The sequence below is a fragment of the Myotis daubentonii genome, chromosome 5 (assembly GCF_963259705.1).
Source record: "Myotis daubentonii chromosome 5, mMyoDau2.1, whole genome shotgun sequence".
Classification (NCBI taxonomy): Eukaryota; Metazoa; Chordata; class Mammalia; order Chiroptera; family Vespertilionidae; genus Myotis; species Myotis daubentonii.
In genome coordinates, this window is record NC_081844.1 from 19,407,150 (window position 1) to 19,523,385 (window position 116,236).

General features: G+C 56.4%; 7 protein-coding genes across 35 annotated transcripts in view; 3 read left to right on the forward strand and 4 right to left on the reverse strand.

Annotated features, from left to right (window-relative positions):
• The window catches only part of IQCN (IQ motif containing N), a 9,705-nt gene extending 3,624 nt beyond the window's left edge, over positions 1-6,081 (forward strand). Inside the window, exons 1-2 of the mRNA XM_059696203.1 lie at positions 1-1,559; positions 5,073-6,081. The exon at positions 1-1,559 is cut by the window's left edge and continues 3,624 nt beyond it. Of these exons, the coding sequence (XP_059552186.1) occupies positions 1-1,559; positions 5,073-6,005 (2,492 nt within the window). The 3' untranslated portion in view covers positions 6,006-6,081. The remainder of the gene's footprint in view (positions 1,560-5,072) is intronic.
• A 7,398-nt stretch (positions 6,082-13,479) lies between these two features.
• On the forward strand, positions 13,480-41,711 carry PDE4C (phosphodiesterase 4C). Of its 7 annotated transcripts, none has more exons than XM_059696207.1 (16): positions 13,480-13,627; positions 22,436-22,641; positions 33,617-33,796; positions 34,310-34,346; positions 34,437-34,510; positions 34,650-34,702; positions 35,057-35,169; positions 35,249-35,342; positions 35,813-35,976; positions 36,169-36,267; positions 36,677-36,841; positions 36,925-37,024; positions 37,689-37,843; positions 39,380-39,502; positions 39,824-39,937; positions 40,459-41,711. In XM_059696207.1, exons 1-16 carry the CDS (start codon positions 13,586-13,588, stop codon positions 40,813-40,815), a joined length of 2,076 nt encoding a protein of 691 aa, XP_059552190.1. In that variant the 5' UTR covers positions 13,480-13,585; the 3' UTR covers positions 40,816-41,711. The 7 variants fall into 7 exon arrangements, with proteins under 7 accessions (XP_059552190.1, XP_059552188.1, XP_059552189.1 ...); XM_059696205.1 differs by having other exon boundaries at positions 13,547-13,627; positions 39,755-39,937; XM_059696206.1 differs by having other exon boundaries at positions 13,548-13,627; positions 22,439-22,641; positions 39,755-39,937.
• Positions 41,712-45,873: 4,162 nt separating this feature from the next.
• Positions 45,874-51,034, forward strand: RAB3A (RAB3A, member RAS oncogene family). Its single transcript, XM_059696212.1, has 5 exons — positions 45,874-46,031; positions 47,091-47,318; positions 48,312-48,430; positions 49,099-49,223; positions 50,230-51,034. Exons 2-5 carry the CDS (start codon positions 47,091-47,093, stop codon positions 50,418-50,420), a joined length of 663 nt encoding a protein of 220 aa, XP_059552195.1. The 5' UTR covers positions 45,874-46,031; the 3' UTR covers positions 50,421-51,034.
• Positions 51,035-51,082: 48 nt separating this feature from the next.
• MPV17L2 (MPV17 mitochondrial inner membrane protein like 2) lies at positions 51,083-53,918 on the reverse strand. The gene is made up of 4 exons (XM_059696213.1): positions 53,622-53,918; positions 52,868-53,038; positions 52,141-52,217; positions 51,083-52,044 (listed from the first exon to the last, which is right to left on the reverse strand). Exons 1-4 carry the CDS (start codon positions 53,806-53,808, stop codon positions 51,859-51,861), a joined length of 621 nt encoding a protein of 206 aa, XP_059552196.1. The 5' UTR covers positions 53,809-53,918; the 3' UTR covers positions 51,083-51,858.
• Positions 53,919-58,168: 4,250 nt separating this feature from the next.
• Positions 58,169-61,501, reverse strand: IFI30 (IFI30 lysosomal thiol reductase). 2 transcript variants are annotated; one of them, XM_059696216.1, is made up of 7 exons: positions 61,333-61,501; positions 60,259-60,441; positions 60,090-60,164; positions 59,781-59,873; positions 58,891-59,015; positions 58,628-58,681; positions 58,169-58,555 (listed from the first exon to the last, which is right to left on the reverse strand). In XM_059696216.1, the coding sequence occupies exons 1-6, from the start codon at positions 61,441-61,443 to the stop codon at positions 58,651-58,653; spliced, it is 618 nt and encodes a 205-aa protein (XP_059552199.1). In that variant the 5' UTR covers positions 61,444-61,501; the 3' UTR covers positions 58,169-58,555; positions 58,628-58,650. The 2 variants fall into 2 exon arrangements, with proteins under 2 accessions (XP_059552199.1, XP_059552198.1); XM_059696215.1 differs by having other exon boundaries at positions 58,863-59,015; positions 61,333-61,499.
• Positions 61,502-63,820: 2,319 nt separating this feature from the next.
• Positions 63,821-76,190, reverse strand: PIK3R2 (phosphoinositide-3-kinase regulatory subunit 2). Of its 3 annotated transcripts, XM_059696239.1 has the most exons (17): positions 76,053-76,190; positions 74,947-74,980; positions 73,692-74,458; positions 70,696-70,788; positions 70,377-70,427; positions 70,165-70,296; positions 69,865-70,078; positions 69,335-69,420; positions 69,079-69,187; positions 68,888-68,986; positions 68,571-68,751; positions 68,359-68,484; positions 66,532-66,674; positions 66,122-66,298; positions 65,535-65,606; positions 65,193-65,363; positions 63,821-64,922 (listed from the first exon to the last, which is right to left on the reverse strand). In XM_059696239.1, exons 3-17 carry the CDS (start codon positions 74,011-74,013, stop codon positions 64,715-64,717), a joined length of 2,184 nt encoding a protein of 727 aa, XP_059552222.1. In that variant the 5' UTR covers positions 74,014-74,458; positions 74,947-74,980; positions 76,053-76,190; the 3' UTR covers positions 63,821-64,714. The 3 variants fall into 3 exon arrangements, with proteins under 3 accessions (XP_059552222.1, XP_059552223.1, XP_059552224.1); XM_059696240.1 differs by lacking the exon at positions 74,947-74,980 and having other exon boundaries at positions 76,053-76,183; XM_059696241.1 differs by lacking the exons at positions 74,947-74,980; positions 76,053-76,190 and adding an exon at positions 74,569-74,892.
• Positions 76,191-77,453: 1,263 nt separating this feature from the next.
• On the reverse strand, positions 77,454-115,298 carry MAST3 (microtubule associated serine/threonine kinase 3). Of its 20 annotated transcripts, none has more exons than XM_059696219.1 (30): positions 110,419-110,511; positions 110,128-110,199; positions 110,002-110,033; positions 107,592-107,681; positions 100,277-100,365; positions 100,124-100,193; positions 99,937-99,957; positions 99,155-99,233; positions 98,632-98,792; positions 98,386-98,461; positions 97,914-98,123; positions 97,730-97,831; positions 97,376-97,508; positions 95,236-95,297; positions 94,778-94,863; positions 93,782-93,990; positions 92,943-93,081; positions 88,337-88,469; positions 87,957-88,122; positions 87,368-87,469; positions 86,609-86,731; positions 85,787-85,896; positions 84,562-84,695; positions 83,829-84,073; positions 83,228-83,434; positions 82,680-82,906; positions 82,170-82,292; positions 81,489-81,625; positions 81,178-81,359; positions 77,454-79,694 (listed from the first exon to the last, which is right to left on the reverse strand). In XM_059696219.1, exons 2-30 carry the CDS (start codon positions 110,164-110,166, stop codon positions 79,177-79,179), a joined length of 4,005 nt encoding a protein of 1,334 aa, XP_059552202.1. In that variant the 5' UTR covers positions 110,167-110,199; positions 110,419-110,511; the 3' UTR covers positions 77,454-79,176. The 20 variants fall into 20 exon arrangements, with proteins under 20 accessions (XP_059552202.1, XP_059552200.1, XP_059552201.1 ...); XM_059696217.1 differs by having other exon boundaries at positions 100,124-100,196; XM_059696218.1 differs by lacking the exons at positions 110,128-110,199; positions 110,419-110,511 and adding an exon at positions 115,234-115,287 and having other exon boundaries at positions 100,124-100,196.
• Positions 115,299-116,236: the final 938 nt, after the last annotated feature.

Genomic DNA, 116,236 nt, shown 5'->3' on the forward strand with positions numbered 1-116,236 from the left:
TGAGCGGGAGCCAGGTGGCAGGCACGGTCAACGTCTCGTCCCATTCACACTTGACGGAGGGAAAGGTGAAATGCTGGCCCCCAGCGCATCTGGGGGCTGGGGCTCCCAAGGCTCCAGCGAGGCCTTTTTCAGAAGCCGAGAAAATCAGGGCCTTCTCCCAGAAACAGGTGAGAATAGCAGCCATGTCTAACACCAGCGTGGCCGAAGACAGGAGCACGGTCTGGTCGAAGGCCCGCCTGAAAACAGATGTCATGAAGGTTCAGTCCCACGTGGGTGTGCCTGTAGAAATGGCTGTGGTTCTGCCCCAAGCACACCTGGGCACATGCCCAGCCAAGCCCCTGCCCCGAGCACAGAAGGCCACCTGTTCAACCACAGCCTCGCCCCAGAGACATATGCTTGCAAAGCCGACGAGAGCCCCGCCCCAGGCAAATATCGTCCGGTGTCTGTCCAAGCCCCCATCCCAGGCACACCCACCTGCCAAGCTAACTATGGCCCCGTCCCTGGCCCATCCGGGCACGTGTCCGACCAAGACGCAGTCCCAGGCACATCTGACCACAGAAGTGATAAAGGTCCAGTCTCAAGCACATCTGCCTGCGAGGCTGACCAAGGCCCAGTCCCAAGCCCAGCTGGTCAGAGAAACAGCCAAGTGCCTCTACGCTGCCCACCAGGCCGCTGAGCTCAGTAGCAAGACTCGGTCCCAGCCACTCCTGGCTGGGTTCAAGGCCTCCACCCAGCCCATTCAACACGCCGGCTGTCTTGGCACTTTGTCCCGAGCAAAGCCAGAGGACAGACTAACCCAACTCCCAGCCCATAGCTGTGCCCAGAGCAAAGCTACCAAGGGCCCATGCCAGGGGACCTCCAAGGCCCCGAGCATGCTGGTGCCTCTGCTGGCGTCCACTGGACCTTCCACATGCGACGTCGAATCCTGGGGTGACAGCCGGGCCACCCTGGCCCCGCCACCGGCCACAAGCCCAGCCGCGCCCTGCCAGGAGGAGCTGGGGGCCGCCCAGCTGGCCTCGCTGTGTGCTGAGTTGGCCACTGTGCTGGGCTCCCAGGAGGACATCCGTGCTCTGCTGGAGAAAGCTCTCCCCCAGGGGGAAGTGAGGGCGGCACTGAACCAGGCCCTGTCCAAAGAGATCCTAGGCACCACGATGGCCAAGGCCCTGCCCCAGGGCATGCTGGGCACAGCTCTGGGGAAGGCTCTGTCCTGGGGCGAGCTGGGCACTGCACTGTCCTGTGCCCTTTCCCGGGGTGAGCTGCAGGCAGAACTCACGAAGGCCATACAGGGCAGACTGGTGGATGTGCTCTGCAAGGTCCTGACAGGGGAAGACCGGGCTGCCCTGAGCCAGGCCGTGTGTCAGGGTGAGCTGGGCACCGTCCTGAGCCAGTCCTTGTCTCAGGCGGCCCTCCTGACTGGACTCGTCCTCCCTAAGGCCACCTCGAAAACATTGGGAAGTGGGATGATGGTGACGCCGGTCCCAGTGGAGGTGGACTCCAGGGAGAGCCGGTCAACTGCACGGGGGCCCACCATGGGCTGTGTGAGACCACAGCTCAGCAAGGTCAGGGTTCCCCAGGGTGAGGCCTGGGAGGGCATTGTCACAGGCGGGCCAGCCGGACTGTTGGAGGAGATGGGGGATGGGCCCGTGGTCAGGAGGTCACCCTGTTTGTCCAGGGTCTATGTGGGTGCCTCCTTGGTCACTAGGTTGATCACCACCGTTCTCCATTTTCCCCTGATCACTGTTTTGGACCCCACTCTGTCGTGGGATAAGGGTGACTCCTCCGTACACCCAGGGGTGGGCGAATCGGCATCAGATCTCCGCTCAGGGTGAGTGACGCAGGCCCCACTTTGCCTGAGCCGCTCCCCTGCAGCCACCCCGCCATCTGTGACAGCTGCTCATTGCCAATGGCGTGGCCCCAAGCTCCCACAAACCACATGTGGCCAGCAGGATGGCCCCATATCTGTCAGCATCACTGGGGGAGGACAGGGTGGCCCCAGGCAAGCTTGCCAGCACTGTGGTGGTGAGAAAACCATCCACTCCCACCAGTTTGTCACCACCTATGGGGGAGGGGGTCTGCTTATTGGTGTCAGCCCTCCGGGGTCACCTGGGGGGACCCCTGAGGTGTATCAGCCATCAGCGGCCAAAAGTCTGCAACAACCATTCATGGTCCCTGTGGAGACCATGCAGAGGACTCAGTCCCCAAGTCATACACAGGTCTCTGTGGGCCCGAGTGAGATGACCAACAAGATGGCCTCAGGTCTCCTGAGGGCCACCACAGTGAGTTCCCCAAATCAACCACAGACCCCCAAGGCACCCAAACACAACAGTGCATTCTGCTGCCTGGATCCATGGCTCCTGGTCGTCTCTGGGCATTCAAAAGTCAGGAGACTCTAGTCTGTTGGAAGCCTCCCCAGAAAGCCAGTTAATGCCCACCCTTCCCCACACATCCATTCGAGAAGAATTGAACACGGGTATCATTTCTGGCACGTGCTGCCTCAAGGGTGGGGCCTGGCTACTCTCAGGCTTTAGTGCCCAACAGACTGGGTCTGAATCCATCCAAATTTTCCCTGGCCAATGTGGGCTCCAGCATATCTCAGGTCAAGGTCGATCAATGGAGACCACCAGTGTCTTATGTCCACGGTCACCACATCCAGTTACCAACAATCAAATGCTTTCAGCCAGGAGCCTGTAATGGGCATGGCCAGTCTTCTGGGGCCAGGTTCTGTAGCCAATAAGATGACCACAGCTGGGGCCCCAGGTACTGTGGTTCGTGGCAAGGCCTCCAGCTTTCCCACAGGGTCTGAGATCAATTGTGTGGCCCCCAGCCTTCCACGAGGTTATACGGTCAATTGTGTGGCCCAGACCCTTCACCCATGATCTGTGATCAGTGGCCTGGGCCAGGGCCTTCCTCCAGACCCCATGGCCAGGGCTGTGGTCCACAGCCTTCCTCCAGGTTCTGTCATCAGTGGTGTGGCCCACAGCTTTCCTCCAGTGTTCGTGGCCAGGACCCTAGCTCCAGGTTCTGTGGTGAGTGGGGTGCCCCCCAGACTGATTACAGCACCTGGTGCAGGTGGGAAAAGGCAAAGTCTCTTTGTAAAACCCTGTACTGGTAACCTCTCCAAGACTGCCCCGGGTTCAGGGGTGAGTGGGGTGGGCCTAAGTGTCTCTCTTGGTTTTGTGGCCTCTAGGGTGGTCGCAGAACTTATGACTGGGGGACTGAGTCTGAGCCGGTCTAAGATCCATGGCTAGTGTGGCTAGTCCACCCTCCACAGTCAGAAGCATGACTCACAGCCTTCCCCAGGGGTCCAGACTCATTGGCCTCACCTCCCATCCTTACCATGCAGGGCTCCGGGGACGGGTCTGCTTCCCCCTTCCAGGCATCCCATGCCGCTGCCCTGGCTCAAGCTCCTCCCCAGGCCTTAGAATCTAATGGCAGAGCCAGAGGAGGGCACCGAGTGCCCACGGTAGCGAAGAGCCTCACTGTTGAGCCACGTTCATGGGACAATAGCCTTTGAGAACAGAGATGGCCGGGCCATGATGAAGCCAGAGACCTGGACGAGGCTCTCTCCCAGGAGCCCTGTTCCAGTAGAGCAGCGATGGCGAACCTTTTGAGCTCAGCGTGTCAGCATTTTGGAAAACCCTAACTTAACTCTGGTGCCGTGTCACATATAGAAATGTTTTGATCTTTGCAACCATGGTAAAACAAAGACTTATAGTTTTGATATTTATTTTATATATTTAAATGCCATTTAACAAAGAAAAATCAACCAAAAAAATGAGTTCGCGTGTCACCTCTGACACGCGTGTCAGAGGTTCGCCATCACTGCAGTAGGGAGTCCATGGTCCTTGAGGCAACCCCATGGATGTCTGAGGGTCCCCTGTCACCTGATGTCGACTACGACCATGACTTCCTGGCAGAGGACAAGACTCCAAAGGCCAAAGGCCGTCGGAGGAGGAGGCAGCTCCCGGCTGAGCCAAGTCTATGAGTGGCATCGCCCCCGTCCTTCCCAGCCTCCAGGTTTTGCACACCAGGGCCAGCAGTGTCACCCGAACGCGGCAGCAGAGGACAGACACCAGTTGGAGGGCCCCTAGTTCCCACTTTGTGAATCCTCATGGGGTCCCCAGTGTGCAAATGAACACAGGACCCCTGAGCTCATAGGCGTCAGTGGCTCACGTTGTCCCCCAGAGCCTCTTGGCTGCTCACATGCCCGGGAGTCATTCCCATGGGATGGTGGCTTCTACAATAATATCAGGGTCGCCCGAGCTGGCCCATGACAGGACTGTGCCATCTAGTTTGCTCCTGAGGTCTGCGTCTGGGATGGGGGGATCCCAAACACTTCCCAGAGGTCAGAGGCCACCCGTGTGGCCTCACATGTGCTGCCGTATAGTGTAAGGCCAGCGGGGCGGCATCCAGTGGGTTCCAGGGCATTTTGGAAGCCAGTGTCGGGGAACCTGGCTCAGAGCAGCCACCATGACCTTCTTGGCCCTAGAGCAGCGGTTCTCAACCTGTGGGTCTCGACCCCCTTGGCGGTCAAACGACCCTTTCACAGGGTCGTTTGCCTAAGACCATCCTGCATATCAGTTATTTACATTACGATTCATAACAGTAGCAACATTACAGTTATGAAGTAGCAACGAAAATAATTCTATGGTTGGGTCACCACATGAGGAACTGTAATTAAAGGGCCAGAAGGTTGGGAACCACTGCCCTAGAGAACCCTATACATCCTTGCATAGTAGCTCTGCCTCCGGAAGTCTAGATGGTTCCGTGGCCAAGACTGAGCCCTCCCGGTAGGTGGCGGAGCACGCCTCCAGGTCCCTGAGGAAGGCCCCAAAGGCTCCATGGGTGCGCTGCCGCAACGCCAACGATCCGACAGCCATCTGGTGCACGACATGGCCATCCCTAGGTTGCACGACGAGGTTCAGAGGAGGTTTCTGGGTTATGAATCTTCACCAAGTGGTTCCTGGCAGCCCCCTTTTAACCGGGAGTCACTACGGGGACCTCGGGATCTGCATAGCACCATGGCTCCTGTGGACACTCACAGGGCACCACTGACTTCTGCTTTTCTCCAGGGCCCCGTGGACGCTGGCGTGGCTGGTGGCCAAACGTGGAATTCCGCCATCCCCGGTGCTGCCATTGGGCCCATGGAGGGGGCCAAGACCCCCTGTGGTGCATGGAAACCAGCCAGGTGCGATGTGCCGTGGGCTACCACGGGCAGGGAGGTGCTGGTGGATCCCAGACAATGTGGGGAGCTGGTGACGTCAGTTCAGACTGTGGAGAAGATAATAGTGCAAGCCGTGGTCGTCATACAGGCGTGTGCGCGTGGCTACCTGGTGCGCCGGACCATCAAGGTGTGGCACCGGTGGGCTGTCGTCATCCAGGCTGCCTGGCGTGGCTACTGCGTGCGGCGGAACCTGGCCCAGCTCCTCAAAGCTGCCACGGTCATCCAGGCCACATGGCGAGGCTACAGCATCCGCCGGAACCGGAACCGAGCCCAGCAGGTGCTGCTCCCCCGCACGTGGGCTGAGATGAGTGGCAGGACCACGTCCACCTCCGACCACCGCTGCTTCCAGGCCTGCCAGCCGGGCGACTGCACCCTCTGCCAGTCGCTGAGGCCCCGGCTGGGGACCCCACCCAGCGCCGTGATGCTCATGGGTTCCAGCCCCCGCACGTGCCACATGTGCGGCCACACCCAGCCCACGAGGGTGGTGCAGGGCACGGGCCGGGGCACCACGGGCCAGGCGGGCAGGCTGTGGGACCAGGACACCCAGCTGAGCCCCCAGGGGCCCCAGCAGCCCCGTGGCCAGAATAAGGCGGCCACGGTCATCCAGTCCATGTGGAGGGGCGTCCAGGCACGCCGCCGGCTGATGGAGAAGCAGGCAGCGGCCAAGAGGCTGCAATCCAACTGGCGTGGCCACTACACCCGGTCCTCCCTCACCACGGATGCGCTTTTGAGGCCGGCGGCGTGGGACAACCCACAGAACACGCAGTGGCCAGGCGTCTAGGACCTGGACCGCCCAACGGGGGACCTCAGGGCGGTGCCATGTGGCTCTCTCGGTCTAATGAGTAAAGTTCTCCACAGCCGGGTCTTGGTCTCTCTGTGCTCATAGCGGGTCTCTTGGGCCTGGGCATGGGGGCGTGAGGGGAATCTGGAACACTCTGGACTGGGGGGACCCTAAAACTTTCAGCCGCTTAGCTGGCACCCAGGGTCTGTGTCTGGGGAGGGACCCACGCCCTTCTCGGAGGTCAGGGGCCTCCCTGTGGCCGTAGGACCTGTCCATGACCAGTGGGGCGGTGTCCGTCGGTTCCCCTGGAAGGCGTCCCTGACACTCCAGGAGCCAATGCCTGGCCCTAGAGAGCCCCACGGTGGATGCTGGGGCCTAATTCAGGAAACGCGAGGGCTTTCCGGCCAGGTACTCAGTGGGTGGGATGCTGGGCGCACCCGCAAGGGGCTCCAGTCTGGGTGAGAGAGGGCTGAACACAGATGTTCCTAGCCTGTGGGTGTCAGGGACAGGGCAGGGAGCGGGGAGGGGCTGCAAGCACCCAGAGGGGGCAGCCTGCTTGGCAGAGTGGCAAAGGGGAAGGTAGCATGGGTTCAGGCAGCTATGGAAGGGGCCACAGAGTGGGTGGGGGCTGCTGCGGGGAGGGGGCTGAAAGCAGCAAGAGGTTCCTGAAGGGATGGGCAGAATTTGAGGGCTTCTCGGTCATGGTTCAGGTGGGACTTTTAGGCGAGGTGGGCGTCCAGGTGGAGAGGGGGGCAGGTATGGCAACCCTGGGAAACGGTAGCACCCATTGGCCCTGTGTCCTGTGGCCCCACCTCCACCTCTCCCCTGGGCAGGTGTAAACGCCCCTGGCCCCACATCACACCTGTGCAGAGCCCGTCCGGCACCCTCCCCACGCAGGAATGGCAGGCTCCCAGCTGCTGCTGCCCTTCTGCTGCCGGCTCAGTGCTGCTGCCACAAACTGATGTGAATTTCTCTGCTTCTGCGGACACCCCTACAGGTGAGAGCAGGGCAGGGAGAAGGTGGGCCTCTCCAGAGCTGGAGGGGGCCGTCCTGCCCAGCCAGACTCCTGGTGTCTGGGCCCTTTCCTCAGGCCAGGCTGGTCTGCCGGCCCCCGCCCCCAGAAGAGCTGCTCCCCCCAGAAGCAAGGTGGGGGGTCATGAGAACAGCTGCACCTCACCCCTCCACCGCCCCCACTCCAGCCCTGAGAATGCCACTTCTGCAGCCCCAGCCTGACCTGAGCCAGTGAGAAGCTGTGGCTGCCTCATACCCAGTTTGAGGTTCCATGCTCAACCTGTTCCCATCAGCCGGCCCGCAAGGGAAGGGGGGCCCAGGGCCATGGGAAGGGGGACACGGGCTCATTTCCTGGTCCCTAAGCCCCTGTGGCTCCCAGAAGCTCCTGGTGCCTGGTTGCCTTCTGCTGCCCTGCAGGACTGTTCCCAGGGTAAAGAACTGAACTTTTTGGTAAGATTTATTTTACAGTTGACATACAGTATTATATTACTTTCAGGCGTGCAGCAGTGATTCAATAAGGGCTGAACTCTTGCACTGCCTCCCCTCCCACAAAACCCTCACTCTCTCTGACCCGTGTACCTGCCCCAAACCTGTAATCTCAGAGTGGAGGCCGCCACACGTATGACGCGTTCTGCAGGCAAGGGCTTCCCTCGGAAAACACCATATTTATCCCCATTTTATAGCTCAGGGAATCGGGGCTTATGCTAGCCTCCCAGCCTGTGCCAGAGCTGGATTAGAACCGGCTGACTTGGCCCCGGCCAGCCTCCTGGCCTAGGGGTTTCTGGGCAAAGCAGACTCATGGCACAGTCCATAGAAATAGCTCCAAGCCCTGGCTGGTAGCTCAGTTGGTTAGAGTGTAGTCCCCATATGCCAAGGTTGTGTGTTCGATCCCCGGTCAGGGCACATACAAGAAGCAACCAGTGAATGTATAAATGAGTTGAACAACAAATTCTCTCTCTCTCTCTCTCTCTCTCTCTCTCTCTCTCTCTCTCTCTCTCTCTCTCTCCCTGCCTCCCTCATCAATAAAAAACAAACAAACAAACTTCATAAAAATAGAAATAAAAACAAACCCACGTTACCTCTGACCAGCTCTCCAGTAGCTCATGAGCTCCTGCCTGCTCTGTGCCAGGCACAGCAGAGCTTGTGTCCTCACTACCTCCTCTTTCAAGAATCACTAGTTTTCCTCAGTTCACTTAAAAAAAATTTTTTTAAAATATGTTTTTCTTGATTTCAGAGAGGAAGGAAGAGGGAGAGAGAGATAGAAACATCCACGATGAGAGAGAATCATCAATCGGCTGCCTCCTGCCTGCCCCCTACCGGGGACTGAGCCGGCAACCCCAGGCATGTGCCCTGACCAGGAATGGAACTGTGACCTCCTGGTTCATGGGTCAACACTCAACCACTGAGCCACACTGGCTGGGCTTCCTCAGTTCACTTTAAAAGTTCAGCTCCCCAGAGTCCTGGCTTGGCTTCAAGTCCACGCTGGCCCCTGAGTCACGCTCATTTCAGCAAAACTTCTCTTCATCTGGATTCTTCCTCAAATGAGGTGAGAGGCAGTGTGGGAAGGCTGGCCTTTTAGTCCTTGACTCCTTGGAGGTCCTTGAGGGGCCCCCTTCCCACCTTCCTAGTTCCCTTAGGCCTCAGTTTCCCATCTGTGAAATGGGGATAAAGTCAGGCCCGGGCACAATGCCTCCCCTAGGCTCAGCTGTCACCCCACAGGGCCTGGGAGACGGGACACAGCAAAGTGGGTCTGGTGTGGACCCAGACCCCCTTGAGCCTAGTGCTGGAGGTTATTTCCACATTTCTGCCGTCTGGGAGGTAAGAGAGGAAGCACGAAGATCCACTCAGGGCCGCGTGGACAGGGTCGATGAATGAACTTGCAAGCAGCTAAGGTGCCCAGCAGCCTGGAACTGGGAAGGAAGTAACTGTAGGAGGTGGCCCATGAAATATTTACCCACCCTCAGCCTGGCCCCAGGGCTCCGTGCTGGGAGGGCCAGGAGCCAGGGAGCAGCTGGAACAAGGTTGGGGGCGGAGTTTTTCAGAGCTTTGATCCCCTGACTACTCCCTGCGCCCAGGCCTCTACCCCCTCCCCATTAGAACTCTGAGTTTGTCCTGACCAGAGTGGAGCACTGACCTATAAACCAGGGATCAGGGTTCAATTCCCGGTCAGGGCACATGCCCAGGTTGTGAGCTCGATCCCCAGTGTGGGGCGTGCAGGAGGGAGCCGCTCAATGATTCTCTCTCGTCGTTATTCTCTCTCTCTCTCTCTCTCTCTAATCAATAAAAATATATTTAAATCAAACAACAAAAAGCTCTGAGTTTGGCCATGAGGACCTTCCAGGTACCTGCAGAAGATGAGGGCTGATCCTCTCTGGGGAGCTCCGAGGGGGCCTGTGCACCCACATGTGCAGGCCTGTGTAGCTCTCAGAGCTGCTGGCTGCCAGAGATGGGTTCAGACAGAGCTCCGTAAGGCACCGCCTTTCCCACCGACACTCAGGTGGTGAGCGAACTCCCCCAGGCCCCCTGGCGCAGGCTTACTCTCTGAGGGAAGAGGGAAGAGGCATCCAGAGAGGGCGGGCCCGGGTCCCCCACCCTTGCCCCTCATTGTCCTCTCCCTGTGCCCTCTGGTGTTTGCTTTCCGATGTTGGGAGGGAGCTGAGACCTCAACTTCCAAACCCTGCTCCCCTTTTCTCTCCAGCTGCAGCTCTCCTAGTTCAGTGGAACCCGCCACCACTCACTCCAGCCCCCCGCCCCACCCCACCCCTAGTTCAGGGGCAGACTCCCTGACCCACCCCCCAGCCCCTAAAATTCAGAGGTAACCCCCACCATCCAGTCCAGCTCCAGCTCCACAAATTTAGGGTGGGTGCCCACCGCCCCACAACCAGAGACAATCCCCCACCCCGATTCTGGCTCTCCAGCTCAGAGCTCACCCCCACCTCCCACTCCTGCCACCCGAGTTCCACCTCCTTGACCCTGCACTCGAGCCCCACTTCCGGTGCCCTTGGCCTCAGCTGACTGTACCCCTGTGGCTCTGTGCTTCTGGGCAGTTGCAGGACGGGAACGGGGGTGGGGTGGGGGTGTGTGTAGAATGGCTGAGGTTACCAGGCTGCAGTTCTGGGATCAGCCTCCAGGGAGAGACACAGACCTGAGAATGTGCTGGAAAGGGCCGCACCCCCCCTCCACTCCCCGTATCCCTGAAAGCTCTGAGGCCTTCATTTCAGCGCATTTATTAAGTGCCTAGTGTATGTCACAAACACTAGGGGACACAGCTGTGTTGGAAGACGGGTTATAAGTAAATTCCATATTTGTTTATCAAATAACAAAATAGAACAGAATAAAGGGTTGGAATATGAGTACAAATGGTTTAAATTTTTTAAAAAGTGGCCAGTAAAGGTCTCGATTTGAAAAGTTGAGGGAGGAGCCACAAAGTTATCTAGGAGGAGAGCAGCCTAGGTAGCAGGCACAGTCCGTGCAAAGGTCCTGAGGTAGGACTGTGCCTGGTGCATTTGAGGAAGAGTGAGGTGGCCGGAACTGGGAGTAGGGTACGAGTGGGGAGGCCGTGAGGGTGGGAATATTGTACAGTGTGACCATCCAGGACCCCAAGGGTTCAACAGAGGACAAGAATTTGTAGAGGCATCCAGAAAAATTTGTCACTCAAACTGCCATGTTGTCTCCGGAATGTTCAGAGAAGAGTGCAAGCACAAAGTGTGAGGAGCTTTGGCTTAAAGTCACAGGATAGAAGCCACCTTCTCAGAGTGTCCCATTTCATAGGATCACCGGAAGGCCACCGCGTTTGTAAACCGAGTTCTAGATTGTTCTCACTTTGTAAGAACTCCTGAGTGGCCAATGAGAGCAGTGGAAACTGCTGAGCTGAGGCAGCAAACGGAATGAATTCCTCATAGGCAGGTATGTTCACAAGCAAAAGGATAAGAAGGCACTTTAACAAGTTAGAGCAGCGACCAGAGAGGGAAGTGAGCGCGCTTCTGGGAAGGGGTTTAAAAGGTTCTGGGCCCCTGAGGGTATCGCAGCCTGGGGAGGGTGGGGTCCAGGGCTGACTCAGGGCTCCTCCCCTCAGCTCCAGGTGACACTGGGGCCTGAGTTGCACAGGAATCCAGGGGGGGGTTGTTCAGTGGGTCTGTGGTAATGGCCGTGAGGTGCTGCCACCAGGGTGAGCCTGAGTCCCAGAAGCCAGATGAGATGTCCATGGTGAGATGGGGGCTGGGCTGGGGGGCCGCCATCCCAGGCAGAGCAAGTCCCTGGTGCCTGAACACTCCCTTGTGTGTGTTATTTTTCCAGGGAGCCATGGGCCAACGGTCATCCTTGCCCATTGCCCACCAGAGCGATCCCTGTAGGGTGGGGACTCAGATGGGCCCGGGCACCTGGGGAGGGGCAAGGTTGGAATAAAGCCCCTACTATTCCTCTGAGGTGTCCTGAATGATGGATTCCTGTCCTACTACACTCTAGGGTCACAGTTCGGACCGTTTTCCACCCTCATGGGGCCCACAGCCTTGAGGGACGGAGACGACAGTCAGGGGGTCAAATAACATTTCAGATGGTTCCGAGGGCGACGGAATCACATGTTGGGCCTGTGGCCAGATTCCAGTGGCCTGTGTGTCCAGGTTTGCTGACCGGGCAAGGAGGCTTCTCCGGGGAGGCAATGGTTGAGCTGAGGCCTCAAAGGTGGGAAGGAGCACCCTGGGGAAGGCCGGGCGGGTGACAGAAAGCAGGCACAGCCAGGAAAAAGGCCCTGGGGTAGGAGGGACTTGGGGTGTTTGGGAAACAGCAAAGAGGTGTGTGGTCCCTGGGAAGGAGGGTGGGTTTAACCTGAGCACCTGGTGGAGTTTTCAGCCAGTCAGTGGTGGGTCTGGTTGGTCTTCCTTCGGGTGTTTATGGGGCAGATAAGCAGAGGGAGAAGGCGTTCCAGGAGGCAGGGCTAACCCTATGCAAAGGCTTGGAGGCAGGAAAGCCCAGACCCGTGCGGAGAGCAGGGAGTCAAAGTGCCCCTCCCCCCATGCCCAGTCCTGCTTTTCAGGCCTGAGCTGGACCCCCACTCTCTCCCCTCCCATTGGGCAGGAGGGAAAACTGAGTGTCCAGGCCTGGGGCTGGGGACCCTCGGCAGGTCTATGGACTCCTCCTGCCGCCCACTCCTGTCCCCACCAGGCCCTCAAGGCTTCTCTCGCTGGGACACAGAAGCTTCGAGCCCCCTGGCCAAGACTGGGGCCTGGAGCTGCCCCCTCTGGGCTGGGTTTATCCTGCTGTAAAATGAGTGGTCAGAGAGCCTGGAGTCAAGGTCACCCCACACATGGGGGGAAAGGCCTGGAGGGACAGTCATGCTCTAGTGATTCCTGGGGGCAGCAGGCAGCAGTTCTGGTGAAACATTAACTTGTGGCGGCTCAGGAGGCAGCAGCACCAGAGGAACTCCTGTCCCCGCCGCAGGCCCCCATGCACTTTCCTGGGGCCGGGTTTCAGCTGCAGCTCCAGCCCCTGCTGTTTGCGGAGGGTTGTTGACCGGAGAGGCAGCACAGCGCGGTGAGCAACTTCCCCGGAGCCTCCAGGGACCCCTGAGGGCCACCCCCAAACCCTAGAGGGCTCTGCGGTGAAGCAGTGTCCCAGACCTCAAGCTGGTAAAATCTTCCCGTCTTACCGCACCTCTCTCCGTGTCCTCCTCTGTCTCTTTGTCTCTCTTCTCTATCTACATCTCTCTGTCTCTCTGTTCCTCTCTCTGTGTCTCTCTATCTCTCTCTCTCTGTCAATGTCTGTCTCTTTCCTCTTCCTCCCCGCCTCTTTCCATCTCTCTGTCTCTCTCCATTTCTCTCTCTGACTCTCTGTGTCTCCATCTCTCTCCCTCTCTCATAAGCAAACACAGGAACAATTGAACTTAACACCCACCTGCCCTGCTCTCCCACACATAGGTCAGCCTCCTGGCCACTCCCTCTCTCTTCTACCCGCCTTGGTGATATCTCCCGGTCACTCTGCCCGCAGCCTCCTGGCTGGGTCTTCAGGGCGGTATGCGGGTGTGTCCAGTCTGGGCCTGGTGCTCAGATAGTTAAAGTCCTCTGCTGAGGGAAGCCTGAACCGCCCTCTTGGGCAGGTCCCGTCCTCCCCTACCCAGCTCCATGGCAGGTCACAGGACTCCTCAGTGCCAGGCCTGCCTGGGCCTCACAGAGCCGGTGTGAGTCTGGGGTGCTCTCAGGTGGTAGGCTGGGGTCTCCAAACCCTCCAGAGCTGGTCTGGGAACTGAATGGCTCCCCCAAGGGACCTGGAGCCAGGGGACTTCTTCCCGAGGGACCTGATGATCCCAAGCTGCTGACCACAGCAGGGAGCAGGGAGGGGGCTTGAGGAGTGTATGTGGGCACCCAGCCCCTGTCCCTGGATGGAGGCCCCTGCAGAGGTCCAGGTGGTGTCCACACTGGTGCCTGTGCTGCAGCCTAGCTACCTCAGTTGAGCATCTGTGGGTTCCAGGAGAGGGTGCAGGGTGTGGGAGTGAACTCCCCATCTAGGGGGCATGGCTGGGCTACTGGGGCCTGGGGTTTCACATCCATCTCCCCAGGTTCAGAGACGCCTGCAGCATGAGGCGCAGCGGAACAGCACTTTCCTTCCTGCTAAGTGAGGTGAGTGGTAGGAGATGGCCTTATAAAGGCCATGGGGGAGGGGTGTCCCAGCAACCCCCTACTCAGACACCCAGAGCTGCCTGGAGACCCACTTACAAGTGGGGAAACCAAGGCCCAGAGAGGCCACTCAAAGTCTGAGACTCAATCCAGGTGTCTAGTCCAGGGTTGCATCCACTATCTTTGGGTGCAAGGGACCAATGGGGAAGGGGAGGCAGAGACTCTTGGGTCTGGAACCAAGGTTTTTTATTGCCCGAGGAAAGGAGGCCACACTTTTGGGTCAGAGCCAACGGCTCCATTCATAGAGACTGGAGCAGGCTTAAAGGTGACAGTGAGCAGGATTTAGGTAGTGAGTTCATTCAGCAGGAGCTGGGTTTGAATCCCAGGCTGGTCACTGACACCTGAGTGGCTGATAACCTCTCCAGGACTATTTCCTTATGTAAAAAAAAAAAGGGGGGGGGGCTAAAACCTTGAGAGAGGTCAGGATGAGCCAGCAGGCAAGTACCCACATATAAGTTTTCTCTCTTTACCGCAACTAGCACAGCTAGAGAGTGGATGAGTTCCTGAGTAGGGGCAGCTGGGGATTGAGAAAAAGAAAGAAACAGACACAGAGACAATAGGGGAAGCTGGGACCGGGTGGGACAGCTGTCCTTGGATAGAGAGACAATGACCCAGAGCCAGTGCAGTACATTTATTTTATGCAGTATGATTCCAGGGAAGTTTTACTAGAGTTTAAGACAAAGGAAATGATGTGAAATCATGGTTAAAGATCAAGCTGTAATTCTTCATTCTTGTGACTTCTTTGTAATTGTCACTCCTGGCTGAGCCCGGATAATTGTGTCTGTTCCTTGCACCTGGCTGAACTTAAATAATGAAAGCCACCCCCTGGCACCTGAGCTAAAGGTTAGGCTGACAACATACCTGCATCTGGCACAGTATGTTTCCAGGACGTGGCTCTGCTGAAGTCACTGGACTCAGCCGACAATCAGCTCAGGTGCCTTCCCCGGTGCTCTCTACATATCCCCCTTTTTTATTTTTAAATGCAGCTTATGGACATGTAATTGGAACCTTCAGACTTGAGATCACAGGAGCTTGCTGCTGACTGAAAGAAAGCAGGATAAAATTAATAGTACACAAAGGAATCCTATTAGGTACCAAGTGGTGTGTTTTAACATATTCCATGGATTAAATCCTTTTAAATCATCCAGCAATTCTTTTGCCAGTTTTGCAGGAGATATAATTTCATCATGACTATCCTGAATGGCTTGCACATGTTTGTGTAGCCACACTAGGTCTATACTGATATTATTATGATGCTGTATTCCCTGTAAGTGCATCTTAATTTTACTCCAATTCCATAGAGAACTGTTATAGCGGGCTGAAGTCACACAAATACCCGTAAAAGCATCATGGTATTACAGCTGCTGTCTAGTCTTGACACTTTCTAATTGATTACCTAGTCCTATTACTACAGTTTCCAAAGCATTTAGCTTTGTTTCTAGCTTTTTGTTTATATCTTCTTGATCATAAAATACAGTCAAGGTGTTCTGAGCCAATTCATTGACAAACTCTGCATTCTGGATGCTTTGGGTCAATGCAAGAGAAGCAGTCACAGCAGATGCAATAACAGTAACTAGGATAACAATACCAAAAATAATAAGGCCCAAAGCACGCTTTTCCCGGGATAGCTGATTGTGTAATTCCTGCAATGCCTAGAGGCCTGCATCATGATACCATTTTCCTGTTATATTGGTAGGAAGCATAATAGAAGAAGGCTACTTTAAAATTAATATATCTTCATTCCGATTATGCTGGAAACACAGCTGGTAAGGTTACAGTGATGGTGTTGGATAGCTACTGGGTGTCTAATCTGGTGATGTTTGTATTTCCAGTCACCAGTACATATGGGGGCTGGGCACAGGCTTGTAAGCCATAGCAAGGGCTTGATGAACACGCTCCTTTAATATCAGCTAAGAAAGAGCCAGTAAAATTAAGAAAGTCAAGGGCAGCGGCTAAACGCCAAAGATCTTTCTGTAAATTTCCTGTTTTCGTGGTCGGGGCCTTACCCACAAACCCTCCTGGTGACATAGGCTGGTGATGGGAACATTTAGCATCAAGTCTGTGAGACCAACCCAATACATACAAGTCAGAGCCAGAAATATTATGTCTCACTGGTACAGGGTTGGCACAATCTTGCCATTGAGGAAATGCTCCCAGCTCAATAGTGGTGCTATTAGGACAGTAGGGAAGTGGGGGATGCTTATCAGACAGCCATTGGGTGGTCTTTTTTTTAAAATATATTTTTATTGATTTTTTACAGAGAGGAAGGGAGAGAGATAGAGAGTTAGAAACACCGATGAGCTGAAACCGGTTTGGCTCAGTGGATAGAGCGTCGGCCCGCGGACTGAAAGGTCCCAGGTTCGATTCCGGTCAGGGGCATGTACCCGCGTTCCTGGCACATCCCCAGTGGGAGATGTGCAGGAGGCAGCTGATCAATGTTTCTCTCTCATCGGTGTTTCTAACTCTCTATCTCTCTCCCTTCCTCTCTGTAAAAAATCAATAAAAAATATATTTAAAAAAAAAAAAAAAAGAAAGAAACATCGATGAGAGAGAAACATCGATCAGCTGCCTCCTGCACACCTCCTACTGGGGATGTGCCCGCAACCCAGGTACATGCCCCCGACCGGAATTGAACCTGGGACCCTTCAGTCCGCAGGCCGACGCTCTATCCACTGAGCCAAACCGGTTTTGGCAACCATTGGGTGGTCTTAGGAAACCCTAGTTTAGTAACTGTCTGAATATATTTTCCCACATCCCAGGGGCCCGAGACGTTAGCAACGTCTGTACCTCCCTCCATAGGACATCTTATTTTCTTGGCCAAGCTGCAAACATTCTGAAGTCCCCTTTTTTGGTAAACAAATAGGGAGCTCCCCACTAAAGCCATTATACGTATAATCACCTTGGGAAGAAGGAGTTATGTGCTTGTCGGAGTACCCCCGACCATATTGGTGTTGTTAGTAGACACTGGGACTGATTCCCCGGTCCAGGTGGCTGGATTGACCACAGCGGGGTCTGGAACACATGTCCAGTAAGTTTCTGCTGCAGCCATACTTACCTGGCAGCTGACAAGCGCCATGATAGCAACAAAGAGGGTGGAGGGGGTTACCTGAACCCCCTGTTCTTTCACCACCGGCCGAGCATCGATGGTCAGCTTCTTCAGTTGACCCCATGTGGGGACACTAGCTTCTCGGGTGGCCTTGGTCACCTGCCTTCTGCGTTTCTCCTTCTTCGGGGTCGGTGACTGAGCTGGCATCATCACGGGAGGTGTGACCTTCAGCTTCTTGAATGGTGGGATGAGCTGTCCTCCCAGGTCCATGGTCATGACGCACCACTTGCTCTGGCACCCAGATGGGGTTAGAAGCACCTTCTGGGAAGATACAGACGGGGCCTCTTCCCCACATCATTACGGATCTGGCCCTCCCCACTGCCCTGTTCGTAAATCCTTCCATCGTGCCAGACCGGCAGACGCCATGGCACCAGGAGCTGGACGCCTCTCGGCTGCTGTGCGACCCTCATCGTCACAATTTAAAATTTTAAAGTATAAAGAGCATGATTTGCCGAAACCGGTTTGGCTCAGTGGATAAAGCGTCGGCCTGCGGACTGGGGGGTCCCGGGATGATGTAAAGTCAATTCTAGATCAAGAGAAAGTTTCTTAAAATTCTAATCCTTGAAGGATTGTCAAACTTGATTTTACCAAAAGATTATATATTCAAGTGTATTAGACAGGAACATAGGCTAGTAAACTCCAGTTCCTATGATTAAAAGATGTTTTTTTAAATACCTGATTAATATAACATAATTATTTTACTAGAAAAGAACTAACCAAAATAAGGCTTATTTTTGAAACTTTATTTGTCCTTGGATGTGGACAGCAAATGACACTAATTGGATTTCTGCTATCAATCTTCCGAAATATTTTGACATAAGTTATTTACTTTTTGTTTAGGGAGGCAAAATGGAAAAAAAAACTTAATTTTTCAATGATGACCAAAAAAATAAATAGCCAATATTTTTTTAGGTTGACATTTATGAACACACTTTAAATGTACTCTTACTTTTAAGAAAATATACCTTTAACAAAGTACAAGAGACCTTCTGTAATAAAACCTAAGAGCAGGTGAATTAAAACTTGTCTAGCAATTAATGCTTCAGTATTTTATGCTATTTAAAAATATTTAGATGTTTATTATTTAACCTAGCAATGCTCCGGAGTCAGTCCTGGCTGGGCGGCTGCGAGCAAAACCTTTCTTATCATCTGAGTCACTCCCATCACGGTGACGCTGCCTCACACTCTAGCTCCCGCTCATAATTAGGAGGTAAATCTTTATCTGGCGGGCTTTTGACTGCGGTGGCAGGAGTGGCGGGCGGAGGAGGAGGTGGCGCAGAGGGGGGAAGTGGAGTTTTTGAGATTCGCACCCCTCCACTGTAGGCTGTAAAGCCATGGCCACACCCTACGTAGACATTCTTAAACTCTCCTGCTCTGGATCAAGGCAATTACGAATTAAAGGCCATAGTGTGACTGTAGGAATAGGAGTCTTCCCTGGACCGTCTGCTGTGTATCAGTCATGCAACTGCTTTCCAACCTTTTCCCAGGTGTAAAAGTTGACAGTTCCCTCTTCAGGAAACCAAGGGCACGTTTCATTAACAAAACCTAAGAAATCAAGAATTTGACTGTGCTTACAGAGCGTCCTCTAGCTTTGAGCATAGTTTTAAGCATTTGAGAGTAGAGATCTCTTTCCTGAGACCCTGAATTTCCCACGTTTACACCCAGCTATTTCAATCCGCTCCTTACCTGACTTCTTGAATTCCTTGTGTGGTGCACTCCTGGAGCGTCCCCTCGCCGGACTTTTGAGAGTTCCCCTGTACTCAGGTCCCTGATTCCGGGCTCCAGACACAAGTTTTTCTCTCTTTACCGTGACCAGCACAGCTAGAGAGCGAACGAGTTCCTGAGTAGGGGCAGCTGGGAATTGAGAAAAAGAAAGAGACAGACACAGAGACAGTAGGGAAAGCTGGGATCAGGTGGGACAGCTGTCCTTGGATAGAGAGAAAATGACCCAGAGCCAGTGCGGCGTGTTTATTTTATACAGTATGATTCCAGGAAGTGTCACTAGAGTTTAAAACAAAGGAAATGATGTGAAATCATGGTTCAGGATCAAGCTGTAATTCTTCATTCTTGTGACTTCTTTGTAATTGTCACTCCTGGCTGAGCCCGGATAATCGCGTCCATTCCTTGCACCTGGCTGAACTTAAATCATGGAACCCACCCCCTGGCGCCTGAGCTAAGGGTTAGGCTGACAACATACCTGCATCTGGCACAGTATGTTTCCAGGCCGTGGCTCGGCCGACATCACTGGACTCAGCCGACAATCAGCTCGGGTGCCTTCACAGGTGCTCTTTACACCCACACACATTAGTACATTTATCCACCCCCATCTCTGAGCCACATCTTCCTCCTCTGTAAAGTGGGGACCTCTTGGCACTCCCCCAAACATTCAGTTTACAGCATCAGTCATTCCCTTTGCACATGGAGCACCTAGTGCCTGCCTAGCGCTATGCATGGGGGCACAGAGACTCACAGACTGGGGAGACAGATGTTAAGCTAAGACCAAAAATAAAGTAGGCGAGTATGAGCGAGGCTGCCCAGGCTGGGCTGGAAGGGCTTCTCCGAGGAGGTGACAACTGAGCTGAAGAATGGTTGAAAATAAGCAGCCAGGCCCAGCTGGCATGGCTCAGTGGTTGAGCATTGGCCTATGAACTTGGAGGTCACGGTTTGATTCCCAGTCAGGCACATGCCTGGGTTTCAGGCTCTATCCCCAGTGTGGGGCATGGAGGAGGCAGCTGATCAATGATTCTCATCATTGATGTTTCTGCCTCTCTCTCCCTCTCCCTTCCTCTTTGAAATATATATATATATATATATATATATATATATATATATATATATATATATATATATATATATATATATATATATATATTTCAAGTCACATCCCTTGAAAGCTCTCAATCCACTCTCAGAATTAATTCCCAATTCCTCACCCCACCCCTGAGGCCATGCCTCAACTCTTCACTCCACGCCCACCTTCTGCTGTTCCTCTAACCCACCAGCTTATTCCCACCTCAGGGCCTTTGCACCTGCTGTTCCTTCTGTCTGGTGTGCTATCTCCCAAGCTCTCTCCAGGTCAGCTCCTTCTCCTCTTTTCAAGTCTCAGATGAAAACTACCTCCTCAGAAAGGCCCCCTAACTATGTCTGAGTGACATTTGTCCCCCCATCACTCTCCAGGTCCTTACGTGGTTTCATTTTCCTTCTAGCACCATGGGAACTACCTTATTTATCTGTCGAATAAATAAATGAATATGAATGTGGGCAGTGGTTTGCCATCTGAGCTCAGTGTCCCCAAGCGGAAAATGGGCAGCTGAGCTTCATCAGTGGGCGTCCTGTCCTGGGAGGGGCCTGCTTTCCACACACCCTCTGCTTTCCCCGAACACCATCCCAGCTGCTGGGAACCCTCCCTCCTGCGGGAGGCCAAGCGTCAACTACTTAGATTTCTGCATCAGAATTCAGGTGCCTGTGGGAGAGGGTGGGGATGGTCAGTTATGCTCAAATGGGGACGGGTGGGGGCGGGGGGTGGGGAGGCGGTCAGGAATCCTGGGTCCTAGAAGGATCAAGTCTGTGCAAAGAGCTGGGGGAGAGGGTAGCTAAGCAGCCCCCCGCTGTGTAACCCGCAGCAGGTCATTTCTCTCTGAACATTAACGCCCTCCTCTGTGGCATGGAAATAAGAGAAGAAAAGGAGCTATGCAGTTTCCCCGCACCTAGTAGAGGCTCTGAGTGTGAACGGGTGTGCACTCCCTTCAGCGTCTCCCCTGCTCCCCTTGCCCTGGCTCTGGCCCTGAACAGCCTTGCGGTCTTGGACCTCACTTTCTAAATCTGAATGTTTGGTCTGATGGTGGACACAGACGCAATGGTGAGGCTCAGGGGCAGAGCAGAACACGGCTGGGCCGCCCCTTTGAGCTCCACTTCTCCGGCGCCCCCATTTACTTCTTTGACCCCCATGGGGCACACACCCTCCGCTGTGGCTTCCAGTTTGGGTGCCACTCCCTGGGGTCAGCACCGCGGACAGCTCCCAGCCTGTGGCTGGCACGGGGAGACCCCTCTTCTTTCTTTGTTTTTTTTTTAAGCAAAGGTGGGAATGTATTAAAGAACAAGCACAGACTCCCACGTGGGAGGGGAAATAGTCCCCTGTTCCTTTTTATTTTATTTTTTTTAAATATATTTCATTGATTTTTTACAGAGAGGAAGGGAGAGAGATAGAGTTAGAAACATCGATGAGAGAGAAACATCGATCAGCTGCCTCCCGCACACCCCCTACTGGGGATGTGCCCGCAACCAAGGTACATGCCCCTGACCGGAATGGAACCCGGTCCGCAGGCCGACGCTCTATCCACTGAGCCAAACCGGTTATGGCCTTTTTAAAAAAAAAGACCAAAAGAACAGCGATGCAGAGGGCATGGGCACAATCCGGATGGACGGCGGCCCTTGGCAGCAGCCGCAGCAGGAGCTGGGCCAGGAGGCCGGCGGGGTGGGGGCAGGATGCTGGCTGGGAGCTGAAGGGGGCCTGGGTGTGGCGCCGCCCGTGGGGTTATGGCACGTGTGGGAGTGTTTACGGTGAGCCGGCCACAGCCGGGAGGGACCGAGGCGGGGCAGGGTGAGTGGGAGGCAGGCACACGGGCATTGGGGGGGTGGGGGGGGGGGCGCCGGCCCGGCCACCTAGATCAGCAACCTCTCTGAGTCCGGGACGAAGGCAGGGGCCTCTGTGGGAAGCTCCTCGGGGTCAGGGCCCCTATTCTTTTATCACCTACGACCCAGAGGAATTGGTACTGTTTCCACACCACCACCCCTCCCCCATGGGGAAACTGAGGCATGCTTGCCCTAGGCCCGGCAGCACGAATTGAACCAACCCCAGATCTGTTGGGCTGGAGAACTTACATTCCCAACTCATTAGCTGAACCTGATTCAGTTTGGTGTTTAAATGCCTCTAGTGTTTACTCAGAGCATGCTTGCAAACAACGTTTTATTTAATTTCTCCTATCCAGTCCTTCCTTAAGAAATGAACTGAGGTTCAGAATCCAGAATCCCATCTCCACCATTTATTTACCAACCGCAACCTCGGGCAAGTTACTAAAGCTCTGAGACTCGGTTTTCTTTATTGTAATATGAAGATAATGGTATAAAATGGCCTCACCGTGCCTCATGAGCTGACCCACAAGGGTGTCTTAGAACAGCACCTATGTGGAATGAGTGTGCAAGAAAGGTTGTCTATTGGTACTGCCATTATTATTCACTTGTTTATTTACTGCATGTTTTATTTTTATATTTTAATAAATAATATAACTTATGAAATGCCATTAAAGTGCCTATTATTATAAATAACAACAGTATATATTACATAATGTTATAAATAATGAATATACTATGTATTAATTGATTAATAAATAAATATTGCTGTAATACCTACTATAGGCCAGGCACTATTCACATCCGGCAAGGTTGAGGTCCATCTCCCCATTTCATAGATGAGGGAACTGAGGTTCAGAGAAGTAAATTCACCAAGGGGGGGGGAGTAAAACTGAGGTACAGCTCTCTGGCCAGTCCAGGTGTCTGGGTGAAGGAATCTCAGAGCATCATGGTCCCAGGGAGCCAGGAAGGTCCATGCCTGGGAACTCACTCATGTCTTGTTACTGTCTCCCTAGCAGGTCCGAGAGTCTGTGGATTCTAGCTCAGCCCCTGTGAGTCCCCGTGGCAGTGGTGTCATCTGGAGACGCTTCTCAGGGACCCCATTGCTGCCACCGCTGTCGAGCCGCCTCCGGCCCCCTGGAGAAACTGAGCCCAGCTCCTCTGTGGTGTTCACCATCGGGGCTCGAGGGACAGAGCAAAGCCATGGTCCAGCTTCAAGCAGGTGAGGAGGCAGATGGGGATCGAGGGGGTCAATCCCAGGAGAGGAAAATGCCTCGTCTAGATGGACCTTTCTTTGACTTATTCATAAAGCACTTATTAAGCACCTATTGTGTGCCAGGCCCTGTACTAGGGGCACAGCCATGGGCAAGTAGGTGCTCATGGGCTGGCGGTGGAGACAGAGTCATGCCAGCTGGAGAGATGAAGGTGCCATGGAGCCCAGGGGGCTTCTGACCCAGCACTGGGGAGTAGAAGGTGAGAAAGGACTTCTTGGAAAAAGTGGCATCTAAGGATGCAGAGGTGGCTTAAAGGATGAAGAGAATCAGCAAGGAGGAGCACAAGGGAGGAACGGATTGTGTAAAGCCTCAAACTCAAGAGGATCAGGTGTATGAGGAGTTGAAGACAGATCAACATGGCTGGAGGGTGGGAGGAGAGCCTGGGGAGGTGGGAAGGGGCTGGACCACACAACAACTCAGGGTGTAATGGGAGCCATGGGTGTGTTTTCAAGAGAGTGAATTGATACGATTGGCATTGGAATTAAAAAAAAAAATTCCTTCTGGCTCCTGGGGGTGAGGGTGGGGGGTGGGATCGTCAGGGGCAGGGTGGAAGCAGCAGGAGCCCAGTGAGAAGGCAGTTCTGGGCAGGAGACGGTAGTGTCTAAACCAGGGTGGGAGCCATGGGCTGGAGAGAAGTAGGCAGATTCGGAAGAGAGTTATGAAGTAGACACACCGGGCACTGGTGGACGCCCGCAGAGGGTAAGTGCGAGCAGGGATTGGTATGGACAGCTCCTGGTCTTTGACCCTTCACATGTGACATTCGTTTACACCCTTGCAATGATGCCAAGAGGTGGGGACACCATCATTACCCCCACTTTCCAGAAGAGAAAACAAGCTTGGGGAGGGGAAGTGCTAACTGACCAGCAGGAGAACACATGTCCCCCACCGGTGGGTCAAGTTGTCCCTCACTGTCCGTTTTGGAGGACAGGGGACTGAAAGGAAGGCCAAGAACTGAGCCCTTAAAGTAAAGGACAGGCCTAGCCAGCGTGGCTCAGTGGCTCAGTGTCGACCCATGAACCATCAATCAGGTTCAATTCCCAGTCAGAACACATGCCCGGGTTGTGGGCTTGATCCCTAGTAGGGGCCATGCAAGAGGCAGCCAATCAATGATTCTCTTTCATCAGTGATGTTTTTATGTTTCTCTCTTTCTCCCTCCTCTCTCTCTGAAATCAATAAAAACATATTTAAAAATTTTTTAAAGTAAAGGACAGAGAGGGGTCACTTGTTTTTAAAAATATATATATTTTATTGATTTTTTTACAGAGAGGAAGGGAGAGGGATAGAGAGCCAGAAACATCGATGAGAGAGAAACATCGATCAGCTGCCTCCTGCACACCCCCTACTGGGTATGTGCCCGCAACCAAGGTACATGCCCTTGACCGGAATCGAACCCGGGACCCTTCAGTCCGAAGGCCGACGCTCCATCCACTGAGCCAAACCGGTCAGGGCTGGGGCCACTTGTTTTTCATCACCCAGCAAGACATGGCGGTACTGAGGCTTGAGCCCAGTCTGACTGGCTCCATGACCCAGATAGTTTCCATTTCTCCAACCTAGTGGTACAAGAGTGAGGGTAGAGGGTAGAGTCTCCATGGGAAATATCCACAAAATATCCTCTATGCCCTCTGAAAAAATCTTCCTGTTCACAGATTTTCTGCACCAAGTGGCTTCAAAGGCCTTCCTACCACAGCCTAGTGCCTGCACTTCTCAGCCCTACTCTTGTCCACATGCAGTTTTTTTCAAAAATTGTATTTATTGATGAGAGAGAGAGAGAGATTTGTTGTTCCACTTATTTATGCATTCATTGGTTGATTCCTGCATGTGCTCTTAACAAGAACCCCCAAACGTTGGTGTACTGGGACAATGCTCTAACCAACTGAGCTACTCGGCCGGGGTGTCCACATCTACTTCTCTCAGTCATGATAGAAAATGTTCTCACCCTTCCTTTTCCACTTCCCAGGAAATTTCTCCTGAGATTCAAATGCCTGGCGGGAAGGGCCTTGAGTTTCTAGAACTGGGGAAGGGAGAGGCGTGCCTGTGAGGTGGGGCCCATGGTGTGTCACAGAACAAATGAGATTCTGCCATTTCCACTGGGCATTGGTGTGGCGATGAAAGGGTGCCCTTCTTTGCCCACTCCCACTGTTGGCGGCCCTGACCAGAGGCAGCTTGTGTGCCCACCCCAGACATGCAAGCTTTTCTGTTCTCCCCAGATCCCTACCCTGTGTGAGTGAGGAGTTTTCGGACTCCCCAGGGACCCCATGTGGGTCTGAATGGCTACGCTTACCTTCCTGAGCTTGGTGGATAGATGGCCATTTGTTACTACCTCTGAGGACCAGAGCCTTTGACTCTGCACCCAGACTCCTTTGCTACCGTCACTGGGGAGGGTTGAGGACCCGCCGCTGTTCAGCCTTCAGCACCTCCTGGGCGGACGGCGCCCTAGTCTGGAGGTGTTCAGGAACCGGTCTCCGTGGTGACTTCAGCACCAACAGGTCGAGGACAGCAACTCACTGTCTCGCCCACCCTCAATCCACTACTACCTTCTTCCCTTTCAAATCCTAAAGAAGGGACAGTGCCTTCACGCTGGGGGTCTCCCAAGGTCCCGTCTCTCTGCTCTCCATTCGGCAGCAACCGGGAGGACCATTTCTGTCTTCTCCGCTCCAAGTCCGTGTCTTAGAGGAAAAAGACAGACCATTCTCGGCGCTGGGGGGTCTCCCCAGCGCCTGTCTCCAACCCCCACGCCCGTTCCGCCCCCCCCCCGACGCCCCGCCCCGCCATCCTTCAGCACCACCGGACACGGACAGCTCCTTGGTGTCCGCCCCGCCTTGAACCCCTGTTTACCACCGCTGCTGGCGCCGACAGCTCCTCGCCTCCACCCTCGCCCGGGCAGACCAGGGCGCAGACTCTTGACAGTCCTCATTCCGGGACGGCTCCCTCCCCTCCTCTCCCTGCTCCGCTCCTCTGGCGCATGGAGACCCCGGGGGTACCAGAAGGGGCGCGGGCACCCAGCGAGCTGAACCGCGCTCTCGGCGGCCAAGGCTTAGCCAGATCCCCGAAGCACCTGTGGCGACAGCCACGGCGTCCCATCCGTATTCAGCAGCGATTCCACTCGGACCCGGACAAGTCCGTGGGCCGCAGCCAGCAGAACCGGGGTCCGCGGCTGGGGCTCCAGAAGTCAAGGTGCTCCTGGCCCACTTCCTTCCATAGGTGGTAGGTGGGCGGGGGCAGGGCCCTCCCGAGGCGTGGGGGAGGGGAGCACGGGCCTGTGGGAGTTGGGAAGGGTCCTTGCTTGTCCAGGGGGCGGGGGTCTCTACTGTTTGTCTGAGGTCGGTCCTTTCGAGGAAAAAACTGTTCTTACATGGGGTGACGCTGGGGCATCATGATTGTTTATGGGGGGGGGGTGCCTGGGTGTGCCAGGTGTGGTTGCATCTCAGTGTGTGTGTGAATCTGAGGAATTGTGACCCTGTGTGTGCTCCGAGCTGCTGCGTGAGTGTGCACAGCCAGCTGCCTCTCTGTGGGTGACCAGGGGTGCTCGGTTGTATGCACACCAGTTGTGTATCTGCCTCTGTGTCTTGCCCTTGTGGTCCTTGTGGGTATGTGGACCAGCGTGGCTGTCCTCGCTCTCACACAACTGAGGTCCTTTAGACCCTGGCGTGTCCTCGGATGTTTGTGGGGTGTAGCCACCTGGAGCATCTGAGAGGCCCAGGTTGGGCTGTCCTCAGCCCCGGGGGAGGAGCTTGCTCTGGGGCCTGCCTTGCCACCATCCCTCTCCCCTGTCGCTGGCCCCTGTCGCCAGAAGCAGTGGAAGCCTCTTGGGAGCCTGAGCACAGGATGTTTCTTCCCTGAAGAAAGGAGGGGGTGGAGAAGGGGGTGTTGAAGTGGGAAGGGCTGCTCCTCCTGTTTCCTATTAAAGGTGAGTGGGACGATGAGAGAGAGATGGAGAGAAACAGCAGGTGAAACAGGGGCTCGAGGGAGCCAGAGGTGGGAGTCTCAGCGGCTGGGCCAGGGCTGGAGGGCCCAGGAGCAAGGCCCAGGAGTCCCAGACCCTTTTTGAGTGGGAGGGGGAGATAGAGCAGGCCAGATCCAGAGTCCTGGGCTTGGTCAGGCTGGTCACCTTGGGGGAGTCATTTTCCTCTCTAGGTCGTCATTCTCCCACCATGGTCCATGGCCTCCTAGGGTTACTGGCTGCTTGATCGACAAGCCTGGCCTCACTCCCCATCCCCAAGGCGTCTGGAGCAGCTGGGATTGGAGCACTTGCCAGGTGACCCAGCAGGTCCACTGCCCCCTTTTCCACTTCCCAGCCCTCAGCTCCTCCTGCCTCCCCCCTCCCAGTGACTCATAATTTTCCATCTTCAAGAAAGAACAAACAGAGACTGGATTTGGGCCGTCTAGGGGGAGAGCCCACGTGGCTCCAAAAGGTTCTGGAATGGGTGTGTCCCTGTGAACGTGCACTTACGAATCCTGTCCATGCATGTATGTGCTGACGTGGGGGAGGGGCTCAGCCCTTAGGTTCCAGGCCAGTCTGCTAGGTGCTCCCCAGAGAGCAGAGAATACTAATGAAAGGCAAACACACAGCTGTACTTCCTGTATTTGGTTGAGAACTCTCTGTGTGGGAGCTCTTCTCCCCACTGTCCCGGGTGGGTCACTTGGTTCTGGGAGGGTCCTGGCATCTTGTTCAGCAAACATTTATTAGCTACCTACTGTGTGCCAGGGCCTGTCCTGGGGACACAGCCACGGGCAAGCAGGTGCTCACAGGCTGATGGTGGAGACAGACTCGTACCAGCTGGAGAGAGAAGGCCTCTGACCCAGCTTTGGGGGGTAGGGTGTGAAGAGGGCCTGCTGGGAAGAGGTGGCATCTAAGCTTAACCTGAAGGTTGAAGAAAAATCAGCCAGAGGGCAGGGAAGGGTATACCAATTAGACGGAACAAATTGTGAAAAGCCTCAGACTCAGAAGGATCAGGTATATGAGGAACTGAATATAAATCAACTAAAGGCCGGGTGCACGAATTCGTGCACGGTTGGGGTCCAGCCAGCTCACCCTGATCAGGGCCAATTGGGCCAGGCTGGCCAGAGGGAGGGACTGTGGGTGGTTGGTGGGCCGGCCCCGCCCCCTGGTCGAACTGCAGTTTGAACTCCCGGTGGGAGGGACAAATTGCATATTACCGTTTTATTATATGGGATGTGGTTGGAGAGTGGGAGGGGAGACTCCCTATTCATCTCCCAAGCATTAATTGAGAACCTACAGAGTGTTGGGCCCTGAGGGCATAGCTGGTAGCAAGACAGACCTGGTCCTACCCTTGAGGGGCTGGTGGGCAAAGCAGAAACAAATCAAATAATCATGACAATAAGTGTGAAATTGTTCTTGTGAGAGAAGGTGCTCCGAGAACATTTACCCAGCTGGTCAGGGAGGGCTTCCTGGAGGAGTGATCTGAAAGATGAAGAGCCAGCAGGGGAAAGTGTTGGGGCAAAGGCATGTGTGAGAATGAGCCTGGCTGAGTCAAGGAACAGCAAGGAGCGGGAGGAAGCCGCCACAGAGTGAACCAAGAGGAAGAGGGCGGGAGGCCAGCAGGGGTCAGGCATCACAGGGCCTCCAGGGAGGTGTGGATTCAGAGGAGAGGGCAATGAGGAGCCAGAGGAGGGTCTGGAGCAGAGGAGGGTGAGATCAAACTCATGGGAGCATCTATACACGTGACACCGCCCCTACTCTCTTCTCTCTGTCTAGACTCCATGGAGACTTGGGAAAGTCATGTCTCCTCTCCTGTTTGTCCTTAAATGGGTACAACAGCACCCACATCCTGTCTCCCTGGGGCCGCCTGGTGGCAGAAGAGAAAAGTGCCTGCCCTCTGCAGGAATGCTCAAATGGGGGGGGGAGTGATGTGCTTAGGGCACCAGTGACTGCTGGGCACCTCCTCAGGTCATGCAGCACCCAGGGACAAAGTCAGGATGGGGGTCCCCGGGTCCATCCATCCTTCAGCCTCTGCCCTTTACCCGGCAGGGATTGGGGCCACCCAGGGTCAGGCAGGCCAGATTCCAATGCTGAGTTTCAGCGATGAGTCTCAGTTTCTCCATCCAAAAAGCTATTAATAACACATTATTGTTAAAACTGTTAATGAAATATTTAAGGTTGAATCTATTAATGAACATTAATATTAAACTATTGATAAAACATTAATGAAGGCTGGGACTTCAGAGGGGATGGAGCCAGTTAAACATTGAGTGGGAGAGAGCACCGGCTGGGTAGTCTATGTGGCAACTGAACACGCCGCTCTGTGCCTCAGTTTCCCCATCCCCCAAATGAGCATAATAGTCCTCATTTTCAAGAATTGCTCCGGAAAGCAAGTGATTTTTCGGTGCACAGCCCTTGGCTCAGAGCCAGGCAAGTAGGAAGTGCTATTTGTATTGATGTGTTTAGTCTTAACCTGCCATTTCAGGTCTGTGACTTTAGGGGAGGGACTGAATTCCTCTGTGCCTCAGTTTCTCCTTGGGGACACAAGACTATTGCAAGCCCCTCCCATGGAGCTGGGATGGTGTCAAGGCTCCTGGGAGGGATCCCGGCCCCAGAGTCTCCACCAGGCCGATCCTGGCAGCCTCTATCCCCCGGGGATCGGCTATAATTAGGTGCAGCCGCAGCAGCTACAGAGGGTATTTTTGTCTTGGGGACAGCAAGTCTGGTTCCCACCAGGTGTCTGCTTGTAGGGCCACAGATGGCAGGAGGGGGTTCCCGGACAGACCCTTCAGACTCCTTGTCCTCCTGGGCCCCAGCATGACCCCTCTCTGAACCTCCATTTTTCTCATCTGTACAATGAGGCCAATAGTGTGTTAGGAGGTCAGGAGAGGGTCAGGATCTCCTCCCTGTGGTGCCTCAGGCTCCCTCCATTGAAGCCCTGATCACCCCAAGCTGTATCTCATATTTCCCTAGGTGTGCCAGAAATGTGGGTGCCCCACAACTACTGGTATAGTCCTCCCAGAGGCAAGGCCTAGACCAGGGGTCCTCAAACTATGGCTCGCGGGCCACATGCAAATACAAATATTGTATTTGTTCCCATTTTGTTTTTTTACTTCAAATTAAGATATGTGCAGTGTGCATAGGAATTTGTTCATAGTTTTTTTTTAAACTATAGTCCGGCCCTCCAACGGTCTGAGGGACCGTGAACTGGCCCCGTTTAAAAAGTTTGAGGGCCCCTGGCCTAGATAGTGCGGGGGGGGGGGGGGAGGTCCAGCCTCCCTGACCTCAGTGGCTTCTGCCTGTGATGTGGCATTTGGGGTCCTGCCTCCAAGTGTGACATGCTCTGGGATGTGGTTTCCTTTCCTGCAGTTCAGGGCAGGGCAGCCAACCCCAGCACCTGGTATAGGCCCCTGAACTCTCCCAGACACCAGCGGTGAGGGCTCCCTTTCTCACTTCCCCCCAAGTCCTTCCTGGTGGGGGTGGGGGCGGGTAGCTGATGCTTCACAGAACAGGAGATCTGGCTGGAATGGAGAGCGGATGTTTGTCCAATGGAGACAGCAAGCGAGGGAAAAGGATCCAGAGACAGGGCCTGGGGTATGTCAGAGCAGGTGGGGGTCACGAGGGGACTTGTGGAGGGGAACTGGAGGAGGGGGAGCCTTTCCCAGCCCTGTGCCCTGCCATGAGGTTTTGTGTCTGTTTCCACCTTGTTGGATTCCTCAGTTTCCTCACCTGGCAAAGGAGTAAGGCTTTGTTGCTGCTGGGCAGGCCCTTTGTGGCTCCAGGCCTCAGTTTCTCCATCCGGAAAACGGGCAGAGTGGGACTGGAGTTTGTTGCTTCTGGGCAGCCCCTCAGCCAACTCCTGCCTCGATGCTCGGCTCATTATGGGCGGTGCTTCCCTTTCTGGCTTCTCCATGTCACTCTTTCAGCCAAGTTATCCCAGACAGCTGCACTATTGCGAGACAGGTTGGCTGATGAAAGTAGAATAATATCCGGGTTCTAGGCCACAGAGGGTCGCCCCCAAGGGGGGGGGTGGAGCAGAGAGTGGCACCCAGCTCCGTGCCTCAGTGTCCCCATTTGCCCGGTGGGAGCTGCCCAGAACGGACCCGGGGCGGGGCGGGGCGGGGCGCGCGCTGTCCCCTCTCCGCGGCCCCGCCCCCGCGGCTGTCCTGAAAAGGTTCCCCGGCCCGCGCTCCGTCCTGCCTCCACGCCGCCGCGGCGATGCAGGGTCCCCCCGCGCCCGCCCCGGCCCCGGGGCCTGGCTCGCCCCGGGACCCCGCGCGCAGCTCCCCCGGGCTCTTCAGGAAGCTCCTGGTGAACCAGAGCATCCGCCTGCAGCGGCGCTTCACCGTGGCGCATCCTCTGTGGTGAGGGGACAGGAGAGCTGGAGGGTCCGCGGGAGCGCCAGGTGGAGGTGGGAGGACGCCGTCGGGGCGCGCTGGGGCCGAGGCCGGATCCCGGGCCGGGGCGTGGGCGCTCTGCCCCTCCTCGGTCTGTCTTCCCTGTCCTGTCTCGGTCTCCCTCCACGCGGTCTGCACAAGCCGGGTCCCCGCGGCTGTCCCTTCCCAGCTGGGTGGCCCAGAGCAGGACGAGCTGACGCTCACGTCTCCTCCTGACCCTCCCGCCTGGGCAGGCGGCCTGAGCGCCCCGGAGTGAAGGGAAGGGCGAGGGCCACCCGCTCCCCTTGGTCTGCGCTCCTCCCTCCGTCCCGGTGCCGGCCAAGAGGTGGCCTGGGGGCTTCCCAGGAAACTCTCCGTGTCCCCGAGGAAGACCCGGTTTTATGAGGCGCCCACAGCCTAAGAGAGGCATTTCGCGTCCCAGACTGAGAGCGGATCCCCCAGCGCCACTCGGCCGTGTCCTCCGAGGACGTCGCCTCTCTGGGTTCGAATCCCGCCCCTTCAGGAAGCGACTGTGCGGGTGCGGGCGAGGCTGGAGGCGGATGGGGCTTGTGGGCGCCGACCGCGTCTGGGCACCTGGCGGCTCAGGGGCTGGAGGTCCCGGTGACAGCTGGCGGGGGCGGGGCGGTCGCGGCCGTGGTCTCGGATGGCGCCACTGCAGCCCGGGAGGGGGGGTCCCAGGTCCGGGAAAGCGCCCCCAGAGCACCGACCCGACGCCTGCTGAGGGTGGTGCTGCCTAGGGATCCGGAGAGAGCGCAGGGGCGTCGGGGGAGCGCCCTCGGGAGCCAGAAGGCGAGGCTAGGGGATGGCGGGTCCCTCCGAGGCCCTCGTGCCTCCGTTTACCTGTCTAACCCATGGACAGACATGCGGCTTCCACTGTCGGGGCGACCTCGCCCCGCGCCGCCGCGTCATGGAACCACAGCCTGACCCCGCCACTCCCAGCTAAGATTAGAGCAGGAAAAAACAAAACAAAAACTTCCCCGGCTGTGACCAGCCTTCCACCCCGAGCGCCGGCTCATTGGATTGCAGCCCCGCACCCTGTTGGCCGCCCCCCGCTACAGCCGCCCTAGCTATCCAGGGGTGCGCATCCCCAGGCCCCTGGGAGAGGCGAGGACGGAGGGGGTGGCCACTCCCAGGCCTCCCCTCGGAGCGCGGGTCCGTGTCTGCCGCCGGCAGCCCCCCCGCCCCCCCAGCCAGGCGGGTTAGTGTTTGGAAGCCCGGCCCTCCACGTGACGTCACGAGGCGGGAGCCCGGACGCACGCGCGGTAGCGGCTTCTCGTCTCCGCTGAAGCCGAACTGGCGGAGAGCAGCCGGACAAAGCCAAGCGCGCCCGAATCCTCCGAGTGTGGCCGAACAGAGCCGAATGTTCCCGAACGCATCCGAACCTGCCCGAGCGCGGTCGGACGCAGCCAAGTCAGAATGAACTCGCCCGACCGAACTCAGTTGGACCACGCCCAATAGAACTTACTCAAACCCGACCCCGCTGGACCGAATCCAGCCGAACCGGACAGAATCCTGCCGAATCCCGGACGGGTGACCTGGCGGGGGACCAGGTGGACACGGACCCTTGGCCAGAAGCCCCAAGTTGTGGGCGGCCCCCGGTGTCTACCTGTCTCCCGCCTGCGCTCTCAAAGCCCGTGACCTGCGGCAGCCCTTCTCCATTGCTAACTCCCCATTCAGAACCTCTGTTCTTGCTCACGTCCCCGCCCACTCTTTCTCTGACCTCTGACCCCAAGGAGAATGAGCATAGATTCTCCATTAACCAGTCAGGGTGTGGCGGGAGGGAGGGACCGGGCTGAAAGAGCGAGGCGGGAGGAACTGAAGATTGCTGGGAGCAAGGGGTGCTGTGGGGAGGATGGTGCTCCGGGAAGCGGGCATGGCCCCCAGCGGAAGCCTGGAGGTGGAAGCGTACAGGCAGAGCATTCGCGTGGAAATGAAGCAGAAGTAATAGATCTGGAGGGTAAAGGATGTGGGGGCGTGGTCGACTAGATTGGAGCGGGGCCAAGTGGGCTGAGGGTGTGGGCTGGGGGAGGGGACAGGTGACCCAAACTGGCTGGGGCGGGGCCTCTCCCGCTGTGGGGACCCTTGGAACTGGCCTGATTTGGGCAAGATCTAGACCCCTCCAGAGAGGAGAGCCCGGATAGTCAGTTTCCAGTCTCTGTGACCTTACCACGCGACCTGGACCTCAGTTTCCTTCTTAGTAATATGGAAGCCCAGTTGTCATTCTCTGGTGCTCAGCTGTAACGACCTAAAAGCGCCCTCGGAGAAGACTCTACCCATGCCTATATTACAGACAGGATAGTTGATGTCCAGAAAAAGGCTGAGACCTACCCATGGGCACACAGACATTTGGGGACAGATCTGTAGCTCACGTTCTGGAGTCTAGACTGGTCCCAGTGGGAAGGCTGGTGCCAGGTCCCTGGGGGGTGGGGGTGGGGGGTGACTGTGAGGCAGGTGGACGAACTGTATGCTACTCCTTCATGGCCCATCTTTTGGCTCCCGGGAGGATGTGAAAGGACAGGTTGGAGCGACCAAAGGCCATCCGCTTGCCAGGCCCTTCGGCTCTGACCATGCCTCATCTGTTTCCAGCTTTGACCTGGAAAATGCACTCTCACGCGGGAGAAGCGCCCAGGACCCTCAGGTCGGGCCTGGCCCTGGCCAGGTCACCCAACACAGCCAGCGGCGTGAGTCGTTCCTGTACCGCTCCGAGAGCGACTACGAACTCTTGCCTAAGACCATGTCCCGGAACTCTTCTGTGGCCAGTGACCTGTGAGTCTGGGACTGGTGGGATGACACCTACTCGTCTCTTCCTCCTTTTATTATTCCATTTAGCACACCTCCTTCAAGTGGCTTTGTGTGCTGGGTTTTGAAGTTTAAGTAGGAGTTTGTCAAGCAGCCACTTACTCAGTTGAACTTGCCTAGAATGATATCTGGTGATCTGTGCTTGACTTTAGGCTTGGGTTGGGTGGCAATCCAGAAACATTAAGGACAATTAGTAGCAACTGAACAAACACCTTAATTAGACCTTCCTGGTAGCCATAATAAAAGGGGAAATAAAATAATATCCCTGCTTCACCCGGGACTCAGTTTCCTCATGTGTGAGGTTGGAGGGGCTTCCAGAGAAGAGCCAGGTAAGGGGAGCCCAGGGATTAATAGGGCACCAGAAGGAGTTGTGAGGGAAGGATGAGCTCAGCGGAGGGCATAGTGTGGGCAAACGCTGTGAGATGGGACCGCGCTGGACAGCTCCCTGGCCACCCTTTCTAATGTCCTCTCTCCCCACAGACATGGAGAAGACATGATTGTGACGCCCTTTGCCCAGGTGGGTGCCCACTCCTCCCCCTTCCTGCGTGAGGCAAGCAGGCGAAATCGACCCCCCCTTTTCCAATGCTGATCATCCCCCTCCCAACAGGTCCTGGCCAGTCTGCGGACTGTTCGGAGCAATGTTGCTGCGCTAGCCCACCTGCAAGGCCAAAGAGCAGCCAAGTACATAGGGGTTGGGCGGGGGTGGGGCCTGGCAGGGAGAAGGGCAGGGCCGGGAGGAGGGGCGGTGGCCCACAGGTGGGCTGGATGGGGTGGGACCATTTGGGTGAGGTAGGCCACCCCAGAGCGGACTGTACTGCAGGAAGACATCCATCGGGAACCCTCCATCTGGCTGTCAGCCCCCTCCTCCTCCAGGTAATTCTCCTGCTCCTACCCCTCCCTCACGCTATGGGACCGCTGCCAATTTCTTCTCCGTGGTGACCGCCCCAGCCCGTGGACCCTTAGGCTGTGCTCATTGTAACCCTCCAAAACACCCTCAGGGCCGGAGTCTGCCAGGCCCAAATGGCAGATGGGGAGGCTGAGGTCCAGAGAGGGGCGGAGACCTGCCCAAGGTCACACAGCCACTGGGGACAGACCTGGAACTCAAATCCTGGGGTCTGGAGTGGCCCCACTGGGAAGGGCTGTAGGTTCTAGATGTAGACATGGAGTCACGAAGGGGCGGGGTCACCGAGTGGGGGTGGGGCAGGATCCTGATGGCTCAGCCCCCAGAGGACACTGGGCAGAAGCTGGCCTTGGAGACACTGGATGAGCTGGACTGGTGTCTGGATCAGCTGGAGACACTGCAGACCCGGCACTCGGTGGGGGAGATGGCCTCCAACAAGGTGAGGAGGGCCAGCGAGCGGAGATCATTGGCCGCCGCCCGCAGTGCCCCCTCATCACTGTCCTCACCTCCCCCGGCAGTTCAAGCGGATGCTGACCCGGGAGCTGACTCACTTGTCTGAAACCAGCCGCTCGGGGAACCAGGTGTCAGAGTACATTTCCCAGACCTTCCTGGGTGAGCTGTGGTGGGCCACTGCCTGGGCACCATATGGAGGTAGGAGGAAAGGAGAAAAGACCTCCGTCAGGGGAAGGCAGAGCAGCCACCTGGGTGAAGGACGGCCGGGCCGGCGGGAGGAGCAGAAGATCCAGGAGGGGGGGCCATTAAAGCCAGGGTTGTGAAGCATGAGTAAAAGTTTTCCTAGAAGGAGATGGAGGAAACCAGATAGCTGGGTCTCCAGCTTGGGAGAGAGAAAGGACACTGAGCTGTTTGGGGGGAAAACACTGAGCCTCAGGCTCTCAGAAGAGGTTACTGAGATCAGCCACGAAAAGAGGGTAGATAGGGACTTTGCTCTGAGCTGACTGGGATTCAGGTAAAAAGGAAATAGGTTGATCCTGACACTTAGCAAAGTCTGGGACCTGAGACGAGGCAGGACAACCCTAGCAGGTGAATCGGCTTCTCTGAGTCCCACCCTGCCCTCCTTCCAGACCAACAGACCGAGGTGGAGTTACCCAAGGGAACCCCCAAGGAACCCTCGAGGCCCATGTCCCAGATCAGCGGCCTGCAGGGGCTCCCCCACAGTGCCAGCCTCTCCACAGCCACCATCCCATGCTTTGGCGTCCAGACTGACCAGGAGGGGCAACTGGCCAAGGTGGGTTCCCAGCTAGAACGCTGAGACCTGGGTTAGGGTTCTGGCTCTACCTGGATGCCCTATTGTGAGCCTCAGTTTGCCCACCTGTATACTGGGCAAGTGGGGCTAAATGTAAGCTCTGGGGGAGCGGCTCACAGGTTCAGAGTCTGGGGAAGTTGGGCCTGGGTCAAGCTCCAGTTCTTCACATTTTAGGAACTGGAAGACACCAACAAGTGGGGGCTTGATGTGTTCAAGGTGGCAGAGCTAAGTGGGAACCGGCCCCTCACAGCCATCATATTCAGCATCTTTCAGGTACCTCCCATGACCTTGCCCACCAATACCCCTAGATTTCTTTCAGCCCTTCCGACCTCAAGACCTTAGGGGACACATATCCTTCAACTCCTTAACACCCCTGAGTGAAATCATTTGAGCAGGGCATTGAAGGATGAATAGGAGTTCACTAGGCTGAACAGGTCATTGCTGATAGTCAACAAGCCTCGGCCATGGACCCAGGCCTGAAGAGACCTGGTCTGGGGGGACTGTGTGGGGGTCAGAGATAGACCAGAGGGGAAGGTCAAGGACCAAGTGATTTCAGAATTGAGGGCATCCTGGAAGATGGGGCATGTGAGAGGTGGATAGAAGTTCAGAAGGAGAGAAGGTGTAGGAACAGTGTGTGCTGCCGCCTGGAGGAAGTCCTCACTGGGGGCCTGTGCTGAACCAGAAACGGGACCTGCTCAAGACGTTCCAGATCCCAGTGGACACACTTGCCACCTACCTGCTGACGCTGGAGGGTCACTACCACGCCGACGTGGCCTACCACAACAGCCTGCACGCCGCTGATGTGGCCCAGTCCACGCATGTGCTGCTGGCCATGCCCGCCCTGGAGGTATGGTCCTATAGACTGGCGGGGCAGGTGCAGGGCGCAGTGCAGAGAGCCGCCGCTCAGCGCTGATGCCCATGCCCGCTCAGGCTGTGTTCACAGACTTGGAAGTCCTGGCTGCCATCTTTGCAAGCGCCATCCATGATGTGGACCATCCTGGGGTCTCCAACCAGTTTCTCATTAACACCAGTGAGTTAGGGGCCCTGGTGACAGGCCTCCACCTGTCCATCATGTGATCCCCAGGGGCCCCAGCCCTGCTCTGAGCCGAGTCGGCCTGTTCACAAAATGGCTGTGCGATCTTCTCCTCCTGGGGTATTCAGGGCGGGTCCGGGTGCATAGTAGACACTCAACAAATGAGAGAATAACAAATGCGGCAGAGCTCATCGGAGCCCACCGAGATTTTGAAGGTTAGGGACCTTTGAGGTACCTGGAACACTCCGTCAATAAGCAATTATTGGGCACCTCTTGTATACACCCCAGGAGAGCCCTCTCACTCGAGGGTCCCAGAGTCTCATTGGATAAAGATTCAGTTGTTCATTCAGTCAGCACTTAGTACACACTCTTTCCTGCCATGCCAAGTCCCCAAGGAGTCCCCAGTCTCGAGGAGGCAGAGCAGAACACAGATGCCCCCAGCCCTGTGGAGTCAGGGCCTGGCCCGAGAGAGAGAGAGAGAGAGAGAGAGAGAGAGAGAGAGAGAGAGACACGGGGTCATAGAAGGCTTCCTGAGGAGGGGGCTTTAGGGTTGGGGCTTCAATGCCCGAGTAGGAGTTTGCCAAGAGTTCACCGAACCTGCCTTTGGGTGAGGCGGGTTGGTCGGGCGGACGGCGAGGCTCTCCACCTTCCTCCCCCACAGACTCGGAGCTGGCGCTGATGTACAATGACGCCTCCGTGCTGGAGAACCACCACCTGGCTGTGGGCTTCAAGCTGCTGCAGGCAGAGAACTGCAACGTCTTCCGGAACCTCAGCACCAAGGAGTGGCTGAGTCTGCGCCGGATGGTCATTGACATAGTGAGGCCCCAGCGATGGGTGGGCGGGGCGGCCCCACCGTGGGGTCTGGGCGTGCCTCCACTCTGAGCCTGAGCTTCCTGGGCTATAAATGGGGCAATGACCCTAAGCCCTGGGTGGGGTGACCAGGCCCTTGGTCCTGGCTGCGGTTTACGCATACGCGATAGGGAAACTGAGCCTCTGGGGTTTCAGGTGCAACTGTTTTGAGCCTTTAGTCGTCCGTCTGGTGTTTTTCTGGTTGGAAGACACCAGTAAGTGTTGGAGTCTCGTGCCTCATTCAATCACTTTATAAGCATTTGTTGAACACCTGTTGTGATGGCCGAGACAGTTCTGGCCTTTCTGAGATTACAGTTTATGAGGGAGACGGACACGTGGGTGGGAGCGATGATGGGGACCCCGAAGCAGAGCTGTGATGGATGACTTGTAGGCAGAGCTGTGATGGGGCCATGCTCAAGGTCAGGTGGGGCTCCCCCAAGAGGAAACCCTGAGATTGGGGTCTGCAGGGTGGGGAGGGGAGGGGCTGGTGAGGAGTGTTGTCAGCAAAGAGAACAGCATGTGGGGAGGGCTCAGAGGAAACGCAGGCTCCCAGGGAAGAGAAACTAAACATTTGCTGAGACAGAGTTGGGGCCTTGGGTGGAAGGCACCATTTGGGGGCCACCTGGAGGTTTGGGAAGAAGATTTGAGACTTTTGTCTGATTCTCAGAGAAGCCCATGGGCTGCGTATTGGTTATTCCTGGGCTGGGTTCATATGGATCCAGCAAAGTTTTTTTTTTAAAAAATATATTTTTATTGATTTCCGAGAGGAAGGGAGAGGGATAGAGAGATAGAAACATCAATGATGAGAGAGAGTCATTGATTGGCTGCCTCCTGCACGCCCCCTCCTGGGGACCGAGCCTGCAACCCGGGCATGTGCCCTTGACCGGAATCGAACCCAGGACCCTTCAGTCTGCAGGCCGAGGCTCTATCCACTGAGCCAAACCAGCCAGAGCCAGTGACGTTGATTTTTAAACAATTATGTTTGGGGCCAAACTTCCCTCCAAATTGCTAAAACAGCCCTCCCAGGCACACATGGTCATAGGGAGATTTGGGGAGCACCAAGTCAGGTTCCTCCCAGCTTCAAGACCACCTATGGCTCCCATGGCCCTCTGGGTAAGTCCCCCACTCCTCCCGAGGCCCTCTCCGTTCCAGTCAACCTCACTTGCTCCAGCCATAAGTGTTTCCTCTATGTTCCCCAGCTCGTCCAACCCCAGGGCCTTTGCACAGGCCATGTCCTGGGCCGAGCCTCTCTGCTGCCCTCAGCCCCCACATTTAATCTTTAACGTGTGGAATGCATCCCATGAGCCTAAAGACCTAGAGGTGGAGCCCTTGACTCAGCTCCTCTTGTGAGCTGGGTTTGCCGCCAATCTCATGACATCCCCCCATTTCCTAGATGAGGGCGCAAACGCAGAGGGCTGAGGGTCTGAGGGGTGTGATGTCTGGGAGGAAAGGGTGGGTGGGAGCAATGCTCATGCCTGTCATCCCCCCCTCACCTGCCCTCAGGTGCTGGCCACTGACATGTCCAAACACATGAACCTCCTGGCTGACCTCAAGACCATGGTGGAGACCAAGAAAGTGACGAGCCTGGGAGTCCTGCTGCTGGACAACTACTCGGACCGCATCCAGGTGTGTGGCTGGGCTGGCCCTGGGTTTCCACGCCTCTCATTTAGCTACACTCATGAAGCGTCGCCTGTGTGCCAGACTTGAAGAAACGGAGGCAAAAAGGCTCACGTGGCTGTGCCTTAGCCACTCCTCCCCCTCCCGGGCCTCAGTTTCCCCACCTGGAAGAGGGGTGTGTCCATAGCACCGACCTGGCCATGGGGGTTAACCGGGCCTGGGGTGGCCTGGCCCGAGCCCTCCCGAGCCTCGTCTCCTCAGGTCTTGCAGAACCTGGTGCACTGTGCTGACCTCAGCAACCCCACTAAGCCGCTGCCCCTGTACCGCCAGTGGACAGACCGAATCATGGCTGAGTTCTTCCAGCAGGGAGACCGTGAGCGGGAGTCGGGCCTGGACATCAGCCCCATGTGTGACAAGCACACAGCCTCGGTGGAGAAGTCCCAGGTCAGAGGGAGACCGGGTCAAGCTGGCAGGCACTGGGGCGGGGGAGAGAAAGGAGTAGCTGAGCCGACCCCCTGAGTTCTGGCTGGACCCCTGGCTGGTCAATGAGGGAGTGTGGCCCAAGGGCGTGGTCTGCCCGGGGCTGTGTGGGGTCAGGCGGGGAAGCATTCTCTCTGGGCTACAGGGAAACGGATCTGCACTCAAGGGGGTTGAAAATGTCTATTCTGAGTGATGTGGGGCCCCTGGGGGGGGGTCTTAGTCTGGGGGCACATACACCTAGCCCTGAGGGGTCTGTGCTGGGTGGAAGGAAAGACTTAGGGGTTGGGGGAGCCCAGAAGGGGCAGGGGAGACTTTCTAAAAAAGGGGTTGTTTGAAGGTTTTGAAGGATGAGTAGGCGTTGGGAAAGGGCATGCCCGGGAGAGAGAACAGCCTAGGCCTGGAGGCTTAACTGGGTCTGGGTTCCATGGTGCCTCACAGCACAGCCACCCCCCTCCTCCCCCCCGCAACCCCATATCACCCCCCAGGTGGGTTTCATTGACTACATCGCCCACCCACTGTGGGAGACCTGGGCTGACCTGGTACACCCAGATGCACAGGACCTGCTGGACACACTAGAGGACAACCGCGAGTGGTACCTGAGCAAGATCCCCCGCAGCCCCGTGGATCCCACCAGCCCTGAGCAGGGCGGCCTCGACAGATTCCAGTTTGAGCTGACTCTGGAGGAGGCAGAAGAGGAGGAGGAGGAGGAGGAGGAGAGAATGTTGGCCCAAGAGGCCTCAGAGTCACCTGACACTGACCTCCTGTCCCCGGAGGCCAGCTCAGACCCTGGGGCCTTATGCCTAGACAACCAGAACCGTGGGCAAGCCCTGCATGGACCATGAGGGCAATGTAACGGCTGAGCCATCTGGCTCCTAATGGCCCCTAATGAGGGGTGGACTTTCCAGGAAGAGGTTCCAGATGACTCATGCCTTGCCTTCTCCACACATTGAGGGGGACAGCCTTAGTTATAGGCAAGTTTCAGGATTGAAGCTGGCTGGGGTCCACTCTGACCCCGGGCTCTGCTGAGCTCTCCTCCTCCAGCGTCTTCTCTGACGTTGGGGCTGGGTCAGGCCCAGCTTCTCCAGTGGTCACTCTTGAGCCACACCCATCACTTACTCTTTCGTTCTTTATCAGATATTTATTGGGCACATACTGTGTGCCAGGCCTGTGCCTGCTATGTGCCCCTGGGGCAGCCCTGTGCAACGGGGTGAGGAGTCAACCCCAAGGAGATGCCCCCCACAGGCACCTCCCTTTCATCTGCTGGGGACCTTGAATGGGGAAAAGCTTTGTCCGGTCCCAACTCTGGTTCTGGAGCTCTGGAGGGGGTGGTCAGGGGGCAGCAGAGAGAGGGCTCTGTGTGGGGACATCTCTGAAGATTGATGTGGCCTGTTGCTTTAAGTAGCTGTGATTTCTGTCTTCAGGTGCCTCTGGGTGCACCTGTTCTCTCTGACCTCAGGACCTCCTGCTGGCCATTCCCCCATTCTCCCTCTTATAGAACAGCAACAAAAGCACACAATTCCTGTCACCCCTACCGCGGGTCTCTGTATCTCCCAATTCTGAGGGTGCCCCAGACACTTCCTAGGGAGGCCTCCTGGGCCTCAGTTTCCCCTCTATGGCCTGATCCTAGTATTTGGGTAAACTTTGGTTGAGAGGTAGTGTCTGTGAGCACCCTGAAATATCTTAGAAATCTGGGGCATTGAACGTTTCTCTGGAGTTAAATAAACCTTATTAACTTAAACTAGTACGTCTATTTCATGGATGGGGAAACTGAGGCACAGAGCAGTCCTGTGGCCTACTCTAGGCCACGCTGCTGGGTGCTGGACATTAGCTCGCGGCGCCCCCTGGCGGCGGGAGGCGCGGCGAATTTGGGGGTCCTGTTCTCCTGGCTGGCCTCCCTCCCCTTGGCATCTCGCTTGCTGGATCAGCCTAGGGCAGGGGCGGATAGGCCGCTCTGTGCTCAAGTGTCAGGTTCAGTTCCTGTCTCCGGAAGGCTCAGTCTTCCACCCTGGAACTTGCCTCCTTCCCAGCGTGCCTGAACATTTATGTGTGACACAGGTCCTCCCAGCATCCTCTGGCTTCCAGAACAGCTCCCTTCATTACTAAATCACTCCACTGATAATTCATCATCACAATCAATGATGAAATTCCACAGAGGGAAAATTAAACGTCATCTGGGTCATGAACTTGGTGAATTTGCTTCTGGATCTTTAAAAGGCAAAAATTTTTTAGGGAATGATTATTTGCAATTTTTCTCCCTGTCCCTTGACTTACAAGTAATGCATGCTCACCTTAGATAATTTGCAAATAATGGAAAGAATAAAATAAAGTTCAGTTATAACCTCATTCATAAACCACCTGTCTTCAGCATTTCACCTTATTTCCCTCTGGATTTTTCTTCACCCATTCATAAGAATACTAGTATATTCCCCTTGAATTTGTGCTACAGGCATCCTTCTCGCCCTCTGTTACTGATTGCACTCTACCCACTCTGGCTTTCCACACCGAAACACAGCCCCACCTCAGGGCCTTTGCACATGCTCAGCTCACCACCTGGAATGCTTCTTTCCTCCTTCATCCTCACCGTTGGGTCTCAGCTCAGCGATCTCTCCTCTGGGAAACCCTCCCTAATACCCCACTCCAGGCTGGCACTGGTGGAAGCTCTGGGGAATTCTTTGATTCATGTCCGTCACTCTCTCCAGACCATGATCCGGATGCCTGGGCCGGGTCCACTGCACCATCTTCAGTGTCCCCAAAATGGACTTTGACAACTTCTGCAAGTCCCTTAACCTCCTGAAGCCTTGGTCTTTTCATGGATAAAGTGGGCTCTTGGTGAGGGTCACATAATCGCAATGACAGGTAACATTTGAGGAAAGCATGTCCTGAGCTAGGCACTGAGATACATGCTGTTCAGGGTCCTTGCCTTGGTGGCCCACCCTAAACCCAAAGAGGAGGGTGGGAGAAAGTCTTTGGGGCCCTAACCGGTTTGGTTCAGTGGATAAAGCGTCGGCCTGAGGACTGAGGGGTCCCGGGTTCGATTCCGGTCAGGGGCATGTGCCTTGGTTGCAGGCACATCCCCGGTGGGAGATGTGCAGGAGGCGGCCGATCGATGTTTCTCTTTGATCGATGTTTCTGACTCTCTATCCCTTTCCCTTCCTCTCTGTAAAAAAATAAATAAAATATATTTTAAAAAAAAAAAGAAAGTCTTTGGGGCTCCTTGGAACGTTTAGTTCTTGTGACCCCCTAGGGCAGCGGTTCTCAACCTGTGGGTCTCGACCCCTTTGGCGGTCGAACGACCCTTTCACAGGGGTCACCTAAGACCATCCTGCATATCAGATATTTACATGACGATTCATCACAGTAGCAACATTACAGTTATGAAGTAGCAGCGAAAATAATTTTATGGTTGGGTCACAACATGAGGAACTGTATTTAAAGGGCCAGAAGGTTGAGAACCACTGCCCTAGGGTGACTCCCAGGGCCTTGGTTTGCCCTCTATAAAGGGGAAAAAATTGCCTGCTCCACCTCCCTCCCAGAACTGGAGAGGAGCTGTCCCTTAAGCTTGTTTAGTGAGTTCCAGCCTCAGGATGGTTCCCTCGCTCACCCTGTGGCCAATTCCTCCTCCTCCTCTAGGTTCCTGCTCAAATGTCACTTCTCCAGAGAGGTCTTCCCTAAACTCCCTGGTCAAAGTCACCCCTCCTCCCTCCACTCATTCATTCAGTCATTCATTCCTGTCATACCATCATAGGACACCTACTGTGGCACAGGTGTAGGTACTCTCAGAGCTCACAGGTGGCTAATGGATAAACACATCAACCTCACCATTTCTGATGTGTCAGGAAAGAAAGGTGTGATAGGAAGGACAGGGTGACATTGGAACCTCTGGAAGGAGATGGTGGGGTTGATCAGGCTGAAGGGGATGGGAGAGCAAGGGGAGGGAACAGCTAGGGGACAAGTGCTCTAGGGAACAGCAGGTGCAAAGGTCCTGAGGCCAGATCACACCTGGAACCAGTGAAGGAGTGTCTGACTGGAGGAGAAAGAGGAGATGGGAGTAACTGGTGGGGACTTTGTGGGTCCTGGGTTTCAGGGAGGAGTTTGGACTTTGCTGAGTGGGGCGGGACCTGGGAGGGTTTGGGGTGCTTCTCCCATCCAGCTCTGTCTCTTCCGCCAGACAGGAGACCACCCCAAACACAAAGCTCCCCATCCCCCGGTCAACCATCTCTAGTTCCAGAGCCACATTCTGATTCTAAGTAAGAAAGGCCTTGCGTTATTTTTATGTTAAAATACAAATCTGTCTGCGCAGAAGCTGTTGCACATTGCTGTGGTGTTTTCCCTGAGGAAAAAAAAACAGGTATTTCCAAGTGCCACCCACAGACGAAGCGGAAAGCAGGAGGGTCAGGGAGCCAAGGGGCCTCACGCTCCTGCTTCCCCTGGGTGCCTGGACCAGCCGCACCAGAGCTGGGACTCTACTGCCCTCTTTGTGTGCGGGAGCCTGGGGCGGGATTCTTTATTTCTGTATGTATTTCCTGAATTTTCACAATTCCCTGCAGTGGGTTTGTGATACTCTCATAGTCTAAGTGGGGGAGATGGACAAAAGTGTTACCCGGAAGTAAAACAGATTTCCCCAGTGCAGGCGGAGCAGGAGGGACCCTCTGCACGCCCAGGGCGCGGGGACAGGCGTGCGTTGAGGGGGCGGCCTCCAGGCGCCGAGTTATTCTGGTTTCTCGTCGCCTGCGCAGCTGGAGAGCTTTTTATAAACAGGACGCGACTCTCCCCCCTCCCCGCCTCCTGGGGGCCATTCGGGGAATCGGAGCCTCCTGGGGAGCGGAGGGAGCGGGGCCGGGACCTGGAATGAGGGCCCGGTGTCTCCTTCTCCCGCCCCCCGCAATGCTGTCTCCCCCGCCTCAATATTTGTTGGGGGGGGGGGGGACGATGGAGCATCTCAGCCCCAGAGCCTCACCGAGTCTTGTTTCCCCAGGAGGGAGGGGGCCTCTCCGGCCCTGGCTTTAACTCAGGAACCAGGGAGGGGAGGAGCCCAAGCCCGGCTGGTACCCTCCTCGCGTCCGGCGCTTTTACCCTGGGCTTTGCAGGTTTAGGGGTCCGGCGGTTTCTCCGCCCTACTTCTGCCTTTTCTTAGAATTCTTCTCTGGAGAATGGGGGTCGGCAGGAGTGGGGATGTTGGAGCGTCCATCTGCCCCTTCCCTTTTTCTGGGAATTGGTGGGGAGGGTGACTCTACTGGTCCCTGTTTCTTATTTCATCTCAGAAACCGGGTGGTGCATCTATCAGCCAGGCCCACTTTGGGGTCTTTCATCTCAGGAAATGGACGGGGTCTCCCAACTCCTATGTCCGCTTTTTCTTCTTTTGTACTTTTTTGAACCCTGTACATAGGAGGTATGGAGCAGCTCTCCACCTCTGGTTCTCTTTTCTAAAATTGGAAAGGGGGGGCGTTGGGGGGTGACAGGAGAACACAGCTTCCTGGTCTGGGTAGGGGCCGCCAGTGTCCCACCTGGGGAGAGCGGTGGTGGGGAAGGGGAACGCCCCCCAAACACCGGACCCCCTCCAGGCCTCGGCCTCCTGGCACCCACGGCTCGGGAGCCACTAATGGACCGAAGGAGGGAGATAATAATCACTGATTGGCTGCTCGGCCCGTCGCTCGGATGCTTAGGCCAGTTAGAGGTTGCTGCGTAGCCCCGCCTCCATGACACTTACAAGGGGCGGAACCAGAAGGCGATTCCGCCCCTCCTGTTACGTTCCCGCCCACTATTGGATGTGCACACTGGGCCCCGCCCCATTTGTGCGTCAATCTGCGCAAGAGTCCCGCCCCTTCCAGCTCTGAGGGCCGCACTGGGCCTCCTCTTCTAGCGCGGCTCCGCCCCAGGATGGCGTCACGGCCGTGTCTGCATGTGAGGCCCCGCCCCGCTCTTTGCAGGACGTCACCGCAGACTGCAGGGGCTCCAGCTGCTGCCGCGCAGCCCTACATCCTCGCACGGGAGGCTCGTCACCGTCGCCGCCAAAAAAGTCGCCGTTGTTGTGGTCGTCACCGCATCGGTGCAGGGCAAGGTGAGCTCCTGGGAGGCCTGGTGCGCTCCCGCTGAAAGCATCTAAATAAACTTCATTTGGATGGTGGATTGGCAGGGTTAGGGGAGGAGGTTGGTGGGGGTTAAATAGAGGGAAGATGAGGTAGTCTCAGGCCTGGGGAGGAGTAGGGCCCTGGCTCCCCTCACCTGCCCTACCCTCATCCCTCTTACCCCCGCCTCTGCGGCGGAGGGGGAGGGGAGGCGAGTGCCTTGCGGGAAACTGCGTGCGCGTGCGCGGGGTGTGCACACGCGTGTGCGCGTCCGCCGGTGTGGGCGGGTCTGTATGCACCCTTGCGTGTACCTGAATATGCTCATGTGACTCCGTGTGGGTCCTGACCCAAATATGCCCTTGCTGCACGCTTGTGGAGAGAAACGCAAGGATTGTGCGTGTGCGTGCACGGCTGTGTGCATACGTACAGGGGAATGCGTGCCTGTGTGGGTTACGTACACACACCTGCATGTGTGAAGGGCGCCGTGTGCACGTCTGGGTTTGCACCTTTACATATGCATGCCGGTGTGCAGACAGGCGTCTGCGTCTCTGTTCTGTGTTCCGAGTGTGTTGTTACCGGTGTGTGCCCTGCTGTGTGCACGTGAGCGTGTGCATGCTCCACCCCTATCACGTGACGCAGCTGCCTCAGCTTGAGCTCCCCCAGCCTGGAATTGGGGCTGCAGATTTGCATCCAGGCGGACTGTCCGGGTGTGCCCGCTTTGGGTTCTGAGGAACATAAATGATAGATGGGGGGCGGGGCCGGCCGCAGTCACCCCCTCCGGGCACAGCCCTAGGGTGTAGGGTTACAGCCTGACCTGGGGCACAGGGGTATCCTCATCCTGGCTTCTCTGAACTCCTTCCTGAAATACACTCCCCTTCCCCCACCTTTCAAGGTCACATCAGGCCCTCTGCCCTGGGTTCCACAGTTAGTAGTACTGGGGCTTCTGGTGGAACGCTAGTTCCTCTCTGTGGCTCTAGAGTTTCCTCCATCCTGGGCCTGGACCTGGGGATGGCAGAGGACCCCTCACACTAGCCTGTGCCCCACATTCCCAGATGGCGTCAGCCACAGACTCTCGCTATGGACAGAAGGAGTCCTCGGACCAGAATTTTGACTACATGTTCAAGATCCTTATCATTGGTAACAGCAGCGTGGGCAAGACATCGTTCCTCTTCCGCTATGCGGACGACTCCTTCACACCCGCCTTTGTCAGCACTGTGGGCATAGACTTCAAGGTCAAGACTATCTACCGCAATGACAAGAGGATCAAGCTGCAGATCTGGGTGGGTCCAGCTGGGGGGCTCCTAACTCCATCACTCTCCCTCCCTTCCCGGAAAAACAGCCCCAGCCTTGCCCATCTCTTCATTCATTCACACAACTGGGCGTTTACCATGTGCCTACTGTGCACCCAAGGCACAGAAGGGAGAGCCCTCCTCTTCCACGGGAGCTTAGCCAGTGCTCGCCAGGGCTGAGGGATGAGCCAGTGCTGGGTTCTTCCTACACCTCCTATCTGCAGGAGCATCACTGGGCTGGTGCCTCAGTTTTCTCGTCTGCAAGTTCTTCCATGTGAGTCTGAGGTTTCACCAGATGTTGGCCCCCCAACCTCATTGCCTGGGACAGGCACCTCCCCAGGGTCACCTGGCTGCCTCCCACAACCCCAGAGAGATCTGAAGGGGCCTCCGTGGGCTCCCACCTCACACAGGGTAAACCCCAAACCCCACCCTGGCATGGGAGACCCTGCCTGGTCTGTCCCTGTGATACCGCCATCCTGTCTCCCTCCATTGCTGCCTCTGCCTTACTTTTCCTCAAACTCACCAAGCAGTCCACGTCAGCACCTTTGGCCTGGCTGTGCCCTCTCACTTCCTTCAGGCCCACATTTATTTTCCTCCTCAATCCTTACCGCCCTCGGATATAGTATACATTTTCTTCCATGTGTTTATTTTCTGTTTCCCACACTTGGGCTGTCAGTCCCACAGGGGCAGTGATTTTTATCTACTTTTACAGCTGTGCCCCCAGTGCCCAGTGTGGTATATGGCACAGGGCAGTGCCCTGTACACGTGCATTGATGAATGAGGGGACAATTCTGCAGGTGCCGGACTCTATAGGATGATTGAGCACCACATTCTTGGTGCCGGCGGCTGGCTGGCTCTCCCTGGCCCCCTGTGCCTCTGGGCAAGCTCTGGGTCTTGCGAGAGCTGGACTGGATTGTCTCAGAGCTCATTTCCACGGAAGAACTCGCATGGGGGTCCTCTCTGACCCTGTCTCTTCTTCCTCAGGACACAGCAGGGCAAGAGCGGTACCGAACCATCACCACAGCCTACTATCGGGGTGCCATGGGCTTCATCCTCATGTATGACATCACCAACGAGGAGTCCTTCAACGCTGTGCAGGACTGGTGAGCACCCCCTCACCCCCTCTCTCAGACTGTCTTCTGAGCTGGGTTTGTTGCAAAGCCTGGGGGGTAGGCTGATGAGGGGTCCCTAGTCCCTTGACAGATATATAAATAACAATATTGGAGGCCCAGACCTGCTGTCAGTCTATAATCATTAAAACAGCAGGTCTGTCCCTGTGATACCTCCACCCTGTTCTGTCTCCCTCCACTGCTGCCTCTGCCTCATTATTCCTCAAACTGTCTTCTGAGGAGTAATGAGGCTCAAAATAACAGGGGGAAAAGGATTTCAGGTGGAAAAATGAAACGAAACATATGGAAAAAAATCTGAGGGTGTGGGGGGAGAACAGACAATATAAGGACAGTTAACACTTCTGCCCAGAAGTAATGATAAATTTTAAGAAAATTTCTGATTTTGCTGAGGAGAGAGAAATTCTCTCTGGGGGCAGGAATCTGGGAAGGTGAAAGAGATTGCTTGAAAGAGAGATTTTGAAGAGCAGGGAACTGCTGAAACAGACACCCACAGACAGCAGCGCGTTTCCGGCAGGACAAAGGCTGGAGGAGAAACCGAACCTGCCAGGTTCAAGGGAAATGGGGAGCTGAGGGCTGGAGAGCGGGAAGGAGTGGAGCTCAGACCCTCCAAGCCCTAACCTGCCCATTGCCGTCTCCTCCAGGTCAACCCAGATCAAGACCTACTCGTGGGATAATGCGCAGGTGCTGCTGGTGGGGAACAAGTGTGACATGGAGGACGAGCGAGTGGTGTCGTCCGAACGCGGTCGGCAGCTGGCTGACCACCTTGGTGAGTGCCCGGAGGGGCTGGACACCTACAGGCTAGAGGAGGGACGCTGAAACCCTGAGGGGAAGGGCCACACCCAAGGCCTCACAGCAAAGCCAGATGAGGTCTGGATGCAAATCCAATCTACTCTTTCGGCAAACTGGCCGTGACCCAGGAACCATGTACGGTGGGTCTTGGTAGATTCATCCTGACGCCTTCACTGCCCAGCCTCATGCTGGGTGTTGCTGGCCCCAGCTGTGGGGGATATAAGCACTAGGGCTGGGGAAGTCCAGTGGGGATTGCCTCAAAGTCTTCGTGGAGGAAGGACACTGTATCTGGTTAAGACAGGGTGGTCCTTTAGGCAGAGGAAACAACTTGGGCAAAGGCCAGAGTGGGAAAGACCCTATGCATTTTGGCAAATGCTTTTACACAGTTGCAACATGAGGGCAATTGGGATGAATGGGGCCAATGATGCAGGGTCTGACCACAAGCTGAAGAGCTGGGCCCTTCCTAGGGCAATAGGGAGCCACAGAACGTGAGCAGGCGCAGGCATGGCTGGATGTGAATGTCAGATAACAGCAGGGACAGTGTATGGGACTGGGCCACATGGTGAGTCTTACCAGGGCCTCGGGGACGATGAGAAGGGGAGTTTTATGTGTGGGTGTGTTTTTTAAAATTTTTTATTTAATTGATTTTAGAGAGATAGAGAAACAGCACTTGGTTGCCACTTATTCATTGGTTGTTTCTTGTAAGTGCCCTGACTGGGGATCAAGCCCACAACTTTGGCACAGCAGGACGACACTCTAACCAGCCGAGCTAACCAGCCAGGCCAAGAAAGGGACAGTTTTCGGGTGAAGAAAGGAGGGCAGGAAACACAGCGCTGACCCAGTTAAATGTCACTTCCCCACGTTACTCCCCAGGGCCTTTATGGTGCAGTAGGCACTAGGAACCTCCAGTGGTTTCTGACCTCAGAGAATGTCTTGGGGAGCGGGGGGCCCAAAGTCTTCACCCCTTTCTTCCCTGACCACAGGGTTTGAGTTCTTTGAGGCAAGTGCCAAGGACAACATTAACGTCAAGCAGACCTTTGAGCGCCTGGTGGACGTCATCTGTGAGAAGATGTCCGAGTCGCTGGACACGGCTGACCCTGCTGTCACAGGCGCCAAGCAGGGCCCACAGCTCACGGACCAGCAGGCGCCCCCACACCAGGACTGCGCCTGCTGAGAGCTGGCCTACCCACCCCCGCCCTGCCCTCCCCAACCACCTCCCGGCCCCTCCTGACCACGGGCACAAGACCCTGCCCCGACCGAGCCGTAGCCCGTCACCCTTATTTATTATTGTAGCTATTTATTTATTTATTTATTGGCGATATCCCCTGGGGGTCGGCACCACCACCCCCTGCACCCCACCCTGTACATACAGCCCTGTCTCTGCTCTGCCGTGGCGTGTTGTTGCCCCGCGAACTCACCACTCATCCTCTTCTCCAGACCCCACCTTTTTAAAAAGTCACCCCATCTATAGCTGTTTTGAAGAGGGGGCCAGATGACACCGGAGGGCAGGGTGACCAGGTGATGTCAGGCAGCCAGGCCTGTCAGCCCCTTGGCCACAGTGGGATCTCAGCATGGGCCACAGGATGGGTCAGAGCCTGACAGTGGCCCACCTCGCTCCTGGTCCCAAGTTTTACCTTCTTATTTTTAAGCGGGGGCTGCAGTGGTTCCTCACGAACCTGGGGATACCCCCACAGACCTGACGTCATGAGTGTCAAATGTGCTCCCAGTTCTCCCAGGAGATGTCATGACAACACTACACACACCCAATAAAATGGATGGACGATGCTATGTCTATGAGTGCTGCCTGCCAGCGCTGGCTATGCTCATCTGTGAGACTTTCAGTTACAGAGAGAATTTAATGAAGTTTCCACAGCCCACAATCAGAACATGGCCCTGGTGCTGCCCAGGCCAGGCCCTGCTGAGTGGACAGGCAATGTCCCCACCTTTGTTCCAGGGCTCAGAGCCCAGCCCAGCCCAGCAGTTTTGAGGGCTTGGGACTGGCTGGGCGGCCGGGGCCCAGTGCTGAAGATGGGACATCCTGGTCATAGGGGCTCCCAGTGAGAAGACCTGGGGGATGACTGTCCATCTTCATGGTTATGTTCCAGATGGGAAGACGAAGGCCTGGTAGTGGGCTTGGAAGGGGCAGCCCAGCCAGATGCCCAGGGGTGGGGGTGGGGGTGGGGCTGGAATTCAGCCCAGGACCCTGCCCTGCTTTGGGCCCATCCCCCTTCCCACCCAGGTGGGTGGTCAGCTGGAATCAGTTTTGCCTCATCTGGCATCTAGTCGAGGGGGTGGGGCAACTCTGTCCTCACCGGGCCACCCATGCTGGGGTGTCAGGGTGCCTGGGGTCGATCCACACAACAGGGTCTGGTCACATGCCACCTTCATCCCTTCCTCCGGCTCCTCACCACGCCCTCCCTTGTCTGGGGGTTGAAGTCAGCCTCACTGAAAAGATGAGGCAGGGACCTGGCTAAGGCCCTGTTGGACTGCTGAGAGGGGCTCGGTCTTCCCCCTGCTGGTGATCAGCTTCCCGCCTGCCAACCGTGGGGTGCGGATTGTCAAGGGCACAGGAGGCCCTCACCCCGGAGGGGAGCTGGACTGCCATTTGGGGCTCACATGTGTGGCCCCTGAGAAGTTTCCTGGGTGCCTGGTCTGTCCCCTGCGTTCACCCGGTACTTCAGGTAGGAAAGGTACGTGTCCCAGCCCAGTGTCAGGCCATTGATGTAGGTGACTCGGAACTGGGGGGGCACAAAGAGGAAGTTCACCAGCTGCGCCGCAGGCCACACGCACCAGTCAGCCTGTGGGGAGGGACAGAGCGTGGTAAAGGGTGGGCCCCGGGAGCCGTGGGGGGAGGAGAATGAACGGGGCGGTGGGGCTCGGGGTACCATGCCCACCTTGTAGAATTCCCAGAACTTGTCCCGAAGCTCCTGGCAGCTCTCCTCCAGGGACTGGCCCTCTAGGCTGCCAATACCTGGGGAAGAGATGAGCATGTCAAAGGTTAGGGAGTCCTGATGATGGAGCCCGAGGGGAATGACCGGAGAGACACAATGTCCCGGGCAGAGGAACCTGACACTTAAAGGCCTGTAGGCGTGTGGTGGGTGTGGAGAAACCACAGGTGGGGGGGGGGGGGGTCACAGTGACAGGTCCATCTGAAGGACAGGGACACACCCTTCCTGATGCTGAGGCTGTTTTATTACCTGTCCTTCACCGATGAGGAAGCTAAGCCTGTGGGGTGGGGAACAGGTGAGGACTTTCTTCCTGGAGGCAAAGGCTGGGGTGAATGCCCCATCGGCTCTTCTTCCTTCAGGCCATCCCTCTACCGGCTGACGCCTTCAGGTCTCTGCCGAGTTCCTCTCCTCTGGGAACCCCTTCGCCCCTTCCCGCCAGAGCAGCCCCATCAGACCCCGTCCCCATCCCTCCTGCACTTAGTGCCATCGTCTGTGCTTCTGCCACTCACACCTGCCCCCACGAGGTCTGTCCTGTGACCCAGCCTCCAGTCCGGGACCACCCACCAAGGGAGGTGCATCCGAAATGCCCCTGGCGTCCCCCCTAACACAAGGCTGGCTCGGCCCCTCCTGGCCTAGGAGGGTTTGCAAAGCTCAAGCTCATGGGGCTCCTTACCCAAGAAGTACCAGACACCCAGCAAGGGCGAGGCCACCAGCTGGTCGACGAGGACCTTCCTGAGGACGTTTGGAAGTCCACGGAGGCCGGACGCAGGGAGCAGGCGGTCCAGCCAGAGGTACCAGTAGTGTAGGAAGGGGCCCATGCTGCAGCCCACAGCAAACATGCTCACTGAGGGCAGTCCAAGGGGCGGGGGGCAGGTCAGTACCTTAACCTCCCGCCCACTCTCCCTGGGGAAGCCCAGCGCCCTCCAGAGACCACCCAGATGGTCTCCCACTGCCAGGCTCCATCCCAGGGGCTGCTTTTACATCTCACCGCCTCCCTTCACCGCCCTGCAGAGGATTCTACCATCGCCCCTATTTCCAGAGAAGGAAACCGAGGCCAGGGCACACGCCCAGGCTGCCGGGGTCCACCCCCGGGTGCAAGGTCCCAGGCTGAGTGCTCATCCCTCAATGCAGGAGGCAGGGAAGCAGACGAAGGGGTGGGCGGGGACGAGACCCGAAGGGTGGGAGTGGATGGACACGCTCCGAGTTGGAGGAAATGGAGCCTGGGGAAGGGATGGGGCAGAGGCCCGGGTGGGAGGGGAGACCCGGGTAGCGGCTGTCAGGTTGTAGGGTGCGCGCGGAGATCAAGGGTCCTGCCGGGGACTCGGCCCGCGGGTTAGGGGTCATGGCCCGCGGGTACGGTCCAGGGGTTTCCAAATCTGGGGTCGGGTCAAAGGTTCCCTGGGGTCAAGGACTAGCAGCCTTCTCACCTGAGCGCCGGGGGTCGAACTTCTGGCCCGGCCGGGCGCGGATCTCCCAGGACTGGCGCGCGCCGTCCCCGGCCGCCATGAGAACGCCACAGCCCAGCGTGTTGGTGAAGAGCAGCGCGCGGCCTTGGAACATGGGCTGCCCCGCTGCCCACAGGCCGCGCAGCCAGCGCCAGCCACCCGACGCCATCGCGCGCGGGGATCCAGGGACCGGCGCTCCGGGCCACCCTGCCCGCGGCGACCAATCGTGCGTCCCGGCTGCGCCCGGGATGTGCTGACTGCTTGGTGCTCCACTTTGCCCGCCCTGAGAGGTCTTATCCAATGAAAGGCCGACATCCTACCCCTTGGCCAATCCCTAAACGAAGACGGGCATAGCCGTATGGACCAATCACAAGCCACGCTTGCCAATAGCTGACGTATCACCTCGTTTCCCCGCCCCTTTCTGCACTGGCCTAAGGGTAACTGTCGTCACATTCTTTTTTTTTTTTTTAAATATGTTTTTATTGATTTCAGAGAGGAAGGACTAGGGAAAGAGAGATAGATGAGAGGGAATCATTGATCAGCTGCCTCCTGCATGCCCCCTACTGGGGATTGAGCCCGCAACTCAGGCATGTGCCCTTGGCTGGAGTCGAACCCGGGACCCTTCAGTCCACAGGCCGACGCTCTATCCACTGAACCAAACCAGCTAGGGCCTGTGGTCACATTCTTACCATCTCAGACCGCACTGACCAATCTCAGGCCACCATTACGCCTGTCATCCCGCCTCCCGCATTGAGATGGCCAATCTTAGACAGTTATCACGCTCTATGGTTTTAGCTCTCCCTATTTCCAGATTCTCGCGAGATTCCTGAGCAGGCATTCAGGCCAGTGGCCATGTCAGCTACCGGGGCGGAAGTCTAATCCCACAAAGACTCACTGTGTTGGAGGCGGGGCTACAGTTCCGCTACGCGCAGCCGCGTGGGAGCCACAGGTCCAGAACTTGACCTTGGTCTTGGCTGTTACCTGGGCTTCTGACCGTAGTTCCACCATAGTAATGAGAGTGGTAGGCACTGTTCCAAGCTCTGCTGCTGCACAAATAACTGTACACCCATGCTACTTCCCGTGTTACTTACTGTAAGGGAAAATGTGAGTTTCAACGGAAACCTATGCATTCACCTACAGGAATAGGGTGTCACAAACTACAGTCTGCCGGCCAAATCCTGCCACTGCCTCTTTTTGTGAAGCCCACAAACTAAGAATGTTTCTTACATTTTTGCATTGGTCAGGGAAAAATCAAAATAATATGGGGCATGTGAGAATTATATGAAATTCAAACTTCTGTGCCCATTGGTTTGTGTTGCTTACTGTCATTCCAATGAGGTGTTTCAACAAAGACTTTGGCCTGTAAAAACTAAACTGTTTATTATATGGCACTTTACCCCCCAAAAATTGCCCTTCGGCATATTCTGATTCTGATTCTATGGACACTTTTGTTAACTTAAAAACATTTAATCCTGTAAAGAATTTTTGTGAGTTTATTTGAGCCAAACTGTCGACAATTGCCAGGAAGCAGAGTCAACGGATTGAGATAATGCTCCAGAGAATGGCAGTTCTTTTCATCTATTTTATACATTGCAATCAAAGGAGGGGACATAGATGGGTTACAAGAAATACCTTGGTGATAGACTAGAGAGGAGGGAGAAAGCAAAGAGGGGGGAACCTCTGGGGTTGGGTTAAAAGTAAAATGATAGACACATACTTAGGTGGGTGCAGATAATTAACCGTCAACAATTAACATAACAAAAACAATGAAGGAATTTGTGGTATCTTTCCTGGCGCCCAGGCACATTAGGTTGTGCCCCAAGGAGTCCAGAAAAAGGGGAAGTTACAAGTTACCCAAACATTTCAAGGGTATGTTATCTTAGATGCAAAAAGACAGTTAGGCTCAGTTAAGGTAAAGGTTGACCTTGCCAGTGAAGATACTGGCCTAGGAGATGACTACCCACCATAACTGCTTTTAGTTAAAAGTTTAATTCAAACCATCCTTTGTGGTTACTTTAGGTCTTTGGGTTTGCAAGCCCACCTGCAGACCTTCCCTGAGCTTGTCAGGTTAGCATGTGGCCCCTTTCGTCCACATTTTTTATAAACTGTAGTTATAACTAGCAACAGCAAGAAATAATTGTTAGGTCGCCGAAGGAGGAACGCACGAGCCAGAGTAGTGAGGGATTTTATCCGATCATCCGCACACCAGATGGCTGAGCTTGGATGGCTCCAGCACCCAGGGAGGGGAGTCAGCGGCTTTTAAAGGACTTTTGGCGGGATTTTTCCCCTGGGCGGAGACTTCTGTATGCAGACCCGGAGGGGAGAGAGTGGAATGTGGTCACCGCAAGTGCAATGTGGTCTTCAGCAAAGGGAATGTCCATAGTGAAATAACCTGTAAAGCCAATTCCTGGGGGAGGGGTGTCAACTCAATTGCCTGGGTCAAACCTAACAATGATTTTTGCCTATGGACATGCAAATGAGTTCTGCCAGGTGGAAAGACATTCTCCCCCCAGTTATTTTTGCCGTACTTTGCATATCCATTTTAATGTGTTTGTTCTTTGGACCTCCTTTAAAATGGTGTTAACACCTGACCATTTGTCCTCATTTATAATAAGTTAACAACAATTTTAATCACATGCTCATTTTTACATCTGTTTGAGAGTCACGATTTTACCTTTTTTTGGTAAAATTATCCTTCAGCACTTAACTGCTGTCAAGTACCTCAGCCTGGCATTACAGACTAGATTTTACTGCATCTTGGTGGAAATCTTCCAACATGGTTAAAAAAGTCAAATTTTGGTTCACACGACAGTCAGGTAAACTTTATCAACAACCACATTCAAGAAACCAGGTTTCACTTTGGGCAGCTGATGTTTACAAAATCTTCACAGGAAAACTGGTTCATAACTGCCTTGCAGGTTCAGTCTTACAGGTCGATCCCGACACAACACGATCCTTGTAATATTTGAGGGATGTAGGAAACAGGCCTCTGTGATCCATCCTCAGCACAGTCAACGTTTAATGGAAACGGTCTCTGAATTTCCCCAGGGCAAACGGAATGGAGAGAGGAAGGAAGAGGACATAAGAACAAAGAACTGTGTACCTGAGCCAGCATCGTGGTGGAAATCCCCGAGGCCCTGCCTCAACTACACAGGGGTAAGTGGAGACAACTAGAAAAGGCCTCAGCCCATTTTTAAAAAATAACCCAACAAGACTTGGGAAACTGTAAACTCCATAGTACTCAACCAATGAGGAACCGGGGGAGGGACTCTCGCACCTTAGGGATAAATAGGCTGTGATCCCTACTCCATGTGTGCCTGTACAACCTGCTCTCAAGAATATGATAAAGACCTCATTTTCGCCATACTTCTGTCTCCTAGTTCACTATTTTAATTTGGACAGCTGAACATTTCTCACAGGGGCTATCAAGAAGAAAGAAGCCTTGCCTGGCCGGCGTGGCTCAGTGGTTGAGCATCAACCTGTGAAACAGGAGGTCATGGTTCTAGGTTCTGTTCCTGGTCAGGGCACATGCCCAGGAGGGGGCATGCAGGAGGCAGCTGATGATTCTTTCTCATCAATGTTTTTATCTTTTTCTCCCTCTCCCTTCCTCTCTCTGAAATCCATTTTTTAAAAAAGAAGAAAGTAGCCCTGGCTGGGTAGCTCAGTTGATTAGAGCATTATCCCAAAACGCAAAGGTTGTGGGTTCTATCCCCAGTGAGGGGACATACAAGAATCAACCAGTGAACACATAAATAAGTGGAACAAATCAATGTTATTTTTTTCTCTCTAATCAATAAAATAATTTTAGTAAAAAAAGAATTTGCGACCTAACCGGTTTGGCTCAGTGGATAGAGCGTCGGCCTGCGGGCTGAAGGGTCCCAGGTTCGATTCCAGTCAAGGGCATGTGCCTTGGTTGCAGGTACATCCCCAGTAAGGCAGCTGATTGGTGTTTCTCGCTCATCGATGTTTCTAACTCTCTATCCCTCTCCCTTCCTCTCTGTAAAAAAATCAATAAAATATATTTTTTAAAAAATTTGCCAAGAGGCATAGATACTGCAAGGTGAAACCTGGTCGTTTCTCATCTTTAGTTAACCAATGATAGAGGCTTTTCAAAGTCCAACCTGAGATTCCTTACAGAAACTTCCAGCAAAGCAGACAGAATGCCTGCTGCATCCTGGTAAATTATCAGGGAAAATCTAATTAGACCTGCCAAGGAAGTCCTTTCTTTGATATCCTTTTTTAAATATATATATTTCTTATTGATTTCAGAAAGCAAGGGAGATAGAAACATCAATGATGAGAGGGAATCATTGATTGCCTGCCTCCTGAACGCCCCCTACTGGGGAATGGAACTTTGATCTCCTGGTTCATGGACTGACACTCAGCCACTGAGCTATACCAGCTGGACATTATCCTTTTTAACAAAAGGGACAACACAAATATTATTCGACCCTAACAAAATAGAAGGAAACCTTGCTATTTGTGATAATATGGGGGAACCTGGAGGATACGATGCGGAGTGAAATAAGTCAGAGGACAAATATTGTATGATTTTATTTATATGTGGAATTTAAAAAAGTAAAACTCATAGAAACAAAAGAACAGCAGTTGTCACAGGCCGGAGGATGGGGAAAATGGAAGGATATTGTCACAATGTCTAGAAGGGTTTATTAAACTAGTTTCAATGTAGCACCATTCTCAGTGGTAGATTCTCGATCTTGGGGTAAAATCTGGACTTCATGGAATGTGTAAGTTATCTGGATGATGAGCCATAGCTGCTAAGTCAGGGATCAGAAAAATGAAGGCAGGTGGGAGCTCATCCTTCCATCAGCTTCCTCCAAGGGCAACAGCTGTCACTTGAGGCAGACGTCCCAGTGGGAGCTGGCCTTGGATGGGCAGAATTCTGGCTTCTCACCCTGGAGGAGACAGTCGTGAGTTGGGGGCCTGAGAGAGACCCCACCCCCACTTGATGAATCACTCTGGCTTACCTGGTACAACTGGCACACGACGGTTAGGAGCTGGCTAATGTCTTCCAAAGGTTTCTGCACGAAGCAAGATAGGAGGTCACAAGTGCTACCTGCCCTGACCAGCCCATGCCAGGCCCAGAAGGGGTTGCAAATGGCCCCAAGTCTGGCCCCTGCCTCCCTGTCTTCCAGACTGGTGGGTACATCCATCACCCTGGTCCCTGCCTGAGGGCCAACCTGAGGGCCACTAGATTCTTACCCCATTGACGAGGACCCAAGGCACATACTCATGGGGCGGCTCCAGAGCGTCTGTAAGTTGGGCATTCATGTGCAAGAGCTGTGTGCCACGGTCCCCCATTGCACAGTCCATGATGGCATCTGGGGACACCTTCGGGGCATAGATCTGCAGGCACTGAGGGCAGAGGAGGGCCAGTGAGCCTTAGCTATCTCCCCAACAGTCCCCCTAGGGGCCCCCCAAGCCAAGTTTCTGTTTCCTCACTGGCAATAAGGGACAGTTGGGTTGACAATGTAACATGCATGTAAACAGCAGGTGCTTCATACATGCCTGAGTGGAGGCCCCTGAGGCAGAGCTTAGGCTGCTCCTGAGTCCACTCCGACCAGACCTTCAGCCCCTGACTCCTACATTTCCCTCAGAGCTTTGATCTGTGCCGTTCCCTCTACCAGGAACACCCATCCTCCAGCTTCCTCAGCATCTCCTCAGGGCTCCCCCTCCTCTGTACCCTGCCAGCCCCGGTATGGTTCCACAGGGCTGGGGCGTCTCAGGGTGAGTCCTCCTGGGTGGCCTGAATATTTGATGAATGAATAATTGATCAGGGCAGATGAGTCATTCCTTTGGGAGCTCTTTTTCGTAATCTTCCAGGGAGGTGGGCGGGCCCGTCTTGTCACCCCCATACCCCAGAGGAGGGCCATCATCTGTGTCCCTGCACATTCCTGTTCACGGAAGCCCAGCTCAGAGGCTGCTCCTAGAGAAAGCACTCCCTCACCTCCCCACGCCCCAGATCCTCCTTCCCTTGACTCACAGACAGAGGCTTAGAAAGGAAAGAACATTTCCCTGGGGCCTACAGAGAGTGGCTGTTGGGGACAGGACTTGAACCTGGGTCTGAGTGTAGGGAAGGCCAGGGTCCCCCAACCCAGGCCAAGTAAGAGTATCACTCACTGGCTTCAGGTTGCTCTCCATGTCATCCAGTTCCTCTAAGCAGACAATGGTTAGGAAGGCTGCGTTCCACGTCAGCTGGTCCAACAGGCAGGCCTAGGGGTGGGCAGGCAAAGGCATGAGAAGGGCCCAGAGCACGCCGAGACCACTCTGGTAATAACCATGGGCACCGTTAACAAAGCAATGAGTGGAGACACATCGGCAGGGGAGAGAGCTGGTTCCAGTCCCCTCTGAGCCTGGATTTTACCTCCGTTACCGCCTGAAGCCTCCCAGGCCTCCGTGGGCCCCACATGGGGCCCTGGGGCTGCTCACCTCCACCTTGTTCCACTTGCACTCCTCCTCTCCATGCTGGCACGTAAACTCCCACTTGCCGCTGACATTGTGTTCCTGAAAGGCAGTGAGGTGAGTACCGGCCAGCTCGCCACAGGTGTCTCCCAATCCTGGCCACGGCCTCAGCTTCCCTGGCCTGGTGCCCATGTACCTTGGCGTTTCCGTAGGGCACCAGAGTGACATTGAGAATATCATAGACCATCAGCCACGTGGGGAACAGCTCTCGGACCAGGAAGAGCCTGCAGCCATCGCACAGGGCCTCGTAGTAGAGACTCACGTTGACAGGTGGTGAGCGGGGCTTTCCAAGGGACACCTGTGGGCACAGGTAACCGGCCTGTGCAGGAGGAAGGGGTATGAAGCAAGTTGTAGCTCTGCTTGGTTCTCTTGCAGAAAGAGAGATGCCAATAGTAAGTGCTCCATCCTGAGCGCACTCTTGACTCTAACTAAGGCTTTACTGCGCCCTTAAGTGTGTTTGGCTGCAGAACAGATGGGACAGACTTGTACACCGCAGGCAATTAATGCATGCACAGCTCTTGCTTTTCTCCAGCTGAAGTGAAACCTCTGGCCCAGGGGAACCGTCTACGGTAAGGACTCAAGGCAAGCACATTTCTGGTCCCTGACCTCAATCCTGCCTTCCCAGAGGTGCATACCACAGGAGACTAATGGATGCTCATTTGGTGCGACTTCACGCCCAGAGCCTTGCCCCTACACCTGCTCTGACTCCTCTTCCTCCCAAGGGGCCCACTGAACCCTCCCATGCTCCCTGCGGAGGTGGCACCTAATAAGTGCTGGCTTCCGGCTCCAGCCGAGGGGCGCAGGCACCCCGGTTTGTGAGCAAGTCGCCAGCCTCGGAGGCGGGTGTTGGCTGGCGCTCTTCCTTGGCCGAAGTGCATCCGGTAGGGATGCGGGTGCCATGGGCAGGCTTGTCGGGGCTTCCCCTGGCCTCCAAGGGGAGACCCTGATTCCCACCCCAGATACACACAGTAGGTGCTCAGTGCACCCTCGGGCGGGCCGGGCGGGGACGGAGTGGGGACCGCCGAGCGAGCGTCTCGGCTAGAGATGGGAAAGCGAAAGTACTCCGAGTGCCGCCAGTGCCTGGAATTACAGGGGGAATTACAGGGGGGATTTCGGCACCGACGGGCGTGTCCCCTGCAGATCGCGGGCTGCGGGGCCAGGTCTCGGAGGAGGCGAGCCGCCCGCCCGCCCGCCGAGCTGTCGTCCTTACCTTGCAGGGGGCCGCCCCCTCGAGGACTGTGTCCAGCGGGGACGCGCGCGCCACCGCGGGGACCTGGAGCAGCAGCACCAGCAGGAACGGCAGGAGTGGCGACCAGGCCATCACAGCGTGGGCACAGGCGCGGCGACAGGAGCAGTCCGGGGGAGGGAGCGGCCTTTAACCCGGTCGTGGCCCTGCCCCTAGGCCGGGCCCGCCTCCCGGGGCCCACGCCCCTCGGGGCCGGGCTGGCGTCTCTGGTGTCTGCAATTCCCTCGGGATCTCCCTTTGCAACCCGCCCCTGTCCCCCTCCACCCCCCACCCCTCCATCCCGCCGCCAGGTGCTGGGACAGCCATCACTTGGCCATCCGGCCGCTCAGCGCTTCCCCTCACCCTCACCCCAGCCCCGCATCTGCCCAGCCCAGACACGTGAAGCTGGGATCAAGCTCCTGGAGCGCAGGTGGGGCGGGAGCTTCAGAGACAGACACAGAGAGGGAGGCGGAAGCGTCTTCTCGCACCACGGAGACCTCTGGGGCAGCTAGGGTGGTCTAGCCCCCTGTCTCCAGCCGGGGCATCCCTGCACTATGGGGGGCCAGGGAGGGCCGGCGGGACTCCCTACCTGGGAGTGGGCACTGGCTGCACAGCCCCGAACCCTTTCCCTTGCCTGGCTCAAGACCCCCGTTACTCCTCACCCATGGGCCCTGCCCCTCACCCCAGCCCCAGTCCACTCCCCAGCCCAGATATAGTCCCGAGGGGTTGACTCAGACTTGGCCACAGCTGGGCCAGAAAGCAGAAGCCAGAGCAGTAGGGCTGCTCACTTCCCCTGGCCCCCACCCTGACTCTAGGGGGTGGGAGGAAGCTGGTGGTCATTCTTCCCAAGGTTAGGGGTTTTGGGTGGGGAGAGGGGGTGGCCGCGTGCATCCTGGCTCTCAGCAAGCTCCCCTGGGGTTGGAGCAGTAATTCCTGAAGCCTGAACTATGTCCATGGGTGGGGGTTGGGGATGCCCATGTAGGACCCAAACCAGCAGCCAGCCAGGCCAGGTTAGCCCCAGGACCGTGCTGGGCACCTCAAGTGATGGAGCCTGTTTCCCAGTCTATAAAATGGGAGAAGAGGGAGGTAGGGGAATAAAGCCACCGTGGAAGACTCAAAGGCAGAGGGACAGTTGCCTGGGAGGGAGGTGGGGCAGCTGGGCTGACCCTGGGAGGGGGTGACACAGGACAGAAGTGAAAGCAGACAGAATAGCCCTGCTGGACTGGAAGCTGGGAGTACTGGGAGAACGACTGAGATAGTCACACTTTGCAAGGTCTCACATTCCAGTCGTGACACGGAGTCAGACCTCACAGGAGGAAACGCGCACAACCTGGCCTGGAATACAGCCAATGCCCCATGGCCACAGCTCCCACAGCCCGCGTCACACACGCTGGGGAAGCGCCAGCCTGCGCGCGCGCGCACACACACACACACACACACACACACACACACACACGCTCACGGCAACAGCTTGGGACCCAGGCTTTGCCTGAAGTCCCCGTGGCTGGATGATCCACCCATCCCTTCCCTTTGGATCCTCAGCAAAACCCATTTCCTTCCTGAAGTCTCTGCAAAGCGAAGCAACACGACTTTGGGAGCTAGTTGGGCGCTCTCTCTGTGCTGGGCAGGATGGAAGAAACAGATAAATACAACTGTTAGGCTCATAGGGCAATGCAATCCTTAACGGCCATTTGTAAGCTTTTCGCCAGAGGAGAACAAAAGAACAGGAAAAACTTGCTGGGCACCAGGAGTCCAGCCACACAAGGAATGGAAAGTGTCCCGAAGGCACCTGATTGCACACCTGTGTTCCATACCCACCAGCTCAGCCCCCAAACCTGCTGGTGACGTTTCCCACCAGTGACTGCCTGTAAAGATGAAACTCTAGCTACTGGGCGCGGCCATTGTCGATCCAGTGGCTCCTTAGCTCAGCGCTGTGCGGCCCTTCCCTTTGGATAGCTCACCCCCAACCCCTCCCCTTATATAATTTCAGTTTTCTTTAGTCACCATCTGAGATGGCTATTTAGCCGGCCCAGGTGCACCATCCACCACGCTCACCTTTCAATAATTGCTCACAATGCTGGATGGACTCATACACATAACCCCAGCTCAGAAAGAGCTCTGGAGGTGGCGTGGTAGGGGTTGTCTATTGACCGCACTTGGCAATGGGGAAGTTGCACATCACGGTATGGCCGGTGGCTGAGTGCTGGGACTCAAACCGAGGGGGCCAGTGAAGAGCTGGGTTGGAGTCTGGGGTCCCTTGATTAAGCCAGAGTTCAGGGTTTGAACCTCTCTGCTGTGTGACCTTGGTCAGGTCTCTCAACTTCTCTGGACATAAGCAGCTACACGAGGGGGAGGGGGCTGGGGTCGTGGGCCCCCATGGGCAGCCTGAGTTAAACTCAAGCCCTTCTCTGTGTGACCACGTGAGTGCCAGGCCCCCAGCACACAGTGGCCATGGAGAAGCCTGCCAATAACAGAAGCATCCACTGAGTTCCATGTTTTATATCCACATCAGTATCAACGTACCATACAAAACCCACCTGCCAGCCTAGCTGGGCAGGCAGGAAGGGGGGGGGGGCGGGGAGTGTCCATGGCAGCATAGAAAACCAGGGTTCTTGTCCCAAAAGAGGAGAAAATGGGTTTACAGTCAAGGAAACAAAATCAGAACCCAACACGATCAAGGAGAAGACTTGAAACTGCATTGAGCGGAGGAGCTGTGGGCGGCGGTGCCTCTCGGCTGGCCCGGCAGTCCCTGCACAGCCTCGGTTCCTGGGAAGTCTGGGGTCAGAGGGGGCCCCGCTCCTGAGGTTATTTTTAATCATTTTGCTTTTGGGGGAGGAGGGCTTCTGGGCAGCAGCTCCATGAGGGGGTAACCAGTGCGGGTTTCACTTCAGGGTTTGGAGGGGAAGTTGGGTCTGTGGGGCATTGGGACCCGCCCGGCCCCGAATGTCACAGCTGAGGTTCTTGGAAGTGGCCCAGCGAAGTTCCTTCCTGCCTTCTTCCTGCCCGGACCCCAGGTCTATGGCTTAAAAAATCAGGGCACCAGGCTGGGGCTGAGCACCCCAGGGGCCTTTGTAAACATGGCAGGTACAGGCAGGGGGAGCTTGGGGGAACCGTAGGAACTGGTGGGGGCAGCCAGAGCCGGGGGAGGGCAGTGCTCAGGGGGAAAGGGGGCTTGGGCTGGAGGAGGTAGGCTCCTCTAACAGAGACATAGAGGTGCAGAGACTAAGAGAGACAGAGAGGACAGAGATGGGGGTAGAAAGAGTGACAGGAAGAGAGAGACTCAGAGAAAGCAAGGGAGAGATTGAGACAGAGAAAGATTCACAAAGAAGACACACAGACAGATAAATGGAGTCCTGCTCTGTATGCGTCAGCGGGCGGCCGGGGGTGGACCGGGGCCCGGGGCGCGCACGGGATGTGCCAGTGTGACGGTAAGTGCGTCGTTGTGTTGCACGAGGGAGGTGTGCTGGTAATGCAGCACCAGCTCCTTCAGAGACCCGTACAGGTTGTAGGGCTCGGCAAAACCCAAGCCAGTGGCCGTGCGGTAGATGACACAGTGCTTGGTATCGCCGTCCACCCTGTGGTGTGAGCAAACAGGTGGTCAGGTGGGCACCCCAGGGGCTCCCCCAGCCGCTCCCTCAATTCTCAGCCCCTGACCTGGTCCAGACCCCAACATCCCTGGCCTGGACACTGTCCCAGCTTCCTCCCCTACCCCCAGTAACCCCTTCTTCCTGTGGCAGCCATGGGGATCTTCTTCCCAACTGTCTTCCCAAAGTCTAGCACACAGTAGGTGCTCAATAAGAGCTCTTGGAAGGAACATGTGGCTCCTCCACGCCCAAGGCACTCACACCACAGAGCAGGCGTAGCAGCCCCGCTGGCTGCTCTCACGGATGAGGAAGGTCCCATCCCGCTTGCCGTTCAGCATTTCCTCAGCCTGCGTGCGGTTGATCTTGCCCACATACCAGGTTCGTTCCTCATGGTGGGGGAGGTCATCCTCATCCTCCATCAGTGCGTACTGGCTGTGGGGGAGGCAGGGAGGGGCGCTGGTCACTTACCCGGCAGCCTCTGGGGCCCCCTGCCCCCCGGACAACACTCCCTTCCTGGTGAACTCCTACTCATTCTGCAAAACCCACCAAAAATGGCCCTTCTTCTGGGAAGCCCTCCCTGCCACCCTTCACGTGGTCACTCACTCTTCAGTCTCATTTTTGATTCCCAACCACTCGTTGATTTTCTTCTGCCGGGCGCCTTTCTGGGTGAGCCATCTGGGAGGAGAAGGAAAGCCGGGTGGTGCAGCAGAGGCAGGGCCCGACCACCGGGGTCGAGTCCAGTCCAGTCCAGCCTGCTGGGAGGCAAGGGCTGACCAAGGAGGGTGGGTTTGGGTGCAATACCACCGGTTGCCACAAGGTGCCAGACTGAAGGTGGAAGAGCCTGGCTCTGCCAGGAAACCCCCTATTTATTCTGTTTCTGTTAACACTGGTGGAGCCTCCGGAACCCGCCACCCTGCAGGGTCATATCACCACCAGAAACTCGGTCTTAGGGGCTGCACACAATGCTGCTGGCCTTCGCACGCACAGTGCAGTGCTCTGTTCTGCGTCTCAGTTTTCCTAGCTGCAAAGGGGAAAGTTTACAAAGGACTTGGAGACGACAAAGTATGTGCATGGAGGCTCAGCACAGTCTAGCGTACAGCAGGCGCAGGTACGCACCTAAGGCCCAGGTGGGAAAAGAGCCCTTGCCAAGGTCCTCATAATGGGGACCTAGGCGAGCGTAGGGCACTCACACCAAGTACTGGTCTCGGATCTTGCGCAGCTGCATGAGGTCTGGCTTCAGGCTGTTCATGCGCTTATCGATCTCCCGGTTGTCCAAGGCCTGTGTCCGCAGCTCCTGTTCCAGCTTTGTGCGGCTCTCGTGGATCTCGGCGATGCGAGACTTGAGCCGTTCTGAGTTCAGCAGGATCCTGGGGGGTGGGGGGGGGTGGGTGGCTCAGAGGCCGGGGATGGCTCCCAGCCTCTAAGCCTCTGCACATGCCGTTTCCCTGATTTCTCCTCTGGTGAACTCCTATTCAGCCTTCAAAGCCCATTTCAACTGACCCTCCCTCCCCCTGGAATCCCAGCTGCCCCCTCTATTTCCTTTCTTTTCCCACTTGCACTAGATGGGGTGGGAAGGGCAGGGCAGAGGAGCAGGACTCACCTCTGCATCTCCTTCTCATTGCCCTCACGCCGGAAGCGTTCCAGATACTCCTTGCTGCACTTCTCTTGAGTCTGGCCCTGCTCTTCGAAGATCTTGATGGTTTCATTGAAGGCCTCGATTGCGGTGCGCTTCATCTGCAGTTCCTGGAGGAGGGGGTGGATCTCAGCATCATCTGGGACACCCCGCAAGTCCCTCATGAGGGCGATGGCAGATCCCAACTCTTTGTTCAAGCTGTTCCATCCTCTAGGCATGTCATTCCTCTAGCTCTTACTGCACCAAACGAACTCCTAGTCAACCTTCAATCCCCCATTTCCCCAAACACATTCCTCCTTTATAACCTCCCTTGGGTACCTTATTAATACCTAGACTTGCAGGCACTACTGATAATTAATGATAAATCTAGTTGCTACAGTTCATGCGGTTCCTTCTCAGAGTAAATGCTGTACCAAGCATTTCCCATGCACCATCTCACAGAGCCTGCCAACAAACAGCCTCCTACAAAGTCAGAAATAGTAATGGGGAAACTAAGACTCAGGGAGCCTAAGTCTTGTCCAAGTCACGATGTTCCTAACAGATCTCAGGCAGGCAGGCACCTTGTCCACTCAGAGCCTCAGCAGACGCATCAGTAAAAAGGGGACAAGAAAGAAATCCTTCAGGGACCGCAGGGGAAGTAAGCCATTCCCAGCCTGAGAGGGTCATTTGATCTGAGTAAGTTGCATCTCAACTTGCCAAAGGAGTCTTCAACACAGTCCAGAGTAAGAGAACCTCCCCTTCCCTGTTTTAGAAGATGCTGTTTTTTTAATGTGACCTCCTGACTGACTGTCTAATCCAGTGGTTCTCAACCTGTGGGTTGTGACCCCTTTGGCGGGTGAACGACCCTTTCACAGGGGTCGCCTAAGACCATCCCGCATATCAGATATTTACATGACGATTCATAACAGTAGCAACATTACAGTGATGAAGTAGCAACGAAAATAATGTTATGGTTGGGTCACAACACGAGGAGCTGTATTAAAGGGCCAGAAGGTTGAGAACCACACATCAGATTATTGTCATCACTATAAATAACCTCTAGGTTGAAGGGGACGGAGAAGGAATTAAAACACACAGTCCCAGTTTACAGATGGGGAAACTGAGGTGCTGAGAGATGCACAGGTTAACCGAGACCTCTCCCAGGTCCTAGCCCAGCTGCTCCTGGCAGGCTGACTGGCATCATCTCGTTTGTTCTTAAAAAATGAATAAAAACACGTATACCCTAGCTCAGTGATGGCGAACCTATGAACTCATTTTTTTGGTTGATTTTTCTTTGTTAAATGGCATTTAAATATATAAAATAAATATCAGAAATATAAGTCTTTGTTTTACTATGGTTGCAAATATCAAAAAATTTCTGTATGTGACACGGCACCAGAGTTAAGTTAGGGTTTTTCAAAATGCTGACACGCCGAGCTCAAAAGGTTCGCCATCACTGCCCTAGCTGGTTTGGCTCAGTGGATACAGTGTTGGCCTGCAGACTGAAGGGTCCTAGGTTCAATTCCAGTCAAGGCCACATGCCCGGGTTGCAGGCTCAATCCCCAGTGGGGGCGTGCAGGAGGCAGCCGATCAATTATTCTCTCATCATTGATGTTTCTATCTCTCTCTCTCCCTCTCTGAAATCAATAAAAATATATTAAAAAACAAAAAACACCACATACATTTATTTCTATGTTTTTAGGACAGTTCCTGGTGCTAAGTGACTGCTTTGTGACCTGGAAGTAGTTGTCCGTCCCCATGGCCTTGCCACTGGCCTCCGTGCCTCGTCTCCCCGTGTGCGCCGGCCCGTGGTACCTGGGAGGTGCGTGTGTACTCCTCGTAGAGCTGGTCGTACTCGCGGCTCTTGTCCTGGTACTGCTGATGGTAGACTTTGAGCTGGGCGCCCACTGCCTCCACGCTGTCTTCCTTGACAATCTGGTCCTGAGGACACCCAGTGCGAGCAGTGAGGCCACCTGGGCAATTCAGGCCCGGGGCCACCCTCTCTGGTTCCTGCCCAGGCCCCAGACCTGCTGGTACTTGGACACGGGGTACAGGAGCCGTGTGTCTAGTTTGGCATTGTACTGGGCCAGGGACTCATGGCGGTAGTGGGTGATGAGGTCCACGACGGAGCAGAAGGTGAGCGGCTCCGAGAAGCCATAATGCCCATCACGGTGGAAGACCTTAATTAGCTTGTTGTTTCCACCTTTCCTGGGGGTGGATAAGAGGGGGTGTCACCATCCAGTAGGACCCCAAGCCTGACTTCCAGGTGTCCTGGCCCTGACACAGCACATGTCCTCCTCCCTCCCTCCCTCACCCCAGCAGTCCCCAAGGGGCAGGCCCCCACCTAAGGGTCAGGGTATACTCTCCCTGAATCTTGCTGGAGGCATCTCGGACCAGGAAGGTGCCGTCAGGTGTGTCCCGGAGTTTGTCGTTCACCTCCTCCCTGTGGGGACACCCGGGATTGGAGCCTCCCATTGGAGACCCTGTGCTTCAGGCCTTGCCTACCAACCACATGACCCTACCCCACAACCCTACCTGGAAATGTCACCCCAGTACCACTCAGCATCCTGCAGAGAGGGCGGGCTCCCCCCATTGGCCAGCCCTGCTGGGGCGGGCTTGACTTTAGGTGGTTTAGGTGGCAGAGCTGGAGACAGGAACACAAACACAATGAAAGCCAGTTCTATGCCGTGGGCCGCTCCCCCGGCAACGGAACCTGCTGATGCTGGCGGGGCCTGGAGTCTTCACTCACGGCCCCCCAACAGTAAGGGAGGATGATGCAAAAGGGCGTCACCTGGGGGTGCGACCTCCTGCTCCGCCAGGTGCTCCTGAAGCAACTTCTCCACCAGCAGAGCTGGGAAGTCGGGGTTGGGCTCAGTCCTGGGGGAGGGGAGGGGAGTGAGCAGGCAGGGGTATCTGCACACGCGTGTGCACAAGGTCCTGGGTGTGCCTGCACACCTGCGTGAGCGCACACGAAAGCTGGGAAGCAGGGCAGATGACGCAGGCAGGTGTGGGAAGCCAACTGCTGCTCATGTATGTGCAGTGCGCGCTCAGTAAATACACCCGCGCTGAGGAGACCGGCACCTGGAAGGGAAGGTCCAGGCACCACACGGGTGCCTCTCCTCCGGTCCAGGCCCCAAGTCCTCGGAGGGGGGTCTTCCTGAAGCCCAGGTTCACCCCTTGTGATCCTTCCTACCACCCCAATCAGGGCAGCTGTGCCTGCTACCCGGTCTCCCCCGCCAAGTCTCGGGCCCTTCCTCCATCTAAACCTGACCCCGCCCCTCCCCTTCCCAGGCCCCGCACCCACGGGCGCAGGCTGCTCACCCGACCGGTGGGACCCCTGGCGGTGGCGGCGAGGGAGGCGGCGCGCGCAGCAGCAGAGGCCCGAAGGCGACGCCCAGGGCGCGCACAGCAGGACCTGGGGCAGGGGCGCGCCGGGCCGCCCGGCTCAGGTGCTGGAGCAGGAAGCGCAGCGTGAGCGCGTGGTGCAGGGGCAGCGTCGGGGGCTCAAGAGTTGGCCCCACGGGCCCCGCGGCCTCTGCGGACAGACGGCAAAGCGGGGTGAGCTGGGCTTTTCCGCACCGGCCCGGCCCCTCCGCGCCCAGGGTTCCCCACAAGGCTCACCTCGCAGGGCACGGCAGGCCTCTGCAGCCGCTTCCAGCGTCACAACGGGCGCAGGCAGTGCCAGCAGGAAGCCCTTGATGCCATCGGCCAGGGCTGCCGAGTCCCACTGCTCTAGGTCGCTCAGGGACCAGTCTGTGGGTGCAGGAGGGCGATGTCTGTGGGGCTGCTGGGGTCCACTCCCTGTCCCCCCATCTGTGGAAGCACTCCCTCACCTGTGCACGGGGGCGGCAGCTCGGGCCTGTAGAGGGATTCGCTGTCTAGCCCTGGTGGGGGAGGAGACATCTGTCAAATGCTGCTCTGATCCCATGTAGGGGTGAGGGAGGGGGATGGGGGCAGAGGACGCAGCACATGCCAGGGGGTCCCATCTCCCCTGGGAGCCATTCCTTCCCCCGTTCAACAAGGAGGCCCAGAGCATCTGGGCTCAGCCTTCTCCCATGCAGAGGGAGCCCAGCAGCCCTGTTAAGGGATGAGTCGCCCATCACCAGAATTAAGCAAGCAGAATGCAGGGGTTGCATCAAGTCCCAGGCTCACCTGTCCGCTCAATGGCCTCCACAAGCTTTACCAGCAGTGGGGGAGCCACATCAGGTGGGGAGAACTGCTCAGATAGGTCAGGGAGTGTGAGGCCTGGCAAGAGGGGACAGCATGTTGGCAGGATCCCCAGAAGGACCCTGGCCCCTTTCTTGGCCGGCTGCATCTCGGCTGGGGCAGCTCCAGGCAGGGCCCAGCTCAGGTAAGGGCCTGACATCTGGACCACTTCCCCGGGGAAAGCCAGAGGCCCTGTGGCTGAGGGTGGGAAGACCAAGTTAATGGCAAACAATTTTCTGGGTCAAGATATCAGTCACACAACCTCAGACCAGGTGTAGTAGTTTGATTAGTGTCCCCCCGCAAAATGATGCCCACATCCTAATCCCTAGTACCTGTGACTGGGACCTTATTTGAAAATAGGGTCTTTGCAGGTATAATTAAGGGAAGGACTTTGAGATGAAATCATTGTGAGTTTAGAGCCTTAAATGCAATGACTGGTAGCTATAAGAAGCGAGCCATGTGCCCAGGCCAGTGTGGCTCAGCTGGTTGGAGTGTCAACCAGAACGTCGTGGGTTCGATTCCTCGTCAGGGCACATACCTAGGTTGTGGGTTCAATTCCTGGCTGGGATGCATACGGGAGGCAACCCATTGATGTGTCTCTCTCACATGGATGTTTCTCTCTTTCCCTTCCTCCCTCTCTAAAATCAATTTAAAAAGTAAAAGAGAAGCCATGTTACAACAGAGGCAGAGATTGGGGTAACATGGCGGCCATAAGCTAAGGATGTTTGGAGCCACCAGAGGCTGGAAGAGGCAGAAAAGATCCTCCCCGTGGAGTGTGGCCCTGCCGACACTTGGTCTTGGACTTCTGACCTCCAGAACCTTGAGAGAACACACTCTGTGGTTTGAAGCCACCTGGGTTGTGGGAGTCTGTTACCGTGGCCCCAGGAAACTCACACAGCAGGTTCCAGCCCCTGCCACTGCTCGCTGTGCAACCTCAAGCGCAGGAACCTCGTTCTCTGGGCCTCAGTCTCCTCAACTGAGAAACTGACATTATCTCTCCCTTTTTAGTGGAATAACAACGAGGTTGGCAGAGTCTAAAGGGAAAATATCCCCATCTAGGCCAGGACACCTCACTCCAAAGACATTCCTCTATTTTCTAAGTCATTTTGCCTTGAAAAAATTATCTCCCACCCCCGCCCCCATTTGAAAATGCTGAAATCACCCCCAGAGGGGAAGGGGCCCCCCTGGCCCAGCCCCTTCAGGCTCTGAGCTTCCCAGGGCGCCCTTTGTTTTCAGCAGCTCCGCCTGCATGGACACCATTGGATGCGGTTCTGGGACGCCCTGGCACACCACAGGGGCAAGCCGGGGCCTGTGGGGCCTCCCTGAGTGATGGGCCAGGTGGTGCCTCAAGCTGGAGAAAAGCCCAGCTACAGTGAAAAAGCCCCAAAATTAAAAAAGTGAAAGAACAAGGGGAGAGAAGGTGGGGCTGCCACGGCTGTGACTGGTTTGTGAAATGGGGGGGAGGTTCCATCAGAACAGCCATCACCCCGTTTTATGGACGACGACCTGAGGCTCAGAGAGGGCGCAACCTCACCGTGGGTGCACAGCCCAGGTGACACTGGGGTGCTGCACTCGGCACCCTGCATGGGACGGGACGGAGGAAACAACGCAGCCCCAGCATGCTCCCCGGGGCTGGTGGTCCCAGGATCCCGCTGGGGCAGGGTCTGAAGGCACAAAGAGACCAGTTCTCCCTGTTTTCAGATGAGGAAACTGAGGTTTAGAGAGGCCCCTCCCCACCAAGGCACCCAGCCTGGAAAATCTGGAGGGCAGGGCTCCCGCCCTGAGCCGGGATGTGTGTGGAGGCTGGGCCTGGGCCAGGCAGAGGAGGGAGGCGGCTGTTACCAGGGAGAGAGGCAGATTCTGGCTGGGAGCCCGGATGGGGCCACCTCCTGCTCTTCCAGGCCAACACAGGACACAGGCCCAGGCCCAGGCCCTGGAGACACCAGATGCTGCAAGTCCCAAGCTAGCAGCACACTGCCTTGGTGCCCCCATTCCGCCCTCTGTGGGCACCAGTGTCCCTCTGGCACAAAACCAGACAGGTCGTGGGCGGGGGCCATGGTGCGTCCCAGGGCCTTCGCCTTCACGGGGTGGTCCTGAAGGAGTGATCTGACCCCCTTGCACCTCAGTCTCCCCATCTGTACACGGGCTTCCTTGGGCTGCTGTGCGGTCAGTGCAGACCACGCTGGGCACTCAGCGCTCATCGATCTCTTCCCCACAACCTGAGCCTTGATTTCCACGGTAGAACTCGCCCCCCACCCGCCAACCCAGCATACAGCAGTTTCAACTCAGGGTCCATGAGTCTCTACTCCCAGCACACCCTTGAGAGGGGGGATGGCCGAGTGTCTTTTGGGAGGGGGTGGTGTCCCCACACTGCACCTGCTGTATGGCCTCCATTGAGCGTCCACCCTTTCTGGTTTCATGGCTCCCTTCGTTTTGGAAACCAGGTAAAATCAGGGTAACAAAGGGGGTGCCTCAAGGAACCCTGGCTACAAACCATAGAATGAAGCTAAATTGAGCCTCTGAATTCTACTAAAAACTCCCCACTGTCTTCAGAATTCATCCCATGAGGTCCTCGAAGCATGGCCCCTGTTCCCTGAACCCATTACATTCCCAAACATGGACGCTGTCCTGTTAGGGCCACTGCCTAGAGCCCGTCACCCCCAGCTCCTTCCTTACAGCCTTTGTTGTCAGCGAATCACCATCTTCTCATTTCTTGAACCAGGCCCACGAGGGCAGGGCCAGGCCTGTGTCCACCCCTGTGTTCCCAACACTGTGAGCTGCGTCCTGGCCTTGACAGCAGCGTAGTCAACACCTGTCAACTGACTAAACGTCCTTGTTCCTCCTTCCCCGGAAGAGGCACCATTGCCTACTGAAGAGGGAACGGAGGGTCTAAGGGGACCCCCCCCCCCCGATCCCTGACAGAGTTCCTGCCTACAGCTCACCTGGCTCAGGGGGCCCCTCTTGGGGCCTGGCAGGCAGTGGGCGGGGGCCGCGGGGGCGAGGGCCAGGCCGGGCCAGGGTCACAGGCCCCAGGAACTCCACGTAGGTACCAGGGAAGTCACCGCGCTGCCGGGTTCGCTCATTGAGGCCAGGTATCCAGCCCACGTTCTGCGGGCAGCGCTCGCTGCCCTCGGCCACACCCAGCCCCTGCAGGGCGGCCCGGCTCACCACCAGCACGTCACCCGGCAACAGCTCCAGGTCTTCTGGCCGCTCCCGGCGGAACGGGTACAGTGCACGGTACTGGAAGCCTTCGGCGCCAGCCATGGTGGGCAGGGGGGGGTCCGTGTGGTCAGGTGGCTGCGCGGGGCCCCAGTGGCCCCATCAGCTGGGAGGGGGCAGGTGGGTCCACTGGGTTGGCTTGAGGTGCTCAGACCTCTATTTCCAGCAAGAAGTTACAGGTGACTACGGGGGATGCTCATGCCTTGTTTCCTGTCGTTACTGCATGACCCTCACAAGGGTCACTGGTTGCTCCGCCCATCATTCGCCAACTGGTGGGAGGGATCGGCAGCGTGCTCTCCGGTCACTCCGTTGTTGCGAAGCCCCCTCAATCCGAAGGGCTGGACTGGGCCAGGCCACTCCTTCCCTCCCTCACTCTCTCACGTGGTAGGCCACAGGCGCCCGAGGCTGGCGGTTCTTCCAGCTGTGCCACATGAGGGGGCCGAGGGCACAGGCTGTCACCATGCTCGGCTGGGGACCAGGGGATGCTGACCTAGGGGGAGACAGGCAAGGCAGGGGCATGGCAGCATAAGCCAGGTCGGACTCCTCCCACCCCCAACTCAGAGAGAGGCCCAAATCCCGGGTTGGAATCCCCTGACTCACTTGGTAACCTTGGGCTATTTCCTGTCTCTCTCTGGGCCTCAGTTTCCCCAGCTGTAAGGTAGGTGCAATAATAGCTGTTCCTTGGGGTACCTGGCCCAGATGTACTGTATGCGGGGTACACAAGCTTTGTTAGAGATGGGAAAACTGAAGCTAAGGGCGGGGAGGTCTTGGTCCTGCCAGGAGGCCACGACTCAAAACCCCAGGTCTGCCTAACTTCAAGGCCCAGGATGGATGAGAGAAGGTAGCAGCCACATGGCCAGCTAGTTAGACTCAGAGCAGGTAGTGCTCAGGGTGCCGTGGGAGCCCTGAGGAGGGGTCGGGCCAGCTGAGCACAGGAGGCAGTAGGGGTAGGAAAGGAGGTCCCAGCAGATTACTCACCCCACCTTCCCACAGGCAAAGGGATCTCTGATCTCTGCAAAGGAGACATGAACAGATGAACAGGAGTCCTGGCTGACTCCGCGCAGGGCCCACAGTAGGTGCTCAGACCATAAGCAGGTCGGTGGGGGGTGAGAAGACCTCAGCCCCAGGGTGAAAGGTGGCTGGCAGGAGGGCACTGCCGCTGCCCGTGGAGAGGCTGCTGCTTGCAGGGGGATGACCAACCCCGGGAGTCCCCAGTCAGTGAGAGCTCAGCAAACACACATTCCCAGTCTCAGCTCTGCAGGTTCAGTCCTCCTGAGAGGTTGGGGTGGGGGTGCTTTTCTAGAGGGCAGGACCCCACTAAAGACAGAAGCAGGCACTGGCCACATGCAAAGGCTTGAAAGTGGGGAGTTGCTTGGATGGCTCTAAGAAAGTCACGGACGGTGCAGGACCTCTGCTCGGCAGAGCGTTAGAGGGTAGGAGCATTCCTCCACCACCACCACCACCACCACCACCACCACCAGAGCCCTAGGAGGTGCGGAAAAGAGCAGAGGCTCCACATTCCAGGGGCCCCCCAACTTACCCGCTCCCTGGCCCCCGTATCCCCATGCTACAGGTGGGGAAACAGGTCCAGAGAGGGGACGTTTAGAAAACCGCCTGGATTCGCTTGTCTGCACTCGTTTGCACACGCCCGGTGTGCGCACCGGGGACCAAGGCTCCCCTAATCCAAGAGGCCTGGCAGGGGCTCCGCGGCTGGACGCAGGGCCTGCGCGCTCGTGAGTGTCCAGACGCACACTCAGGCCTGCGTGGACCCCCGGAAGTGGAGCCGAATCCCGACCCTCGGACCTCACTATGCTCACATAATGCCTGGAGCCCCTCATTTCTGCTTGACGCCCCACTCCCAGCAGGGCCCCCCTCCATTCCTGGCCAAGGCTCCGGTCCCTTATCTTTGCCTGGAGGCCCCCGATCCGCCCCCTCCGTGCGGGTGGCTGCACGGCTGCCAGGTTGAGCCCGAGGCCTCCCGCTTTCTGTGGTCCCCCCAGGTCCCACGGGCCGAACTCAGCCTAGGCGCCCGCATTTGCACGCACCCCCAGCCCCGCCTGTCACGCCGGCCGGCCCGGACTTACTGGTCGTGGCCACTAACGCCGACGCCGAGGCGGCCGTAACGCGGAGCCGAGCCTGACCCGTGGCTCCACCACGGTCGCCGTCAGCGCCACCGCGGGATCCCCGCCTCCGCCGCCGCGGTTCCGAATGACCGGGCCCACCCCCGGCGGAAATGGCCGAGCATATTCGGGTCGGGCGGGAGAAGGGAGGCTGAGGAGGAGCCTGGAGACGGCTGAGGGCTTCCGGAAAGAGCCGAACGTACTCCCGCGGGACTGGAGAAGGTAGGTAGGTAGGGTGTCCCCGAGACAGTCAACATTTCCGGAAACAGCCGAACGCGATCGGGTCATGTGCGCGTTCCGGAGCGTAGCCTGGTTTAAGGACACCCGAGTGATTCTGGAAATAGCCGAGCGCAATTGGGCCAGACGACTGTTCCCGAGACTGGGCTCAGCTAGGCTCGCCTGAGCTTAGAAGTTCCCGAGTGACCCCGGAAATGGCTGAGCACCATCGGGTCAGATGAGTGATCCTGAGGCTGGGTTCGGCTGGGTTCGGCTGGGTTCGGCTGGGCTCGGCTGAGCTTAGAGACGCCCAGCGATTCGGGAATTGGCCAAGAGCACTGCAGTAGGACTGAGCCCCGAGACCGCGGAGTTCCGGTGATCTGAGGAGCCCGGGTTTGAAGGCGTTTCCATGGCAACCCAGGGCGTCTGGAAGCAGCTGAACCTACTCCAGCCCAGCTAGCGCGAGAACACGCCCAACACCAGACCAAATGCAGAGGGACAACTGTTTTCGGCGAGTGGCCGAGGACACTCGGAAACGGGGGCGTGGCCAAAGCTTTCTGACCCCGAGTAGAGCTCAGTAAGTAACCGACGCATTTGGCAGAGCTGGGTTTGGGTGGAGATGGGGTCATTTTAGGGCACAGCCCAAGCAAGTATAAAAAGGACACAGAGCCCTAGCTGGCTTGGCTCAGTGTATAGAGCATTGGCCTGCGACTTAAGGGCCCCGGGTTCGACTGCAGTCAAGGGCACATGCCCCCGTTGCCGGCTGCATCTCCAGTGTGGCCCGCATGAGGCAGCCAATCAATGGTTCTCTCTCATCATTGATGTTTCTCTCCCTTCCTCTCTGAAATCAATAATAAAAATTTTTTTTTAAAGGATGCAGAAATGGTTTATTTATTAACAGAGTCCAGGGCCCCGGACGGGTGTCTGAATGAAACTTTTAAGGGCAGAGCACAGGATGGGTACTCACAGGGAGAGGGCAGCAGGTGGCCAGGGCCAGACGCGCCATCAGAAAGAATCTCCGCGAACTCCTACACAGCATTCAAAACCCCCTTTAAATGACTGAGCCCAGGGTCTGTTTTCACCCCGCCTCCACCCCTCTCCCCTTACTCGGTTTGGGCCCCGGGTCACAAATTCAGGCGTTGGACCTCCTCTTTGTCAATGTGGGTTTTATTCACTGTCAGCTCCGTGATGGAAGAAAGAAGCAAGTCATGCACAGCCTCGGTCTGGCTCCAACACTTCGGCAGTGCTGGGGGAGGGGCGGGAGGATGCCGAGCAGGCTGCAGTATGTGGGGAAATGCCTGAAGCCATGTGGGGCACAGCGATCTTGCCAGCCACCTCTCTTGCCAGCCACCTCCCAATGGGAAACAGCTCTGAGATGCCCCCATGGGTCACACCGCAACATGGGCTGGCTGGAGCCAGCTGTATCTGACATCAGACTGCATTCAGGCTCCCTTGCTGACAAGGCCCACAGCAGGGCCTGGCTGCATGACTCTCACCAAGCAGTTGTGGGACAAGTCTCTGCCCCTCATTAGGCCTCCGTTGTTTGTCTGTAAATGGGGGTGATGACACCAGCTCCAGCCTTCCCAAGGCTGGCTGAGGGACAAGACATGAGTAAAAGACCTTGGCACATAGTAGGTGCTTAATAAAGTTACTGGGATTAGTTTTGTAAACACGAGGAAACTCAGGCACAGAGTGGAGCAATCATTTTCCCAGAGCCAAACCGTGAAGCCAAGGTTCAGACTCAGACTTCACTACCCCCCGTTTGGGTTTTCGACTCAGTTTCATCCCAGGGAGGCTCTGACACATTGAGGGACCGTCAGAGGGTGTTTCAGACACAGCATGTTCTTGTGCTCACTTGACCAGCATCGGACATGTGAAATCTTGTCCAGGGTGGACATCCTTCTGCCCTGGCAGTGCCTTTTGAGGCCTCCGCCTCCTGGGGCATTAGTGTCCCCCAGTGGAGTGGATGACCCCTCTGCCTAGATGTGGTGAACTCCTACTCATCCATTAAAGCCCCAGTTCCCCATCCCCTAAGCCCAAAGGACTAGAGGCAGACTGTAGCCAGGCTGGTCTACAGAGGGAGGCTGTGATGGTGGGAGGCAGCCTGCAGTATCCAGATCATCATGGGGATGACTGTTTCGTGGTGGAGGGGAATCTAAATTAGTCTCTCCAAGTTGGGCCCAAACAAGCGTCCCCATCGGTGAGTCTTGGGTCAGGGATGGGATCAAGTAAAACACAAAAAAACTTTAAAAACAAACAAAAAATGTTAAAAATACAGAAAAACGAGAACACACACACACGTGTGACTTGTCCAAAGTGCTTCCTTCAGCGCCCCAGAGGCAGGGCCTGCAAACAGGGTCCCAGTTGCCAGGGGTGGCAGCCTGGCAGCCCCGTCTGGCTTCCGGTGACAAAAAGCAACACATTAGGTTTGCTCTCCCCCTCAGGAGCACGCCTGCCCCTCCCCCCTCTTCTTCCCCCAAACAAGTTACCTTCACCTTTCTCTCCCAAAGGCCCTTCTCTGCCTCTGTAACTTGCTCCCTGAGCCCCTTTCTTTCAGGGACCTTTCTTTTGCCTCGACCTTTCTGAACAAACTTTCTCTTATACTTAAAAAAAAAAAGTAATAAGTTACTCACAGGGATTTGCTGCTATTTACAGTGCCACCCTCGTCTCCCACTCCTGCCCTACAGCCCCTGACTGATGGCACCAAAACATGCAGGTGCTAGACTCCACCTTCCAGCAAGAAGCGTGATGCTCCCTGCCTTCTGGAGTCGCAGGCTGGTGGCTTAGTCTCCATCCAGGTGTCACTTGACTGGACAAACCTTGCACAAGAAACGCACAACTTCCAGGCCAGAGTGAGGCCAGGTGGGAGGGGTCAGTCCTTCTCAGTGGGCCCCAGGGCTCCGGGAACAGCCTCGGCGCCCTCGACTGCGATCTGAGGCATCACAGCAGGCAGCCTGGCGGCCTCCTCGAGTGGCTCGTCAAAGCTCACCTCCTGCACAGCCTCCTGCTTCTTGAAAGAGTCACGGCGCTCAGACAGGTGCAACCTCCGCATGACTACCAGCTCTGAGTCTGGCCCGCGGTTGCGACGCCCCAGCTCCCCCTCCAGCCGCTCACCTGCACCCAGCTTCTCGGCCGACTGGCCCCGGCGCAACCTTGGGGACCGGGGTGCGGGCAGGGGTGAGGGTGAGCGGGGTGGAGGTGCAGGCACAGGCGGGCAAGCCAGTGGGGAGGGTGGGATGCTGCTGGTAGACTTGCGGCGGCCGGACTTGGGACGGGGTGGCCCGAGCTTGGCGGCCAGACCATGAAGGGAGCTGGGGCGGGTGTGGCCAGCAGTGGCTGGAGAGGCAGGGCTGCTGGAGCTTGGAGATGCATTGGGTGGAGATGCGGTGTCTGTGGATGACAGGTAAAGGTCAGGCCATGGCCCTCAAGTCCCTACCCTGGAAGTGGGGCCCTGGAACTGACTGGACCTGCCAAAGCCCACGTGGTTTCATGTGACCATTTATGCCTGCTTTTCCCGCCTCTTGTTGTTTGCACAGGCTGTTCCCTTGGCTTAGATCTGGTGAACAACTCCTACCATGCATCAAAGCCCTAGTTCTTTCTTATTAATTCACTAGAGGCCCGGTGCACGAATTCGTGCATGGGTGGGGTCCCTCTGGGTGGCCTGCAGGGATCGGGCTGAAACCCGCAGTCCAACACCTCCTGCAGCTCCTACCTGCTGCTCCCGCTCATCCAGGCCCCACTGTGCCTGCTGCGGGTTCGTGCCCAATCAGTCAGATCGATCGGGAGAGGCTCGCGCTGCTGCAGCAGCACTCGCCAGCCCTGCATCTGGCGCCCTTCTGAGGGGAGTGGCCTATGGAATCGGCTGAAACCGTGGTCCCAGATTGTGAGAGGGTGCAGGCCAGGCTGAGGGACCCCACCGGTGCATGACTGGGCCCGGGAGGGACCACAGGAGGGCTCCAGGGCGTGTCCAGCCCATCTCGCTCAGTCCCTGATTGGCCAGACCCCAGCAGCAAGCTAACCTACTGGTCAGAGCATCTGCCGCCTGGTGGCCAGTGTAACTGGTCGACCGGTTGACTGTCTGCCCCGTGGTGGTCAGTGCATGTCATAGCGAGCGGTTGAGCAGCCTTAGCATATCATTAGCATACCACCAACTGAGCCACACCAGCCAGGGCCAAAGCCCTAGCTCTTATTCACCCACTTCTCATCTGATGACTCATTACTCACTGGGCTAAAGATACCCATTCACAGTCCATCTGTCCACTGGTCCCCAGAGTTATCCAACAAGGGCCCTCCTCCTTGCCGGTGCTCACCTCTCCACTCCCAGGCCTCAGCCCCAGGGGATGGTTGGTCTTAGGAAGGCAGAGATGACACAGATAACCCCTGTCCCACGAGGTCAGGGGCGGCCAGAGGGAGAGAAGTAGTAGGGGTTCCCAGGGGCAAGGGGGGCTTTCTGGAGGAGTAGATCTGTGGTCCTCCAGGAGGCTTTCCCGGCCTCTCTCAGAGCTGGGGGCTCTCACCATCCTTTCCCACACGAAAACGAGCTTTCCATGCCCTTTCGGGCTCATATACCCTCTATGTTTCCCTGCTGCCCACCAATTCAGCCCAGCTCTTAGGCCTGATCCATCCTCCAATGTCCTCTCTTCAGCCTCCCCCAGCTTTCACATCCCTCCAGTCTAGACCCTTTTACTCATGACGTTCCCTCTGCTGAGCACAGGTCCCTGTCCCTGCACCTGTCTCTGCCCACCTCCAGCTTGCCTCTTGGACTCCAGGCAATCGGAAAGGCTCTTCTGATCATCTGTTTCCTACGTCATGTCATTCCATCTTCCCATCTCTGCCCGCTCCCTCCTCCCCAGGTGGTCCTGGGTGCACCCACCTGCCAGGGCATCAGAAGCGGGGCTACGGCAGGGCATAGTGGGGCTGGGGGAAAGGCTGTGGGTGGGTGAGCCTGGGAGGCTCTCGCTGGACGACAAGGAGTGGTGGAGGCCGGACGAGAAGCTGCGGCTTGTGTGCAACACCGACGACTGTTTCGAGATCTTCTTGAAGAGTGACTTCCGCCTGCGGGTGAAAACGCCAGGTGCTCAGGTACCCCTGCCCTCAGCGGGAGCTTCCTGACTGCTACCCCAGTGCCCCCCGCCCCCTGCCCCAGCTGATGCAGGCTCCCCCTGCACACTCCCTGGCTCTCACCGGTCCTGCGTCTCACGCCGGCGGCTCCGCTTGCTCCTGCGTGCCATGCGGCCCTTGGCCATGCTCTTCCGGGCCGGGCCCACCTTGATGGACGTGTTCTCCAGGGCTGTGGTCCGAAGGGTGATCTTGTTGCTGCTCTGCAGGAACGATGGCAAGAGGTCTGTGTGCCTCCATCCCATGCGCACCCCACCCACTCATCTCCTATTCATCCTTCAAAGTCCCAGATCCTATCCAGCCCCGTCTCGCCTAACGATCTACCATTCACTGGGCCCAAAATACATGCCCACTGTCTGTGCCCATCCAATGAGCTGTCCATCCATATGCTGGTTCCAGGAGCTACTCAACCTGGGGCCTACCTCCTCCCATGTCCCCACCCCCAGGCCTGAGCCCCTGAGGACCTCTGTCTGGTGGAGGCAGAGATGGCATAGACACAACGGGCTGGGAAGGGCTTCCGGGAGGAGGGGCCCTGGGGGTGATGTTAGGAGCCCGAGAAGGAAGCACATTCTAGTCCGAGGGGAGGGCGAGTGCAAGGCCTGGACTTGGGAAGAGCAGTGTGGGTAGAGGGGAGACCCAGGGAGAATCAGTAACAGAGGCCAAGGGGTGGTGGGGATACTGGGAGCCCTGAGGGAGGACAGCGGGTGGGGGTCTGGGGAGTCCTGAGGACAGCGGTGGGGGTGGCACCTTCAGCAGCAGCTCCACGACGTCCATGTGGACCAGCCCCAGGACCGACTCCCCATTGACGTGGGTGATGAGGTCTCCGGCTCGCAGGCCCGCCTGGTGGGCAGGACTCCCCTCCTCCACGCTCTGGGGGAGACAACAGGGTCAGCAGTCCCACAGCCGGAGACACCAGCAAGCTGCTGCCTCTCATGCTGCCTCGGTTTCCCTGACCTTGTGGAGAAGGGAAGTGCCAAGCCCTGGACTGGGGGGAGGGAGGACAACCCGCCCACTGTGCACTTGCTGCAGGAGCCATAAGCTTCATGCTCACCGAGGGTCTCTGTCTCCCCGTCCATCCCTGTCCTTCTTGCCCAACCCTCTCCCTATAACTGACAGGGACGGCAAAGGCCCAGGAGGCACCAGCTCTCCGTCCTGGGCCCCCAACCGCACAGACTAGAGAGCGCACCATGCCAGGGCACAGCCAGCCCCAAACAGAGTCAAGCTGCCCCCCCCACCCCCACCCCCAAGGCAACTCACCCAGACAACATGGTGCACAGTGTAGACATCACTGTCGCCCATGTAGACACGGATGGCCCGCAGGCTGAAGCCGTACTTCTTGCCAGAGCAGTGGATGACAATGGGGGGCCGCAGGCTGCCACACACAGGGGATGGGTCCCGGCTGGGAGAGGAGTCACGAGATGACGGGTTCGAGGACAGTGAGCGTGGGGACAGGGGGCTCATAAGGGGGCCGCCGCTGCCATCATCTGCAGGGACGAGGGTTAGGGTGTGGGTCACTCCCTCCTGGCACCCCCTAAGGGAGCCTTCCCCTCCCACCATGCTGACCACGCCGGCTGCTTCACTGCTGCTCCAATGTCCCAATGCCAGGCCTTTACACATGCAGTGCCCTCTGCCAGGAAGGCCAGTCTCTCAGTTCTCCCCGGTTCTAACCCCCTCTCCTGGGGCGCAGGCCAAACATCACCCTGAAGGACCCTCCAGCTCCTGACACCCCAGCCAGAGAAGACCCACCCCATGATTAAAATGGAGACAGACAGACAAGCAAAGACAAGGCAGGCCATGGACGTTACCGGCCGTGATGATCAGCGACAGGGCGGACACCGAGGCTGACTTGGGCATGCAGCCCCCGCTGGAGGCGGCCCTGGACTTCTCAGGGGCCGGGTCTTTAGGGGCCCTGAGGCGGTGGCCCCGGCTGGCGTCCAGGGCCCGTGGCGTGGAGTGTCGGGCACCAGTGCTGTTGCTCCGTAGGCGCGTCGGACCGAGGGCGGTGGGGTCGGCTGGGAGGTTAGCAGGGTGAGTGGGTCAAGGTCGACAGGCGTGGACACGGTGCAGCCTCCTGGCTTTTGCTCAGGCAGTTCCCTCTCCCTGTGCACCTTCCTGCATTCCTCTCCCTAGAACGCTCCACTCTTCAAGTTCCCTCTTCCCGGAAGCCTCTCCTCCACTCATCTGACCCCAGCTCCCCTTCTTGGAGCTCCCTAGCCCCGTCCCTCTCTCCAGTCCCGTCCTGACCCAGGGAAGCGAGAGGCTCCTTGAGGGCTTCTCCAGAACCTTGGTCTCTCCTATCTTAAATATTCTCTGAAGAACATCTCACCCTTCAAAACCCATCTCAAATAGTCCTTCCTCTGGGAAACAGTCCATGATACCTCTCCTTCCACCCTGGGCCCCACCTACCAGAGAGGCTCGAGGGCTTGGGCACTCCTGGGGCGGCTGCTGGGGGCAGATCCGGCTCCCCCAGGATGAAGACAGGCCTCTTGGGGCCCACAGGGCCTGGGCCAGCTCCCTCGTCCTCCGACGAGAAGGCGAACTTGGGCATCGTATCGAGGCTGAGGGTGCTCATGAGAAACGGGCTGGGTCCCCGCTCAGGCTGGGGAGAGGATGAGTAGCAGGACGAGCCCGAGGATGTCCAGGACCTCAGCCTGAGCAGGAAAGAGTCCAAGTCACGCCTATCAGATGCCCTCGCCCCGGGACACCCAGGCACCCCCAGCCGTCACATCCGACTAGTAACTCTTAGCCCAGAGCCAGAGGCAATTATAAATACAGGGCGAGTTCCCTGTGCCTGCTCCATTCTCTGTGTCGACCTAGAGAACTCCTATTCGTCTTCTAAAACCCAGTTTCCAATGCCCATTCTCTAGCAGACATTGGTTATTTCTGCTGAGTCTGGACTTTGAAGAATGGAAGGTGTTCTGGGCCGAGGGAACGGTGCAAGCAAAGCCCGGCAGCGGACGGTGCTACATGTTCCGTGCGGTTAGGAATGCAGAGCCAAGGGCAGTGACGCTAGGAGCCAGGTCGGCAGGAGTCTGACAGGTTGGCCAATATGTTTGACCCTTTTCAACGGGGCCACTAGGAAGCTCTTTCCAATGTTATATTTTGTGGCTCCGCCTCCCCTAAGGCTTAGCCCACCTACCGGACCTCAGTGCTCAGCTGGCGGCCACACTCCCCTTCGCCGCGTTCCCACCCTTCCTCCCGGTCCTCACTGAAACTCTGCTCAGTGAAGGGGGGGGTGGGCTGCACGGCCAGGAACTCCGAGCTGCTGTAGACCTGGGAAGTAATAAATGACAGCAATGGAAACGGAGGCAGGGGCCGCATCCGCTTTCTACACGCCCAGTGCTTCCCTGTGATTCACTTGATTAGATCCTGACTCAGCACGTCCCTAAAGATAGCAGAGTCTGGAGCCCACTGTACCGGTGAGAAACTGAGGCTCAGAGGGACCAGACCCCAAGGGGGCCACAGCTGGGGTTTCCGCTGATGAGCAGGACAACCTGCCCGGGGCCCAGGCCCACAAGAAGTGCAGAGGCGTTTTTGAGCAAATTATAAACAAAGGAAGGAACTTAAGTTAAGCTTGTGACATTGTAAAATGACACGCAGCCCAGCCGGCGTGGCTCAGTGGTAGAGCGCCGACCTACGAACCAGGAGGTCATGGTTCGATTCCCAGTCAGGGCCCATGCCCGGGTTGAGGGCTTGATTCCCGGTGCGGGGTGTGCAGGAGGCAGCTGATCCATGATTCTCTCTCATCATTGATGTTTCTCTCTCTTTCTCCCTCTCCCTCCCTCTCTGAAACCAATAAATATATGCATATATATTTTTAAATGAATAAATAAAATGATACCCAGCATAGGAGCCCTAGTTACAATATCCAAAAAGTAGAAACAACCCAAATGTCCATCGGCCGATGAAGTAATAATACCTTGTGGGCCATCTACAGGATGGAAGGTTACTCAGCCATGGAGGGACGAAGCACTGACATGTGCTACCACGTGGGTAAGCCTTGGGCACGAATGCTGAGTGCGAGAGAAGCCACACACAGAAGCCCAAACGTGAGTCCCTCTGTATGGATTGTCCAGAAGAGGCAAATCCACAGGCAGGACGCAGACTGGTGCTTGTGAGGGGCTGGAAGGGTGGGCGTAGGGAGTGACTGCTAATGGGGATGGGGCTCCTTTGGGGTAATGGAAATGTTCTGGAACTAGATTGAGTTGATGATTGCACAGTATTGTACAGGTGCTAAATGTCAGTGACTTGCACACTCTAAAACGGATAAAGTGGTATATTTTATCATAAAAAAAAATATGCAAACAAACAAACAGCTTGCCATGTTTCCTGAGCACTTTCTATGTCCAGGGCCCGGGCCTCACCTTGCTGAACCGGTGAGAGCAGGACGAGAACTGGGGGATCTCCGTGGATGACTCCTCATCGTTGGTTTCATCGTCCTCAGAGCCGAGGTGCCGGTACCGTTCTGAGCGCGCTGCAGGAGGGAGAGGCGCACACAGCCCACGTGAAGGGGCTGTGAGGGTCGTGGGGTGTGTGGAGAGGGTGCGGCAGGGGCACCACATGGCAAAGGCTTCCAAGTGGGACTATGCCCTGTGTGTTTAGGGACAAGTGGCTGGGGCAGCAGAGTGCGTATCGGGGAGTCCCCCTGAGCTGTGTCCATGAAAGCGGTGGGACCGTGGGTGGGAACTCTTGTGTCCACGGGTTAGTGTCTTCACCCTTGAGAGAGGTCACCCAGAATTAGGAAAATGGTGCACCTCCAATGTAAAGTATGTTCCTCGTCTTACAGAGGAAGAGACAGACACTCAGAGAGGACCTCTGACATGCCCGAGATCACACACCACGTTCTGAAGAGGTGCTGGAAACCAAGGGCCTTGGCTGTGTCTGGCTGAAGCCCTGAGGGGGACGAGCCCTCTACAGCAGCTGGGCAAGGTGCCCCGCCCTGTGCGACAGACGGGGTTCCATGCTGGAAGGCCAGCCTGCTGCAAGGCCCGGGCAAGGATCTGCCACATTAGTGCCCTGCTGTCCTCGCCCACAACGTGAGCAGGTGCAGCACCTCCTGAACCCAGAACAGGAACCAGCTGGCAGACCTGCCTCAGCTTCTCGGGAAGTTCAGGAAGTTGGAAGCTCTAGGCCCAGGGTGAGGGGGCAAGCACACACCCCTCTCCGCTCCTGGGACTGGTACTCACTGTCGAAGTAGCTGGTGTCGTCCTCGGCTTCCAGCTGTGGCACGAACTCGGCCTTGTGGCGCAGAAGCCCTGCCCAGTCCAACGTCCGGAAGAAGGGGTGCTGCTTGACCTCATGGGTGCCACCTGCAGACATGCCAGCTGAGCACTGTGGGCCCTGCCCCAGGCTTCCCAACACAGAACTAGAAAGATGGGGGTTGGGGGTGGGGGGGAAGCCGGCCACCGTTTAAGAGCCCGGAGAGGAAGAGCTGGGGCTTGAACCCAGGCCCGGCTCCTCCTTCTGGTGGATGCTGGGTTCCCACCACCCGTAGAAGCCCCAGGGCCTTAGAAGGGCTTCCTTCCTGGGCCGTCCCCACGTTGCTGCTCCCTGGAGTAGAGCTGACTGCATGAAGGTGTCCTGTTCCCCAGCCTCGGCCCCACTGTCCTCTCCCATGGCCCAGCTTCATTATGAACATGACGCCCCATGTTAACGGGTGGCTGCACGTCTCAAATGGTTCCTTAACCATCCACTAGGTGACTGTGGGAGCCACTGGGGTGGGCCATTGAGGACCTTAGGGCACGGCCCCTGGTGATCTTGCGGCTCACACACTCACTCAGCCTCAGAGTTCTCCCCCTGCACCGGAACGAGCCACCTGCTATTCCTTCAAGGTCTTGTGCTAATTCTTGGCAAACGCCTATGCATCCTTCAAAACCCCAGCTCCCAGTCCCTCTCCTCCGTGCAGCCCGTCAGGAGTTCTTACTGACCCCAGCCTCCACACATACCAGTGCCAAGACGGTCCAGGGGGCTCTGCCGAAGGAGCCTGGTGATGAGGTCCTGGGCGTCAGCTGGCAGGGCCTCCTCCCCCTCCGGCCACAGGATCTCATCTAAAATGGGGGGGGGGGGGGCTGGGATGGTCAGGCTTGGTCCCGCCGCCCAGCCTCTGCTCTGGCTGTGCTGTCTGTCCAGAGCACCTTCCCATCTTCTACGTGCGTAGCTCCCTCTCACCTTCAGGTGTTTGCTCACAGGTCGTCTCTGAGGCCCCCACAGCTCTCTACTTAATGCAGCGCCCCCAGCACCATGGCCCCTCTCCCTTCTGCGCCTTCTCCTTCTTGGCATTTTTGGCATCTAATTGCTCGATAATTTGCTTATTTATCTTGCTAACTGTCCGTCTTGCCTACCAGACAGTGAGTGCCAAAGGGTTGTCCATGGTGTCCGCAGCTGTGTCCCCAGTGCCCAGCTGGGGCCAGGCATACCATAGGCGCATGGCCCACACCTGGGGTGGCCCCATCTCTCTCACAGATGGGCAAACTGCTGCCCTGAGCCCCAGAGACTCAAACCCGTGGCCCCCCGGGGGGCGGGGGGAGGACGTACCACTGACCACCTGGCCAAAGAGCTCCTCGGGGGTATCTCCAAAGAAAGGCACACAGCCCACCAGGAACTCATAGAGGACGACGCCCATGGCCCACCAGTCCACCGGCTTGCCGTAGCCCTGGCGGAAGATCACTTCAGGGGCGATGTACTCGGGCGTCCCGCACACCTGGGATAGGATAGAACGGGGGACTGAGGACGGCCCCCAGCCCGAGAGAAACCCCGGAAGAGTCAGGGAGGCCGGGGCCAGGCTGGGAGCAAGGGGTGGGCAGAAGTACAGGGGACAGTTCATTTTCTCCTTTTTTACAGCCAAGTCTCACCATGTCCTGGGGTCAGGCTCCAGGCGGAGGGGGCCCAACAGGCAGGGGCACCTGCCCACCCACCTGCTTGTCCATGAACTCCCTGGTGTCCTTCTCAATGTGGCCCTCGTAGAGGTTGGTGGCCATGCTCATGAGCCCGATCTTGGACAGGCCGAAGTCGGTCAGCTTGATGTGGCCCAGCGAGGTGATCAGCAGGCTGCGGGTGGGCGGGCGGAAGGCTCAGGCTAGGGGCCCAGCGGCCCTTGAACTTGGCTCCACCCAGGATGGGCCAGAGCCCCCCGGGGGATTAAGAAACCCTTCCAGTGCACAGCCACATCATCACAAGAACCAACGGGTCTCAGGCAGTATGACAAATCTGGCAAACGTCTCTGTGCACCTATTGGGTACATTTGGTGTTGCTATTGAGCACCTACTGTATACTTTGCTGTGCAAAACTAAATTTTCTGGGAATCACAGCATCTTCCAACTGTGTGTTACACCATCTCCTGAACACCTGCTGGGAGGCGGGGGGGGGGGGAGGGGTGGTATCTAGTGTACTTTTGTACACACATCCATTACTGTAACAAATTAAACACTTTGCAAGCACCCATTTTTTACATTCCATGTTGAAAATTGAGCCTGGCCAGTGCAGCTCAGTGGTTGAGCATCGACCTATGAACTAGAGGTCACAGTTCAATTCCCAGTCAGGGCACATGCCTGGCTCAATCCCCTGTGTGGGGGTGGGGGTGGGGGTGCAGGAAGCAGCCAATCCATGATTCTCTCTCATTAAAGATGTTTTCTATCTCTCCCTCTCCCTTTCTCTCTAAAATCAATAAAAATATATTTTTTAAAAGAGAAAAGAAAATTGAATATATCTCAAGGACCTGATATACACAGAAATATATCTGTGCACCTCATGAGTGGACCCATTTTTTATTTTTATTTTTTTTAATATATTTTATTGATTTTTTACGGAGAGGAAGGGAGAGGGATAGAGAATTAGAAACATTGATGAGAGAAACATCAATCTGCTGCCTCCTGCACACCCCCTACTGGGGATATGCCCGCAACCAAGGTACATGCCCTTGACCGGAACCGAACCTGGGACCCCTCAGTCCGCAGGCCGACGCTCTATCCTCTGAGCCAAACTGGTCAGGGCTGGACCCATTTTTTAAAAACTTGCACATCTAGCCCTGGCTGGGTGGCTCAGTTGGTTCAAGTGTCATCCTCTACACCAAGCATGTCAAACTCGCCACCCACAATGAATATTTTTGCAGCTCAGACAATATAATGGTATGTAAGAAACGTTTTAATAAAAATTTCGTAACTTAATTTTTATAATACTGTTATAATTATTAATAACAAACTACAATGTTCGATAATGACTGATTACTATAATCGTGTTGCATTCATTTCCCTTACGCGCCTTACACGCAGGCGTACCCTTTCTCTCCACTAAAACCAGCAGCGAATGTTTTAGCAGCCAATGGCCACGTCATTAGTCTTGTACTGACTTGTTTGGTGTGCGCAACAGGAAATATTTCGCTTTCGGAGAACAAGAAAAATAGGTTTGTGTTATGCTTATTTTGTGTGTGTGTGTGTGTGTGCGTTACGATTATTAATTGGTGCAGTTATTCAGTGTCTGGTAAGTTAATGTTCAAGAAACAACATTAATTTTTATTAAAATGTTCTATTATTTTATGTAACGATTACTCATTTATTTCAGCCCTTTGTTGAATTCAGCATGTCTCTATCGAAATAAACCTACGTTTCTATGAAAATTGAAGCTTTTGTTTTTTTGTGGCTCACGTAAACTTCAACCTTGTTTATTTGGCCCGTGTTAGCCTTTGACATGCTTGCTGTACACCAAAAGGCTGTGGTTTCGATCTCCAGTCAGGGCGCATACGGGAGGCGACCAATGTATGTTTCTTACTTTGATCTTTCTCTCTCTCTCTCCCTCTTGCTCTCTCTCCTTTCCTCTCTCTCTAAAAAAAAAATAAAATAAAAAAAAATCAATAAAACATATCCTTGGGTAAGGATGAAATAAAAAACAAACTTGTACACCTACCATGTATACCACTATTTGTTTTCTTGCTTAAATATAGAAATTATTTACTAAATGATCGAATCACATGGTCCATCTTTATAGTCACATTTTCATGTACCTCCTAGAACCCTCTCCTGCTTAAAAACAAATTTCTGTAGAACTCACTGTATATAGCCAAGTTGTTGGATGAGCCATCTATTTGGCACCACTTGTGTACCTCAACTCTGTAAAAAAACAATTCTGTGCACTTATTATGGGTATTCACTGTTTTTTAAAAATAAGATTGTTTCTTGAGCAACCACTGTGTGCAACAGCTGCATAAAAAACACTTTGGTGCCCTAACTGGTTTGGCTCAGTGGATAGAGCATCGGCCTGCAAACTTGAAGGGTCCCAGGTTCAATTCTGGTCAAGGGCATGCACCTTGGTTGCGGGCACATCCCCAGTAGGGAGTGTGCAGGAGGCAGCTGATCAATGTTTCTCTCTCATCAATGTTTCTAATCCTCTCTCCCTCTCCCTTCCTCTCTGTAAAAAATCAATAAAATATATTAGAAAAACAAAAACACTTTGGTGCCCTAGCTAGTTTAGGCTCAGTGGATAGAGCGTTGGCCTGCGGACTGAAGGGTCCCAGGTTAGATTCTGGTCAAGAGCACATGCCTGGGTTGTGGGCTCAATCCCCAGTAGGGGACATGCAGGAGGCAACTGATCAATGATTCTCTCTCATCATTGATGTTTCTATCTCTCTCTCCCTCTCCCTTCCTCTCTGAAATCAATAAAAATATATTTAAAAAAATAAAACACTTTGGTGTAGCTGTCAGGTACAGCCACATGCTCCAACACCAAGGCCGTGCGACCACCAAAATTTCCTGAGCTCCTACGGCACACTGTCTAAAATACGTTCATTTTGTAAATACATATACATTTATATAATTGATTTCAGAGAGGAACATCAATGATAAGAGAATTCCTGATCGGCTCTTCTTATAAATGAAATGATACGATGCCTGGGATTTCCTTCAAATCGTCCAGCAGGGAGGGAGGAAAGGACTGGCCAAGTGTTGGCAGCTGTGGAACCTGAGTATGGGGGTGGGCACTTCTGTTATGGGCTGAAGTGTGCCCCCCAAAATACACACGCTGAAGTCCTAACCCCCAGTAACCATGGACGTGACCTCACTTGGAGAGAGCGTTGTTGGACATGCGATTACTTAAAATGAGGGCAAATTGGGGCAGGGCAGCCTCTAATCCAATATGACTGGTGTCCTTGTAAACAGGGAACATTTGGACTCAGACATGCACAGAGGGAGATGTCATGTGAACACTGAAGTGACTCTGCCACAAACCAAGGAACTACCCGAAGCTGGGGGAGAGCCTGGAACAGGTCCCTCCCCGGTGCCTTCAGAGAGGGTGCGGCCCTGCTGACACCCTGATCTTGGACTTCCGGCCTCCAGACTGTGAGAATACACTTCTGTTGGTTAAACTGCCCAGTCTACGGTATTTTGTTATGGCAGCCCTAGAGAACTAATGTACCTTCTCTTGGCTTTGGGGTGCATTTGAAATTTTCCAAAGATTTATCTGAAGCACCTACTGTGTGCACCCATCCCTCCCTCAACCCTGCAAAGTTGGGCACCTTCTAGCCCCGTCTTGCAGGTGAGGATGCTGAAAGGGGCAGGCCCTTCATTGGGGTCTGACCTGAGACACTCGGAAGACCCCACCCCACCCCACTCCAGCCCAGGATGATCTCAAAGAGGCCTGTTGGGCACACAGCTTCCTTAGAGCACTGAACACAGGCCCGGTATACAGCAGGTGCCAAATACACATTGGTTTTGTTTTCTAAGCCACTTGCAAATTACAAGGTGCTCTGAAAACACACAGGGCTCTTACCACTTACGTTCACACCTCCACATAGCAAGTACCTAAGAAACATGTGGTTCTTGCTTCCTATCCAGAGGGCACTCAATATATGGGTGGCCTTTTCCTTTGTACACAGCAGGTGCTCAATTAATGCAGGGGAGAGCGCTTAGAAAATTATGTAGGGACTACAAAGCATGAAGGATTATTCACATTCACATGCATGTCTCCCAGCCACCCATAGAGAACCTGGCACACAGTAGGTGCTTACTAAATGCTAGAATAAAACAAATATCCCAAGACTCAATAAACATGGTCTCTTCCTTTCCTTCCTGAACTAAAACACAACACGTGCTCATGACATGCACACTCCCTTTCTTCACATATAAGGTCTTGCAACATGCATGTTCCTTTTCCCTGTATATAGCTGGCGCCTCATAAGTGCATGTTCTTTCCCCTTGTGCAGTAGCAGCTCCGAGTGCATGCTCCCATCCCATGTGCAGTTCTGCATCCTAAGTGCACATTCCCTCCCCTTTCCTGGCACCACCTCCTAAGTGCAGTCCTTTCCCTGTATACAACAAGTGCCTATTAAGTAACTGCTCTCCTCTGTACACACCAGATGCTCAAGATGTGCAAGTTCCCTGCCTTCCTGGCGGTAGGGGCCCCATGTTGCCAACAGAATCCAGATAGGTGGGGCTCCTCAGCAGCCCCAGGGGCTACTGAGGCCCCGCCCCCCTGCCTGGCTCCAAACCCCACCCCCAGCCCTCGGGGACCCGCCCTGCGGCCTCAGCTGCTTACTTGTCAGGCTTGAGGTCTCGGTGCACAATGCCGTAGTTGTGCAGGTATTCCAGCGCCAGGACCGTCTCCGCGAAGTACATGCGGGCCATGTCCACGGGCAGCGGGCCCATGTTCTTCAGAAGCGTGGCACAGTCACCGCCTGCAGGGGGCACACGTGCTCAGAGGCGTCGTCTCCACAGCCCTGCCCCATGGCTCTGTAGCTCCCCGCCTGGTGCATAAGGTCCCCAGGGGGTCCTGAATCCGGGAGGGGAACCGGGCAGGGGTCTGGGGAGGACAGACCCTGCCTCCTGATTTCCCCGGATAGAGGAGCAGCTGTGTCAAGTGCACAGCGGTTTCCCTGTACACAGCTGGTGCCCCCAAAGTGCATGCTCTCTCCTTGCCTGGTAGCGCCCTGGTGCCCGTTCAGGCACTTACCTGAAGGTACTGCTCTATCCTGAACTGCAAACCTGAAGCCGAAGCTCCCCCCCAGCCCCGCCCCCCCCTTCTTCCAGCCTCCAGGCCTGTCCACCAGTCTCCCCTGCAAGGATGGGCATCTTTCCCCTGCCCTCCGGGGGTCCCACCCTAACAGCGCCCCCCAGACACAGATAAACCCTGGGGTTACGAGGAACCCACACTCGCTGTTGCTGCCTTGGTGGCTCTCTGACCCAAAGACTCCCCACCTAACACTCTCCTTTGGGCTCCCCCAGCCCTGATCCCCCATCGTAGGCTGAGGGCTTCCGAGGCCGGCTGGGAGCCCCTGGAGGACAGAGCGGAGCCCAACCTGGCCAAGGCAGGGCTCTCTCCCAGGCAGAGAGGGCGAGCTCGCCGCTGCTGGAGGCGCGCCGCCCCCGGGACCGCACCTTCCACGTACTCCATGACCATGCAGAGGTGGCGCCGGGTCTCAAAGGAGCAGAACATGCTGACCACAAAGGGGTTCTCCGCGAAGGTGAGGATGTCGCGCTCCACGAAGACCTGCTGGATCTGGTTGCGGAGGATCAGGTTCTGCTTGTTGATCTTCTTGATGGCGAAGCGCTGGCGCGTGTCCCGGTGCCGCACCAGGTAGACGGCCCTGGGAGACAGGCGGGGCTGGTGAGGCCTGCGCTCGAGGCCCTGGCCAGCACGGGGACCCAACCTGGGCCCAGGACCCCGCCTGCTGGGCGTTGGCCGGTGCGGTGCTCTCCATCTGGGACACCTTTCCCCCTACCTGGCCCCTCTCCCAAAGCAGCCACCATAGGTGAAGCTGCCCGCCCTGGTGTCCCACGAATGAACCAGACACGGCCCTGGTGTGCCGGCCCTGAGAGTATTTATTCATTCACAGCAGGCGGAGACCCATTAACTCAAACGCCTGCACCCACTCAGGGGTTTAACTATAATCCAAATAAGCAGATTTTTAGCCACTTCGTGCCTGCTGGCTTGATAGACTTGATGAAACTGTACCCAACGGCTCCCAGACACAGATAAGCCCTGGGGTTATAAGGAACCCACACATGCTGCTGCTGCCCTTTGGGGCTCTCTGACCCAAAGACACCCCACCTGGCCACTGGGCCCCTCTCCCATCTTGCTCTGCTGGTCTCATGCTGTCGGGGACTCGCCACTCCCTCCCCTCTGCAAATCTGTCCAAGTGGCCGATAATGCTCACTGCGTGTTACTGCCACCATGTGGTCATCTTTTTTCCTGGCCAGAACCCCCTACACCTGGATCAAGGATGAGTACATTCAAGGTCGTGCCAGCTGTGTTGCATCTCCATATACCTCTGCAGGCCTCAGCTTCCCTGCCTGTGCACTCAGGGGCTGCTGGGCCTTCGCCATCTCTGTGGGCATCTGAGAAATGGGTTTGTGGGGGACCTGAGGACTCACCCATAGGCCCCATTGCTAATGAGCTTGATGGTCTCGAAGTCACTCTCACATGGCTTCCTCCGTGACGGACCAACCAGGGCACGGCTCTGTGGGACAAGAAGGGCTCAGGGTCCTGGCTCCCTGAGGAGTGGTTTGGGCTCCTCCGGCCCCCAAATCTTGGTGCCTGATGCTACTTTCTCTTCCATCTAAAATCCAACTCAGTGTCCAAGTTTCTGAGCTTTTGCTCAAGATGTGCCCTTTACCCAGAAAACTCCTACACATCCTTCAAAACCTTCCCAGTGCCCCCTCCAGCCCTGCCCAACCTACACAGCACAGCAATCTAACTTCCCCCACCTTCCCCTCATAGTCACAGGCATGTATTAGGCACCAGCCATGCAAAACTTCTGCAAACCCAGCCCCTCCCACAGCTGCCTGGAAAGAACAAGACAGGTATAGGGACCCAAAACTCTGTGCCTCACCTCCAGGGACTCAGGTGCCGGGGACTGTCCTTTGTCATCAAGGTGACTCAGAGGCACCATCTCTGCAAGACAAGGGAAGAAAGAGCCTTGGATGGGGCCTCTCCACCTTGCCTATCACCCAGATTTCCTGAGGCCTCCAAGGCTCATCTGGGGCTAGGGCTGTGGCGCCTCCCCTGCCCAGCTCCCATGTACTGACAATGGGCCCTGACCGTGTCCAAGTCTGAGCGGAACTCAGGAGGCTGGACTAAACAACTGAGGAACTGTCTAGAACAGGGGTGGGCAAACTTGTTGACTCGAGGGCCACAATGGGTTCTTAAACTGGACCGGAGGGCCGGAACAAAAGCATGGATGGAGTGTTTGTGTGAACTAATATAAATTCAAAGTAAACATCATGACATAAAAGGGTACGGTCTTTTTTTTTTTTTTAGTTTTATTCATTTCAAACGGGCCGGATCCAGCCCGCGGGCCGTAGTTTGCCCACGGCTGGTCTAGAAGGACGAGCAGGCAGCCCAAGCTCCAGCTACTCAGCTTTCATCAAACCCTGGCTCCTAAAAACCTCCTAACTCGGGGTGTGGCCAACGGGGAGGAGCCCCCTTACAGTCCCGCCCGAGGTTTTGGCAAAAGGTTGGAGGCGGTGAGTGGTCCATGAGTTGTGAGCTGTGACAGTGGCAATGAAGTCTCACGGTCCCAGAGTTAGTCTGGAAGGGGGGGTGGAGCCTCAGGGGTGAGAGAGACCTGGTTCAAATGCAGCCCCTTCCACTCTCAGCGGCCCCCCAAGGTATTGGGTAGGTGTCCTGCCCCCACAGCCTCAGTCGCCATCTGCCTCACCACTTCCTACGCCCTCTGACAGCAGGCCCGCCCCCAGCCGAACCTGAGTTATTTCCACTGGACAGACAGGAAGCCAGCTTCGGCCACAAGGCCAGTCCACCAGTGGTCTGGCCTCGGGCATACCTGTGTCTGATCCCCTGCTCTAGCTCATCTGCCTAGAGCAGTGATGGTGAACCTATGACACGCGTGTCAGAGGTGACACGCGAACTCATTTTTTGGGTTGATTTTTCTTTGTTAAATGGCATTTAAATATATAAAATAAATATCAAAAATATAAATCTTTGCCCTGACCGGTTTGGCTCAGTGGATGGAGCATCGGCCTGCGGACTGAAGGGTCCCAGGTTCGATTCTGGTCAAGGGCATGTGCCTTGGTTGCGGGCACATCCCCAGTAGGGGTTGTGCAGGAGGCCACTGATCAATGTTTCTAACTCTCTATCCCTCCCCCTTCCTCTCTGTAAAAAATCAATAAAATATTAAAAAAAAAATCTTTGTTTTACTATGGTTGCAAATATCAAAACATTTCTATATGTGACACGGCACCAAAGTGAAGGTTTTTCAAAATGCTGACCTGCCGAGCTCAAAAGGTTCGCCATCACTGGCCTAGAGCCTCAGTCTTTCCAGCTTTGAATGGGGACAATGGCAACCCAGTCCCATGTTAGCACAGCAATAATGCTAGGTGAACACTGGCCACTGAAACCAGGCCTTGCCAACCCCCTTGCCTCCAGCCAGCTCCCCTTTCCTGAGCTATACCCCTCTCCGCTGCTCTTCCGACATGCCAGACACAGTCCCTCCTCCGGGCCTTTGTAGTTCCCCTGCCTAGCTCCCCCTTTTTCTCTCCCAGACCTGCATCTGGTCACCTCTCCATCCTCAGCCTGAACGTCACCTCTTCCCAGAGCCTGCCCTGCCCACCCCAGGACAAGCCATTCCCAGTTCCATCTTGGCTCCCCAATCCTGGCTGTTTGGGGGAGTCCTTGTCTGCAGGTGGCCTGAACTGGCTCCGCATCCACCCCTGGGGCCACCGTCAGAGGAGACTGGAAACAGGCTTTGTGAATTTGCAGGACGATGTGAAAGTCAATGCCAGTGGTGGTCCCCTGGTGCCCTGGCCCATTTCACTTGGCGTTTGAGAACACAGAGGTCCCAAGGCCCTGGCAGGTCACGGGGTCCAATGTGCAGCCACCTGACCCTGAAATCTCGGGCCCTTTCCCCATAGTGGGTCCCATAGGCGACCAAAGGCAGAAAACAGACAAAGATAATATGACTATACCCCTGCCTCTCCTCAGTCTCCTTTCCTCCCTGCCCTACGTCAGCTCACCCTCCAGAGGGTCCTTCGCCAGGCCCAGCTGCCCAATGATGTACTGCGGCAGGTCCGTCTTGATGCCCTGGCCCTCTCGAGCCTGGCCCTCGGCGGCCTCCAGCAGGTGGTAGAACTCTTCAGGGTCAAACTCCTGGGGGTGCAGAGCTCTGGTCAGCCCGGGCTTGGTCTCCCCTCCAGGCCCTTGCAAACGCTGTTTCCTCTGACCTGTGGGTCCAACTGTCCCCGGGGTCCCCTCCTACAGGAAGCCCACCCAGGCTGGCAGCCTCTCCGGTCCTACACAGGGAGAACTGCGTCTTGTCTCCTGGGGACCCGGTCTGAGCTCTGCTCGACCCCTGCGCTGAGGAGACTCACGAGGCACTCGAGGAGCCTTGCTGGCCGCGAGATGATGATCAGCAGCTTCCGGACCAGCTGGACCACGAAGCCGACCTCCTCGCTGTCCGAGCGCTCGTGGGCCTGGGGGCGGGTGGGCGGGGCATCACTCAGAGGCCCTGGTCCCTGTCCTCCCCCGCCCGGGGACCCCCAGCCCCCCACACACATCCTGCAGCAGCCTCTCCAGCTTCTCTTGCATCTCCAGGAAGTAGCGGGAGGTGACCAGGGCCTCTCCAGACTTGGCCAGGCAGTCACGGGCCAGCTCCACAATCTGGTGGTGGATGAAGCCCAGGACGCCATCGGCCAGGGCCAGCTGGGCACCGGGCGAGTAGGCAGTGAGGAACTCCTGCAGACGGCCCTCCATCTGGGCCGTGGCCTGGCGGGGGCAGAGGGGTGACCTGGTCATCGGACGGGACTGGGGAACAGCACATGCAGGTGGAGGGCAGGCGCGACAGTGGGGGGAGAGGTGACTGTGAAGCCTATGGGGTCGGAGGACTGGGGGAACATTTGAGACCCGGAGGGAGAAATAGAAATGGACAGATGTGGGGACACAGCCAGGGCAGAGCCTGCCTGTCTGTCACCGAGGGGCAGCAACGTGGAGGGGGGTTGGGGCCCATCCAGCCACAGGCACTGCCCACCTTTGGGAACCTCTCCCGGTACACATGATTCATCATGACGATCTCATTGTCGAAGGTTCCTGTTGTGCGTCCAGGGCTGAAGGGGGGTGATGATCAGCTTGTGACATAGGACCTGAGACCCAGCCCAGGGGAAGGGGGCTGAGCCAGGCTAGGACAGGGTCAAGGCCAGAAGCGGGGAGGAGCCATGTTTTCATCCAAAGCCAGCCCAGGGAGGTGCCAGGGCACGGGCTAGAGGTCAAAGCCCACCTGAGGCTACGGGAGCGGGGTCGAAGGCGGGGTGAGCGGTGGCCACCCTCCTCATCAGCCACACTCTCCGAGCTGCGGAAATGCTTGGACAGGAAACGCAGTTCGTCCGGCGTCGGTTGGAAAGGAAGCTGGTGGAGATGCTCCCGGGAGGATGAGCTCGACTGGTAGGAGGGGGTCAGAGTCACGGGTTGATGGTCAGCACCACAGCCAGGACCCCAGCACTACCCCCGCCCCCCCGAAGGCCCAGAATGCCTGGTTCCTATCCCTTCATACCCCAGCCTGTTCCACATGGCAGCGCCAAGATCCCCTCTGGCCAGGCCCTGTGATAACCTGTGTACCCTAGGGGAGCTCCTGGGGCTAAGTCTGGGTTCTCTGGGGCCCCCCACATCGCCTGGAACACAGCACAGGGGCAGCGGCCAGGAATCTGCTGACTGCACAGCTATCTGACCCCTTGAAAAACACAAAGGCATGTCCCCCCACCCTGCACCCGCCTGTCTGCCCGCTAAGGTGGGACTGTAGGTACCGAGACGGTGGAGCTGGGCGTGTTGGTTCCATAGCCAGAAGACGGGAGGGATGCGAGGGACCATCTTCTGCCATCAGCCCTGGAAAGGAGAACCAGAATTGGCAGGAAGACCAGGGCCCTTGTGGTTTGTGGCTGCCAGATTCTGGCCCCACTGGAGGAAGGACTCTGTAAGGCCGAGAACAGCACGTCAGGGTGGGCAATTCCTCTATGTTTCTTCCTCGTCCTTATACCTCTCCTGGAGTCCTCCCTGACTCCAGCAGCCGGTGCCCACACCCCGCCCCCCCGCCCCCCGCCAAGCTGCCACCCCTCCGAGTTGCACCTGCTGGGGGACATGCTGGCTGCCTCCGCCAGGCTGAGGACTCCCCAAAGGCCAAAGGCCAGCCCCCCATTCCTCAGCCTCCCAGCGGGCACTCAATAAACGCTGAATGAATAAGTGACGTGTAAAAGCCTGGCACACATGCCCTGGCTGCGGTAGCTCGGCGTGTTAGAGCGTCGTACCCATCGCCAAGATTGCGGGTTCAATCCCGAATCAGGGCGCACACCCAAGAAGCAACCAATGAATGCATAAATAAGTGGAACAACAAGTTGATGCTTCTCTCCCCCACCCCCCCTAAAATCAATCAGTAAATTAAACAATAAAATAAATGCCTGGCACAGAACAGATCCTCCATGAACTCTTGTTAAACTCCTATGACATGCGTAAATTGCTTTCAGTGAATTAGTATTTCTTAGACCCGGTGGCGTCCCCTCTCACCCCCACCCCTAGAGCTTGTTGCCATTACCTGTCTGTTCGAGAGATGTGGCTGCAGAAGACCGAGGCAGGGGCAGAAACCAGAGGGAGGGACCAACACCGGGCAGGGCCGGGAGGGGAAAAGGCCAGTGAGGAGGCAGGTCCATCCAGCGAACACACCCTGCCTGTCCCCTCAGCCGTCACGAGGACACCCTCCCCCCAAGCCAGGGACCACTCACCTCCGGGCAAAGGGGAAGTTGACAGCTGACACAGCCGAGAAGTTCCGGGGACTGTCCAGGGGGCTGTTGCCTGCTGATCAGGAGGCCAGGGGAAACTGAGTCATCGGGGGAGGAGAGAGGACACAGCACCCGCCCGCCTGCTCCCATGCTCACCGGTTGGGACTGACAGTGGTGACAGGGGCCTGGAAAGGGTTGGTGAGGGTGTTCCTACCACAAGGCTCTTACGGTTCCCGCTGCGGCAGCTGTAGGGGCAGGTGGGGGTAGGGTTAGGCGGTGGCCCAGGCGGAGCACACATGCAGCTGGTTTTGGGGCAGGATAGGAAACTGGGCGCGACCACTCCTGCTCTGCCCTTAACTGGACTCCCCCATGGCCCAGTGGGAGTCATATTTTCCAAATGTTATTTTTATTAAGTCTGCTATTACTGTTATTGTCAGTGGTGGCATGAAGCACTTCTGGCCTCCTGGTGGTCACTGCCCACAGCCAGGAGCTCCTGGCCTCACTTGGCAGGCTTTGGTGTTCACACTCCCACCCCCACACCGTTCCCATGCTTTGGCCACTGCCAGGAGCTCTGGGAAATAAGGCAGAGGGTGGAGAGGACCCTGGAGCCCACAGGTGGGTTAAGGCAGGCCCCCACCCCACTCCATGCACTTTTCCCCAGGGCCACTGCCCCATCTCTTGGCAACACTCCTCCCCCATCATCCCCCCCCCCCAAAATGCCAGCCTGACCCTTAAAAACCCTAAAGTCCCTAGGCCGCCGTGGCTCAGTGGCTGAGTACCCATCTATGAACGAGGAGGTTATGGTTTGATTCCTGGTCAGGGCACACGCCTGGGTTGCACATGCCAGTGGGGGGTGTGCAGGAGGCAGCCGATCAATGATTCTCTCTCATCATTGATGTTTCTATCTTTCTCTCCCTCTCTGAAATCAATAAAAAATATTTAAAACTGCCGAAACCGGTTTGGCTCGGTGGATAGAGCGTCGGCCTGCGGACTGAAGGGTCCCGGGTTCGATTCCGGTCAAGGGCATGTACCTGGGTTGCGGGCATATCCCCAGTGGGAGATGTGCAGGAGGCAGCTGATCGATGTTTCTATCTCATCGATGTTTCTGACTCTCTATCTCTCTCCCTTCCTCTCTGTAAAAAATCAGTAAAATATATTTTAAAAAAAATATTTAAAACAAAACAAAAACCTAGAGTCAGGATCTTGTGCAGTTGTGCCCTGTCTTCTGTTCTGCCAACACATTGCTTTCCTTCCTTCCTTCCTTCTTTCTTTCCTCCCTCCCTCCCTCCCTCCCTCCCTCCCTCCCTCCCTCCCTCTCTCCCTCCCTCCCTCCCAGCTCCTCTGGCCACCAGCCCCCTGCTCAGGCTGAGCCCACCTGTACCTTGTGCCCTGCCCCAGTGCCCACCCTGACAGAGGGAAGTTGGGAACGGCATTATCTCCAGCCACCCCCCCACCCGCCACCCGCCAACTCCCCCAGAACAGTCGCCCAGCAACAGCTCTACTTGCTCGGCAAGTGCATCAGCCCACACACCCCAGCTGCCGACACAGCTCAGCCACAGCTCTGCACAGGGAGGGAGAAGAAACCTCAAGCTTCACAGGAACAGGAACAGTGTCCCAGGGAGAAGGCACAGAGCAGGACAAGGTGTGGGAAAGCGGGGTCAGCCACTAATCCAGGCGACAAGCAAGGCGTGGGGGCTGGTGTTTGGATCCAGCCTGCGCCCAGCTGTTCCTCTGAGCCTCAGTTCCCCGTCTGTACACCAGGCAAGGTGCTGGGAAGATTTGATAAAACCAATACGCCGAGCTCAGCTTTGGGCCAGCGCTGGGTAAATAAATGGTGGTGGGGACATGCAGTACTGTTGGCTTGCAGGGCCTGGTGCATTGTCACAGTGCAGGTCATGCCTCCCCAGATAATTAAGTCACCATGTGTCAATCCCAACAGGCCAGGAGGTGGGAGAGACCAGATGTACCCATTTCCCAGCCTGGGGAAACCGAGGCCACAGAGCAACAGCCCCAGGGATTGTCTTCTGGACTGAGGTGCAGAAGCAAAAGTGAAACCCACAGGTTCCTGCAAAACTTCCTGCCCACCCCCACCTTCACACACAAACCAGTCCCACATCCTCTCCCGGCCCCTCACCTGGTTCCTCACCCCCACCTCCACTCCCATCATTTGTCACTTTCAATAACATTTGGGAAAAACACCTGGCGGCCTACCTCTTACTCTCGGGTGGGGTCTTTTTGAAAACAGCCTAATGGCAGATGTCAGTGGGGAAGTGGGCACCGTCTGCTCACTTTCTGAGCATCTACTGAGTGCTGACCATCTGCACAGCCCTCCCTGGAGAAGGCCCAGGACCCTGAGGCTCAATCATCACCCATGTGGTTCAACAGAGAATGAGAATATGGCAGAAAACAGGGGCCTGAGGCCAGTTTCCTGCACCCAATCCCTGAGGTGCTCATAAGCCCTCTACGGCTCTCCAGGGTCTGGGAGACGAGCCTAAACCCTTGGACTTGACATTCAAGGTTCCACCGCCCAGCCTCTGCCTGTCGCGCCCCTTTGGGAAATGTCCCAGCCCAGCACCCATGAGACACCCAAGCGCAGAGAGATAAAGGAACGGGTTGAGGTCACACAGCCTGGCAGTGGCCGCGCTGGCATTTGAATCTAGGTCCGGCAGAGCCCATAGCCCTCGCTCAGTCTCTGGTTTTCAGAAGGAGAAACTGAGACCCCAAGTCAGGCCAGGCTTTGTTCCAGGTTAAACCCAGCCTTTGGCGCTCCGGACACACGCTCGCCAGCCGCGTGCAGTAAACGTTTGTTTGTGAATCAACATTTCTAGCTGGGCCTCAGGGAGATCAGCGTCAGTTTTTCCAAGAAGCACCTCCCCCGTTCGGCCCGGGACGAGAGCCCTGGGTTCGAATCCCGTCTCAACTCACTGCTGCCTCATTAGTACCCCAGCTGCGACCCTGACCGACACACATCCACCCCAGTGCGGGGAACGAGGGACGCAAGAAGGGTGTCGGGGACACCTGCGGATGCCCCGATCCCAGAGCGTCCTTCTCCGTCCCCCTGCCGTCGCGCGCAGTGGCCCTCGCCACGCCGCCCAGACACACTCCCGGCAACTAGTGTCTATTCCGCCGGCCGCCGCGCCTTTACCCCGCGTGCCCCCTACCTCTTGGAGCGCTGCAGCAGCGCGCCCTTGGCCAAGCGGCTCCGGTGGCCGGGAGCCGCCACCGCCGTCCAGTAGCTGGGGTCGGACATGCTGCTGCTTCCCTTTGTGCCGCCCGAGGCCCGGGGGGCGCGTGGGCGCAGCCGGCGGCGGCCCGGGGCGAGCCTCCGCGGCGGGATCGGCCCCAGGAGCCCGGTGGCGCGGGGAGGGCATAGGGTGGGAGGGCGCCGCGGGGCCCGGGCGGGGTGGCGAGGAGGAAGCGCGCGCCCGGGGACCCCGCCCAGCGGGGCCTGTCGGGGCGGGGTGAGCGAGGCGGAAGCTGTGCCGGCAGCCCGCGTGCAGCCGAGCGGGTGGGGTGTTGCGAGGGCCGCGGGCGGAGGGGCGGGGCGTTGCCGGGGCCCCGGCGTGGAGAGGCCCGGCCGTTGCTAGGACGGGAGCGGCGGGGGCGGGGCGTTGGCGGTACTCGGAGGTGGGGCCTTGGAACACGGCTCCTCGCCCATAAAATGTTAATTCTGATCACGGCCCGCCCTTCCCTCCTCTCCGGCGGCGCGAACCCCTCCGGCTTGGTGCGACGCTCAGGGTCCATCCAGCGGCCAGGCCGGGCTCATGCCGCCACGCCCTCGCTGGCTCCACTCTTTGGAATACCCTTCGTGTCTGGCAGAATCCAGCGTCCCCTCCTCCGGGAAGCCTTCCCTTATGTCTCCCGGCCTTTGTCTTCCCCGGGCTCGGGCTCCTTGGCTTCCAGCATCTCCCGGTGCTGGACTGGCACCGAGGGATTGTTTAGCAAACTGAGCCAGGGCCTCTGACATGCTATGCTCTCTGCCTGTCTGTGTGACAGAAAGGCCATCAGCCTGGCTACAGTCAGGAATGTAATGCTGGATGTAATTTTGCAAGTCTCAGTCTTTTCAACTATAAAATGGGAGGAAAACAGGCCAAGATGATTATGCAAATTATATGTAAATGTAGCCTCAGGCGCCGAAACCGGTTTGGCTCAGTGGATGGAGTGTCGGCCCTGCGGACTGAAAGGTCCCAGGTTCCAGTCCGGTCAAGGGCATGTACCTTGGTTGCGGGCACATCCCCAGTGGGAGATGTGCAGGAGGCAGCTGATGGATGTTTCTCTCTCATGGATATTTCTGGCTCTCTATCTCTCTCCCTTCCTCTCTGTGAAAAATCAATAAAATATATTTTTTTAAAAAATAAATGTAGCCTCAGGCTAACTTCCAGGCCTCTGTTTCCCCATCTACACACATCCCTCGTGAAAATGGAAAGAACTGGAAGCACAGAAAGTGACTGTTACCCGGCTGGGGGTACAGTACGTCGCGTTCACTATGGAAGGAGCAATATCTCACACAGTAGGCAGTAAATGAATGCTTCCTCCTCTAGTGACGGCCCCAGTAATCCGGGGTCAGCATCACTGAGGGCGGCCCCTTCACAGGCAACATGACACTTGGGTAACTGGCCCGGGGCTGACGCTGCCACCCAGATCACATGTCTGCGAAGGGAGACTGAGGTATAGGGGGCATGCGGCTGCCTAGTGTGTAGCCCTAACCTGCTCGTCTCTCTTGCTACTGATGTTTCGTCTCAAGTCTTTCTGAGGCTCCCCCTCCTGTCCCCTCATGTCCATGTCACCCTCAGTGGCCTGCCTTGTCCAGCTATCTATTGAGTATCTCCCCAGGAATGCTCTCCAGGTTACCAGACCGAGCCATTGGGAGCGGGAGCTGTCTCGGGCAAGAGGAGTGTAGCCTTTCCCACCTATCCATGAGCTGTCCGAGCTGTCCTCACCCCTCTCAGTCCCATTCTCTGTGTGGCTTCCAAGTACCTTGGGTAGAAAATCCAAATTCTTCTATCCTTGGCATTCAGGGCCCCAGACAACACTCCTCCGACGATGCTGTTCCTGCCTGGAACAGCCTCTGTTGCCCCCTTGCCTGTGAGGGCCCAACTCAGGACCTTCTTTAACTCCTCTTACCACCACCACCACCACCACCACCACAGGCAGTGCCCTCCCAATTGCTTCTCTTTTGCCCATGCCACAAGCATTAGCTGAGCACCTGGTGTATACCTGGCTTGCCCTGAAGGTAGAGGATGGCCAGTACAGATCCAGGTCTGGCCCTCAAGGTTGCTCCCAGACCTCTGGGAGAGAAAAATAACCCAACCGTCACACAAGAAAACATGGAAATCACACCCATGATGGGATCTGGACGAGAGAAATAGATGGTGATGGCTGTAACCAGGGCTTGGGCACCCTTAAGTAGGGGTGTTCAAGGAAGGCTTCCTTATCTGTGGGCTTGATGGATACTTGAAAAACGAAGAAAAGAGGAAATGGAGAAAATAAAGCTCTGGGCAGAATGGACAGCGAGTGCCAAGGCCCTGAGGCTGTCCTAGCTCACATGCTGGCCGTTCTGGAAAGTTCAGGAAGCTGCTTGGCTAGAGCAGGGTGAGTGATGAGATGAACGAGGAGGAGGCAAGGGCATCAAAGGGGCCAGACCCAAGAGCCCCTGAGGCTGAGGGGACAAATGGGGGCTGTTTTTAGGGTGCTTAGAGGCAAAGACCCATTTCCTTGCCTGGCCCAAGGCAATGAGGATCTGCTGCCCCCTGGTGGCGAGTGAGGCAGTCCCATGACTTAAGCACACGCCCCAGACTCTGCCTCCATTTCCTCCTGCTAAAACTGGCTGGTCTCTAACACTGTCTCCCAGGTGCCCCTGGACAACATAATCTGAGGTTCTATGCCTCTGAGATCCTGAATGTCCTCATTTGCTAAATGGGGGCCACAGCAGTCCCTGCCTCTGGACACCCGAAATGGTCCAGAGCCACCATCACCTACCCAGATGTTGACCTAGCCACCTCCCTGCCTCTGCCATCTCCATTCCTGCCCTCTGTCCCAAAAGACCTTTCTTCCCTTTAAGGCAGCCACAGAGGCTTTAAAAATCTCAGTTCTGCCCCAGGACCTTTGCACATGCAATTCCCTCTGCCTAGTGCAGTGGTTCTCAACCTTCTGGCCCTTTAAATACAGTTCCTCATGTTGTGACCCAACCATAAAATTATTTTCGTTGCTACTTCATAACTGTAATGTTGCTACTGTTATGAATCGTAATGTAAATATCTGATATGCAGAATGGTCTTAGGCGACCCCTGTGAAAGGGTCGTTCAACCGCCAAAGGGGTCGCAACTCACAGGTTGAGAACCGCTGGCCTAGTGGTTCCTCCCTAGTTCCGTCCACACCTCAGCTCAAACATAACCTCCTCCGAGAGGCCCCTGTCTGAATGTATCTTGTCTGTCCACTCACTTTCATTGCCCACTTCCTGAGCCCTGTGAGTGAGGGACTATGTTCATTTTGCTCACAGCTATGTCCTTAGCACCTGGCACACAGTAGACTACTGAAGGTATCTGCCTATTGCCCAGTACACAGCATGGTTTCCAAATTGTTCTCCCTTCTCCCCTTTAAAGGCCTGTGGGAGGAGCCTGAGCAGCTCATTCACACTAAGGTGCAAAGGACCAATGGGCCACCAAATTCTAGACACCACTGACACTCACATCGGTCCCCACCCTGAGCTGTACAAGGAGCCCATGATCACCCTGGTATTCTGTCCTGTCCTGGGCAAGACCCTGAGCCCCATCAGTCACAGAGGGTGGCTCAAACCCTTGACAGACTCTGGTGGCCAGCTGGCCCTGCGGCTTAGCACCCACACATACTGGACCAAGAGAACCGGTGTTTCCTCTCTGAGCCTACGTTTCCTCAGTTGGGAAACAGGGTCAGGAAGGGTGCCTCCCTCCAAGGGTTGAGGAGGGAACTTAGGCTGCTGCTCAGCCAAGCTGGTTTTTTTCTGCCTGCACCTCTTTACCTGGTTAAGTTCAGTGGTTGGGGCTGTAATGGTGAACTCTTAACCGTGTGTGTGTGTGTGTGTGTGTGTGTGTGTGTGTGTGTGTGCATTCAGAGGGAGGAGCTTTCTGGACAGCCGAGCTGGTTGTGGGGAGGATCTCTGAGGTCACCCTGGGAGCCAGGCTGATTCAGCAGGGAGGGTTCTGAGCAGGCTGGGAACCCAGCACCTGTCTCAGGACCTTGGGCAACAGCTCAAGTTCTGGCCTCACCTTGGCCACCTGTCGGACAGGGGACCTGCTGGCTATGGCTGAAAATGGAATGTCCCCACAGCACCCCAGTGCGGATCACTGCGCCATTTTATGTAGGGGTAAACTGAGGCCCCGAAGGCGAGGTCAGCAGCCCACAGTACCTGGGGGAGGGAGCTGGGTTTGGGGAGTCTCCAAGGCTTTGGGGGACCAGGGCATGTCTGAGCCCGACCCTGCTGGCTGTCACTTACCTCCAGGGGTGCAGTCCCAGGGAGGGGCTGCAGGGGCTGCAGGGGCTGCTGGGGCTCAGCAAGGACGGGCTCTGGCTACTCGGAGACAGACTGCAAAGAAAGAGGCCCGGACGGTGAGCCTGGCCGCGGCCCCTGCGTGTGGCCCAACCCGAAGGCCGGACCGGGAAGGGGCCCAAGGCCCCGGATTCTGGGTCTCCAGCAGGCCTCGAGGGCGGGGCCGGACCGATCACCCAGGAAAGCTCCCTGGAGGCAGCGGTGCGACTCTGAACGACTTGCATAGAGGCGCAGGGGAAGGGTGGTGGTCAGCCTGCCCCTCCCCCCTGCTTCTCCCTTCCCCAGCCACTCACTCGAGGGTCAGCGCCGGGATGTGCAGCTTGTCCCTTCGGGACTTCATGGCGAGGCCGGGCCGCGTCTACACGGTCGGGTACCGACGCCCCCTTTGTGGTCCCCCAACCCGCTGGTGGCGGGATCCCACAGGGACCGACAGATGCGGACGTGGGGACAGCACCCCAGGCAGACGCGGCGTGCGGGCTGGGCCGCAGGGGGTGTGGGGGGCGGGCTCTCTCCGCCTCGGGGCGGGACTCGGAGCCCCGCACCTGCGCGCAGGCCCTGCCCAGCGGCAGAAGCGATTGGGGTGCGGGCTGGGGTGGCGGGTGTCACTCCCTCGTGGGAAGGGACACCGGGGCTGCCATGTCCGAGGCCCGCGGGCTGCACGGAGGGGCAGGAAGGGCTGTCACCGCATCGCCAGCCAGCATCGCAGCCCCACGCCCGGCCCCGCCCGCTCCGGCTCCGGCGCTTTCCCGGCTCTCGGGGGTCTTCGGGACCCACGATCCGAGCAGGCCCCGCCCCTGTCCTCCAACCCCGGCACTGGCGACCCCTGGCGGCGGGTCTCGGCCGCTGTGCGCACTCTCCAGGCCCGGGCCACGCCTCCAGGCCAGTGCTCCGCGGGCCCTAGGCCATGAACTCCCGTCCCGCCCCACATTCAGATCCGACTTTGGCCCCACCCGCCCTTCCTCTGAGAAGCCGTCCCTGCAAGACGCCGAAGGAGGGGGTCGTCTGTGGCTCTGGCCCCCTTAAATCTCTGGGTGGACCCCGTCCGGCACACCGCAGGTGGCAGAGACTAGACAACCCTTAGGTCTTTGCTCCGGTCCTGCCCCGCGATGTGGGACTTTGCCCTCCGTGGTTCGGACGGATTCACTGTCCACCCCCCTCCCCCAGCCTGGGCAAAGGCTACTACCCGAGCATGTCCAAGACCCAGCCCCTACTGGGCCACCAGGCTCTCCCCGCCAGCTGCATCATCCCCGGTCCAAGGAGAGCCGATGGTCAGGGCTTGAGGGCCACTCTGTACTTGTCCCCGCCATGAGATTTCAAACTGTCATCCAACACCCCGGGCCTCTCCTTTCTTTTCTCCCTCCACCTCCCCTGTGCTCGCTCCAGCTGCCCCGTCTCCAAGCCGGTCTTCCAATGCCAAACTGGCTCACACCTCAGGACCCGCGTCGATGCTGTTCCCTCTGTCTGAAAGGCTGTTCCCCTTAGTCTTTTCCCCTGGCCCCTTCCCCCTGTTCCAGATTTAGGCTCAAATGTCACTTCCTTCCAGGCTAAAGCCGCCCCGCAGTCCCTCTGTCTGTCTCTGTTTCATTTCTCCCCTGCAAAACCACTTCACCATCCCTCTCCCCAAGAGAGTGAGAGCTGCATGGGCAGGACCCAGCCATGGCTAGTCCCTGTGTCCCTTGTGCCTGGAACAGGGCCTGGCACACAGGAGGGGCTCAAAACAAGTTTGTTAAGTGAATGACTTCCCTGGTGGGCAAGAAATCTGTACTCCCAACTTGGTTGACTACAACCTCCAAAGAGGGGGTGTCCGCACTCATGCACCTCCAGACCATCAGCACAAGGTAAACCCCGCCCCGTCCAGGGCTTTGTTTCCCCATCTGTTAACCAGCAACCGTACTGAACAAAATGTCCTCTGAACTTTTGGGGTCCAGAAATGCCAACCTACAGGGCACTTATGTGACCCCGAAGGATACAGTGTTCTACCCATGTTCCCTGAAAGAGCTCCCCATCATGGGAGGCATGTAGCGGCTGCCAGGACATGAGATTGTAATTCTCGAGAGTCTGGACTCCTGATGCCAGAGGAGTTTGTCCCCTTCTGAGCTGGGTGCCTTTGAGCCAGTGATGTAACCTCCTTTACATCTCATTTCCTCATTTGCAAACTAGCCTGGGCCTCTCAGCCTGTGGTGAGGCCAAGTGAGGTACTTGTGAATTACTTTGCAAACACCAGGCGTAGGAGGATCAAGGTGAGAAGCTTTGCTGTAATTATTAAATAAATTCACAATTTGGAGGTTGCTGCTGAAATATCTGTGCCCAGCACCACGGGACCCCCACCCAGCCGACCGGCCCCTGGTAAACTCACCCCCGTCCACGGCGAGGCAGGCTCAGTTCCTTCTGAAAGAAGATGAAAATGGGTCATTTCCAGAGAGACAAGCCCTTTCACCCCTGGCCCTCCACCCATCTCACACCCCAGTGGCCCCATGCTCACCCTGCCCCAGCCTATGGCTTCTTTCTGCTTTCCCCTCATACTGGGCTCAGCTCTGCCTCAGAATCAGGGGTGCTCAAACTACGGCCCGCAGGCCACATGCAAATACAAATATTGTATTTGTTCCCGTTTTGTTTTTTTACTTCAAAATAAGATATGTGCAGTGTGCATAGGAATTTGTTCATAGTTTTTTGTTTTTTTTTAAACTATAGTCCAGCCCTCCAACGGCCTAAGGGACAGTGAACTGGCCCCCTGTTTAAAAAGTTTGAGGACCCCTGCTCAGAATCTTTGCACCAGCTGTGTCCTCTGCCAGCTCTGGTGCTACTTAATTTGCAGCTCACATCTCAGGTCTCAGCTCACTCAGCCCTTCCTCCTGAAAGCCCTCCTTGCCCAGCTCACACCCTATTTGTATGACAAATAACTCCATTATTTAAGATAAACTAGTTACATTTTAAAAGACGTATGTCAATAGTGGCTAACTACTAATAATCTGTTGAGAAAAGAGAGGTTCCTGAGACAGCCTCACCCCGCCCCTCAGATCTGAAACCCATTCCTCCTTCACCCTCTGCAGAGCCTCTTCAGGTTTGGGTCATGGTGGGAAGTAGGGCGCTGACCAATGACTCACTACTGAAGACCCTTTTGGAGCTCAGCAAGCTGACCTGCCTCACCCTGGGTGCCCTCACACATGCAGGGCAAAAAAAAGCCCTGTGCTTGGGGTCCACTGTGACCCCAGAGTCCACTCTCAACTGTGGCTCACCCAAGAGGGTTTTTAAATTCTCAGAAGACCGTGTAGCACAAGTTTAGAGTCTGGGGACACTGAGACCTGGGTGATCTGTTCTCTCCTGGCGGTGGAACCTAGAACAAGTGGCCTGTACTCCGTGCTTAAGTTCTCTCTTCTGCAATTTGGAGATAACATCAGGAGGTTCCGGGTAAATCAGCCATTTTTATTTTTATTATTACTGTTGTTGTTGTGTGTTGTTGCGCTCAGCAAGAGTCTCCGCAGACGATCAGAATAACCAGTAAATTTTACATTTGCCGAGCTGCCTACTGTGCAGCAAGAGCAGGGTCTGTTTTTGTTTGTTTTTTTACAGGCAGAGAAACTGAGGCGCGTAGGGAAGCCAGCCGCCCATGCCTCTCGGCTGGGAAGGCGGAGAGTCCAGGTCTCTGGACCACCCCCCCCCCCCCACACACACACAGAACACGCCGGGGCGGCCGCGTCCAGGACACATGACTATTTTTACCTAAGGTGGGCTCGGGGCTGCCCACGTCCAGAGTAGAGCGTTCTCTGTGGCAACCAGTGACGTCATTAGCTCCCCTCCCGCAGCCAATTGGAGGGGGCCGGAGGCTGCCAGGCGCGGAGCAACCTCGCGGGAGAAGTTGGCAGGGTTTCCCCGAAGGGGAAGAGGAGGGTCGGTGGGGGTGTTACCTGTCGCCCAGCTGCCTTGAGCTCAGAAAACCGGGCCGTTCAAGGTGGGAGGAGGCTGACCTGCTACCCTGAGGTCTCCTGCTTAAATACCTCTGGGGACAGAGAGCTCACTACCATTCAGGGCAAGAGGTTATAGACCCAGAACCACCACCGCTACCACTAGGGTCTCCTTCTGCCCCATCCAATTGTAAATGGGATCTTAGGTCAGCTCCCCTCTCCGCCCCCCAACTCCTACTACCTGGAGAAAAAGGGAGGAGCTGGGATCTGAACCAGGGGTACTGGCTGCATCCTTCCCTATCCCAGCCATTTCCTTCCAAAGCCCCCGACAGCCCTGGGTTCCAGTCCGGCTACCCCCCATCTGGGCCCCGCCACCGATTTCACCCCTCTGTGCCTTAGTTTCCTCGTTTGGAAAACAGCCCAGTTACATAGGGTCCCGAGAGGAACGAAGAAGCAAGCTCAGGGGTGGCTTCTATAAATCGGAGTCAAGACAAATTTGTGAGGTTAATAATAACCACAATTTATTAATTTGCTTCCAAAACACAAAAAGATGTGAAGTGGCAGCGAGAAGTAAGGGGAAGATGAGCAGCCCCCCTACCCCTTCACTCCCCCTCCCAAAGGCTTGGCCTACACAGAACTCTCCAGGCACCACCCCCAAACCTTGGCTCCCTCCATTATCTGCTTCCGCCTTCAGGCCCCTCTCTCTATATATATACTAGAGGCCCCATGCGAGAAATTCTTGCAAGGGGCTCTGCCCTCCCAGCCCTGGCTTCATCTGGAAGGTCGTCCGGAACGACGTCCAGAAGGATGTCTGGTCTAATTAGCATATTACTCTTTTATTATTATAGATTTTTTTTTATTGACTTTAGAGAGGAAGGGAGAGGAAGAGTTAGATAGAAACATCAATGATGAGAGAGAATCATCGATTGGCTGCCTCCTGCACGCCCCCTACTGGGGACCAAGCCCAAAACCCATGCATGTGCCCTTGACCAGAATCAAACCTGGGACCCTTTAGTCCACAGGCCGAGGCTCTATCCACTGAGCCAAACAAGCTAGGTCCTCAGGCCCCTCTCAACTGGCTGTTCCCCCCAGAGTGGAGTGGCTCCTGCCTAGAGGGGAGTATGAAGGGGACCATGATTCCCTGGAACTGTCTTTTAAAAATATTTACAGCCCAAGCTGTTTGGCTTAGTGGATAGAGTGCTGGCCTTCAGACTGAAGGGTCCGGGGTTCGATTCCAGTCAAGGGCACATGCCCAGGTTGCGGGCTCCATCCCCAGTAGGGGGGGGGGGGTGCAGGAGGCAGCCGATCCATGATTCTCTCTCGTCATTGATGTTTCTATCTCTCTCCCTCTCCCTTGCTCTCTGAGATCAATAAAGATATATTTTTTAAAATAATATTCACAGCATCTTCTTCTGTGCTTGGCTGGGCTTGGCCATGCTGCCTCCACTCCAGAAGTCTCAGCTCCACCCTGAGGAATCCCCAGTCTGGAGGAGACAGAGCAGGACATAGATACCCCATCTGGAGGCATTAGAGGGGACCCAGAGGGAGAGAAGGGGCTGTAGGGGGGTGTCAGGCTGGGCCAGCAGGCTCGTGGGAGACAGTAGGCTGGAGGTGTGACAGCAAGGTGGGCACCAAGCCCCGTGGGGAGTTCTCCGCTGGAGCCGAGCAGGAGAGATGTCATCAGGGACCACATGGAAGGAGCACTGGGGCTTCCGGGGAGAGAGTAAGTGGAACTGGGCCCCGAGGAAGCAGGATGGATCTTCCCTCAGGAGCAGAGACACAATCCAGACACAGGCTCTCGCCAGCTTCTCTGCCCCTGGATACTCTGTTTGGGGACCTGGTGTTTTAACATTTTGTCGTTTGCAAGTGGGAGATGATGGAAAAACAGTCGTGGTGGTAATAACGGCTCCTGGTCACTGGCTCCTATACATGCTCCACAGAAGTCCGAACCTCACCCAGACCAGGAAGGTCCCGTCTCCACTCCTCCCCTGACCCACAGCCAACACCAGCCGGTGGCCTGCAAACCGGCGGCCCCATAACAGGTGGCCCACGGGCCAGTGTGGGGCTGGTTTGGAGGAGAAGCAGGACCTGCCTGGATTTAAATCCCGATTCTATCACCTACTTGATGTGACACCTCAACAGCGGCTACATTTCTCTGAGCCCCATTTCCCCTTTTGAAACATGGGACTCAGCGGGGGCCGGGTGCTTCCTCACAGTGGAACGGGCCCCACTTCCTGACGTTAGCAGCGCCCCCACTCGCCTACCAGAAGGCTGTTTCTCTATTTTAAGAGGCCGCGGGCGGGGCTCGAGTCTAACTGGGGCTTCAGGCGGAGCCTGTCCCTTCGCAATACCCCACTGCTCACCAGCCCTGCCCCACCCTCTCCTCCACGCCCAGGCCCCCACTCCAGTCTCCGGCCTCCGCCTACCCTTCTGCTCCCCACCCCACCACGCCCTGGAGGGGGGGTTCTGCCCCGCAGCAATGCCCGCGCCCTCTCTAACACCTCTTCCCCCTCCTGCCTCCCCGTAACGCACCGCTCCTCATCACCATCAGGAGTTCGCAGTCCTGGGACTCCTGTCCCGCAGCAGCCTGGGTTCCAGGCGCGCCTTCCCCCTTTGCCAGCCTCAGTGCCCGCCACCCGCCATCCTTTCTAATTCTAGCTGCCCTCAGCTTCTTTCATTTTCCCAAACATGCTGCCTCCTCTGCCCCAAGGCCACCAGCAACGCTCGGTCAGGCGCCATGTCCTGGTGTGCCTGAGCGCCCCCCATCGCAGCTGACCACTGCGCAGGGTCACTGCTGCCCTGGCCCGCATCTTTCCCGCCAGGCGGGGAGGTCCAGGAGGAGGGAGCCGGGAGTGCGGAGTGTCCCGCTGCCTCTGCAGAGCCGGGCACACAGAAGGCACTCAATACATGTTTGTTGGGTCAATGACGAATTCCAGGTTCCCCACCTGCAACCTGGTGGCTTCAAAAAGAGTGTGGCCTAAGCCCTTAGGGAAACGGGCAGATCCTCTTAATTCCCACGGAGCGCAAAGAAGTTGCCGCCGCTGTGCAACCTCCTGAATGCCAGCCCCGGTCAAAAAAGGGGAGCTCATATGGCTCACAGGGAAACTGAGGCCGAGGAAGCAAGGGTGCCTTCTGCAGCCCACCTCCCACAGAGCCAATCACCAGTGTCTGGGAGAGCTGGTTGACGACTCGGAGTTACATCCCTGCTGGGCGACCTCGGCTTAGCGACATTCCCAGACTCCGTTTCCTCATCTGACAAGTGGGCACCTGGACAGCCCCAACCTCCCTGGCTTGCCTTCGGGGTGAGCTGAGGCAGGAGCAAGGGGGCAAGTTTTAATACCCATTAATTAATACGACTATCACTCTAATGGGATTAATACAACGATGAACATATGGCGAGCGCTCATGGGCTGCTGTTGCTCCTATTATGATTAGAGCAGCTGGTGGGGGAAGGCGAATCTCTCAGCCCCTTCCTCTCGGGCGAGCGCTTGCAGCCTCAGTTTCTCCAAATGTCAAAGGAGCCATATCCCGTTCCCACCAGGCGAGCACTTGGAGAAGCAGGTGCGCAAGAGGGAGAGATCAGAGCGCGCCCCGCCCTCTGCCTCAGTTTCCCCTGGCCCGCCGAAGCCCCGCCCCCGTCCCAGGCCAGGTCCACCGGGCCGCGCCCGCCCGCGCAGGGGCCTCACCTGGAGCCCACGGCGCCGCAGGAGGCTCGGCTCGTCCATGGCTCGCTAGTCTCTGCATCGGACACGCCCTCGGCTCCGCCCAAGCGCGCGAGGCCCCGCCATTGATCAAGCCGGTCAGCTGACGCGGACTGACCCCGCCCCTCCCGGGGAGCCCTCCTCGGAGGCCCCACCCCATTGGGCGAGCCGGCCCTGCCCTTCCAGGCCCCGCCCCATCCTGAGCTCAGAAGTAAACATTTTTCAATGAATCCTTCTAGAAAGAAGGGAGCATTATCATCCCCATTTTGCAGATGAGGGAGCTGCGGGCCCAGGGCACACAACAAGGCTGGTAGGGTGAGGTGAGGCACTCACCTTCGTGCAAAATTTAAAGCTCTCCCCAAACTCAATATTTTAAAAAAATCAAAACTAATACAATAATGCATGATCTACAAAATATCCACATTTTAAATAAAGACAGGACCAAGCTCTGCCCTTGCACTACCTTGCCTCTTTTGCCTCACTCTAATCCTGATCTTAGTCCCAATAAAATTTTATTTATAAGAACAGGCAGTCACTGTAGTTTTGACAGTTTCTTTTCTTTTTTTAAAAAAAAAAATCTTCACCCAAAGACATGTTTTTTTAATTTTTACTTATTTTAGAGAGAGGAAGGGAGAGGGAGAGAGAAACATGGATCGGTTGCCTGGGGCAGGCACCGCAACCTGGGATGGAACCCTGAACCCAGGCATGTGCCCTGACTGGGAATCGAACTTGCGACCCTTCGGTGCAGGGGAGGACGCTCCATCCAATTGAGCCCCACTGGCCAGGGCTGCCAGTTTCTTTTTTGAGGATGGTTGCCTTTGAAGAGTGCCAAACTGGGCATCTGGCTAAGTGCCTTATGAGAACCACCTCCTACAAGTATCTGATGATAATTGTTCAGCCCTGCTTTGCAGAAGGCGAACTAAGGCTGGGAAAAGCCTACAGTCCCAAGATAGCATCCATGTTCTCTGTTCTCCTGGGCCTCCCACGG

Excerpts from the sequence above, each read along its gene's own strand:
- PDE4C (XM_059696205.1), top strand. The coding sequence starts at position 13,586 with ATGAGGCGCAGCGGAACAGCACTTTCCTTCCTGCTAAGTGAG. Across the intron at positions 33,797-34,309 it reads TCTTCTGTGGCCAGTGACCT|ACATGGAGAAGACATGATTG; the intron begins GTGAGTCTGGGA and ends CTCTCCCCACAG. Across the intron at positions 35,977-36,168 it reads AGGAGGGGCAACTGGCCAAG|GAACTGGAAGACACCAACAA; the intron begins GTGGGTTCCCAG and ends TTCACATTTTAG.
- RAB3A (XM_059696212.1), top strand. The coding sequence starts at position 47,091 with ATGGCGTCAGCCACAGACTCTCGCTATGGACAGAAGGAGTCCTCGGAC. Across the intron at positions 47,319-48,311 it reads GGATCAAGCTGCAGATCTGG|GACACAGCAGGGCAAGAGCG; the intron begins GTGGGTCCAGCT and ends CTTCTTCCTCAG. Across the intron at positions 48,431-49,098 it reads TTCAACGCTGTGCAGGACTG|GTCAACCCAGATCAAGACCT; the intron begins GTGAGCACCCCC and ends CGTCTCCTCCAG.
- PIK3R2 (XM_059696239.1), bottom strand. The coding sequence starts at position 74,013 with ATGGCTGGCGCCGAAGGCTTCCAGTACCGTGCACTGTACCCGTTCCGC. Across the intron at positions 69,421-69,864 it reads CCAGGGGTCCCACCGGTCGG|GACTGAGCCCAACCCCGACT; the intron begins GTGAGCAGCCTG and ends CCCCTCCCCCAG. Across the intron at positions 66,675-68,358 it reads AGTACACACGCACCTCCCAG|GAACTGCAGATGAAGCGCAC; the intron begins GTACCACGGGCC and ends CCCCTCCTCCAG.
- MAST3 (XM_059696218.1), bottom strand. The coding sequence starts at position 115,272 with ATGGACGAGCCGAGCCTCCTGCGGCGCCGTGGGCTCCAG. Across the intron at positions 83,435-83,828 it reads CAAGCCCTCGAGCCTCTCTG|CCGACCCCACCGCCCTCGGT; the intron begins GTAGGTGGGGCC and ends CTAACCTCCCAG. Across the intron at positions 81,626-82,169 it reads TCGTGGAGCTGCTGCTGAAG|AGCAGCAACAAGATCACCCT; the intron begins GTGCCACCCCCA and ends TCGTTCCTGCAG.
- IFI30 (XM_059696215.1), bottom strand. The coding sequence starts at position 61,443 with ATGGCCTGGTCGCCACTCCTGCCGTTCCTGCTGGTGCTGCTGCTCCAG. Across the intron at positions 58,682-58,862 it reads CTTGGGTCCTCGTCAATGGG|AAACCTTTGGAAGACATTAG; the intron begins GTAAGAATCTAG and ends TGCTTCGTGCAG. Across the intron at positions 58,556-58,627 it reads TCGTGTGCCAGTTGTACCAG|GGTGAGAAGCCAGAATTCTG; the intron begins GTAAGCCAGAGT and ends TGTCTCCTCCAG.
- MPV17L2 (XM_059696213.1), bottom strand. The coding sequence starts at position 53,808 with ATGGCGTCGGGTGGCTGGCGCTGGCTGCGCGGCCTGTGGGCAGCGGGG. Across the intron at positions 53,039-53,621 it reads GTTCGACCCCCGGCGCTCAG|TGAGCATGTTTGCTGTGGGC; the intron begins GTGAGAAGGCTG and ends GACTGCCCTCAG. Across the intron at positions 52,045-52,140 it reads AGTTCTGGGAATTCTACAAG|GCTGACTGGTGCGTGTGGCC; the intron begins GTGGGCATGGTA and ends CCCTCCCCACAG.